This window comes from Vanellus vanellus (genome assembly GCF_965231255.1).
Source record: "Vanellus vanellus genome assembly, chromosome: 2".
NCBI classification, from domain to species: domain Eukaryota; kingdom Metazoa; phylum Chordata; class Aves; order Charadriiformes; family Charadriidae; genus Vanellus; species Vanellus vanellus.
Genome location: NC_138906.1, coordinates 150,408,772 through 150,533,700, shown reverse-complemented (window position 1 = coordinate 150,533,700; position 124,929 = coordinate 150,408,772). Strand labels below are relative to the sequence as shown.

Sequence of the window (124,929 nt, the reverse complement as noted above, 5' to 3'; positions counted from 1 at the left end):
ATTCAGAGAAAGAAAAATAATTTTCCCTCATTCTTGGGAAACTACCTCTGCCAGTTGCATGTTAAAGTCCGTACCCTTTTCAGGTTACTGGCTGGGCCCTGAAGTATGAGATTGTACGTGATTTATAAATAATGTCTTAACAGGCATGAGACTACTGGGGGCAATCTGGGCATTTGTGTCCTACCTGGGGTCAGGAGAGACTCACTGCTATGTCTACAATAGCAAGAAATGAGGCCCAGCGGGGTGCTTTTGTCGAACTGAATGACTGGTGCTGGGGACCTGGTGCCTGTGCTTTACATGTTTCAGGGTTTTGCTTTGGGCTGGCTCGAATGTGGTCCTGTGAACTGGATGCATGCTGATGGTTGAAGAAAGTTAGGTGTACACTTGGAGCATATTTTTCAGTTCAGGTCAATTTGAAGGAAATGCAGCTCCAGGGCTGCTCTGGCAGGTAGAGCAAAGCCCTCTCTGTAGGGGATGGTTTGGATTCCTGATATAAAAGCACACTGGTGATCCAAACTGTGACAGACGCTCCCAATTCATGTATTCTGAAGTGCTTGCATGGCAGCTCCAGGCTCAAGAACCAAATACTTCATCCAGAAGTGCCATGAAAACATGTAATTTCTGAATAGAGAGGTAGTCTCCCTAACAAGGGCCTCAAGCTAGTCCAAACCTCTTCCCATTCCCTTCTCTCTCTGCCTCCATCTTACCTGTAGCATGTTCCAGTTCTTAATTACATGGTGGACATGTCCTGTTTTATTTCAAGCTGAAACTTCAGTTTCCAGTCATCACCAGCAAGGTGGACCCCCTCCCTGCCTTCCCCTGGATAGTTGGTATTTACCTTTGTTCAACGGCATTTTTTGGGTTGTAAATGTTTAGTCGAGACTTGAGGTGACTCTGTACCAGTAATGATTCCTTCTGATGACTTGTTACCCCATCGACTTTTGTCATCTGGAGATTGTGCCAGCAAAGATTTCGTACATTCTTTGGAGCTTTTCTGGTGAGCATTGATTCTTTTTAATACAGTGTCCATTTAGAGATTACTCAGTGAGATGGGTTTTAAAATCAAAATGTCATGTTGTACTGAGTCAGATGACTTGAAGAAATCAAAGTATAACTCACCAACAGTTTTCTTCCATGCTCGTATAAACAATTTGTTTTGATCTAAACCCATGCTTATTCCATTTTTCTGTTGCATAGGTATATATTTAGTCTCTACTTATGAATGATGCAACACTTTCTTAAAAATACCACTTTTTTCCCCTGAAATTGATGTTAGATCTGTAGATCTCCTCAGTCTTGGTAATACAAAGTGGGATATCTGAATCCAATCTGTAGTTCTCTTCTTGGTACATAGGCTGTCCTATGAGATGTTGTGCTTTCCTCAGTCTTCAAGCATTTATTAAAAAAAAAAAATAATTATATAGAGAGGGAAATATTAAGTTAATGTGTTTAGCAATTGACTGGCAGTGATAGTTTAAATTTTTTTCTCTCTGACAAATGGTTTTGCATAGCTTCCTTTTGTATGGATGGCAAATTTTTGATTACAGCTGTGTTATCGCATTGGGTGGATACATCCTGCTTTATTCCAAACATGAGATGTAACTGTTAGGCTCTTTTGCTTTCTCTCTGTCTGTTATTTTAAGTGTTAGAACTAAGGTTTGCTATTCTGGTCTCTATTCTCTGTTGAGGTTTGGGATTTGAGGGCCTGGAGGGGTGGGGTTGGTTTTTTTGGTTGGGGTTTTTTGATCCCTGTAGGTTATTTGTCAATTATCTCAATTTTTTAACTTGCATTATTTGCTATTTATGTCATCTTTTTCCATGCTTTGAAACTGTGCTTTGATACCACTTTCACATAATTATTTAATTATTTTTTTTTTAGTCAGAATGGTCTCTTTTCCCCTACATTTTTGTTTTGGTATTTGTGATACTAGGGCTTGTTATTCATCCAGTAGAATATCCTTAAACAATTACCAGTTTTAACTCTTACCAATGTCTGATTTTTATTTCCAATCAATTATGCCAACAAGTAATTTAAGCTTGGCAAATTTGGCCCTTGCAGAGTTTCAAATAATCACATTTCTGGCTTATCCTGTGTACTGCTTGTATTGTTGAAATGTGCCAGTCCAAAACTCACAGGTACATTGTCAACTGCTAATTTTTTGATCAACAGTTACCTGGTTGTCGTCTTAAAAGTTAATCTAATTTTGAATTGCCCCATAACAAGCACACTAAGGTAGTGCTCTTTACTAATACAAAAAGACCCCACCTTATTAAAGAAACCCTAGATAAATTTCTTTAAATGCTCATAGCAGACATATCAGATTTCTCCAATGCCAATGTTTCCTGGGAATGCCATTTTTCTTTTCTGTTAGCTGATGGTTAAGGAAGAATTTATCCTGGCTTCTTGGGAGGGCTGTAGGTCCACCAGTACTAACGTTCTGGTTTTGTGAGTGAGCTTTATCATCTGTGGAGCTGCTGTACTACTGTGTGTGTGAGACACTAAAGCATAATGGTTGTCTGGTGCAGAATACTGCCCCATCACTGCTTATCAGAGTCTCACCTACTGGGACGAGGGGGTGTGGGTAGGATTTTCAGCATTTAAACGTACAGCCCTTTCTCCTCAGTCTTGGTAATACAAAGTGGGATATCTGAATCCAAATTTTCATTTTAGGAGTGCGATAATGAAACCTCTGTTCTGGTGTCAGAGTAGGGCAGGTTGGCTTGTGCTTGTGGGGAGGTCTGCTGCTTGCAGGAGGCAGGAAATTACCACCTGTCCTTCTGGAGCATCACTGCTTTTGTCAAATGAAAGATATCTAGGGCGAACTTTTGGGATTTTTCGGCCAATGGTGGATGTTGTCTTGTGCTTTTCTGAATTTCAGCTGTTTTCATCTGAGCTGTTATTGCTACCTATAGGTCTTGCCCTCTGGTGAGATTTTTTCTCTTAAGATGGCTCGCTTTGTGTGGGAAAGGGTACTTCCAGCTGTGAAGATATCATAGAATCATGGAATAGTTTGGGTTGGAAGTGACTCTTAAAGGTCATTTAGTCCAATCCCCCTGCAATGAGCAGGGACATCTTCAACCAGATCAGGTTGCTCAGAGCCCCATCCAACCTGACCTTGAACGTTTCCAGGGATGGGGCATCTACCACCTGTGCCAGTTTCACCACCCTCATTGTAAAAAATGTCTTCCTTATATCTAGTCTAAGTCTACCCTCTTTTATTTTGAAACCATTACCCCATGTCCTATTGCAACAGGCCCTGCTAAAAAGTCTGTCTTCATCTTTCCTGTAGGCCCTCTTGAAGTACTGAAAGACTGCAATAAGGTCTCCCTGGAGCCTTCTCTTCTCCAGGCTGAATAACCCCTACTCTCTCATAGGAGAGATGCTTCATCCCTCCGATCATTTTTGTGGCCCTCCTCTGGACCCTCTCCAACAGGTCCATGTCCTTCTTGTGCTGAGGACTCCAGTACTCCAGGTGGGGTGTCACCAAGAGTGGAGTAGAGGGGCAGAATCACTTCCCTTGACCTGCTGGCCACACTTCTTTAGATGCAGCCCAGGATACAGTTGGCTTTCTGGGCTGTGAGCACACATTGCTGAGTCACATCCAGCTTTCATCCACTACTACCCCCAAGTCCTTCTCGGTAGGGCTGCTCAATCCCTTCATCCCCCAGCCTGTATTGAAACCAGGGGTTAAATATCCCTTAAGCTCCCTTATTTGCAATTACAGAACATTTCCAAAAAGTTTTGTTTCCATTTCATTGGTGCTTGTTGCCTCCCTCCATGGGATCTCCTGTGAAATGGAATATACCTGGACATCCAGAAAACTTTCCATATCCCCATGTGCTTTGTTACCTGTTCCTCCTCCATCAGAAGTGTGTTACACATCATGTAGCTCAAGCTGCTTCCTTCTTCAAGGAAGAAGTAAATCTGATACTTCAGATGCAGGTCACAGGACCACAGGATGAGTCCGTCTGGAAGACACCTCCCAAGCAGGAAGTTGGACCTCCCTTACCAATCTTCTGCTCAGAGCAGGGTCATGTGTGAGGCCAGACCAGGTTAGTTGAGGCTTTATCCGGGTAGGGCTTGAAATGGTTGTGTCTTCCTTTATCTGTTCAGGAGTGCGGTGATGCTACTTGGAGTCCTGGACTTACTGAAATTGGGTAGCTATTGGAGTAATCACAGCTTCCATCTAGCTTTGAATTTCGTTCCTGGTGAGGAGAAAACGGTATCTCCTCTCTGCCTAGTGCTTCAATAGAGTGGAAATGGATTCAGCCCATGTACCCCACCTGGGACTTTGTAAGAGCTATCGGTTTTCTAGCGCAAACATCATCATTAACTACTCTGTCAGCTGCTGCAGCTGAGGAAATGCAGTGCTGTGTCTACACAGTACCCAAGTGAGTTTCTCTACAGACTTGTCATGCCTACCTGGAGACTACCAGCCTAGTCCTCTGCAAAAGCATGGGGAGCAGTTTTACTTCTGTGTGGTCCAAGCTTCATTCTCAACCTAATGCCTGACCTGCAATGCAGCTTGTCTCCATCTGGCTTGGACATCTGGCAAGTCTGCTTGTAGAGACCCCCTCTGGAGCTTTGCTCAGAACTAGCTTTTGCTCAGTGTAAGGACCTGTACAACATTTCTTCTGCAAAACTTATGACACTGTGAAGATAACCTTACATGCATTTTAAAGTTTCCTACTCAGCTCCTTATGTCTGAGGCCATCGAATCTTCCAGACTATTCCCGACTATCTAAACCTTGCATTTATTCATTCTTAGAGGGTGCCACTTTCTGTACCTTTCAGTTTAATAATATTCTTAAAAAAAAAAAAGCAAAAAGATCCATTTATATGCTGTTCAACATTTCAGAAGTTTGGTATTTATGAAACACTAACCAGTGTGTTCACTGCTTTTTAAACTGGAGAAACAAGGCAGGTTCTTCACTGTAACAGATTTACAATCACAGTCAAATATTTATTTGTTTGGCATTTCCTTTACATGCCAGTTCCTGTTGCACAATAAAATGTGATAGTAAACAATAGTTAGGCATGTAGTCATTAGTTTGGTAGTGTCTAATATAACAGTGAAAATAACTATATAGTCTTTGGCTCTGTTTATTTGTGCTGGAATTGCTGTATGTGTTATCTAGCGTTCAGATTTGATATCTATCACTTTTAAAATATGTTGAATTTAATCTTCCAGGAAGCGAAAAGAAAGACTTCAGCTCCTTCTCTAACTACTTTTTTTTTTCTGTTCCTCAGTCTTTTCTACCTTTTTAGGAATTGTTCAGTAAAAGTATGAAAAGGTAAAGTGAAATACCATGCATCATACATAAAGTCTTGTATGTCGTTGTACTTTGTGTCTTAAGCAGAGTGTTCTGGATTTTCACCTCTTTAGCTTTCGTGCTTCCAATAATGTTTTGTATTCAGCAGTTTCGGTGGATCTGGGTTTGGAAATGTGTTTTTGTTGGAACACCTCTACATTGGATCCCCACAGTTTTCAGTGCTTGGAAAAGTTATAACTTACAATAGAAGATAAAGTAAACATGCCATCAAAGGGGAAAAAATTAAATCTCTGTTTATTCACCTGCATGGTAGAGATGAATCTTATTCACAGCAGCTAGCTGAAATATTCTAGATATTAAAAGGCTTGGAAAAAAACGAATTTGTTTAAATGCCAGGGACTTTGTTCCAATAGGATTTGTGTCCCAGATGTTGATTTGCAGCAGCAATATGCTGGATGAAGTTTGCCGTTGAATGTGCCACCAGATAGTGGCACACAGGTACATGGGGAAAATGCATTTCTATGTAATTTTGTATTTTTGTAGTTAAGATGTGACAGCCTGTGCATTTCTGTGTGACTGTAGCACGGGAACTTGAAATGGAAAATCTGAGATTGGTGTCCATATCACTTTTAACCACCTAAGAGGTGGAAATACACTGCCTTGTGGACTCCACTGACCAGACCTCCCCACCAGGGTGGTGCTACGAGGAAAGTAAAGGAGGGTTTGGTTTTTATTTTTGTTTCTATTTGCAGCTTCCACATTAACAGCATATATAAAGAGTTGGTGCAAGGTGTAGTACCTCTCTGAAAGGGGCATGACTATTTCTTCTGTATTTGAAGTGGAACTACCAGACTGTTTGAGCGCCTGCTCATGTTTCCCAATTTATTTTCAATGGAAGTCAAATAAACTTCCCACTTGAAATAAGCTGGGGAACGTGGGGGTTGTCACATACTGTCTTCCCTGCTTCCCTCTTCCTACATACAGAGCCTAGAAGGAGCTCCTGAACCTCACATGTAAGTGAGATATAGGTGAAAAAGAGATCAAGCTTTAGCTGCGGATTGTGGTTTTCAAAAGCCTGTTTGGGAGGACGCAGTGACTGCTTTTGAAAATTCCTGATTCCTGCTGTAGATGGTTTAAGGTCGGCTCTGTGTGGGCGCAGAGCTCCCTGTGCTGAGCAGCTCGTGGCTCGTACTCCCACTCTTCGGTACTTCACTGTCTGCAGCAGAGCTGTGATTTGGGGAGTGACAGAGTGGTGGCCTGGCAGGAGGGAGCTGTAGATGTCCCTTCGTTGAAACCAGCCCACTGTGCCATTAAGGCGAAAGAGCCCCGCCACTGCACGAAGGGCATGCCGGAGAGAGACGGACATCGGGGTAAACTGGGCAGACTGGGGGGTCTGGCCTCTCTTCCTCCAATTGATTTATGCGGTTTTCATCGAATGTACCTAATCTATGCTGTTGCCAAAGGTAATGACTTGTGGTGCTTTCCCTCCATGTCTGAATTGCTGGGGTTTGGGGAACAACCCAGAGTCTCAGGTGTGATTATTTTCTTCCTTTTAAATGGTGGCTTTGGGGGATTTCTATGTTTTACTCTACAGACCTGTAAAAAGCTGAAAGAGTAATTACTGTAAAAACTAAATAAGAGAAATTGGAAGACAAGTTATCCTTCGAGAGTACTGCATCTTAAAAATCCTCTTGGGTTTTATGGTTGAAGTTTCTTGAGGTTACTATGTGTGAAACTACCAGCATTTAATCAAAGTATCAGGGGCTTATAAAGTATCCTAAGACATAAAACTACCCGATGGAAGTTTATTTAAAGTTTATATCATGTATATTTTTACAGAGACTGAAGATGCCTGATAAGATAAAGAATTTTGAGATTTGGAGTAGACAAAACTGTCCACAGCTGTGCAAACAGTGCACCGATGGGCATGTATTGGCCATGTTTCGGTACTGCTAGCCTACAGGGTTCCTTAAAAAGCATCATTCGAGCAACTCATAAGCAGATGCAACAGAGGTCGTCTTGGAGGGACTCTTCTCAGCGTGATAACAACTTAAGCAGCCACTTTACAAATCAGCAGTTTGAATGGATTAAAGGAAATGGCTGGTCCGTTTGTTGGTGCAATGCTGTTTCTTACCATAGCTGATACAGATTGGCCTATGAATTAAAACTCAGAGGTGGCACTGGCAACATGCACATGATCGTGTATCATGTAAGACTTTTGAATGCCAAATGTCAGTATTTGGGGGCACTCGGCTTCAAGATCAGTGACTTGTGAGTGGTATTTGTGAACCAGTTGGTTGGTAAGGCTTGGTGGTTGATTTGTTGGGTTTTTTTTCTGAACAGGCTATGTAGCTGGCCTGTATGCATCAACACAAGGGAAGAGGGCTTTTTTTAGTATATTTTATTTTACTTTTTTTTTGTCTCTGCATGCACTTTGTGGCTGTGACGCTTGGAGCTTTTACCCCCAATGTTTCAAGTGTGAGTGTTGAATTACTCTCTGTCAGTGACAGCAGGAAGACCTAGGATAAAACTGGTGAAGTTGTGGACAGCAAACAGCAATAAAAACTAATATTTCCTAGGACATTTGAGCAGGGGGTGGGACATTTTCCTCTCTGTGTCTATTTCTGTACTTGATTTTTAGGATGGCAGGTGGTGGAGTGGTGTTTGTGACCTGCAACAGATGTTCCATATTTTTTTTTTCCATACGGTAGCCAGAAAGGACTTCCTGAGTAAATTGTTGACAGCGCTGGATTTGTGAACTGGAAGGATGAGTATCGTCACTGGGGAACACTGGGGAAATGGAAGAGATCTGAGCAACCAGACTGAGGAAGCATTGCTGCTCCGTTTTCAGGGAGAGAAGAAATGTCCCCCAAAGAGCTGAATAGAGAGAAATTGTGGAGGAGGAAGAAGGAAGAAGCAGCATTCAGTAGTGTTGAAGGCAAGTGAGGACTGGTAGGCTGTGAACAGCAGACAGAAGAGGACAAAGGGATTTAAATGTTGCAAGCCGATAGCAGGTATCCAGAAAGTAAACTGTGAGAGATGCCTTTAAATGCTCCAGGTGGTTGAATGAAGAAAGATACCTCTGTGACTGGCAGTTCAGCCCAGCTGGAAAGAAAGTCAGTAATGTTCTCAAAATATCTAAGCAACCAAGGCATCCTGAAACCAACGTACATGCCATTTTATTGATCACAGAATCACGGCATCATGGAGTTTCAGAGTTGGAAGGGACCTCTAGAGATCATCTAGTCCAACTCCCCTGCTCAAGCAGGATTGCCCAGAGCACATTACTCGGGACTGCATCCAGGCGGGTCTGGAAAATCTCTAGAGAAGGGGACTCCACAACCTCCCTGGGCAGCCTGTGCCAGTGCTCGGTCACCTGAACTGTAAAGAAGTTTTTCCGTGTATTTGAACGGAACATCCTGTGTTCTAACTTGTGCCCATTGCCCCTTGTCCTGTCACTGGGAACCATTGAAAAGAGCCTGGCTCCATCCTCCTTCCACTCACCCTTTAGATACTTGTACGCCATAATGAGGTCTCCCCTCAGCCTTCTCTTCTCCAGGCTAAAGAGTCCCAGCTCTCTCAGCCTTTCCTCATAAGGGAGATGCTCCAAGCCCTTAATCATCTTAGTTGATAGAGTAGGCTTCTGAAGTTGCAATCCTGATAATGCTTATAGTCAGTGAATACTGCAAAATATCTCAACATGTAGGTGATTTCTTGAGACTTACCAGGGTCCTGCAGGAGAATATCTGACTGATCTTCACAGTGATTCTCCCTACCGTGGTGGTGGGGAAAACCGTACAGACAATTGTGAAAGTATTCAGCTGGATAGCCATGTAGCAAAAATAAAATGTTTTGATTTGGAAGTGGAGTGAAAGTCCACTGTCTTTTGAATACAGATGGAATGAAGACAAGTCTTCTGAGGTCTAGACGAGAATAATCAGAAAGACATTATATCAATAACGAGAGAATTAAATGAGCTGACCAATGAGAGTAGTTTAAGCATAAAATTATGATACTGAAAACATATTTAAGACCTCCAAAGGAAGTCAAGAAATGGTTTCATAATAAGCGGGCCAAATTGTTCACTTAGCATAAATTTGGTGAGATTTATACCAAACTCATTGAAGTGAAATGTCACCCTGCAGTTAGTCTATCTTCAGAGGAAGAGTGGGGAACATGTGGTTTTTCTGAATTGTGGACAACTTCAGAGAAAATTATCAGGAGTGGTTAAGGCCCAGCGTCCTGAGAAAGATAGCACTGGGTGATCTCCTGCGTAACGCCGAAAAATGGCTGCTTCCTACACAGAGCAGTGTAGTACTTGGGAAACAGTGTCTTTATGGTCAAAAATCTTACGTAACTCATGAATGTTTCAGGAGAGTAATATCTAGGAAAAGTAGAGAAGTTATATCACTTCTATATTTGGCACTGGCACAATTGTTTTTCCATTGCTGAGCTCTTTTTTTTTTGGTGTCCATAAGCCTTGTTGATAAAATGGTAAGGGATTGATCAAAGGACTGGATACTTTGCCTTGCGGTGAGACATTCTGGAATCTTGCTCTGTTTATCTTACCCATGAGAAGGCTAAGACTTGACCTGATCAGAGTGTCTGCATTGGGGAAAAAAACACTGAAAAACTGTTAACAATCTGGCAGGCAAAGTTATAAAAAGGTCCAGTGGTTGCTATTTGAAGTTCAAAATTCCACTGCAGATTTTCAACAGGGAGAGTGATTAGCCCCTATGATATCTTAACAAAGGTTGTGGTGGTTTCCTTACCGCTGACAATTTAAAAATCAAGATTGAATGGTTTCTTAAATGATATGTTTTAGTAAAGCACAAGTTCTGTGGCTTCTTTGTACAGGGCATTGGGCTAATTGTTCATAAAAATCCCCTTTGACCTTGAATCTCTTAATTCTCTTAAAGACAATGACTAGAGTCAAGCTGGTCAATATTTTTTCTTTTTTTTTTTTTTTTTAATTGACGTTTTCTGTCCAAAACTTACTTTTGCTTTTATACCGCTCTAATGAAATATAGGTATTTTTCTTGGCCAGCTTCTCTTCATAGCCCATCAGATAGTTTTTAACTATACTGACTTTGCAGTCTTACAGTGTTAGTACATTGGTATACTATGTATACTTGTCTCTCTCAGGTTGTATTCTTTGTTCCATTCTTTGGTACCCTGAAGACATATGCCAATGTATGAGTGTATTTTAATTGGTTTTATTGACATATGTATGGGATATCCTCATAGCATTAATTGAATTCAGGATTATGAAATCTACTCTTTCTGTAATAAGTACAGCTTGTAGTGGTCTTTTAGTTGCTTCCCTCCTCCAAGTCCTGTCCGCACACCTCATGCTTACAGTGTTCAGTGTCTTGGAGACTTTCCTGCTAGATCTGAACTAAAATCCAATTGCCAGCATTTACGTGGCTGCAATCCCAGTTAGCGCAAGAGTCCCATTAAGCTGGCCATCGTACCAGTAAGCACAGTTTCTGATTTCAGCGGGTTCAAAAGACCAAAGACTGCCAAAAAGGGACAAAATGACCAGGCAGCAAGTGATATTAGGAACATAACGAGCATGTTAGCTTGGCCCTCTAAAGAAAGGATGTTTAGGTAGTGACTTTTTGTACTGCTTGTTTCTCTGCCAGGCCCCTCTCTTTGTCCAGTTGGTTTTGGATTCATTTGCCCATTTCAGCCTGGTTTTTACAGAAGTAAAAATAACAGGTTCTTGTGGTGAGCTGAAGCACCAGGTTCAAGAGAGGTTTGTGACACCTAACAAGCGGGTATATAAGAAAGACACAAATTAGTAGCAGTTGTTGTGGTATGGGCTGCAAGACAGTAAGATCATAGGAAATCAAATGCTCTTAGTTCTCTTGCTTACAGAACAACTTGTGTTCTTGTGGGGAACAGGCTAGACTCATTTTGTACTGTTGATTCTCTTGTGATTTCAAATAGTCATAACAATTCACTTAAAACCGCTTCAGCAGTATGGCTTAAATACATTTGATCCAGACAAGAGTTAAAGTAATTAGCTGACATTTGATTTTACTTGATATGGATCCAAACCATGAAACTTTGAACACCCTTAGAGTTCAGAAATGTTTCATTCAGTGTTTGGGTACTAGTCTGTGTTCTCAAGTAACCTTTTCAAACTTGGCAAATTTAATCCCAGATTTAAAACAGAAAAGCAACATAGGGAATCAAGTCTGTAAATGCTGTTTCTTTAAATATAGAGATGCTCTGGGGTGTATTTGTCGAAACAGCAAGCAGAAGGAATAGAAAATGTGTTATCTTTATAAAGGTGTGTGTTTGTGTTTATGTGCGGTGTTCACACCCACATTCGTACTTACGTGGCTGTACAAAACATTCCTGCTGCAGGGACCTTCCAATCTTAGCAGACAGCCAGGGCAATCATGCGCTTTGAGACCCAGAGGATGGTGCTAACTTAGAGCATGTGTGCATTTTCGGTTTTATGACGTGACGACAGCAGCGCTGTGACACTGGTTAACATTTGTGGGCCTTGTGGAAGGAGCGAGTTTCCATGAGGGATTTGGCTGGAGGAAACCTGCCTGCCTGGCACACAGAGCTGAGGAGGGTGTTCCAGGCAGGGTTGAAATAGAGATGAGTAGCGTGATGTTTTACAGGGCGTATGGTGCAGCTGGTAACTTGGAATGTGACTGACCATGTTTTGTAAGCTCGTTATTTTTTTTCTTGCAGTCTAATACAGAAGGAAAAAGATGAGGTTATGAAGAAATTCCAAAGGAAGCGTATAGATGTTTCTGCTGAACAGGGAGGCGTTCACTTCCTCCTTCAAAGAACAATTATATGAAAATTAAAAAAGCTGAATGTGATAAGAATACATTGTCTTTTCTAGGTTAAGAAACCAAGATAGAAAGGGAAGACTTTGGGGCAGGGGGGATTTTGTAGGATTTAATTATAGCCTGGGTACATAGGGGCAAAGAGAGAAAGTTAAGTTGTTCTTTTCAAGATGGCATGCCTATGTGACACCAAAAACTGTGCTATGGTGTTTGATTTGTTAAAGTATACGTTCAATATCCACATAATTTAGTAGGAAAGCATGTCATGATATTCCTTGCTTTGGGACAAGTTAGACTGACAGAAAGGTCGCAGAAGTCAGTATGCTTCCAGTGAAGCTCTGAAAAGAATATAAGCAACAATAAAGTGGAATAACACTAATTCTGTTATATACAGTTCTCAATAACTTACTGTATGCAAAATACCTTGAAATTATTCAGTTTGGTGCCTAAGCAGCACAGCGGGAAGTTTTCAGATTCCTTCATAAAGTTTACTCTCTGTATTACAGCATACAAATCACGGTCTCCCCTTACCATTGTAGAATTCTTTGGTGATTTTTTTTTCTTTCTTAATGTGGTAAAGAAAGAAAAGAAAAATATCTGATGCATTTTTAGGTTTTTATTATAACGTAGTAACTAGGAGAGCAACAGGGAAAGTCATCACTATGTGACCATTAACTATGTGACCATCTTGAAGTCTGTTATCCAAATTCAATGTGCGAGTTTAATAAACATTCAATTAAGTAACAATACATGTGTGACATCTATAATACCTCATATCCGAGGATTTCAGAGCAGTTTACAAGTTTTGATGTACTGTATCTCACAGTGTTCCCGTAAGAGGAGAAAAAAATACAGGCATGGAAATTACAAATCATTTGTTAAGGCTGCTCAGGAGATAAAGGAAAGTCTAGGTGTCATGGTTTGGGGAACCTACACACAAGCTAAAATTTTGGGATAAATGTATACAATTTACAAAATTACTATATTATTGAATTCTTTTATATATCCTGTGTTGACCTTTAGCTGTGAAAGATGTGCAGTCCGTCTCCTAAACAAAGGATAGCACAGGATAATAGAGGATCATTTTATGCTGCTAGTTCCTTTTCATGTGAGAGTATGTTAGGACAGCGCTATGGCTGAAGCCCAGACGAGTCAGTATAATTAAATTTGTTTGCAGAACAAAGGGTTGTCAACAAAGTCATCTTACCAGAAGGAGAAAAAAGAGGTACTTGAGTAGACTAATGTGTGGACAGTCATAGATAAAGGAAAGTTGGACACTAGAGTCAAACTGAGACACGTTTTGTAGCCAAGAAGTCTGAATTTTAATGGGGGTCAATGAGGGAAGGTGGACGAGACCTACATGGACACTACAAATGTATCCGCTCCAGAGCCTAATCCCTGCTCCCCAGGCCACACTACTGAGAATAGCATGGCTATTCCAACAGCTATATCCACACTGTTCAGATGCTGGCCTGGCCGTAAGTCATAATCACATACGTGCTGTATATGAGATCCTGACTTCAGCTGATTCAACTCCAAAACCCACTTTGAGTAGTGAATAAATCCAGGCTTCTCGCATCTTTACTTTTTGCTTTATTCCTTTTAATTCTTCTGTTATAGTACAGGCTTCTCTGAGGAACCTTGAACAAGCTGGAGGTACAGATTTACTGAGGGTGAGATGCAAGGAGACTAACAGGGGATTCAGAAGTCTACAGGATTGCCCACCATGTGTTAAGCAACAATTGCTTTGGAGTACGTGGTCACATATTATTTGATGTGGTTACAGATAGGCAATCCCTGCCGACAGTGAGATGAGGGATGCATCCAGGCCTAGCTCATCATCTGTTTGTTTCTCGTCTTGTGTGTCTTTGAAGATGTGGATTGTGAATGAGAATAGTTGTAAGATGAACTGTAGGAAAAGTTATATCTGAGGTCTTGTGAGCAACAGGCGGTGGGAATTGGTTTAGGAGTATAAAGCAGTGGTCTGGTAGGGTGTGTCATTACAAAAGGGTTAACAGAGAGCCAAAGAATCGTATGTGTACCGTAGAGGGTAAGGATGCTATTCCCATCAAGAGGATCTCACCAGGTGAGCATGGTGCCAGAGGACTTCAGCATTCAGAAAGTGTCCCACTGGCTGAGCTGTTTCACACCGGATTGCTTGGCTTCTCCTCCCACTTGCCACCCACTAGGATTATTTTGTACAAGATCGGAGTTGAATGCTGTCGTGCTGAACTTGGTGAGGCATGTGTGGGGGACGGGAGCGGAGAGGGAGTGGGAATGTGGTGTGCAGATGTGTGAAGGTGAGAGTAAAGCTTATCAGCTACTGGTTCCAGGGGGTGGTGGGCTTTTTCTTTTTTTGTTTCCTGGCTCTGCTGGTGAAGTCATCCATTGAACAACCTCAATTATCCATCTTATCCGTTTTATCCAAGATAAAAGTACGAGGGTACTATGTTAGGGTGTGAACACTTTTAAATATTTACAAATGTAACAATTAAACATAGTCCTTGCCCTTTTGGCCTGCTGCTGTCGGGGTGGCCTCTATTAAAAAGCTCTGGAGCCCCTGAAGACACTTCCCTTCTGTTGCATAATATTTTTCTTTTGTTTCCAGTAGACCAGGTTTGAACTGGGTAATTTCTATGAAGTCCTGTAGCCAATTTAATATTTAAAACAGACCTGTTAAGTTATGCTGGTTTCAGGAATGTCTTTAGCCATCCTCCCTCTGCTAACCTGCTGTGCTGACTCAGCGCCTGAGAAGGAGTTGACAGCCCATGGGGACAGGGGAGTGTTCTGCGACTCTGCAGAAAGGCAGGATAATAAAAACTCACAAGAGCAAAGAGTGATGCAGCTAAGGTTTGTGTTGCAGTTATCAGCCAAGTAATTAAAAAAAACAAAACAACCACCCCAAAAATGAAACCAGAGAATAGAATTGAGGGGATGGCATCTGGTGACCTAAAATGGTAATCTGCACTAAATGTCCTCCTTTGGTAATGTCTGTTTGTATGGTTTTCAACACATTTTGTGTGGAAACTTGTAGAAAAAGGCTCTTAGAAGTTAAAACTGCTACTCCTTTTTTTGGAAATAGTTGTCTTGATGTTCTCATTAGAAAGACCAAGAAGATACTGCAAGAAGTCAGCTGTTCTAGGACCCTGAGAGCTATGGGACAGCACACGTTGCCAGTGCTGTACCTGTTCTGCAGAAAGTGCCCTACTCTTCATATTGCTCTCTTCACAAGTCAGAAATTGCATTAGTGAGGTTGCTGGATTTCCATGGACATATCAGATGCACATGTCAGGGTGCTGAAGTTCTTATAATTTGTTGCTGCGGTGTGATTATGTCCCCAGCTTCAAACTAGAATGCAGCACCTGGGTTTTACTTACATTATACTGGTGAACTTTCCATAGCTTGGTCTCTGCTTGCCTGCACTTTTATTTTAAATGTGTGTAAATACATTAAATTGCCTTACATACAATTAAAAATATAGAGATTGCGTTTCTTTTTCTTCATTTGCCAGTGCAGATGTATGAGAGTGAGTGCACTTTCAGAACTTTCAAAATGACTTGAAGTCATGCGGTTGATAAGTAACGCTTTAGAGGGGAGAGGACCTCCAGCCAAAATAACTTCCAAATGATCTTAAAGTGTAATTTATCTTCTTATTTTGCAGCTAGCTATGGACCAAATCCAATTTGCAAAGGCTGTTTATCTTGTTCAAAGGATAATGGGTGCATCAGATGCCAACACAAGTTATTCTTCTTCCTGCGAAGAGAAGGAATGAGACAATATGGTGAATGCTTGCATTCCTGCCCATCGGGGTACTACGGACTCCGAACGCCAGACATGAACAGATGTTCAAGTGAGTTTTTCTTTTTTTTTTTGAACTCTTACATTCACTTTTGCAGGACGGCCATAATTCACACTCAGTTTTTAAGATGATATGTTGTGGAACATGGCGATATTTTCACAGACGTCTCAAGATCATCATAAAACTTCTTTGCTAAAGAACGTCCCAGCTCATTCCAAGATATGTAACATTCAACAGATTAAACAGTTGATGCATTAACCTAGTTTTTATTGTTGTTGTTACTTCTATTGTTACTATTTTTTTTAGTTAGAAGAGAGATTTAGAAAGGAATAATGATTTAAGCAGATATTCCTAGTTTCAACAAACAAATTCCCACTATATGAAAATAAAAAGGATTAAGCATTAATTTAACAGTGCCTCGTGTAGGTACTAGTCAGTATATGCACTAATATATGGGTGGGCTGCTTGTCATGCTTTTTGTTCCCACACAAATTTCAGGTGACCAGACACCTCACGCCAGACATGCTTTAATATGTAAGTGTTGCTATTTTAATAAAACAGATGTACTATTAAAAACAAACAAACAACCTTTCACTTTTAGTACTGCATTTTATTTGGAAATTTACAACCTGCTAATGTGCAACAAGATTCCCTGTTTGCATGTTTGTGCCTAGAAGCATAACTGTTAAAATCAACAAGTGCTCTGGTATCTCTATGCATTATTTCACCGCTGTCTGGCAGTTGTGCCGATTCATATCGATTTTTCCATATGCTCATATGTGGAGTATTAGCCATATGGATTGTTAATCATTGCTATTACCTCCAATTCGTATTTATGTTTTGAGGTTTTTTTGTGAGTGTGTCATAGTCTAACCAAAATTAGGTCACCGAACCTAAGAACCTGAAAGTGAGAAACAGCTTTTCTTTGCTTTCTGGAATAATCAAGTGTCTGTTAAATGTATGGTGCTCTCCCCCTCAGTACTCTGGCCTGTCCCTGGGATGCACCATGCTGTGAGAAGGCGGGTGCTGGCTTTCACATCACACATAATCTTGAGACCCTCGTGAGGTCGCTCCGTGGCAGGTTGGGCTGGCTGAGGAGTGCCCATGGTTGTGCTTGGACCCGTCCCAGTCCATGCAATGACATCCCACCTCTTCCTCCCCATTCTGTGCACGGGCTCCGTAGATATGGTATTCCTCACGTTGTGTTCCCGACTGCTGTGTAATATTGCTGAGTGCTGCCTAATCTATACCAGGTGGCTAGGTTTTGATGAAAAATTAAATGAGACCAGTATATGGTTTACGTATCCCTTCTGTAAAGTAATTTAGGATCTTGGCTTTAGTTTTCATAGCATGTTTGTGAATTCAGCAACTCGTCCACTTTAAACCTTTCAAAACTGGGCTGTAAAAACTTGCCCATGTAAAAATGTTCTCGAATATAGTTATAGCTTTGGGAAATAGGTGAAGTTGTCTATATTAGCCTGTACTGTGCCTGTGAGATATGAGAAGTAGTCTGTGCTGGCAGTCTTCCTTTACTTTCATAAAAAGAAAAAAAAAAAGGTTATTTGTAGAAGGTGGATGGTGAATTCAATGTACCTTTTTTTCGTTTTTACCACTTACAGAAAGTGGCCTTTTTCCCTGAATTACAAGATTGGTCTTGAAAAGCATAAATGTGAGTTGTGTCCAACCCACACTGGCATGAGTGGAGCGCTGGATGTGTAACTCACCCTCATGCCTTTGACAGTCTCCCCCTGTGAGAATAATGATGCAGTTGCATTTACTGACCAGTCCTGGTTCCCCTCCAACGATTTTTGTATTGTGTATTTTTATTTTAGTGCAACTGCCAACTGGTGCATTTATAAATCACATCTTCATTCTTGTTCCTTGATTTGGTGATCCTGCATGGCACATACGTTGCGTTGTTGTGGACACACAGACTTTTTGTGGATTGGAAGTTGAGTTAAAATAAACATTCTTAAAAAATAGAATAGGTTTCTTCCTACTTGATGTTAGGTACTTTTAGGTATGCTTAGTTACAGGCTCCAATGCTCAGATAGTATTATCTCAGCTAAAAATAATAAAAATTCTGGCTATGTTAAAATCCTTCTGCGAGTTACAGGGCTTGAATTACATAAGTTGAAATTATTTCTGCCCTATTAATGTCTTTATAGGCACAAAAGCTGTTTAACATTTTATTACTGGAATACTTGCCCATTTTTGTTAGAGAAGCTATAGAACATATTTTTATGGAAAATATTGACATGATTTTAAAAGCCAAACATAGTTAGTGCCAAATGTAACACAATAAATACCACAGCCAAGTGCAGCAGCTCTAAAACGATGGAAATTTTGAATTTCAAGACTCATTTTCTTTTCTACATGTAAGCAGTGTGTGTGTGTCTTGAATTTGCAAAGTGGTTCTAGGCTGTTTTTCTAGTAACAGTGACTCATGTAATTTTGAGACTGCTTGTCACTAGAAATCAATGTAGACTTTCCTACTGGAGATGGTTTTCATCTTGAACACTGCAGTATGAGAACGCAGTACATTTGGACACGAAACTGGAAAGTGTTGAGTCTCTTCTGTAGAAGAATGCCCAAGAGAAGATCTACACTTTCTTAATTTTCCAAGAAGTTTTAATAATTTATGACTTTGAACTGAACTGCTCCAGCAAGAAATAATCTCGTGAGAGAAAAACAAAACTGAATTAAAGAGTAAGATGAAATGTGTCACCTGGGTGGTTGGTTTAACATTGGTCTGAGAAATGGATCAAGCCTATCTTGAACCTTTCAACTTAGTCTTTGTCCACAGTAACCTCTACAATTTTCGGGGGCGGAAGCACTCCAAGTTTAGAAATTACAGCTCCCTTTAGCTTTGTTTGGCTACTCCATTTGTTTAGGTTCAGCTTCTTTCTCACAGGAGACATTGCTAAAATCATAATTTTCCCTTCCATGTGCGTTCAGTAAAAACAAGATAAAGAGAAGCATTTAAATAAATTGAGCATTTATTAAACATGTAGTTAATTCACTGTATAAAGAATGGTAATGTTTTTTTTTAAAAAATTTGTTACAAAATAGCAAGACACCATTAATATATCATGGCATGACTATTTCTTATGTAGTATTGCAGAGCATATGACCTTCTGAGACTATTGTAGTCACAGAATCACGGCATCACGGATGAAGGGATTCTGGATGACTCATCCAGAATGAGTCGCTCCATTACCTTCCCAGGGACAGAGGTGAGACTAACCGGTCTGTAGTTCCCTGGGTCCTCCTTCTTGCCTTTTTTGAAGATCGGAGTGATGTCAGCCTTCCTCCAGTCCTCAGGCACCTCTCCTGTTCTCCATGACCGTTCAAAGACGATGGAGAGTGGTCTAGCAATAACATCCACCAGCTCTCTCAGCACTCGCGGATGCATGCCATCAGGGCCCATGGACTTGTGAATGTCCAGCTTGGCCAAGTGGTCTCTGACACGGTCCTCCTCAACTGAGGGAAAATCTTCCTCTCTCCAGACTTTCCCCTTTGCCTTCAGAGTATGGGATTCATGAGGGAAAAAATATCTCTTGTTCCAGTTTTTTATATCAGTAAGCTAAGTAGTTAATTTAAAGGGAATCAAAAAGTATTTAGAAAGGGGTTTTGAAAAGTAGGAAAGATTTTGCTTTCCTACTCCAGAGCTAACCATCAGATGCTGAGATCAGAAAGTTTGAAGGGTTGAAAGCTGTGGCAATCAGAAGAAACCAGTTCAGGTCATTAACTTTAAAGAATATTTCCTTGTTTTTTATTGCATTAAGGTTAAAACCATTTTTTAAAAGGCTGGTTTTCTTAATTATTGTATATCATGTCAAACAGTTCTTCCGTAGATTTCACACTAGATTATTGATTTCTTATCCACTTCGTTATTTAAATGATAGAATGCAAAAATTTTTGGAATTCTGGAATATACTTCCATTAAGACTTATCTTTAACAAAGTATACATGGATAATGATGCTGATTAACAATAAGAAATACAAAATTTAACACAGTTATATTTAGTTCCAAACCAACGTATCTTAATATTCATCATGGAGTACCAACATTCTTTAGGAGTCCCAACTAAAATGTGTATGCTTTCTTTCTCTATCCATGTTGTTATATTTAGCTGTAAAAGCAAAAGAATTTAAAGAATTTATTTTTTCTAACTTACTAACCTCCACCACAGTTAAAGTAATTTATTAATACCATTTTATTTAAAAAAAAATCCACAAAGAACATTTGCCCCAAAAGCATTTAAACAACATAATAAAATGAAGCTAGGCACCAAAAATAATAAACTCTTAAAAAATTTCTTTATTTTATAACCACTCGTATGACAATTTGTAATTGGATATAGAGTTCTAGAAAGTTAGCTTTTATAACTTTTGGAGTATTGCTCTTCTTCAGTTCTTTAGTTTAGTTTATTTAAATTTTATAAAAAAATCCCTGCAAGACTTAGACCTGCACCAGCATCCTTCATGATTTGAAAAAGAATGTATGGAGGATGTCAAAAAGGAGTAGTTGTCAATCCCAGTTGATCTTCAGCTGCAGTGTGGTCTATTACTGAGTCAAATTATCATTACGTTTAGCACCCAGTAACCCCAAACGTTGTGCTGAGTATCAATCTGATGAATTAATGTTTTAATTTCAGAGTTCTTAAAGCATTCCTAATATTCTTTCAGTATTTTCCCCTGAATTGCATCTGAGACAGATTAAATAATAGGCATTTCATATTTGGAGTGATTTATCTTCATAGGACAAAAATGAAAATCAACTGTCTTGATGGGAATATCCACCCAACCTTAACCCAGTAGCCCCTACAAATGCTTCCAAAATATAATTACCATGGCAAGGACTCTACTGTGATACAAAAGAAAACTGACATAGAAGAGAAAGCAAAAGTTATAAACAGGATGGGAATTTTGATGTATGATTAAGAAACTGGAAGAAGACCGATTCATTTAATGTTTAGATATGAGATATTCACTTATGTACGTTAAATAGCGATAGTTTTATGGAGGGTATCTCCAGCGTAAGGTGAGGCAGGCTTTTGCCTGTTAAACATGTTTATGTGATATCAAAAGGCAACTTGTACTGAAAGTTTTTCATTTAATCCCTCTTTCACCCCAAAAAGTTCAAATGGAGTAAACTTTAAACATGTTACTCCCCAAAATGTTGTGAAAACAATAGTTAAAACATTATTTCAAAAATATACTTTAATCACTTGGACGTGAGGGATGGTCACATGATGGTAATTTTTCTTCTAATGTTCTGTTCTGCACCTCATGATTGGACTAAATTATTTGGAAAAACCTTGATGACTTTTCCAACTGTCTTGTGTGGGCGGGCAAGATGCAATTTTTTTTTTTTTTGAGCATTTAAATACACTGGATGTTTGATTCAAGCATTGCAATTAATAAATACTCGCAGTAGATCTTGAGCGTCACAAACCAGATTTGCAATTAACTTTTGCAGTACATCTCCAGAGCAGTTCACCTGACTGCTTTACCTCGCAGACGCCTTAATCTGGGGAAGTGATTTTTCAGGGTCATCGTATGGGCATTGATCACCTGTTCTTTGGAGATTGGTTTAACCCTCGTGAAAAAGAAATTACCGTTCTTGGGAATTCCTTACAAATTAAACTAAGTCCAAGTTGTGCTGCTTATATGAACACAAATTCTAAAAGCCCCTTGGAGAGATGCGGGACACTGGAGTTGGCAGCGTGCAGGTTATGTGTGGTTGTGTCTAAAGAGAGCCTGCAGACCTTCCCTTTGGCAGCAACTTCCAACTGACGTTTGCGTTCCTTCTAGCCAAAGAAAGGTGTACCAGCGTTTGAAATCTTTTTTCTTTCTTTTCATGCAATCTGGCTACTTTATTGTCCAATGGCACAAGAAATCTGATCGAAAAACCCTATGTTTCCCTAATTGCTAACAAAGAATAGTTTCCCATCACCACGCAGTTTAAGTGTTATGGTATGCCCTATTTTGGCCTGCTATTCAAGATTAAATATTACAATCTGTTTTATAAAGAGTAGCTAAATTTGAAATGTTATTAGGGGTTATTTAGCAATAGCTATTTCAGAAGTCCGTATGGTTTGTGATTTTTTTCTCTAGAAAAGAATGTAGAATTAATGAATGACATAAGCAACCAAAAAGATTAATATATTGTTGCATGAAATGAATAACAAATACAGCCTGCTGTGATTTCAGATAGCTGAAGACAGGATACAGTTAATGTAGTTAATAGAAATTAAGTATGCTATCTGAAGGATTAGGTTATTTAAATTAATTTTAAAGTGTTCATTACTGTTCCAAATATAATGGCTTTTACTTTTTAATCTTTGGAACATTTTCCCTGGCATTTTTTTGTCGGCATGTATGACTGACTTTCATAAGCCTCCATGTAAGTATTTCTGCTTTTCAGGTGTCTGTGAAGATTGTTGCTATCTAGTTCATTTCCAAGTTGCCATGTTTTATTTTGGAACAGGATTTTTCTGAACGATCTGCTTCTGAATCTGTAATCTAAATTTCTCTTAAATTTTCAGACAAATCCAATATATCAAGAAGCAATAGTGGGTTTTTTTGCTATTGATTATAGCTTTATGTTTTTTAGTTGTTTCATAATGGCTATTTTTTATGGATTGACTTCGTTAATAATGGAGAGGAGTTACATCCAGAAAAATCGAGGTTTTTTGCATGGTAGCACATGCATATATGCAGATACAGGAAATCAGGCATAACACATAAGAGTATTAATTCAGCTATTTGTAGGGTCTACTCATGGAAAAAAAAAATTCTATCCTGCTTGCAGTGACAAATAATAAACTGAATAAAGTACATGTAATACATGCATACTTCCCAAAATAATCTGTCACATCTTGTTTTCCTCCAAAAAGATGTACTGAACTCAAACATCACTTAATTAGACATTTTATCTACAGTTTTGATTTAAAAAGTAGGATTAAAAGGTATGGAAGAAAATGCGGTAATTAATTACAGTTAACTGTAATTTCTCTTATAGAGCAGATAGGTTTCAGGATTACAGTATTCGTCATTATAGCGTTTTTGCGTTTGCTATTTTATTGCTTTATAAATCATCTCATTTTCAGTCTCACCCTAACTTAGCTGTCTCATTGTTCTTTATGATCCTTTTGATTCAGGATGCAGAATAGAAAACTGCGACTCCTGCTTTAGCAGAGACTTTTGTACCAAATGCAAAACTGGCTTCTACTCGCACAGAGGCCGCTGCTTCCGAGGATGTCCCCCTGGATTTGCAGCCTTGGAAGAGCTTATGGAATGTGTGGGTGAGTTTTCTAACCCGGCAGTGCCACTGAAGCAGCTCTTCTGGCAGGTGGCAAATACTTATGACACTATTTTTAAGCTGTTGCTTAGTATTTTCTATCAAGAAATGTTCACTAAAGGATTTTGTCTGGATCGCTTTAATAATAATAATAATAATAACTATTAATTATTTTATCATTTATATTATTTATATTATAATAACTTTTATATAATATTATAATATTATAATAGCATTATACTATAATATATAATATAAAATATAAAACATCTAATATATAATACATATAGTATAATATATAATGTAGTATAATATATAATATATATAACATTATAATAATATAATATATAATATTATAATATAATAATATTTATAAAATATTATAACAGTATAATAATATTTATAGAATAATATTTATTCTATTCTTAATTATTATATTATTATTATATTATATTATATTATATTATATTATATTATATTATTATATAAAATTATTATAATAATAATTGTTATTATTATTTCCAAACTTTGAAATATTGCATTATTGGGAACATCTCTCTGTTGGTCTGCATCAGAACGTTCTGTCCTCTTAACTGTAAATCGCCTTGTATGAAGATTTATAACTTGTAGGATTTGTAGAATTTCAGGAAAGCCAGATTTTGCATTAGAACTTTAAATTAATGACATACTTGTTGGATTCTCACCCTCGTAAAACTACCTGCTCATTTTGCCTTTTACCAAGACCAGAACCCAGGAACAGTGCAGATTGAATTCCTGTGACATCCGGCCTTTGAATTCACTTTTAGTTTCTCTGCAGCTCCCCGCTTTTCCATTAGCAAGTAACTACCAAATAAGTGGTTTCAGTAGAAATTTACTGTATAACTCTGAGCCAGCATTGGCAGTTCTCACAGTTTGGTGTTTTATCTTGAAGGGGAATTGCGTCAGAACAGACTCTTTCTTTCGAGAGTATTCCTTGCATTTCATGATGGAGAGGACTGGAAAAGTGAACTCTTGAGCTTTGCAAATCCAGGATTTGTTTATTAAAAAGAGAAGAATTTAAGTCAATCTCATGATTTTAGGGGGAGTTCTGAATATTTGGGACTGACATAATGTCTATACAGACAGATTGATAGTCTGATGGTTTTGTGCTCAGGTTGATGCTCAGGTTGACTCTTTCAGATTCCATAAGATACTCTAATTTTGTTTCTGCCTGTTTTTGCCTGTTGACGGTAAAGCTTTTAAGTGGTGCATTCCAATAGTACATTCTAATCGTATATAATTTAAAAAAAAAGGAAAAAATAGAAATAAATCCTAGAAAATTTGCTAACTTGTGTTTTCTTTTGCTTAATCAGAAGGCTGTGAAGTGGGTCAGTGGAGTGAGTGGGGAACTTGCAGCAGAAATAATAAAACGTGTGGATTTAAGTGGGGCCTGGAAACGAGAACAAGGCAAATTGTGAAGAAGCCAGCGAAAGACACGATACCGTGCCCAACCATCGCAGAATCCAGACGGTGTAAAATGGCCATGAGGCATTGTCCAGGAGGTAAGCGTAGTCCCTGCCACAAGAATCTTTATGAGCTTTCCTTAACTGAAATCCAATTTCTAACTTGAACAAAAGAGCTGTTTCTTCCCAGCTGAAGGGGAAATCCTGTCTCTGCCCTGCCAGCCAAGGCTGAAAGGCAGCAGTACTGCGGCAGTCCTAATTTGTGCACCAAAACTCCAGGGAAAGGCTCAGTGTGGGAGTGATCAGTCTCTCAGTAGACTGTGAAACTGTGTTTTTCCTGATGTGGTAACGGGGCTTTTTCAAAGAGGCACCTCATGGAAAAAATGTAATGTGTTGCAGTTTGAGCTTCAGCGTGAAAATGATAGCGATAGTGGAATAATTAATTGCTCTGTGTATGGCAGGAACAATCACTATTATTAACCTTTCTGTGGGCAGCATACCCAGCGCTGGTTTGATGGGTATTTAAATCAAATGAAGTTAGTTACACATGGCATTGTTAGCTGGAACTGTTAGCTTGAATGTGTTACTTGTTTTGAATATTGCAGATCAGGGCGAAAGTATGCTAGATGGGATACAAGCAGAATAGTGATGGATTATAGAATCATAGAATCATAGAATGGTTTAGGTTGGAAAGGACCTTGAAGATCATCGAGTTCCAACTCCCCTGCCATGGGAAGGGACACCTCCCACTAGACCAGGTTGCCCAAGGACACGTCCAGCCTGGCCTTGAACACCTCCAGGGATGGGGACTCAACAACCTCTCTGGGCAACCTGTTCCAGTGCCTCACCACCCTCAAAGTGAAAAACTTCTTCCTAATGTTCAATATGAACCTGCCCTCTTCCAGTTTAAAGCCATTCCCCCTTGTCCTATCGCTACATGCCCTCGTAAAAAGTCCTTCCCCAGCTCTCCTGTAGGCCCCCTTTAGGGACTGGAAGGACACAATAAGATCTCCCCGCAGCCTTCTCTTCTCCAGGCTGAACAGCCCCAACTCTTTCAGCCTCTCCTCATAGGAGAGGTGCTCCAGCCCTCAGATCATCCTCGTGGCTCTCCTCTGGACACACTCCAGCAGGTCCATGTCCTTCTTCTATTGGGGACTCCAGAGCTGTATGCAGTACTCCAGGTGGGGTCTCCCGAGAGTGGAGTAGAGGGGCAGAATCCCCTCCTTTGACCTGCTGACCACACTTCTTTTGATGCTGCCCAGGATACGGTTGGCCTTCTGGACTGCGATTGCCCATTGCTGGCTCATGTTGAGCTTCTTGTCAGTCAGCACCCCCAGGTCCTTCTCCTCAGGGCTGCTCTCCAGCCATTCCCCGCCCAGCCTGTATTTGTGCTTGGGAATGCCCCAACCCAAATGTAGAACCTTGCACTTGGCCTTGTTGAACTACATGAGGTTGGCTTGGGCCCACCTTTTCAGCCTGTCCAGGTCCCTCTGGATAGCATCCCTCCCCTCCAGTGTGTCTACTTCACCAAACAGCTTGGTATCATCGGCAAACTTGCTGAGGGTGCTCTCAACCCCACTGTCCATGTCGCCGACAAAGATGTTGAACAGTACAGGCCCCAGTACCGACCCCTGAGGAACGCCACTCGTCACTGTTCTCCACTTGGACATCGAGCTGTTGACTACAACTCTTTGAGGGCGACCGTCCAGCCAGTTCTGTATCCACCGATTGGTCCATTTGTTGAATCCATGTCTCTTCAATTTAGAGACCAGGATATCGTGTGGGACAGTGTCAAAAGCTTTGCACAAGTCCAGGTAGATGACATCAGTTGGTCTTCCCTTGTCCACTGCCGCTGTAACCCCTTCGTAGAAGGCCACCAAATTTGTCAGGCATGACTTGCCCTTGGTGAAGCCATGCTGGCTGTCACCAATCACCTCCTTGGTTTCTATGGGCCCTAGCAGAGTTTCCAGAAGGATCTGCTCCATGATCTTGCCAGGCACAGAGACTGACTGGCCCATAGTTCCCTGGGTCTTCTTTATTTCCCTGTTTTGAAAATAGGGGTTATATTTTCCCTTTTCCAGTCAGCAGGAACCTTGCCAGACTGCCATGACTTCTCGAATATGATGGCTAGTGGCTTAGTGACTTCATCTGCCAGTTCCCTGAGGACCCGCAGATGTATCTCATCAGGTCCTCTGGACTTGTGCACCTTCAGGTTCGTCAGGTGGTCTCGCACTCGATCTTCACCTACAGTGGGCGGTTCTCTATTTTCCCAATTCTCGCCTTTGCATTCTGCATCAAGCTTTTCAGCATGAGACAAGCTTATGGCAATTACTACAAGTAGATAAAAGAAATAATTAAATTCCTTTATCATGGTGTTCTAAGACTGAAGTAGTGATGCTGGAGCTTCCAGTTTGGGTTCAGTTTTGTAGATCCCAAGGGGGAGACATGTCACCAGTGGAGAGGAGTTTTTGTTGTCTTAAATTGAAACGATTAACTTTCACTTGTGCAGACCCAACATTTACAGAGTTTTCAGAGTTTGTAGGAGAGGTGGGTGATCGATCAGCAGGTGATAGAGATGCCATTCCTTTTGAAATCATAGGGTTAAAGAAAGATTCAGACTTGAAGGGACTTCAAGAGATCTCTAGTCCAGCCTCCTGCTGCAAGCTGGGTCGACCATGGGATGAGACAAATAAAAAGGAATAAAGGGTCATAGAGTCCTGAGAAAAGCCCTAACCTGATGAATAAGCTAAAAGTGAGATAATCTTAGAATAGGTACATAAACAAGTATATGCTTTGTGTTCTGGGAATGTTGAATATGTCTCGCTTGGCTTGAATTTACTGCCCACCAGTATGTGTGAAAATTATACGTAAAGTTTTAGCTTACAGATTAAATCTGTGCAAGCTTCGTTTCTGTCTCTAGGACTCTGACACAATCTGGAAGAGAAAATAAAGTTGATTCTCTGTTATCTTCCTCCCTGTGCCACTCCCTATACTCATATATGCACGCGTGCACACGTAGTGCATAGTCATAGTGGTACTGTGGTGCATTGCTATTGCAGTTAATCTGCAGCCTAAATAAACTTCTCAAAGACATTGAAAGGTGGAAGCTACAAAATGAACATCTCTAGAGGAAGGAAGAAGAAAAGGTAAAAATCAAAGCTGATTTGGGCTGCCATGGTATGTGTCTCGTGGTATCCTTGACCCCGAGTCAGCCACACCTACATCAAGGTAGCTACACTTAGTAGTGGTCGCAGCCTGTTGAGGTGGATGAGCTGTTCCAGCTACTTCTAACAAACTCTGAGGCACAGAGCAGGGTAGGGATCAGATCAACCGGGGAAATGTTTTAATGCTGAAATGGAAGGAAGAAAAACGAGCCTGTGTGAAGTTCTACAAAATCTCCAATCAATATATATATATTTTTTTTTTGTTCAGATGCATGAAGTTTCACTTGAAGGGGAGAATTTGGGAAAATTGCAGAATATTTTCAATTCAACTCCATATGGCAGAGATTTGGTCATTTATGTACCCAGCGTGTGTGGAGGGAGATATTTCATGGATGCAATATCCAGCTTTTATCTAAACTCCTGGCAAATAGAGTTTTACTGATGTGGTTTTAGCCTTGCTAGTATAGTTAGGATTCAAATTGCTGTAAATACTTCAAGAAGTGTGCTTAAGTGGACCACAATATTTAGGAATGCTGCAGCATGTTTAATGTTACTGTGGTAATCTGGAACTGTTGAACATTCATAGCTTTTTGTAGCAGATTCTCTTATGTTGTTTCAAGTTTTCTTGTCTAGCAAATTCAGATCACTGATTAAAGATTTATCGCTCAAATTTTATCTTTTCAAAGATACAATGGTGAGCTTTCTTAAGAGTTAGGAAATGTATTGCCTAATCTATATATATCAAGATCTTTGACCAGACCTCTGGATTTTTTTACTATGTATCAGGAAAGTTGTTGCTGCAAATACAAAGTCAGCGTGAAAGGCTTGTAGCTCTCATTCGTAACCATGGGCTCCAGTAAATCCTGAAGATTATAGTCCTCTCCTGTCCTCCAGTGGTGTGGAATTCCCTGCCTGTGAGATCCCTTTATCTGATCCCTTTATCAGAGATAAAAATCAATTTGTACAAAACTGCAGGTCTGAACTGTCCACACTGAATGCTGATGCTTAATACTGCTGCTGTGCAATCCTGTAAAACACCGGCCAGAATATAAACTCCTTTCCCGCTCCTAAGAAACTGCTGGGAAGGAGTGGGTTAGTGGTGTTTTAAGTGCCTGGGGTAAGTCTTCCCCAGGCCTGGTCATCTCTGCGGGTGAGGAAGACATGGAGATTGTCCTGTTTGAAACTCCTGCTGCATAGTATGTTTTAATTATGATTATATACATGGCTGGTCTGAGATCCCATTCCTTTATCATATTTAATTTAGTTAGCAGCTTGCCCCATTAGACACGTGAAGTGTTTCTTTGCTTACTTACTCCCTGTGAAGGAGCCGGAGGCAGAGATGCTGGTTACAGCGAAGCTGAAATCGAGCAGATCCTGGCTGTTAAGGAGGAGATTCTGTGTTTTCAAAAATGCAGTGTTTTCCTAATGCTGGAAACCTTGTAATTGAACTTTTAAACTGAGGAAAAGTAAGGTTAGCACTACTAGGGGACTGAAGAACCATAATCCCTATAAATGTCGGTTGAGAGGCTGTTAATAAATCCTTTCTTCCTAATGTTCTCAGTATATAAACTCACACAAATGTGTAGGATAAGGGTTGGATTATACAGTTAAGATGGTTGTAGATTGTGATGGATTAAATTGAGCACAGGAAATAAGGATATTTTTGGTAGAACAGGGTCAAATACAGTGCTTTTGACACATGCTTTCTACTTCTGTACATTCTGCAGTTACTATTTATGATCCACGTTGCAGAAAAACTTACGAAACAGATTTTTACATGTTTGCAGAAGTGGAGTTAAATTCAGTTTTCCTACTAAAAGTACTTCAGTTTCATATTTATCAAAGACTGAGATGTTACCCATCTGGCCATATGGCTGTGGTACAAATCTAGCTGATGAAGAATTTTTAATTACTTTCCCAGTGTTTGCAGAGTTGTAGAGATAGAAGCTGGAATGCAAGTGAAAGATGATTTCACTTCTTTCCTACTGAAGCCAGAAACATAAAAGGATACTCGACTTGATTTCAAATACGTTACTCAGTGGTATTTTCTTATTGTCAGTACTAATTGATTTAACTGTTATTACCAGATGGGAATGTCACATTTGTGTATCTGTTCGTGTTATGTATGTTACCCTGTGGCTTGGGTGTAACGTGACTCATACTGTGAGAGGTTAGACTTAGGAGACGATGACTTGGATTGTTTAGACCACCTCCTACCCATGCTGGTCTCTTCCTGATAAGGAGTTTTCTCCTCTTTAGCTCAAAAAGAAAACCAAGATTTTTTTTAAAAAGAGTGATTGTGTTACAAGCAATGGGGAAATTAGCAGGCAGAAATGTTCTATGGGCTGATACAGCTTGCTGTCTGGAAGTTTTCCCATATATTTATTATAAATATTCTCTTTTTTACTCATATTTTGACATATTCCCCATGTTCACCTCAGTAAATTACTCCTTTTCTGTATATAACCTGGAGGTACTTGCAGATTGCTCTTAGGTTTCTCATGAAGTATTACAGAGGCAACCAAAGAAGCTCTCCACTTCTTTTAGTCTTCCATCAGACTGCAGTTCTTCAAGTTATACATAAATATTACTCTATTGTTTCTAGTAAAAATAATTATGCCATTTCTGAATGCTTATTTTGGACATGAAGAAAGAGAGTTGAGAAAGAGAGGTGTAGATGGGATATACGTCTGCATTAATTTCCTGAGCTCGAAAGAGGGAAAGTATCAGGACAGGTCATGAGGCTACAGAGGGAGGGAGTTCTTTCTTTGACACAGACGTGTAATTGAATGGACTTCGTGCTGCTTGATTGGCATTTGGAGGCTTTTTATGCAGTAATCTTTCTTGTTTCCATTGCTGCAATAGAATTTAAGACTTCTGGAAGAGCAACAGTAAAAAGACCCAATCAGGCTTTCTGTCCTTATACTGCAGTTACATTTCATTATTAATATTCAGAAATTATGACTGAAAAGATTAAAAGAGTAAAGAAGATTTACTTAAATATAGAAAACTAATAAATACGCAAAACTGCAAAATGCATGTTAACTAAGTAGTGGGAGTTCTTTTAATCTAATAAGTGATATGGCAGACAGGGAGTTAATGATCCCAGTTTGCAAGAATATTTAAGGTAGGGTAAACAAGATTTAGAGTAAAACTGTAGATACACTTTGGTGAAGACACTAGCTATATGCTTGAAGTACAGTAAACTAGCATAATTTCTAATAGAAACCATGCTACACATATAGTTATCTCAAGCAGGTAAGTATTTTTTCCTTCTTTAAATTGGCATATTTCCTCTGAGAGGGAATGTTTCAAAATTTCTGACTTTAACTTGACAACCTTGCAGTATAAAGGGTCAAAAATGTTCTTGTGTCATCCCACACCTCCCCTTCAAAGTTCGGTGCTAACATTTGTTTTCTTTTAAAACCTGGGAAAGCAAATCGGGATTTCTCTCTTTTATTAGATTTATTTAGAGGAGGCTAACTGAAGATTTTTTTATTTGCGCAACCAACAAAGTCATAGAATTACTGGATAATACAGATTTGAAGGACCTAGGGAGGTGACACAGTCCAACCTCCTGCTCAAAGTAGGGTCAGACAAGGTGGTCCAAAGCCATGACTTTGCACGTGTCTTTGTTGAATTTCATGAGTTTCCTTTCAGCTACATTGTATCTCTTCTTCATAAGTGAGAAATAATAATAAAAAAGCCTCAAAATAAATGTAGCACCAGAACTCAGTGAGTGATCTCAGTGGTCAGGCAGATGATTATGTTCTTTTGAGGTTTGTGACTACATCTACACTGAAGTGCCCAATATGGAAACGTTTGTAAGCCAGGAGGCTTTTGAGACCTTAATTTAGACCTTACACTTGTAGTCACAAGTAGGCACAATACCTACAAACACTGTTTGCCTTTTGAGTGTCAGCGCTAGGGCTCTCTCTAGCTGGGTCTCAGTAAACATAATCACCACATTTTATGTCCCCTGTTGGTCTTGCTATGTTGCCACAAGAACAGATAGCTTAAGTGGCAAAGACTGGTCCAGAAACAGCAAGAACTGTTGCTTTCTCCGCAAGGACAGTTGAGCACTGGGCTAGATTTGTCCAGTTGCCTGTGCAGCCACTATCCTTGGAAGTTTCCAGGACCTGACTGGACAAAACCCTGAACAATCTGGTCTGAATGATCTTGATGCTGCTGAGAGCAAGAAGTTGGACTGGGGACCAACCTGGATGATTCTGCTGCTGTGAAAGGCAGAATGTGCTGTGGGTTTAGGCTGAAAGAACACCGTTCTCCCCATTCAGGCTTTGGAAAATTTCTGATGTCTTCTACTCCTAATTAGAGAGAAGCTGGAATGACTCGTCATAGGGAAAAGGAACAAGTCTTTACTGTGTTTGTTGTAGTGCTGAGATCTCTTAATTTGGCTTGGTTTATTGATGTTGAAATAATATGCAAACCATGTCTAATGTTTTGAATATAACGCTGTTGTTTCATGCATTTCTGAGTTTAGCTCAAGTCAATATGGAAGCTTAGTTGGAAGTGCTGATTTCATAATTTACTTTATTGTTGTTTGCCCTATTCACTAAACTGTCTTTGGCTGAGTGCTGCATGCTTGTAATTTCAAAATCTTGCATAGGATCTAAAAGATACGTAGCACAATGTACCTTTATTTTAGCGTAACACACTATGGCAGTCTAAGAAAACACGGAAAGACCAGCAGAGGTGCTGTAGAGATGGAGATATAGAACTGTGTTTTAGTTTTAGATTTGCTTTGACTTTTCAAATCTTAAATTCCAGTCTAATTTGTTGACATTCTTAGCAACTTAGTTATTCCATTGTTAGTTAAGTCATGACATAAATGTATGTGGCAAGTTATAGATAAAAGAAAATGATCCTACTTCGAAAAGATTGTAAGTTGAGGCATGATCTAAAGAGGGATGGTAGCAAACAGAAAGCATTGTGGTTCTGGGAAAGATGACAAGATTTACAAACATTAAGATCTTACTGCTTTGGTCAGTATTGCATGAATCTTGAAGACGTTGGAATATTATTTATCACTGTAATACTAAAAACTAGTGTTTACAAGTCTTATCGTTTTAACGGAGACTGTAGTACATAGGATTTACAATATACTGTCCCTGCCTGCTACATCTCTCTGTTAATTTTGCAGTAGCGTTGGACCAAATCTGCCCTTTTTTCCCCTCAGCAGACAAGTAGAAACTGAATTAAACGTAGCTCTGCTCAGTACTGGCTCTGCTAGAATATTGGTGTCACCAAGCAGGCTTGCCTCCTCCATGTGTTCTGTGAGCACCAATTACACTCTGACCAAGAAGGCTTGGCCTTAGCTTGCCTGAAAATATAACCCATAATTTTCAGTTACAAAGCATGACTCAAAGCTTCTGAAGGAAGAAAAGGAAAAAAAAAAAAACAAAAACATTTCAGCATCAGCAGAGAGTTTACAAGAAGTAAACTCCACTGAAGACACTTATTTGCAGGTTGGGAACCCAATAGGAATGAGCAAGTATTTTTGTGAGTGTTTTAGTTGGTGGCCGTTCCGCACATTTTGTGAAGGAGGTAGCAAGCGGGAGCAAGAAGGGACAAGATGAACATAGTTTGGAGACTTTCCAGAAAACAAGAACTGTTTTATAGTGTGGCTTAACCCTCGGAGCCTGGCATGCTTGTTAGTAAGTTTGTTCAGGAAACAAGTTTTTGTCAGCTGCAGAATCTGGTGGTCTGCATTGCCAACATCTGCTTCCTACAGAGAATGTTGTGTGGAGTGTATTAAAATGTTTTGGTTTGTTTTTTTTTTTTTTTTTTTCCTACCCTTCAGCTGATCACATTCAGAAGGGACTGCTGCAGGTGAAAACTAACAGTAAAGCAAATCCCAACCCTAAGGAAAATGAAACCCGTAATACTGGTTGTTTCAGTGAGAGTGCCTGCAACTAGACTTTAAGTATTTTAAATTAAGGCACATAGGCAAGAGGTATAGTTATGTTATCCATAGTCAATAAGTTTGTGCCAGCTTCTAAAAAAGAGCACAAAGGTTGTCATTTGTATTTGCTAATAATAATAAAGAAATCAACATTGAATTGGTAGTTCAGGTTGGAACGTACCTCAGAAGGTCATCTACTCCAGCCTCCTGCTAAATCAGATCGACTGTGAGAAAACCAGGATTAGCTATTCCTCTGACAGTCTTCAGAGATTAAATATTTTCCCTTTTTTGGTCATACCTCTGTTCCTCTTCATAGGTTTGTGAGATGCTGATGTATAAATTATAGGGAAAATTGTGTTATTTGTATTTGTTTCTAAGTGAAAAGTATAAAAATGCACAGCACATTTGAAATTACATTTTCATGATGTTTGCATTCATTTACATGTAGATGTGAGATGTTATATAATGCACATATGTATCTGTATTGGGGCACTTCTATACCTGATGCCTCTTAGATTTGGAGATAAAAATTAGGCAGTGTACCTCTGAGCGAATAGTATACTATAAAGTGACTGAACTATAGCAAGAAACTCTGTTTTTTCTTTTCTGCATTATAGTATTTTATATTATTTTTTTTCTTAAAAACAAACCCCCTATACTAATATTTCTTGTGTGTCTGCCTTCTTTTTCTACCCTGCAGCAGGGATAGGAAAATTAGGAATCTGTTGATAGAGGAGGGTTCTTCTCCATACTTCCCTGTCAAAGCAGTAAAGAAAATTAAGGTGTGTTAATGATGAAACATGAGCAGATATGTTCTTTCCTGAAGGCTGATGGACAAAAAATCTGTTAGATCCTGACAACGCAGTACGCAATGTTACTGTTTGCAGCTACAGGACAGAGATACAGAAAGATTAGTATAAATGTTATTTTTCGAACGGTGTAATTTTTGTGTTATATGGTAATATGAATGAAGAAATATGTGATTGAATGAATCCATGAAATCCTGTTCTGAAACTTCCCTTGCACACAAAATGTTTCGGCTGAATTTGTGTTACAGCATTTGTTTTAAAAAAAAAACAACCCCTCAACCCAAGCAACAAAACCCCTGAACACATACAGAAAAGAAAATGCATACACGTGTGCGAGCTAAGAGATTAAATAACTGTAATACACGTGCGGTTGATTCATATTCATTAAAATGCGTTCAGCTATAAACTTAGTGTGACTTTTTAAAAATTGCTGCTGTTTTTGTATTACATTGTTGGAAGCAATTCATTCCCTAGTTATTTTCTAAAGGGAAAATGCAATCTGATTAGAGTCATATCTGAAAAGTAGTTAGAGATAGTTTTTATAAGTCATAAACTTGAACATCAGTTTGAGTAGCAGTTATATTTAATTCTAAACCCAAGTACTCTCTGGCAAGGACCAACAACCAGGCTTCCTTTGCAGATTTTCAAGGAGTGACTCTGCTGTTATTAAATTAGATCACATCATTGATTGATCGTCTAGATGGCTCTCAGAGCTCTGTGAACTAGATACGGCTGTTGGCTAAAGGTCCTCCATTTTCTATGTGTTTGAAATAAGGTCAGTTAAATTAAGCAGCTGAGCAATTAAGTGCCCTGAAAAATATCAACACTTATTGAAAAGAACCCTTCCAAGATTTAGGTAATTAGTATGTTCTCTCTTTGCTTGTTCCCATTCAGTGTTCATAGAATTGAGTCCCCTTCTCTGGAGATTTTCCAGACCCGCCTGGATGCAGTCCTGAGCAATGTGCTCTGGGCAATCCCGCTTTAGCAGGGGAGTTGGACTAGATGATCTCTAGAGGTCCCTTCTGACTCTGAAAACTCCGTGATTCCGTGAATTTCTCCAAGTTTGAGGGTTTTTTTAACTGTGCAGTATTTGGGTTGGTATTTTCCTTGAAACTGGTATGGTGGATCTTTCATGGAAGTTGATGCAGCTTGATATTAAGTCACAGCGTGTCTCCAAACCTTTTTTGCTGTTTTAGGACAGATGAGTATTACAATGGGTTACAACTGCAATTATTAAAATTGTGGGTTTGTGTGAATACGGTGAAATAATACATTGCTTACATTGAAACCTGTAACTTAGCTTAGGTATAAGTAGCCTAAATTTCCTTGGGGTGCTGTGGTAATGATGTGTGGTTCTGATTTGTTTGCTTATTTAGCTGATAGGTCAGGTTTTGAAAGGTTTTAAGAAGCTTAGTTCTCTTTGACTTAAGCAGAATTTAAAAATTCACGATTCTTTTTAAAACTAGAAATAAAATCTGTCTGAAGTTTGACGTTTAGACGTTTTGAAATAAGCAAAAAGTTTTTGTGGAAAAGGATTGCTGTCATCTGATTTTACAAGGGCGTGTAGTGATAGGACAAGGGGCAATGGCTTTCAACTGGAAGAGGGTAGATTTAGATGAGCTATTAGGAAGAAATTTTTTAGTCTAAGGGTGGTGAGGCACTGGCACAGGTTGCTCAGAGAAGCTGTGTATGCTCCATCCCTGGAGGTGTTCAAGGCCAGGTTGGATGGGGCTTTGAGCAACCTGGTCTAGTGGGAGGTGTCCCTGCCCATGGGACAGGGGAACCTAAACCATTCTATCATTCTATGATTTGTGTTTTAGTTTTCCTTCTTTAGTACGACTGCCCAAAGCATATCTTGTAATGGGCTATATATACCTGAGTGCAAAGTTTTAGCTCTACTTACCTTATCAGGACAATTCAACCTGTGGAATTTTATGTATTATTTTGTCATATTGCAGCATGATACATTTTCAACATATTTTCAAAGAATTATCGGGGAGTTACTGGCAGTACAGAAGTGCCAACTTGAGCACATTTTTCCCTTTCTTCTGAATATAAATCACCTTTCAATCCTTCTTCGTAGTTAAAGTAAGAGGAAATATTTTCTTGGGAAGACTTTCACGTAGTTTTTCCAATCATTAAAGGGTTGTATGCACAATTTATTTGTTGCCATTGTTATATCTCAGACCAGATAAATACTTTCAACATGTGTGTTTCCTTAAGTATATTGTATTTCAGAAGTAGCCTGAATATCATGTGATGCAGTATCTCCTATGGGAGTTATTTGGTTTTAATGAATAACCGAATAAGTACCAGTGTGTAAATCCTAGTAAATGACCAGAGTGTGAGTTGTAACTGTCCCATGGCAATTATACAGTTCAGAGTTTTTAAAAATGCTGAAAGAGAGCCAGCTGCTAATCCACATGGAAATGCAAATACTGAAGAGCTGCAGCTGATCCAAGTGCACAGATTGAATTTGCCCATAAAAGGTACCTGACAAATTTTATTGTGCATGTCCTTATGAAGTAACTCCTGTTGGTTTTGTCTTTTGCTCATTCTGAAACTACAGTCCACCTGTAGGAGGAAAAGCCACATACTTACTCATTTCTGAGTCTCAGCCAGACAGCTTTTTTTATACGCTCTAGTGTCAGCCGTTTCAGTCACAGCAGAGAAACCAGCAAACACTCACCTACCTGAGATTACTTTTTCCTCCCTGAGGATCAATCAGTAAGGCACAGTTCTGTGTGTATCCTCTCCCAAACCACAGGCCTGGGAATGGGAGGTCTGGATAGCCATCTGCCTCAGGTGTGGCCTGACTAGTGAGCAATCAACCTCACTCATTTTTAAGGATTCACTAAGGCTTTCCTTGCACAGAAGTCTCCTCTTGAGTAATAAACGTATTAGGCTATACAAATATTATTTGTTTTCACAACATTGAACTCCCGGCAGAATTTTTGGTTGTTTCAGATAGTCCTCATCTTTTGCACAGTTCATCTCTCCATCAGAGCATGTACTAACAAAGACAGTGTTTGGATACTGGAAGTGTTATTCCATAAATAACAGCAACTGTGACTGAAGTAGAAAGATTTAATCGTAATATAATATTTAGAAAATATGCAGTGTTTGTATATGCAATATTTAGGTACTGCCTGCCTCATTGTCCTTAAGGACGGGATAAGAAAATACGTGTATGACTGCATGTCGGACCATGATCTGCAGGACTGACTTTGTGATCTCTAAGCAGCTGTGACAGAAATGAGATTCTTTGGATGCACATGTGATCACCAACAGTTAAATTATCAGTTTCAGTAGATCAGCAGATTTCAGCTGAGCCATAACTAACTGGGTGCATACTCCTTGCATAGTACCAAGGCAAGATAAATTATCTAAGCATACATCAGCCTCTGACTTGCAGAAGGCTATCAGCGTATGTGCAGCTAATTACAGCTGCTTTGCTGTTAAGCTAGGAACTCACTACACTGCTGTAACTTGATTGATTGCGATGGGCTGTCTGTACCCTTTAAAGTAACTTTCTTCTTCTGGAGAATCATTTTGAACGTTCTGTGCCTGCTTGCTTGATAGCTAGTAGTAACCTAGGGAGGTCCCAGTTGACTGGAGGTTAGCAAATGTGATGCCCATCTGCAAGAAGGGCCAGAAGGAGGACTCAGGACCTGTCAGTCTGACCTTGGTGCTGGGGAAGGTTAAGGAGCAGATCATCTTGAGTGCCATCACACAGCTCGTACAGGACAACCAGGTAATCAGGCCCAGTCAGCATGGGTTTATGAAAGGCAGGTCCTGCTTGACTAACCTGATCTCCTCCTATGACAAGGTGACCCACTTGTGGATGAGGGAAATGCTGTGGATGTTGTCTGTCTTGACTTTGGTAAATCCTTTGACACAGTTTCGCACAGCATTCTCCTGGAGAAACTGACTGCTCATGGCTTGGATGGCCATAGGCTTTGCTTTGTAAAAAGCTAGCTGGATGGCTGGGCCCAAAGAGTGGTAGTGAATGGAGTTAAATCCATTCGGCAGCTGCTCAGGAGTGATGTTCCCCAGGGGTCAGTATTGGGGCCAGTTCTGTTCCATATTTTTATCAACAATCTGGACAAGTGGATTGAGTGCACCCTCAGTAAGTTTGCAGACGACACCAAGTTGGGTGGGAGTGTTGATCTGCTTGAGGGTAGGAAGGCTCTACATGGGATCTGGACAGTCTGGATCGATGGGCCGAGGGCAATGGTATGAGGTTCAACAAGGCCAAGTGCCGGGTCCTGCACTTGGGTCACAACAACCCCATGCAGTTCTACAGGATTGGGGAAGAATAGCTGGAAAGCTGCCTGGCTGAAAAGGACCTGGGGGTGTTGGTGGACAGCCAGCTGAATATGAGCCAGCAGTGTGCACAGGTGGCCAAGAAGGCCAACAGCATCCTGGCTTATATCAGGAATAGAGTGGCCAGCAAGACTCAGGAAGTGATGATTCCCCTGTACTCAGCTGGTGAGGCTGCACATCGAGTACCATGTTCAGTTTTGGGCCCCTCACTACATGAAAGGCATTGAGGTGCTGGAGCGTGTCCAGAGAAGGGCAATGAAGCTGGTGAGAGGTCTGGAGAACAAGTCTTATGAGGAGTGGCTGAGGGAACTGGGGTTGTTTAGCCTGGAGAAGAAGAGGCTGAGGGGAGACCTTATTGCTCTCAACAACTACCTGAAAGAATCTGACAAATAGACAGTTATGGCTTCTTCCTATTCTTTGGCTCTTTAGACAGAAAAAAAATCTCATAGGGACATTTAGTCCTCATTAATGGTTTTGTTAGCTAAGTGCAAAAGGCAAAGCCTATCCACACATGCTGCTTCACTGCCTAGTTTCCAATGCCTTTTAAAACCTCACACCCAATGGGCACATCTACAGTGAAGTGGAGTTCAGAGGCTCCCAAGCTGGTGCTTCCTAAGGTAGCTCAAGAAATGAATACAGTTTAAAAATGTCAGTGTAATGGTGTGCAAGAGTTAATTACCTCTGCCGAGAGACAGGATTTATTAGATCTGGCACAGTGCTGTGCAGATACAATGTTTTCAGGCCATGAGGTACTGTTTGTGATAGAGAACTGTGATTTTCTGTATGAATGCATGTCTCATGAGTGCTAACTTGGGGGACTCATCTCTTGTAGGTTTTATTCCTGTCAAATAATTATCTCAGAGGTGCTCACAAAAATTCTGGAAGGACACAGTGCTCAATTCATAAATGCAGCAGCTTCCAGTACTCTGCTGTAGGACAGATTTAATTTAATTAACTTGCACCAGCTGGCTGCAGGAGTCAAGGGGGAACGCCAACAGGGAATAGGTGGAGAAGCAATTTCCCCAGCTGCTTTCACTTTATCAGGTTGCCACTAGTGGTGTAAGAACTAGTCTGGAGTCAACTGCACTGATTTTTAAGGATGTGCTATGGAAATCCTTCACAAAGAACTTCTAGATATAGCTACATCTTTATCTCTCATGAGCAGCACAAAAGGAGGGGAATGGAGGAAAAGATCTGCTGCTTTTATGTTGGTGGGGTTTTTTTTCCTTTTTTTTTTTTTAAAGCTTTCTGAAACAATTTTACTTCAGATTGGAAAGTTTGGACACCACTGATTCCCATAGTACTTTTTGCATTGTGCCTTAGAGGTGAACGAGAAGAACTTCCTCTTGAACAGTTTGAATTCCACGTTCATGCTGAAGAACTACAAACATGACTGCAGATAATGTTTGAAAAAGGTGTGGGAACACGAGTAGAGAAGAGGAGCAATAGAAAGCAAGAACTGCTCATGATGAACAGGGCTTCCCTACTTTGCATTGATTTTACATGGTATTATAGCCTCACATTAAAAATGGGTAGATTTAAATGATTTTCTGGCACAGTCTTAAGAATGAATTAGCCAAAAATGAGCAGTAACATATAAAATAGCAACTCAATACCACAGAGGTAACTCAGTACTGTACCTGTGTTGGTATAACATTCTGCACCAGATGATCAAGCATAGAAACACAATTATAATAGACACAATACTGCACCAATATGTTTGGTTCCAAAGGGGCTCCTTTATGCAATAAGTCCTCTCTCTTAAACACATTGAGCGTGTAGATGTGGCACTTGGCAGTGATAGATTTGCGGTTGGACTTGATGATCTTCAGTAAAGCCTTTGACACTGTTGGCTCCCATGGCTTGGATGGGCATATCAATGTTCAATATATTCATCAACGACTTGGATGAGGGGATAGAGTGCACCCTCAGCAAGTTTGCCGATGATACAAAGCTGGGAGGGGTGGCTGACATGCCAGAAGGCTGTGCCGCCATACAGGGAGACCTGGACAGGCTGGAGAGTTGGGTGGAGAGGAATCTTATGAAATTCAATAAGAGCAAGTGTAGGGTACTGCACCTGGGGAGGAATAACCCCATGCATCAGTACAGGTTGGGGGCTGACCCCCTGGAGAGCAGCTCTGTGGAAAGGGACCTGGGAATCCTGGTGGACAACAGGATGACCATGAGCCAGCAATGTGCCCTTGTGGCCAAGAAGGCCAATGGCATTCTGGGGTGCATCAAGAAGAGTGTGGCCAGCAGGTCGAGGGAGGTCATCCTCCCCCTCTACTCTGCCCTGGTGAGGCCACATCTAGAGTACTGTGTCGAGTTCTGGGCTCCCCAGTTCAAGAAGGACAGGGAACTGCTGGAGACTGTGCAGCATAGGGCTACCAAGATGATTAGGGGACTGGAACACCTCTCATGAAGAAAGACTGAGGGAATTGGGTCTCTTTAGTCTGGAAAAAAGACGGTTGAGGGGGGACCTGATCAATGCTTATAAATACTTAAAGGGTGGGTGCCAGGAGGATGGGGCCAGGCTCTTTTCAGTGGTGCCCAGCGACAGGACAAGAGGTAACAGGCACAAACTTGAGTATAGGAAGTTCCACCTAAACATGAGGAGGAACTTCTTTACCTTGAGGGTGGCAGAGCACTGGAACAGGCTGCCCAGGGAGGTGGTGGAGTCTCCATCTCTGGAGACATTCAAAACCCGCCTGGACGCATTCCTGTGCAACCTGCTCTAAGGTGGCCCTGCTCTGGCAGGGGGGTTGGACTAGATGATCTCCAGGCGTCCCTTCCAACCCTATGATTCTATGATTCTATGGTATGCTTTTCTGGGTAAAAACCTGGCTGGTTAGGTTAATGTTTGGACTCAATAATCTTAAAGGTCTTTTCCAACCTAAATGATTCTATGATTCCATATTTAGTTTGTCTAAACTGGCACAGTTAAGATTCTGAAGGGGACCCAAAAGTCTAATGGAAAGTGTCCTCCACTGAATTAGAATCTTACATCATCTTTGTCATTTAATGTGAGAGTTTATCACTTTATGTTTCTTTATACAGTGTGAATCAGGAAGAAGGCTATTGGAGTTCAAGTGAAGGCTGAGTTTATACAGCCTTACATATCACCTCCAAGTTTGATACTTCAATCTTATGTCGTGCACATCTATTTAATGCATATGAATATTACAGACACAGTAGCAAACTTAGCTCATCTTTTAAGACTATTCATCTGAGATATTTCTTTTTGTAGAACCTGATTAGCTTGGCTGTTCATATATTTGTCCATTTTAAGCCTTTTTACTCAAATTATAATTTATTCGTTTCCTATGAGCTTTCCGTGGGATTCTTAGCTGATCAGACACATATGTCTGATATCTTCTGGGAACCTGGTACCAAGTCAGACTGCTGGAGAGCAGAGAAGCATGCAGGTATGTAGTTGCAAAGAGAAGCAGCAGTAGGACACCAATAAGAGCAGGTGCTTTATGGCACGTGAGATCTATTAAAAACTTTGTTTAAGAAGTTCAAGCAAGGGGCATGACTTTCAAATACCTATGTTGGAGTTACACTATCATGTAGCATAAAGATCACTGGTATTTCCAATGACATTAATATCCCATGATAACACCGTGGCACACATTACAGTGAACTCCTGATGAAAATGACAGCCAGCTCTTAAATTGTTCTGCTTCTCTGTCAGATACAAATGTGAACATCTTGAGTGGGTTGCCAACTGTACTGGTACAAAGAGTTCAGCACAGTAGAAAGAGTACTATAAAAACTGTCACACTTTTTTGCTTAATTCATTGCTTTTAAAGTTGCACAATGAAACTTTAGCTGTGGACAAGATGCAAGTACCCAGAAGCTTCGATCAGATCTAGCATAGCTGTCTTGAAGCCAGACTGCATGTAGCTTTAATACTATGGTATCTTCAATACTGATAGAAGTGCTACATTTACCTGCTACTTGAAATGACAAATGCCTAAAAGAATTCTAAATCAAAGCTAGCTTAAAACTGCCACAAAGATGGTTAAATACCAGCTCTGTAATTTTGCTCTGAATTTATGGACCAGATTATTTTGTTACCCCCTGATTTACCATCTGTTTCTTATAATATCTAAAATAGAAGAAACAACTTTTTCTTGTTTCTTGTGCAAAGACGTGGATAGGGAAAATGGAGAACCACCCACTGTAGGTGAAGATCAAGTGCGAGACCACCTGAGGAACCAGAAAGTGCACGAGTCCATGGGACCTGATGAGATATATCTGCTGGTTCTGGGGGAACTGGCAGATGAAGTTGCTAAGCCACTAGCCGTCATGTGTGAGAAGTCGTGGTTCCTGGCAAGATTCCTGCTGACTGGAAAAGGGGAAATATAACCCCTATTTTCAAAAAGGGAAACAAGGAAGACCCAGGGAACTACAGGCCAGTCAGTCTCACCTCTGTGCCTGGCAAGATCATGGAGCAGATCCTTCTGGAAACTCTGCTAGGGCCCATAGAAACCAAGGAGGTGATTGGTGACAGCCAGCATGGCTTCCCCAAGGGCAAGTCATGCCTGACAAATTTGGTGGCCTTCTACGAAGGGGTTACAGCGGCAGTGGACAAGGGAAGACCAACTGATGTCATCTACCTGGACTTGTGCAAAGCTTTTGACACTGTCCCACACGATATCCTGGTCTCTAAATTGAAGAGACATGGATTTGACAAATGGACCACTTGGTGGATAAAGAACTGACTGGACGGTCGCCCTCAAAGAGTTGTAGTCAACAGCTCGATGTAGAACAGTGACGAGTGGCGTTCCTCAGGGGTCGATACTGGGGCCTGTACTGTTCAACATCTTTGTTGGCAACAGGGACAGCGGGGTCGAGTGCACCCTCAGCAAGTTTGCCGATGATACCAAGCTGTTTGGTGAGGTAGACCCGCTGGAGGGGAGGGATGCCATCCAGAGGGACCTGGACAGGCTGAAAAGGTGGGCCCAAGCCAACCTCATGCAGTTCAACAAGGCCAAGTGCAAGGTCTTAGATCTGAGTTGGGGCAATCCCAAGCACAAATACAGGCTGGGCAGGGAATGGGTGGAGAGCAGCCCTGAGGAGAAGGACCTGGTGGTGCTGATTGACAAGAAGCTCAACATGAGCCAGCAATGGGCAATAACAGCCCAGAAGGCCAACCGTATCCTGGGCTGCATCAAAAGAAGTGTGGCCAGCAGGTCAAAGGAGGGGATTCTGCCCCTCTACTCCACTCTCGGGAGACCCCACCTGGAGTACTGCATACAGCTCTGGAGTCCCCAATAGAAAAAGGACATGGACCTGCTGGAGCATGTCCAGAGGAGAGCCACGAGGATGATCCGAGGGTTGGAGCACCTCTCCTATGAGGAGAGGCTGAAAGAGTTGGGGCTGTTCAGCTGGGAGAAGAGAAGGCTCCGGGGAGATCTTATTGTGGCCTTCCAGTCCCTAAAGGGGGCCTACAGGAGAGCTGGGGAAGGACTTTTTACGAGGGCATGTAGTGATAGGATCAGGGGGAATGGCTTTAAACTGGAAGTGGGTGGGTTTAGATTGAACATTAGGAAGAAGTTTTTCACTTTGAGGGTGGTGAGGCACTGGAACAGGTTGCCTAGAGAGGTTGTTGAGGCCCCATCCCTGGAGGTGTTCAAGGCTAGTCTGGACGTGTCCTTGGGCAACCTGGTCTAGTGGGAGGTCTCTGCCTATGGCAGAGGGGTTGGAACTCGATGATCTTCAAGGTCCTTTCCAACCTAAACCATTCTATGATTCTATGAACTTTTGTGAGACCTAGCAAAGAAAATCCACTATTTGGCCAAATATAGAGAATACATTTTAAGCATTGCAAAAGAGTGTTCAGGAGAGATGCACTAAAAATCAGTTCACAACTTTGTTATATAGCACTAGGAGTGATGTATAAGTAGGACTATTTGAGCGTATTTACAACAGAAGAGATTGTATTGTATAACTGATGTCTGAGGAAAGTTCTGGGCCATAAAATCTCCACAGATAAAAAATATCAACTGAGCAAGTTGTGTGTCAAGCTTAAAATCATTGCTCTGGTTAGACAATTAGAAGAGCTGGTGAAGGTTTCTAGCTAAGTACAGTGGCAGAATACAGGGAGATAAGTCTTGAAGTAGAAGGAAGTTGGTTTCAAGATCATTACAGACTGTGTCAGTTTTATAATAGAAAAACCTGACACTGATATAATGGTCAGAATCAACTTTTCATAATCATTGAAGGTGATTAAATATATTTTGCTAGTGGTTTGTGAGTCCCAGACATATAAATGGAAAAATCCTGGGAGATAAGGTTCATTTTCTCTTGCAGTTGTGGCAAGGAGAAGGAGAAGAGGGATTTATCATTTCTGTAGAACTCAGTAATAGACATGGCCCAAAACCCAGTAAGAAGTTTTATAACATGCTGAATATTTCTTTCAGCTGGAGGTTGGGTTTTTTTATTAAATAAGTAATTGTCCTTAAAATTTCAAGCACTAAAAAAAAGTTGATTCATATGTCTTTTCCAGAATAATGTTTTTCGGGTGGAGTATGTTGTGAAAGAATAATGTATTACTTTTCTCTTAGTTTTCTTCCAACCATCTGAATTATTTTCTCAGGGAGATAAAAGAAATTCCATTTCTTTGGAGGGGAACACTCCCCCACCCCTTTTATTACAGTGTCATAGATTTATAGCATTGGAACTGTGACCCAATCTTATAAAGCGTTCATGTCCTAGTTCTTTGGGTGAGATACCTGTAATGGGTCAGTGTTGTTCTGTAGATGGATTCCTACTGATCTCTCATAGCATTGATGAGTGAGCTTCGTGATGGTTATTGCCGAAAGTCAGAAGTTCTTCAAAGCCAGCAAAGTTTCTTTGCTTGATTGGTTTAAATGAGAATCAAATCTGGTTGTTTGGTAATCATTAATTGTTCCACAGTAATGGGATTTCAGAACTTAAAAGTGAAATTAAAACAGGAGCCAGAATATAACTACAGTCCTTCTCACTTCACTGAGCAATTTTGGAACCTCTCTCTAATTCAGGGAAGGTTGTCCTAGAAGAAATGACAAAAAAAAGAAATATGAAAAAATAAGATACAACCAGTTGAGTATAGAATAAGAATTTAAATAGCATTGCTGGACTTGGAGCTATAACTGTGTGCATCATCAGCACACTGCATCAGTGTGTGCACTTCAAAGCTGGGAGGCACGTGTTGCAAAAGAACCACTTAAATTTTATTTATATATTTTTTTAGACAGTTGTCCAAGTCAGCATCTCCATATCATCTTTCAGGGCTATTAAAACAGAGTGTGGATCTGTTGATAGGGGGTGTGTTTTATTTTTTTATGTGAATGAAAATTTCATCTAATTATACAGTTAATTCTGTAAACTCTCTAAAACTGTTGAGGATGTGGTAGAGACATCATGTCAGCTCACTGGCAATTGAACTGTTTTGTCTATCTTTTATACCTCTTTTATTATTTTTTCTAATGGTGGTGTTCTAAGACAAACAAGAGAATAGGGGAAGATCCTTTTTACTGAGAACAGTGTGATGTGGAAACTTTGGGTTTCTCTCTCAATCAAAAATGACTTATTTTGGAAAGACACTTTTTCAGGAAACGAAACTCTGATACTGTAAGCATTGCAGTGCTTCAGCTGCCAAAGGGAAGTTACAAATGCCCTGAAATTTCTAAGAGTATTTGTCCCCTGTGGACGCTTGGAGAAAGCTGAGGTACTTCCTTCAGCAGAGCTCTGAACAGTGGATATTACCATGCATCACGCAGGAATTGTCATAAAAAGGCTTTGCCTTATTGTTTCCTAAGATGATTAAGTGAAGAGAATAACGTAGTAATAAGGACATTAATGGGAGTTCCCTCTATTGCTTTCTTGTGTGATTTTTGTCACCATTCTCCTGATTTCTTAAAGCTCAGCAGCTGGAACCACCTCATAATAACAGTTTTCATTTTCTAGCTATTTTTCTAGTCTTTGTAGCTGCAGGCGAATGTCTGCAAACATGGACATCCTGAATGTTTCAACACCAGAAATTAAATAAAAAACACTGGAAATTAATTATTACTTTGAAATCTAGTGGTTTTAAATTGTACTTGTGGCTTGCTCATGATTTTTGACTCAATGGGGTTGTCAAACTTGTTCCTGACATCCAACCCAAAAAGGAACATGTTTAAAGGTGCTAGTTAAGAGTTTTCAATATTTTCCAGAACACTGCATCTCATTTAGGTATTCATATGAAAACTCGAATGTATTTCTCTATGAGTACTTGGCATATAATTTGTGAAGAAGAGAATGTTGTTGCATAAGACTGTAGTTTTGGCATCTTTCCAAAGAGCTTACTTTCACGGTATTTACGTCAAACCTAGTCCGCAGCAAAAAATCAAGTGTTATTAGTGAAGGAACACTTCAATGTAATGATCTAGCATCATAATTTGAGGGGATTAGAAATTTGTATTCTAGTTTAGGCTCTGAAAATGAACTAACACAATGCATTGTGACTGAGCTAAATAATAGCTGGTAATTTACTTCCTTGGTTCCTGTCAGCAGTTTCATTTGTGTTGAGTAGGAATAATTGTGCGTCCTCAAAGAGATTGCACTAAAACCAGTTATGATATAGTCAGACTTCCCAAATTCTTTATGAAGCACAGCAATTTCCTGCTACAGATAAAAATACTTGTCTTTAGTTATATTTACATTCTGCTAGTAAAAAGTAGCTTTTTTTTTTAAAATGCATTCAAAGCTGAGTGGCGTTGATTGAAGTTATCCTATTACATTAGTGCTCATGAATATGGTGTTCAGCTGAGCCAAATTTAAAATTAAAACTGCACATTTTAAAAGGCTGTGGAACGGTAGTGATGCCACCATACTACCAAAGTATTAGATTTTGAAAGCAAGTGCTTTCTGATTGTTTAACAGACCAGAGCAGTCGCAAGGGGAAAGTGTGGGAGGTTTCAAGCCTAAGCCATTTTACAGAAAATGAAGTGATAACAGTTACTGCTGTGAGCCATATGACTCAGTAGTAAGTCGGAGAAAAATTGTTTACGCTTGGCAGAAATTAATACTAAACAAGCTCCGTAATCTCATTTTTGAGATTAAACATATTTTCCCATTAAAAAGGAGCTAAAATGTACTTATGGTGATTTTACATTTCTGATGATAACTGCAAGAGATGCTTTGTCTAGTTTGGAAGTTTCAGAGTGTTTTTCTGCCAAATTAAAAAAAAATAAATATACACATCTATATCTTCCTTGCCTGAAACTTCATGCAGTGTTTATTACTGTCTAGCTTTATTTTGATGGAAAAATAGCAAGAAGTAGAGTATTTACTTGTGTATATAATGTTAAAATTTGGAAACTTAGTGTTTGAGTTACTGTAGCTCAAGAGCCAACATATTATTCTGCTTTGATTTTTATAACTCTCAACAAATTTGGCAATGGTATGGAAACTTAGACTGTGTGTGCTTAAATTTTTTCTATATAGGTTGGACATCTCTTATGTTTTTCATTTCTACCTAAAACTTACTGTTATCCCCAAAAGCTAATGCTCCATGTTAGAGAGATTGGGACAATAGTTGTTTGTTTATATATAATACACATATTAACATGTATGTGTGTATGCCTAGAAATAAAGTGTTTCTATGGTTCCAGCCTTGCTAGTATTCCCTAAATCCAGAAGATGTTCAGGCTTTCAAAATTTTTTTTCATAACAATTTTGTTATTAGCAGGTCCTACTGAGTGCTGAGCACCTTTGAACATTTGCTACTGAAGAGTATCCTTTTAGAAGGATGTGTTTTAAGAGATTCCTCCAGCTTTTTTTCCAAATGCCTGACTGACTCCGGACTTGCTGTTTCTGAATCCCTTGGGCAGTTGTGAAAATTTCCATCTTAAACTTAGTCTTTTTGTGCCCAAAGTAATGTTATTGTAGAGCGTGCTTTGAGATTTTTGCAGTCTTCTATTTCTCCATACTAAAATTCAAGATTGTAAAATGCTAGATTACAAATAGTCCCAAATAGTTGTTTGGGTTTTTTTTGTGAAGCAGTAACATAATTTATGAAATATTTCTGACTATGTTGCAGTTACAACAAATGGGACAAAACAACCCAGTGGTCACATGTGCTACGCACTCGCCCAGGAGTCCTCCGTGACTTTGGTGTAGAAATGGGCTTTGAAAAAGCTTGGCAATAAAACTTTTTTTGCACTATTCTTGGAAATGCCTGGTATCAGTGAAAATATACTAAATGTATTTTTAAAAGTATTTAAAACCTTATTTTTACAAGAGTTAAATCAAGGAGTGGAATAATGAAAGGAAGAGTTGGGGACAGGGATTTCTTTAGTGTAGCTACCTGTGAATTACTTATTAGTTTGGAATAATGATAGCTTTGAATAGTCAGGATATTAACCCACATCCCTAGAATCCTAACCATGACCTCAAGAATATTTTGCTTTCTATATCATTGCAAAAATTCTTGACCATCATTTAAACTATCTTACCCTTAAAAAGAAGAGATCAGCATTTCATTAGGTAATAGAAACATGTCAAATCTTACCGTGAAATCATGCCATAACAACAGTCTTTCTTCCAGTTTTTTTGAGCTTCCAGTACTGGCTAAAAGTAGGAATTGCAGAAGCATATGAAAATATTCAAATTGTGGTTAACGGATTGTGTTTTGTTTTGTATGATTATATTGTTATTGTACTGTGTATAATTGTGTAACTTGATATACAGCAATTTTTCTAAATGTCAAGATGTGGCTAGTAAATAACCTTAAAATTCCATTTCATGGTTACTACAATAAATGAGTTTCAATGGAATAATGCAGTTTGGAGAGGAGACATAGCTGTTGTGCACACTGCATTTTTGTTGGGACTTTTCTACTTCTGGGTGGTTTTTTTCTTTTACTTAGTTCTCTAACATAGCCACAAAAAATTTGATTTTTTTTTTTTTAAGTCACTTGAGGGGAAAAAAAGTTCTGATAGTATTTCATAATGTTCTATTCAAATCTTATACATAATTTGTCAGATCTGTATTGAGACAAGATTTGATATTCTTGTTTGATGGAGCGACTCTGCACTCAGGATGCCCAGACAAAGACAGATCTGCTCTTGTACAGGTGCTTGCATAGTGTGTACTGAAAATCAAAACTCCAGGTATACATCAAACTGTAGGATCTTTACCAACGACTGACTTTCTGAAGTTGCTGAGCAGAGCAGGCATGCATAACACTATCAGTTTTCTGGCCTCCCATAAAATAATTACAATACTTTATTTTGAAAATAATATATTAAATCAATAATTACTTCATTTTGAGGGTGATTACAAAAAACATCACTTAATGTAAATTAACCAAAATGTCTGCAATGTCATTCCCTCTGCCTTTGGTTATGCCTGATGACTACCAGGCTCCTGGCACTTTTCAAAACTATTTCTGGACATCTCCAGTTCATCTGCGTGCTTTCTTCTTCCTTCTGTCTTTTACACAATTCTCCCTCTTTAAGTATGTTCTTCCCCGCTTCCCTGGTTTCCTTCTGCTTCCTATGCTTTGCTTGCATTTTATTTTTTTTTTTTAATAACCAGAGTTTTCAACTCTGTATGCCTCTTTTATTTACTCATTAATGCTATAATTCACTTTTTCAGTTTTGCAAGCTACCTTTCATTGTGCGGAATAAATGCATTGATGTAATTAATCTAGACTGGTAATATCCCTTTTATCCCTTTTAGCCTACCAGATAATTTTGGTGTTTGGTAATTATACTGTTTTGTATTTAATAGGTAATCTAAGTAAAAGGGATATATCTTTACAACCTTTAAATAAGAAATCTCAATATATTTATATATTTGAGCCAGCAATGTGCCGTTACAGCAGAGAGGACGAATGGTATCATGGACTGCATTAGGGGGAGTGTTGCCAGCAGGGTGAGGGAGATCCTTCCCCTCAACTCAGCACCGGGGAGGCCACATCTGGAGTCCTATGTCCACCTCTGGTCTGTTCAGTACAAGAGAGACATGGACATACTGGAGACAGTTCAATGAAGGGCCACAAAGATGATTAAGGGACTGGAGCATCTCTGCCATGAGGAAAGGCTGAGAGAGCTGAGACTGTTCTGGCTGGAGAAGAGAAGGCTCAGGGGGATCTTATTAATAAAATAAAATATCTGAAGGGAGAGTGCAAAGAGGACGGAGCCAGGCTCTTTTCAGTGTTGCGTGGTGCCAGGGCCAGAGGCAGTGGGTGCAAACTGAAGCACAGGAGGCTCCCTTGGAATATCAGGAAACACTTTTTTGACTGTGAGGGTGACTGAGCACTGGCACAGGTTGCCCAGAGAGGATGTGTAGTCTCCTGCATTGGAGATAGTCAAAAGCCACCCGGACGTAGTCATGGGCAACGGGCTCTACATGGTCCCGCTTGAGCAGGAGGGCTTAGACGAGATGACCTCCAGAGGTACCTTCTCACTTTAACCATTCTCTGATAGGCATAGTTTGATTTCAAAATACAATGTGAAGTGACGGTAAACTAACCGTAAATAGTTATACTATCTATCTTTAAAAGCAAGAATGTTGCCAGAGGTAAAAAGTTCATTTTTTTTAATTAATTATATGGTCCTCCATTAGTAAGAGAAAACCAACATGCAGCATGTGCCTTGGTGTTATGTAGTTTAGAGCACCTGATGTTTTAGTCCAGGTGTGGATACTGCCATACTGGGGAAGGGCAATTTATAGGCTAGTTGAGTGACGGGGAGCTGTGCAACTCACTGGAACACTGAGAGTGATCGCGGAGAATATTTATGAGGCCCGTGAAGCACTATGGAAAAAAAAATAATTGTGAGAACTGACCTAAGATACAGTAATGCCAGCAAAATATCTGCAGCTTCTTTGATGTATCTGAAAGTAGAATATCATTTTTTGTTACACTGTGGATACTCTTTCCGTACAACTGAGACACTAACACCATTTTGGTCTCTTTTTAACTATCCTAAAATCCTATATTTTACAGTCAATCTATCAGTCTTGGTCTCTCTGCTACAATAATAATAATAGTGATAATCAATATAATAAGTGACTGTAGAACCTAAAAAGATTCCTTCTGCCTTGAAATGTCCATATTAAAGCCTGAAATCCATTAGCAAATTGCACTTTGATTTCTGAGTCATCCTACAGCTTAATCTTCTCAAAATAACATTTGCAACTGAAAGTTGGCAATTTCGGTAGTTGGGGCAGAGGACATTGACAGGAAGGCACTGTGCTTAAAATTCTCTTTTAAAATGCTTATTGAACCCACCGTCATCTTCTGCGCGTAGTTTCTTACTTCCAAAAGCCTAGATGATGTGGCTGCATTATATTCAGCTGCACATCTGCAACAAACTGTTAGCACAATAGTTGGCTGAATAAGCTGGCCTCAACGCAGAATATTAACAGATGCCTTTCTCTTTTCTGACCCCATTTAAGCACAGGAAAAATAATTTTTTGTTTCCTTTCCCAAAGATGATAGAGCTCTTACTTCACAGTGTAGACTGATGTAGTGAGCTTATAGGAGAGGGAATCTTAACCAGTCATTTTATCAGAAAGTAGTGGCTCCACATGCTTTCCTCTTTTGTAACTAATGTCAAAACTGAGTAACTGAAAGCCATAAGCAAAAATATGCAATCATTTTAGGTCGAGGGAGGTCATTCTCCCCCTCTGCTCTGCACTGGTGAGGCCACAACTGGAATACTGTGTCCAGTTTTGGGCTCCCCAGTTCAAGAGGGACAGGGAAATGCTGGAGCGAGTCCAGCGAAGGGCAACGAAGATGGTTAAGGGCTTGGAGCATCTGCCTTATGAGGAAAGGCTGAGAGAGCTGGGACTCTTTAGCCTGGAGAAGAGAAGGCTGAGGGGAGACCTTATTATGGCGTACAAGTATCTAAAGGGTGAGTGGAAGGAGGATGGAGCCAGGCTCTTTTTTTCTCTGTTTTCAAGCCCTTCGACAGTAAGTGACTCTGTATGGCCATGTACATGCCAGGCCTCATGCGTAGCAGTGAAGTTTCTTGTGAAAGGGAACGTATATTTTTGTCCTACTCTTATACTGTTACTGACATGTTAGTTTTGGGCCACTGTTACAAGAGTGGTTTTGGTGGATCCTTGGTTGACCCAGAGCAGCCGCTTTCATGGTTTTGTATTCTGATGCTACCGCCTATCTCAGCCTGTAACGTTATGCACGCAGGCTTTTAAGGATTTGTGAAATTTGAGGGTCAGCACATTGTTGAAGACTTATGGCCAGCATGGAATGAACAAAATTCTGCTAGCGATAGTAACTTATATCCGATCTGTTGTTTGAAAGCTCAATTATGTTCCCAAGCAGTAATTCTTGCACGTAAGAAGAGAATAAATCAGTTCTTCAAAGATGACCGTATTTTCATTGCCAGAATAAATTTCAGAACAGATTTACTTATCAAAACAATATTTTTGAGAAATGATATCAGGCCAGTTAAGATCTTCATTATGTAAATTAGGGCTCAAAATCAATCCCATCTATTATAATTTAGAAAAGAAAAAAACCTCTCTTCCCACTTTGTGACATATTGTATTGTTCAGTGTTAGTTTTAGCTTCTGTTCTTGGCCTATTCATAGATCTGCAGTCCATTACAGTGGCGCCTGTTGGAGCAAATACTGTGAAAGTTTTGCCAGTTTTTCTATGATAAACCATGTTTTCCAGGAATTCATACTTAATCATAAAAAATCCCTCATAGTTGAGACTTGGCATGGGAAGTCTTGATTCACAAGGATTTTGCTTGTATATTTATCTAGATTTTCAAAAATAAATCAGTCATCTAATTTATTAAATCAGAGGTACTTCCAAATAATGTATTGTTTAAATATCATAGAATTGTATTTGTTGGAAAAAAATAATATTATGGTCACTTAATCTAAATAGACACATTTCCTGACAATGAATGATTGCTTTGTTGCTCTTACCTCACCAATCACTCTTAAATGTTTCTGTGTGTTTTGTCTATTGAGTAGCTCCATGCAGAAATTGATTAGTAGTTTAAAATGGTCAAAGTATTTTCAATATTCTAGAAATATTCAAATGCCTAAGGTGTTTTCCTTTGAAAAGCTGTGTATCAATGAAAATTTAACTGTATCAATAACTCTGGTATGATGTTGATATTGCATCCTGATGTGCATTTTACAACTGATGTTTTCTCTACGGCATGCTTATTTTATAGGTGGCAGGATTTTTCCATTTAGTTAATTACATGTACGTAACTATTAATGCACGTTATGAATGTTCATCACGGAGATATGAGAGTCAATCTGCTTTGTGACTCTTAGCTAGGATGTTTCCATAGTTCTAATAGAGACAAACTATAACACTGGCAATTTCTAACTAATAATCCATGTAATTGTGCAGATTTCAATTGTCTGCATAGACAGGCAAACCGGGGAGAAACGCTTATTCTTTATTACAAAGGTTTCTTTTTGACTGCATATTAGTATTTGATGTTTTCTATTGAAATCCGGTCTGGGGAAAGAACTGGTATCTAAAGTTTATTTACACAGACATTCACAACAACAGAAATCACATGCTTGAAGCCTGTGTGTATGGAAAGAAGTTTAAAGGAGAGTAACTGGATATCAGTAGAGAGTACAGTAGAGAGTACGTAATTCTTCAACTACACAGAAGGAAAATGAAAAATGTTAAGCATAACTGGAAAGAGAATAAATTCAAACAGGATTTGGAAAGGAATCTCCTGAAGTCAGCAAATGAGAAGAAGGAAATGTTACTTTCCAGTCTGAGCTAGAGAGAAGGAAAGTGGCTATAATAGTGGATTAATTGTCTCAGTAGAGAAAATAAACAGTGGAGTGGATACTTGTAACTAATTTGATAAGTATGTCACACCCTAAATGATCCAGTTGTCACCCACGATTAATCTTATAGGACAGTTTGAATCAACACATGGAACAGATTGTGATGAAGGCCCTGGCCAAGAAATGAGTATTTGCTAACATGATGAAATAATTAGCATTCAGTAGAGATCAACTATACTTCAATGTGAGAAGCTGCTAATCACTTAGCTGAGCTTGGTTCAAATAAGTACTTCCTTCCAGCATTCAAAACAGTATCAGCCCAACTTCAGTATGTAGCCAAAGTGACAGACTTGCACGTCTGGTTTTTAGGTCCGTGTATTCCCGTCCAGGGGCTTATCACGTAAGCATCTAAAATCAGAACTGTGAGATTTGTTCAGCTTGAAAAGCAGCTGCTAATTTGAAATTAGTCAAGTCTAAGGGGTTGGGGTAAATGTTTCTTCCATCATCTCTTGATCTTCTGCAAAGAATGTACCATTCTTGGGAGAAGTAGTAGTTGGCAGAAGTCAGAAACATGCCAGGAAACCTGCTAGTGTTTCAGGACAGCGTTCAACACTGTGCTCTGGCTCTTTCTATTTTATTCATAAGATGTTGCCCTTGCAGCTGGACACCCGTTTAGCTAGGATTGTGGTTTGTGCTACTGTACCCGCTGGACCATACTGGGGGATGGGTTCTCTATGACTGCCAGCCTCAATAGCTACCTGTGGAAATCCTTCTGGCCCACAAAGAATTATTAGCATCAGATACTTCTAAGCAAAAAAAAAAAGTAGATCTTGAACAATTTCAATTATGCAATGTCTTTAAGCTAATACGGTCGCAAAATAATGAAGCCACAATCTCATATCCATCAGAAGCTCACCCAAAGTAGCCATAAGAATGTGACGATGTGGAGCAGGAATAGCATATACATTTATATTTTTCATATGGTTAATTAAACCCATGGAATCATTCTGTACATACTAAGGTTTTATTGGTATTAGAATAAAGAATTTCTTTTTTGAAAAAAATAACTGATAATTACTTCTCTCTGTGCTTCTAATCAACAGTCTTTGATGTACATCTGGTTTTTAAGTACATCTGTAACTTCCAGTCAGGAAAAGCCTTTTATGGCAAGTAGCCTTTAAGCTACATGCTGTGTTTATTTCATATATTCTTTTCCCTCTTCTTCTTAAGAAAGCATCCACACATTTTTCTTCAACTTTATCAGCGCATATATACTTTAAACCGTTTTATGCAGGAAAAAACTTTAGTTTTCAATTTAGTTTAGACTGGCTGTTTAAACTGATGGTGGAGATTATAGTGCCGTCTTTCTTGCAGATGTATATCAGAATGAGAACCTAATTTGTCCACTCCATGTGTATTATTAGACACCACGTTACACTGCTTCTTGTATCATGTGATGCCAAGGCTGTATCCAGCTGCTGTGTGTATGAGGGGGGAAGAGAGCCTGCTGCGGTGCTGAGAGCATCTGCAGCAATAAGCTGTCGTAACAGAGACGCTGCAGACCATTCCTTCCCTGAGCAAACCCATGTCTTTTACCTCTGGGAGAGGAAAAAAGTGTTCTTGTTGTTGTTCTTCAGGTCAGTGCTGAGTGTAAAAAAACCCCATGGTTTAAAATACAATGTGATTAAAAACTGATGCACTTAAGGTTGAAATACATATTCATCATTCAGTCTTTTAAATCGTGTGAAACGACTCATGCGGATAATTTTATTGTCAAGGGCTTACTTCAGTTTAGTAAAAAAATTTCCAAATAAGCCTTTGTTCAGTCCTGCATGGTTGCTGTACACGAAACCAGTGCTGCTCTGCCGTAGGTGTTCCTGGCTACGCAGGTGTGCTGGGGGAAGGAGCACGTGCGTGATCCTCATCCAGCCCTGTGCAGAGCCCACCGGTGGCCTTCAGCACCGGGGGAGGCAGTCTGAGCCTTCCCGCAGGCACGATTTTGTCCGTCAGTGCATTAGCAGTTGTTAATGCAGCCTCTTCTGCCTGCAAAGCCGCGAGAGTGGGAACGGGCAGGTGGTGGGCACTGGGGCAAAAATGTCCTCAGCTGCTCCAGCTGGATCCAGAAAAGGGGCATTCCCCATAACCGCAGTAATACTGGTTTCGTTCTGGAAATACACTCTATTTGGGCTGCTCATGGCTTTTCCTAGACATAAGATTTTATGGTCAAGGTGAATAACAAGTCCAGGCTCTATGGCACTCCCCTGATAGATCACATTTTGTTATTTGCTTATTGCAGCTTTTGATGTAAAATTTGTTAAGAGTCATATGGTTAAGTCCAGCACAGGTTTGGGTTGTTTTGCTATTTTTTTGTTGTACCATCAGCAGATAAGTTTATCCAAAAAGAATCCCTTTCAAGATAAAATTTCTCTGTCTGAGGACTAAGCCTGTACATTCATATGTGGAAAGCTTCTGCAAAGTCAGTTGAGTTCATTTTGGATTTATGTTTGCAGCTGTGGAAATGAAGCTAACAGAAGCATCACAAATGTCATGGGCAGGACTAACGACTATACTCGAAATGAATATGCTCAAACTTGGGACTTTTATAGATCTATAAAGTTTTCTTATCTTTACCACAAAATAAAATCAAAGCATGTGCTGGCTGGATGTCTAGGAAAAAGGGGTGATAGCCTCAATACGGTCCAGTAAGCACTGTTATTTGTTTTAGTCAATTAGAAAAATAATAATTGAGAATACTAGTAAACAATACCCTACAGTAGACCTAAAGAAAAATTCAGGTTGCTTTGTAAAGTGGTCCCACAATTAATTTTCATTTAGTTAAATGTAAATTTATGCTGGAGGATCAAAGAATTATAGAACTAGGTATGCATACCTGCAGGATGAAAATGACACCTAAAAAACAGTGTTTCTCAGAAGAAATCTTAAGATGAGTTCACTACAGTGTAGAGAGGAGAATTTCAAATTGGTTGTGTAACTTTAGTAACAAGGTAAAAGCACAATAAATAATTTTATCCTGTGTATGGACATAACTGTAACTTCCAGTCTGAGACGCATATTTTATAGACGATATTGGAAAACTGAACAGAGTGCAGATAAGTGTCACAAACTTCGAGGGCTACAAAATAAGCCTTAAAGAACGGTGCACAAAGACTGCCATATGTCTAACTTCTCAGAAAGATGTTGAGCAGAGATTTATCTACAATGCATAAAGAGAAAGGTCTGATCGAGGAGAGAAAGGCCTAATGAGGAATAATTATAATTTAAGTTGGGAATTGGGTGCATATTTCTGGCGGTAGAATGATTAACTGCTGGGACAATTACCAGAGGAAGTGGTGGATCCTCCGTCTCCTCTTGTCTTCAGATCTAGACCGGATGCATTTCTCCAAGAAGTTATTAGCCTCAACAGCATATGAGAATAATGTTTGGTGGCTCATGTTTTTATGTAAGAGATCTCACTAGACATTCTCTTGACCCCAATTCTCACCTGCAATCAGTGCATCATCTTAAGTTTTAAAGAATAAAACATGTTTTCAATTATATTAATATAAAGTGTAAGCATTCTTAAAGAGACGTGCATTATCTAATTTTCTTATCTAGATATTTGTTACTGAATTTAAAGACTTGGAAAAAGTATGCAGGTTTGAGATAATCTTGATGCAGTGAACTCCAGATAAGAACTGCTTCAGCTGGCTTCAAGGCAAACAAGACACTTCAAGTTATTAAGTCTAATAATAAACTTTGAGAAATCACAGGTTGTTTGGCTTGTGGTTTGTCCTTACTATGATCCCATGTGCATCTGCAGAAAAATTTAAGATAGGGTACATTATATCTAATGCTGCTATTACCCGAGTGCTTGAATTTATTTGCAAATGTTGTAGGGCATAATTTAAAGAAAGGACAGCATAAATTGTTTGTTTCTACATGAATTTCCCTTTTAAATAACCGTAACTTTGAAACCAATTCATTTATTTCCTTCAAATGTGACTTTTTGACTGTGAAAATCTCCAAGCATATCAAAATCAAAGATTTTCTGCTTTTGGCTGTTTTAATTATATTCTGATTAACACTTAAAAAAAATGCCTATCAATAACTCAATATCTCAATACAAGAAAAGAAGATATTAAATATTTTACAACCCATTCAGTGAAACCCATTAACTATCATATTTTAAAGGCTCATGATTACCTGGAGCTATTCTTTTTTTCCAGGGAATAAGAATTTCTTGAGTAGTATACACCAGTTTTGTGCCTTAAGGGGGGAAAAGTTAGACGGTCCCCTGATCTGTTTATGCATTACTTTGGAGAAAGCCGAAGAGAAATGCTTTTAAGCTCAGTTTATCTTAGGTCCTTGATCCTGATTTACTGATATTCCCTCCTGTCCTCAGCCAGCTCATGTTCAAGCTTCAAATGCCAGTTGGTCAAAAAGGTTTAGTTAACACTTCACAGCAACACAGGGACATTTAAAGAGCTGCTTGGGGGGGTGGTGGTAGTGGTGGAGATGGGGGGGCAAAGCTTTCCCTGTGACAAGAACTATGCAGAGAGTTGAGCCAAACATTGCTCAAACACTCAGAAAAACAAATCCAGGAAGGAAGCTTAAAGAAAATTGGTATAGTAGTTTTAAATTCATGATGAATGTTGTTGCAGTTTAATGGTCCAGAGTCCGAGGTGGCCCTCCCAGACACTGCATGTGTGCCAGAAACACGGGCAGGCTGGGAGCCAGGGGGACAGCAAAGCTGTAGGCACATGGTGTGTGAAAATCATGGAATCATTATGGCTGGAAAAGACCTTTAAGGTCATCAAGTCCAACCGTTATCTCACTCTACAGGACCCACTTCTAAACCATGTCCCTGAGCACCATATCTAGACGGCTTTTAAATACATCCAAGGATGGCAATTCAACCACTTCCTGGGCAGCCTGTTCCAGTCTTTGATAACCCTTTCAGTGTAGAAGTTTTTCCTGATGTCTAACCTAAACCTCCCCTGGCACCACTTGACGCCATTTTCTCTTGTCCTATCAGTAGTAATTTGTGAGAAGAGACCAACACCCACCTTGCTACAACCTTCTTTCAAGTAGTTGTAGAAAGCAATAAGGTCTTCCCTCAGCCTTCTTTTGTCCAGACTAAATAACCCCACTTCCCTGAGCCACTCCTCATAAGACTTATTCTCAAGACCCTTCACCAGCTTTGTTGCCCTCTTCTGGACCCTCTGCAGCACCTCAATGTCCTTCTCATACTGTGGTGCCCAAAGCTGAACACAGTACTCAAGGTGGGGCCTCACCAGTGCTGAGTAGGCACTGAAAATAGGCTTAACGATACTTCTTTATGAAATACACAACAACACAAACAGCTGATGGTCATACAACTTCTCTTTCTTTCACGTTCCAGGCCAAGTCTGTCAGGCAGCGTGAAGCAGTCAGTGTCTGATATTTTCATCTGAATAAGTCTCCTTTAAAACCCAAGAAGTTACACACTGTGTATGTGCTGGTGAACGTACAGTAGTTGTGTACCTGTTTCAATACTGGTTTTGGGGTAGGGAGGGAACTATGTTTTTGCTGAAACTCACCCTTTAGTCCAGCTGTTCCTTTCCACAGCTTGCTCCATGGCATGTTTGCAGCAGAAAAAAATAGCATCAACGTCCTGGGAGAGCTGTGCTGCCCGTTCCCACGGAGGCAGTGGATGGGCTGCGGTGCAGCGTGACGGCGTTACAGAGGGACCGTCGTCCTGATGCCTTTTCGCTTCCTTACAGAGCTCCCCAGGCACTCCTTTTCCAAAGATAAAAGCACAGCTTCAAAAGCTGGCCCAGATCACAGTTGACAGAACCCAGTTGGGTGATTCTATGTTCCTAACTTCAATGGGAAAAAAAAAAACAACAACAACAACAAAAAAAAAGATTTTTGTACTGCCATGGGCCATAAAGCTGTTTCTAAAGTTGTGCCAGTGGTTTGATGATATGAGTACACAAACAAAAGCTTTAGCGAGCTAAAGTGCCATATTTGATATTTTATGTATCCATTTTTCATAAATGGCTGTGCAGTACTAGTTTTAATATCCGTGAAAAACTGGTGTGTGACAGTTGGGAAACAAGTAAGATTTAGGGTGAAAAGTGCCCTTTCTCCAGCTTCTGATAGTGAATAAACCTTCTATAGCAATACGATGTGGAATTCACTGGTTACAGCATAAATCAGCATATATAAACCTGGCATGCTTGTGAGTTCTAGGTCCTCGTAGGCAGTCTTGGGAAAGTGCTTTTCTTTAAGCCAGCAAGAAAGCTGCTGTAGTACATTTTGGGATAAAGCCACGTAACTCAGGACATCTTTTAAATCCTGACTGGCCGTGTCTCAAAGATAGTGTCTATCTCTGTAATAGTTAATGGAATGTGCTGGGGGTGTCATCTGGCACCGCATTGAGTGGCACAGGTTGGTCCACGTCTGCATTGCTCTGCCGAGAGCTCCGGAGCCAGGGAGATGCCGGCGGGAGCAGCCCTGGGCTGTGCCAGCTCCCGGGAAGGGCAGGGGCGAGCGCTGGCTCGGGTCAAAACAGGACAGATGAGTGTGGTACAGCGTTTCGGGATATTCTCTAACACAAATGTAGGTAGGCAGTATGAAGAGCTCCTGATGAGCAGACCGAGGTAATAATTTTACATCATATTATTAGATATAATACATTAATCTTCACTGATAGGTTTTCAGTTGTTATTCAGTAGGAGTCTTCATGCTGGATAGTACTTTACTCCGTTGTCGTGTGTTCAATTTAGGCTATTTTCTTACTGAACTTCAATAGGATTACCTGTGCATTACTTGAAAAGAGGCAGAAGTGATAATTAAAACTATTCTTGAGCCGTTTCAGTTTAAGAAAAAAAAAAAAAGAAAAAAAAAAGAAAAAAAGTCCTGGAACAAAATTTTTCCTCGGTTCATGACCAGAATTCCTAAAAGGAATTAAAAAAGATGAACCCTTCAAAACTAAATAGTATGTCACAGAAAAAGAAAATCTCTAAAAGAAAAAAATCATCTTTCCAGTATAATCTCTCTCTCTGTAAGAAACCCTTAATTGAACAAAATGCGATTTACAATATGAAATTAAACCTTGCAGGTGACACAAATAAATGTTGTCTCAGTAGAATTTATTTTCTATTCACTATACGATGAGATAAAGATAAAATTAATTAAATTGGCTAGTGAAAGGGGAAATGGAAGAAAATTAAAGAACACTGGACAGAGGGAGTTGTAAGTCAGACCAGAGTCGAATCAAACCTAGACGAGCTCAAAGCCACTTAGTTCTTACCCGTAATTGTTGCCTATAGAGTTAAGATATATTTACACATGCGTGCATGTTCTTGACTGTGTATAAATATTTTTTTGTTATTTTGAAATTTGCCTTATATTGCACTGTTAAAGGAAGGAAAACAAACCAACCCAAATCTTTCATTGGAAATATTTTGCTTGGCTGTGCTTGCAAAGCATGAGTCTGACATGGTGTTGACTAAGATAAGAGTAGTGAGTACTCTGTGTGCAGCTGATGTTCATATCATTTGAATTCTGAGCTAAATCTACGTTAGATAAACATTTTTGGCTGCATTGAAGACCCACCTGTTTTCACACAACTGTGGCTGAAAGGAGGATGGGACCCAACATTTAAGCGTCTATAAAATTCAGTGAAAGAGAAGTCTCCTAACAGAGTTTTCCGAGTTTCCATGTCACCTTGAGTTTGATACTTTTCCTTTTTCCCCAGTATGCTTTCTATTGCGTTCTTCTCTGAGTCTGTATGTCTGAATTCCTAATTGCAGTTTTTATATTATTTAATAAATGCTATCAGGTGGCTTATGTTCTAGGCAGAGTAAATAGGTATTTTGCAAAGGAAAATTCTTTGAAACGATTGCAGTGGAATCAAGTTTTCAGTTAATATTTCACTGCCATCTACTGTATGCGTTGGAAAACTGCACTTTGGGAAATTCATTGCATTTCAGCAATGTCAGATGACTCTTCCCAGTGAATTTGCCCTAAAATCCAGGAAAAATCCACTTAACTTTCAATACGCTGTGATATGTAAAGTCCATTCTTTGTGGAGGAATCAGTATTTCTTAAACAGATGACAATGTCTGATGATACTCAGTACGGTCCAGAAGGAAGGAACAGCAGATTTTAGGTTTGCTTGATAGTTTTTATTCAGGCCAGATAAAAAATAGATGTGTACTTTGGGAGGGAAAGAGTAGCTCACTTTGCTTATTCTTACCCTAAATAGTAAACTTTTAATTTCTTAGTGGATGTCTCAAAACAAAAAAAAAAAAAAGCCAGTGGGATTAAGATACAGAAACATGGGTTTATTTGATTTTATTTTTTTTTAGTTGAGGAATTATTCTTTGATTCTTTAAATTAGCTTTCATCTCAGTAGCTAATGTCTGGTGTTATTACACAAACACCAACTATATGCAGTGTTAAATGTTGGTTGGGTTATAATCATTTACCCAAAGTTGTGAAATTATTAAATTGAAAATAAAATAATAGGGTTCTGGCTGCCAGGAACTGAATAAAATATCCCGCAGGTTACCTCTGCACTGCCAGCGCTTTCATAATGATTTGTGTAGAAATTATAAAGTTTATTCAAGACAGAAATTTCCCTGATTTTCATCAGTAAAGCTGACCAAATAGGTAAGAATGTGTGAAAAACATCTTACTATGCATTTTACATAAGGGAACTAATTTCCTTAGTCTATTATATTGCTTTATTATAGCAATATAATTATTATTATAGCTATTGTAGCTATAGCTTTATTCATTTCAGTAGGGCAGGAACACATATAATTTATACCATTAACTATTAGTATTGCAACAAAAAGTACGAAAGAAGACCAGTAAGCTTGCAAAACTAAACACTTGGAAGCTGAAAAAATGCCTTCATTTGCTCCTTCTTTGTATCAGTTCTGATAAAGTCTGTAATTATGGCATTTTTTTTCTATTTTTATTCATTAATTGTTCTAGGGCCTAATTTGTTCAACATTTTTCAACCTTTGCAAATGAAGAAAGACTGATAAAATAATTCAAAATTTTTCTGTTTTCCATTGTTACCATATTTCAGTGCTTTGCAAAAAAAACCCCACCTTTACAAATTTTGGTATTTTGGGATTCAAAAGGGTGTTGTGGGTGGCTGATGTACTCTGTGTGATCATACCATCCTTTCTGTTGTCATCAGAGGCGGTGGAGGGTGGTGATGCCCGCGACGTGCCCCTTGCTACGTGAGTAAAGCTCTTTGCGTCCTCTTCCCGTGGGCCACTTGTCAGCGTTGGTTTGTAAATCATGCTCTAGGAAGAGGTTGACTTTGTAGCAGCGGGGGAATTTTTTCTTTCACTGAGTGTGTGTTTATATGATTCCTTAACAATTGGTGCGTTTCTCTGGCAGTTTCAGTATCCAAAATTTTTAACCCGACTGAAAGCCCCAGGAGATAAATTACCTCTGGGGAATAATTTCTGGACTGAATCCTTTGTTTGCCTGGTTTTTGCAATCGCTGTTTATGTGTAGTTTGATGTGCGCTGCAAATAAGGGAGTAAATGATGAGGCATCCGCGGGTTCGTGCAGGACAGAAGTTGTCCTGCGAGAGAGGGCTCCTCCAGAAGCTCGTATCTGCTGACTTTGATTTGATCTGACTGGTTAATTACCGAGTATCTCTGGCTAATCTTCCCACTGCTGTCGTTAGTTCCCCTGGTGCCTGCCATCCTTCAGTGGCAAAACTTGAGGGCAATAGCTTTTCTATAGCACGCAGCGGAGATGCTGCCCCACACCCGGTCTATGACAGAACTGCAGCTGTAGGAGAATGGCGTTTAGCTCCTAAAAGGACAAATGAAAGGGAAGAGAAGGTCAAAAGATGTAGTTAGCAAGGTCTGCTGCTATCCCAGGACACCATTGTGCCTTTGCTGCTGGCAGTGAAAATCCAGGGAAGGGAAACAGGCAGACGCCTTTCAGTCCCATTCTTCAGTAGTCATACATACATGAGAAAAATGTTTTAAATAAAGAAGGGAGTATTTGATATTTTGCTATCTCTAAAATAATAATTTGTATGGGAAAATGCTGAAAGTCTGTGAGGGAATTACACTCTGAAGTAAAGCTGCAGATAGTCGTTGCTTTTTTCTCTTTCATTAAATGTTTTAAATTCCGATCCTTGCTGCCCTCATGTGGATGCGTGCTGTTGTTTCTCTGTCTGCTGAAACTAGCAATGGGCAGATTTCGTTGGAAGAGCAGTACGTATAACAGTATTTGTACAGCAGGTGAAGGACAATTCAGATACCGAGCTGCTGCTGGCTGCCTGAGCCCAGGACCCCGAGCAATGTGGCTGCGAGTCCCTCTGAATACGTTTGCTGCATTTTAGTTCTGGAGCACCAGGAGTGCCCTGCGTGTTAGGAATCTGCTGCCCAAACTCTGTCTGGAGAAAGCTGCCTTTGCAGCTGACAGAAGGTGATGAAGACTCCTTCTGAACCAGGTAACGCGTATCCCAAATTGACCAGGTGGGTCCACGCAGAAAGAACACGCAGCGTTTCCAAGCACCTTGCAGCTCGGGGTGTGGGACGAACCGGAGAACTGAGCACAAATCTCTGATATATCAGCGTGCAGCAGCTGCAGGAGCAGCACTAAAAAAAATGGTACAAAACCAACAAGAAAGGAAGAGAAATAATCCAGCAAGAGCCAAGTTAAATTATTATTTTGGTAGCTGTTACTCTGTGGTGTACAGACAATTGCTGTGTATAATAGCATAAGTAATGTTTATTCAGGAATTCATGTTGGAATTGCATTATTACCTGTATGTTGTTTTATCATTACCCATATGGTATCATACCATTAGAAGTTGTGGTACACTGTTAGCTAATTATAGTGTTTCATTGCATATTGTATTAGTTGTCCATCTACTTACCAGAACCGAGTGGTGCAAACAAAAGTCGACTGAATACCAACCATTGGGATAAGTTACTTAGAAAATGGGGACTTACTCATTGGTAACTTGTAAAGCAAATAGCAAACCTGAGTTTTATAACATTGCAATAAAGGATTTGAATTAATGGCTTTACCAATCTTGTCTCTGTAAAATAACCTGTGCAGAAATATGAGATACAGAATGAGAGATAAGCTTTAAAGGCTTTTATTTGCTTGATAATTGAACATCGAATCCAGCTAAGTTTCAGATCTTTCTTAGGACCTATACATTTCAGTGTATACATGACTTTACAGACCAATTAAAAAATTCTGTAAATTATGTTCAGAGCTGACTCTGCTAATAGAAAATGAGGAGCCTTTTTTTTAGACAGTCGGAGATAAAAAATGCCTTTTTTTTTTTTTTTTTTTTTTTTCAGAAAAAGTTAGTTAGCTAGTTAGCATGCAAGGGAAAATGTAATCAAAATAAAAATAGGAATACAGTAACCTGAACAGCGCTCAGGTATCCTGCTGTGGGCATGAATTATTTGTATTTGCTGTCATTGCCGTTAACACCAAAGCCTTTAAAAAAAGAGGTTGTCTGCAGTCATAAAATAAAGATTGAGGATGAGACGTGATGTGGAGGCCCGTAGCTTGGGAAGGAGAAGCGAGGCGCGTGGCTGTCTGCCAGATGACAAGCAGGCGAGTTATCCCTGGGAAGGATGTAATGTCACTTAAAGAGTGGCGCTGGACAATTTGCTCGCTTGGGTGCTGTTTCTGATCAGGAGGGGTTTATAGGTTAGGTGGGTCATGCTTAACATCTCAGATATTGTCGGTTTCTGTCCTGTGAGGTAATACTATAACCTGTTACTGATGGCAGTAAAACCCCTCTAGAGAGACAGAGTCCTTTTGCTCTCCTTTGTCCTTTGCTTCAGCCGGGAATTGCCTTCTGTGTGCAACAGCAAGTTCTGGGCTATCATACACTGCTGCTGAAAACCCACTCCTTTTTGACTGCCCCAGCAAAGCCAAGCGCAGCAGAGCCCTGCTGCTTCCCACGGAGAGAGGGGCTCGGGGTCAGGGCTCTGGCTCTCAGGAGCGGCGAGCGTGGCGAGGTGTGAGGGGGGCCACGCGAGGCTCCCTGCGGACCAGGTTCTCCACAGCCGACCCCTGGCACAGAGCGGAGGGAGCCGCCGCCATCCCGGCCCCTGGGGGGGAGCACCTCCTCCATCCGCTGTCCTTGCCCCACTGCCCTCCAGTTGGGGAACTGGGAGAGTTTGGCTCCCGGATCCTCTTTGAGGACCTACTTTCCGTATCGCAAACGTCATGTTCTTCGAAAGACGTCTGTAGCGAGGTATTCAGAAGTTACTTCTGTTCGCTGTGTTGCTGCTGGCAAAATAAGCACTGTAATTGAAATCTGAATTTAATAAAAGTTCTCATGCGTGGGGGCTTCAGCAGCATACTTTGTTTGAACTCTCTAGTCTTTGTAGTCACTTTTTTCTTGCTAATCTCTAATCTCTGTTCTAGTAGCAATATGGGAACCGGTGGTTAGCCAAGAAATACCTTTTATATTCAGTTTTCTGTTTAAAATGACAGTTGGAATTTGGGACCCTGTTAGCCTCACCAGCCATCTGGATTTTCTCTGCGGGGTTTAATATTGCCCTGAAAATAATGAAACTTATTCTGTGCAACAGGGCGCTTGGAAATACAGTGAGCAGCCACAGAGCTCACAAACAGGAGAACGAATTGTCAGGTATCAGCAGTGCAGCGGTACTGCCTCCGCGCAGGTTGTTACCCCACGGCACAAGTGGAAGAAGGTCATTTGCCTTGGGTGTGCCGTGGGGCGAAAGCAGGTATGGGGACGATCGCTGCAGAGCAGCAGAAGCATGGCAGTGTGGTTTTTGCACAGTGACATGCCAAATCACCGAAATCCAGTCCAGTTCATTTCCGTTTTAAGGATATTGTATGGGGAGGGTGCTGGCAATTTGATTTGATGCTGGCGTTACAGCCTTAGTTTGTGAGGCTTAGACAAATAGATACCAAGTGGATTTGTGTTGTTTTATCTGTGCTTTTCAGGGGAAAAAAAGAATAGCATCTTCCTTAAACTTACAGTAAGCATTTACCTTAGCTCTCTGGAGGAGATCATAGAAGGACCTACATGTGAAACTGACTGGAGTTTATACTTCTTTTACTAATTGGTCTGTACAGTGAAAAACCGCAGAAAGTAAGATCGCTGGGCAAACAGGGTAGCAAAACTCCACTAACGCTCTAATTGATTCTGCTGCTCTTGTGATGAGCGGCGTTGTCACCCGTTTCAAATTGTTTCCCCTCATCTGCTTCCTCCTTAATAAATATTTCAAACACTCAGGTGAAAAGAATCTGAATTTTTAAAGTGCAAGATAGAATGCAGTGTTCGACTATACTTTCATCCCAGTTCTGTTAACTTACAATATACCGACTAGTAGAATTGCATAACAGAATTTTGATATGGAAATTTCTGTAATTGAAACCATCTTCTTGTAATGCCACTTTGTGTCAAGTGTTCCTTCCCTCTGACCTCATTAGGTGTGCCTAGTCATTAGGTACAGTGTTACTAAAGAGTTTTAACTTAAGAAGCTGCTTTGATTAATGATTGGTTGGACTGAGCTTTTACTGCGTAGGATTAACTAGATGTAAAAATGGCAAAATGCCATAGTAGCATTAATGCCAGACATTAATGAGAAGCAGAAGTAAACTCCAAGGACCTTTATGATTTTAATATGGACTGAACTTATGTGCTCATTACCTTAATGTCCTGTCCTATTTATATACAAGTATTCCAATAATTTCTAGAGAACAGTGGCCTAGACAGCATATTACAAATGTGTAATCTCAAGTATATAACCCTCTATTTTTGATGAATCATAAATTTTGATAATTTTAGAATCAGGTTTATTCAGTGTTATTATCACATAGAGAAAAATGCTTCATACTGCTTTGGGCCTTTTTAGTTGAGAAACAATATGGCAGTAAGACAAAGCCTGTCTAGCAAACATTTCCCCCGATTAATAACGTACTGACATTGTAGATGAAAAATGCATTTTCACATTTTTGTGTCATCTGCTATTTGAATTTCCTTTTACTGTCTTCTTAAGTTAATGTAGTTCTGAAAGTTTACAAAGTTGGCACCTGCAGAGATTAATAACCTTGTTTTTTTACCATTGATCACATATTTCAGTATACGATACTGCCAAGAAAACCCAGACTGTTCTCACTCCAAACAGAATTCAGTTGTCTCCTTAAATCCTGCTAGAGTTGATAGGATTTAAGCATATACTTAAAAGGTAATGCATTGCTGAATGTGGGCCTTTCTATCTAGCATTTTTCAGTCCTTGGCATCTTTGCTGAGAGAATTAAAGGGCACCGATTTATTATTAGAGCTGAACAGGAAAAAACTTTCCCTTCCCAGGAGTCTGAGATTTATTTTTTTTTCTGCATTGATCCTGATTTCCTGATTTTGGTTCTTCTCCAGTGATCCTCCAATAACAAAAAATGTGTAGTGAAATTTTTGTTTCTACACAGTAATATGCCGCGAGCATTAGGCACAGTGTACTAATAAGCAATAATAGCAGTTCTTCACAGGATCGGCACTGCTTCTGCCAAAGCATGTAGGATGACATCCAACCGAATGCTTGGGCTGTAATGCCTAATTTCTCATCGCAATCACGGATGTATTGGCCTTGACTTAAATAGGATTACTCACTCAAGCAAGTTTACGCAAGGCTCTAAGGCACGTATCCAGCTTTCAGTGAGTTAGGAGTCTACGTACTCGTTTGGCCCTGAGCCCCAGGCACTTGCATAACATGGCTTGCGTGAGTTCCCCTGCCGAAAGCGAGACCTACATCGACATGGTTACTCATACCGGCAAAACTGTGCCTGTGGACAAGGGATGACAGCTGGGGATCCTGCGTCCTCTTGCACCGCATTGAAAACTTGTGTTTTCACTGGTGATCAAAGCTCGTTAGCCAGCATTACCTTTGCAGTCCCCATCGATAATTTCTGTGCCACTGAGCTTTTCGGCTACAGTCTAATAGCACTTCTGTATTCTGTACTTAATTGACTCTGATATTGTTTTTCCTTTTTTTTTAGGAAGAAGGCCAACAAAAACAAAGGACAAGAAAAAGAAGAAAAAGAATTTGATGGAAAGGGCTCAGAAGCAGCACAGCATCTTTTTAGCGACAGATAAAACAAGCCAGTAAAGACTTGATTTTCTTTAATATATTTTTTTTGCAAAGTGCACAAAAGCTGCTATATGCTCCTGCCCATGGATGCACTACGATTCAGCTGCTTTGACAGTATTGGTGGTAAATAACTTGTGAAAAAAAAAAAAAAAAAAGCCCACAAGCTTGTTTGTTTTATTTATATATTTTTTATTTTATATTTTTCTTCTCATTTTTGGCCTGAAGACTTCAAGGTCAGGAGAGCACTGAGTTGAATCAGTGGAAGTGGTGCTGGAGTGCATCAGAGATTTTGTTCCGAGTGCGCGATCAATGTGTTGACACGGAAGGGAAGCAGGAAAGGAACCTACGTATCACCATTAAGCGGACTTGTGCATATTTAAATAAAAAAAAAATAAAATAAATGAAGTCTTGGAGGTGTAGGTACTGTTGCATTTATGGCCTTTGTTTCCTATATTTGTACATTTCAAGAGTAAATGGATATGACTTACCTACTTAGCGTTAATCTACGTTGTTCTCAGCACCTGCTACATTGGAACAGTTGTATAATAAAACTGCTTTAAGACCATATACCACAGGAATTACTGCTTAGACTTACAGAAGCACAACAGGCTCTATGTGTACATATTACTCTGTCTACATATAAATGAACATATTTACTGTACATCTATGCATTTCTATGTATAATACTTTATACATTGTTTAAAGTTATGTCCTGTTGGTTCTAGTAATATACTTTAAAATAATCCAGTAAATGTTTACTTTTTACTATGTTTTAAGTATCTTCTCATATTTCTCAATAGTTACAAACTGGATTTTTTATCTCATTTGTAAAGCACATTCAGATGGCTAAACTACCTTGTACTGACCCTCGCAATGGAGTGTCAGCTCTGAAGTAGACTTGCCAGACTAGTAAACTGCGAGTCTTTTCTGCTCTTCTGTACTCCTATCTCAGTGTATTTTTGTCTCAGAAAAAGAAGTGTAACTTTTTTAAGACGAGGCACGATGATGACAGATGTTCTGAGTGTCAGGAGAGAAATTATATGGAAAGTTCTTGGTATCTAAGATTGTATGTGTAGTTTTTTCAAATATAATGCACAATGTTTTATTTCTGTTAGTCCTGATCCAGTCAGTCAGACACAGCAAACAAATACCTGAATAGGGGAGAAACAAAAGAAAAAGCTGTGTAAGTTCAGTCATTCAAAAGTATAGCAAAGCCCAGTCGATGTCCCAGTATTGCCAGTTATTTGTAGAAGTTTAGCAAATTTAATCTGCATCTGTTGTTTGTTTTGAGTTTTTTTGGGGGGGAGGGGTGGACAGAATTTTCTGTGTAGGAAGTTGAAATGGCTCAGGATGTGTAATTTGATAATTAGCATTATTGGGCTTGCATTCAAGGAGATTTTTTAATATCTGCTGGGAAAAGCCCACAATAAAATGGCTGTCATTTATGCTGTCACTTAGAGAAGTTATTCCAGTTCTAGGACTATAACTTCACCTACACAAAGCAAGGAAAAGGTAAAACAGACCCCAGACCCCTACAAAACTCTTTTTGACATGTACTTTAGAAAAATCCCACAAATCTCAGTTTTAGTTTTATGGGTTATATGCTTTACAAATAAACTAGGGAAATAAAGCATCTATAAGCACAAATATATCCATATTTAGCTAGGGCAAGTGTTGCTACAGAAATGTGCAGTAGTTAGGCACATATGAATGTTCCATGAAACTGTGGACTTCCACAAACCGTGAGGTTTTCACCATCTTTCACTTAAAATATATCTGTATTTACCTAGGACATAATAATGTTAAGGGCAGTAAGATTGTTCCGATCCTGGGTTGCTCTTTTGGATGTTAAATGCTTACTTCAAAAAAAAAAAAAAAAAAAAAGAAAAAGGACAGCAAGAACTGTAGCTGCCTGTTTGCTTACTGGTTATCGAATTTGGCTGTAAGTGCAGTGAATGCCCTCATACAATCCTTTTAGTAGTGGTTACAAATATTGTATTAGGCATGTCATGGAAAGAATGCTACAAAATACAATAAAATGATGTCACAAGATTCTGAGTAAAATATTTTTGGTCATTTTTAATTCAAAGAGTGTATTCCTTTGGAATAGCATACACACAGAAGAATTGGAGGTGTGTGGGTGCAGATTTTCTCCCACTGGAGTGGAAAATTTGGGTATTTTTCCAAACATTCGAATACGTGTCTGAAAACACACTGTACATTAGATATATATTGATTTCTCTTATCCCAGTCCCAAAATCTTCATGTTTAGAGTTTCCTTGAGAGCATAGACACAAAAAACCCATCCCTAAGTAGCAAGTGCTGCTTCTGCTCCCCAAAGGTTCTTCTTTGTCCTAGACATCTGGTTTTATCCTGCCTTTGCATGGTGTATCCCATCATATTCATAGCGCTGCCGTTTTCGTAAGATGACACTTCTGAGGTTGGGAAGGACATGAGAGATCATCTAGTCCCTGTCCCTGCTTGAAACAAGGCTAACCTCAAAGGTAAATCGGATCAGCCTGAGGTGGAAGATTTCACAGCCTCTCTAGTTTGTGTTTCAGTGTTTGACCACCTTCACAGGGAATTTTGTTTTCCTTTCATCCAGTCACAATTTTACTATGGCAGTTTGTGTCCGTTGCCCCTTCTCCTTTTGCTGTGCACTTCTCAGAAGAGTTGGTGTCAGTCTTCCCTACAAGCCCCGTTCAGGTAGCTGGAGGCTGCCACTAGATTTCCCTTTAGCCTCCTCTTCTCCCGGCAAAATACCCACAGTGTCTTTGGCCTCTCCCCAGATGTTGTGCTCCAGCCCCATAACTGTTCTAGTGACCTGCCACTCGACGTACTTCATTCGTCCCTCACACCGAGTAGCCAAACATGGGCACGGTACCCCAGTGGTGGTCTCCTGAGTGCTGAGCAGAGGACATTTAAACTCTCCTGGACTACTTCTCCCTTTTGGGATTCCAGAGATGATCCTTACAGTGGTGGCTTTCATCCTTCTGCTGGGATGCTTGGAGAACTAGGGACAGCGCTGGGAGAGGACTGATTTATGCTACTGCTTCAGGTTCTACAAATACTATTGCTTGGTAAAGTGAGGAAAAGCAGGTTTTTAAAGCTGGATGTCCCAAAAACAGCCTGTGCCTCTCTGCCTCCCTTAAATCTCATCAGAAGCGGGCTTGTAAAGCTCTGTCTTCTTTTCTGGTGGGCCCCTGACCAGGCGCAGAGGCCACCCTTTTGCCCTTTCAGAGCTGGCATTACCTTTTGAATCAAACTGTTTCTCTCAAACAGTGGAAGGATTCAGAGCAGTAGATCTTCTGTCTTCACAATGTTTTTATGCCTCTAGTTTAACCATTAGCTATTGGAAATTTGTTTCAAACTAGAAAAGATTCAAGATAGTAGGATGAAGAACTTTCCACGCTGTAATCATTGGTTAAAAAAGATGTTACGCTGCATTGATGTGCAAGAAGTTATTTTTTTGAAAGCATGCATTCTTTTATATCTTATTCGCCTAGCCCAGAAGAGACAGTTGCGTAGCCCCACTCTGCATTTAGGATCTCTCTATCCTCAGTATGCCTTACCTTACCCTGACCTCCTAGCATCTGCCTCTCTAAATCAAAGAAATCCACACACACCCCCCAAAAAGCGGGTGCAACTTTAAAGCAATTATTTTGTGGCTGACTGGTCTTTAGTGCATCTCAGCTGTTCTTGCTAGTGAGAAATAACGGTTACATGTCTCTTTTCTTATTCCGAGGTGTGTGGGGGGGGCATTCCACATTATGACATTACGGCAATTAAGACCTTCCATATTACAAATGTCAGTATTAGGAAATTGTTCTCCTCTTACACCTACATGCTTAACATAAAGATGTTAGTGAATACTTGTAGAACTTATATGATGTGTCTCCCTTTATCAGTGTGAGTTCATATTGCAGAAAACTGCAGAGCAGAAAAGAATATGAAGTACATTTTCATTTGAGTTAGCTAAAAATAAAGTAAAAATCAATTAAATGCCATGTTAAATTTATTTATTCTTTTTTTTAATTAAAATAAAAAATATTTATAAAATTTTGATTGAAAGCTTATAAATTGAGAAGACTTTTCCAAACAGGTTAAGGTCGAAGTTAGTGCTTCAACTTTGTTATGCTGATGAAATAGAGTATAGAATAAAAATAACTGGATACTACCGGCACAAGTGCCATGCTTTTTTAAGTGGGCACTGGAGACTGATGCTACCACTTACCATAGGGTATGAGAGATCTTTGAATTGACACTGCACATCTCTTTGCCTTCACCAACAAAATGTACTTGACACTAGGTCACTTTCTCTTCTGATGGTGTAAGCCAGCATAAATTCCAGTAAACTTTCCACTGTTGTTATTTTGGACTGACACCAACAAGAACAAAACGTACCCTTCTGAAAGTTGTAACCCACAAACCACTGTCAGCTTTTTGTTTAGTTCTTTACCGAAAGCCCTGTGCTGAACCTGCCATCGTTTCTTTCATGAGAAGCCTCTGTCCAGGTGGGAGGAAAGGACATTAACTTCAGGAAGTATTACGGCAGCCTGTCCTACAGGACACCTGAGAGAAGAGCAGGCCAATGCTTGAAGTGCAGTTCCTCTCCAAAGTGAAAAATGCTACAAGAAAAGTATGACTAGAAAAGAGCATCCTAAGTGGGACCAGCCTTTAGCCCATTGTCTAAGTCTTCTAGACTTCAACTGATTTTTTTTTTTTTAATGCAAACTATCTCTGTTTATGTCTAGTGTATATACCCAGTGAAGTTGGATCCTTACTTAAACTGGCCAGCAGTGAAAGAGCTGCCCAGTCTCCTTGTTTTCAAATTGTGTCTTCAGTGACACTCATGTAATCTTGTTGATTTTTATTGGGCAATACCACTGAAACTAATAGTACATAGACCACAAATGAATAAACACGGAAAGTGAGGCTGTTTTGGTTTTCTTCAGTCGCTTCTCAAAATAGAAAATCAGCTCAAGAGAGCAAATAGCAGCAGTTGGAGAATACGTCTTGGCTTGCAACTGCATCTTAGCTTCCCTGTCAGACTTTAAGGGGGCTTTATGGGACAGATAAGTGTTGTGTTTGATTTTTTTTCCCCTGAAGTCCTTTTTTTATCAGAAGCTTTGGCGAGAGGTTATGTTAGCTTTCACTTTCTGAGTGGTCTTGGAGGTATTGGTTGCAATCTACAGAAACTAAAGCACTCAGCTGCAGGAGGGCTCCTGATCTTTGCTCCAGAATTGCTTCAGTCTTTTATCTAGTTGCTGCCTAGTGATATATACACAAAAAAGTCTCAGGGACACAGAGTGCAGCCACAAGATTGCTCTGTCACAGTTTGGTACTCTCCTTTTGGCCTTGTGTTCCGTGTTATGCTGTGGCCTGGCTTCAGCGGGAGCAACGAACAGCCCTTCTACCACAAATGTCTTCTGGTCTGATTATTCTCTCAACTAGGGCATGCGGATTCAAATGCTGAGGCTGATCCTAACAATTTATTGCCCAGAGAGGTTGTTGAGGCCCCATCCCTGGAGGTGTTCAAGGCCAGGCTGGACGTGGTCTTGGGCAACCTGGTCTAGTGGGAGTTATCCTTGTCTATGGCAGGGGGGTTGGAACTCGATGATCTTCAAGGTCCCTTCCAACCTAAACCGTTCTATGATTCTATGATTTTGTGATCAGATATTTTCCCTCTATACAGTTAAAGAAAAATTCATGGACTAAAGGTCAGAAGATGAGAGGAATAGGCAAGTATGTATCCTCTCACATCCATAATCTAAAACAGGAATAGGTAAGTATATAAGCAAGTGTAATGAACATTCCTGATCCAAAGATTGCAGATGCTGAGGAAGTACAATATGAATGGACTGCAGATAATAGCTCATGTGCTCACCTTACGTAGTATTGCTCATTGCCACTCTCAGAGGCAGGCTATTGAACTATTAGTTTGATCCGTTAGAGCCTCTTTTTAGATTTTTATATAAAAATATAGTGTTTGGTGCTCTACTAAGACAGTTTAGATAACAGTTTTTCTGCTTTTTTCTTCCTTCATCATACATTCATCATGAATTTGTATATTCAAATTGGTTCAATCCCAGTTCAATGGGATTGTTCAAAATCACAGTCTTTGATCCGTTCTGTTGAGACAGTTGATAAAGACAAGCAGTGACTTTTGCAGTGAAGGTACAAGGGTTCTTGTCACCTAAAGTTATATTTGACTTTGAACTAAAACCATGGAGAATTTTCCAGTTTATGACAAGGTGATAGTTCCTAGAAGACTGGCAACAGTAAGAATGAATGTGGAAGAAACATTTTCAGTCTGAATTTTTTATGCTAATAATGCACAAATGCTGAATTGATAGCATTTTAAAAGTCTTTACTGAGATGATCAAAATTGTATTTCCTCTGATTATAAATGAGCTGCAGCTCTACAATGCTGATTAGTTGAATGAGGCAATCATTCTTCATTCTTACTCTCATTTTGTTACTATTTTTCCTTCATGCAAACAGTGCAGCTCAAGGACTTTGGGGTTTTGCCTACTCTTTCTTCCCCTTCCCTCCCGCTCCCTGGTGCTCCCTATACCATAATTCAAGGAATTCCCACGAGCTCTAAGCTGCAGATGCTTTGCAATATGTATCTGACTTGCAGATGTTTTGGCATGTATTTCCAAGTTACACAGACTTCAGCCACTCTGAAGAAAATCCAGATGCTATCCAGAGAGAGAAAGTAGGTAGCACCTACATTCTGGAGAGATACATTAATTCTTATGATTTCTCTGGTCAGCTTCATTTTTTGAGGTGTGATGTAAAAAGAAAGGGCAGATGTATTATCTGGGAAGCCTCCAAATCCACTTCTTGGAAAAGTAAGATCTTTGGCCATACTGGCACCGAAGAATATTGGTGTGTTCTTAAGCAGAATGCTGGCATTACTGTGCTGAATACACAGAGAAGATGGAGAACTCAGCTGTATGGCAGAACTTCCTACCACAAATAATCTTATCATAAGCCCAAGTTACCTTTTCCTTATTAAAATGGCTAATTAACAGCTAAAAATATAGATGAAGGCTTCTTGAGCAAATATAGGTCATTTAAGGCTGATGGACCCTTTACTAACAATGAAGATGTGGTGTGCATTTCAGCCTGGACTATTGTATCACCAAGGCATTATTCAATACCAGTCTTGAAAACCAGCATATTTCTTAAGATCTGGAGTAGGACTTGAAACCTACCACAGGACAATTTTGATTCCTAAGCAGAATTTCTTCTGTGGAATATAGCAGGTTATGCAACATAAATCTTGAAATGTGTGTTTTCCTCCCTCTGAGTTAGTCTTAAAAAGAGCAAGCCATTCATTCTCTCCATATCAAACTTATGATGGAAGTGCCTTCCTTCAACCTGCTTTCACCTGCCTAATTATTCCAGCAGCAAAATTGTCCACCAGCTGTAGGCCATTCAGAACGCTACCATTGCAAAGCAGAAGTCACTTTAGTTTGCTGTAGAAAATTTTATGCCACCCCTGTCCTCTATAAATAATTTAAAGGTTTTGAGAGTAGATCATGGTCTGGAGTGCAGCAGTGCTGAGGCTGATCGATAGCAACAAGGTCTTTTGTGTACACAGTGGCGTGTACTTTCTGCCTTCTTGGGAACTCGGCAAGGGTGGGTTGATTAGGCAGATTGAAATGTCTGGAGAAACCTGGAGTGAGATTCTAAATTTGACTCTGGTGGTGTTATTTTCAATGAATTTCTTTCTAACTTATAAGTTATGTTCAATGCTGAGCACATGTATCCTCTGCTGTGCTGGTTATGTGCTATTCTAGTTCTCTTCTGTCACACTAATATGAAACTCCTCTTATGCTGCTTTTTGCTATCTGTTGTTTGCAAAAATGCTTCTGCTAAGCACTCACTGAAGAAAATACTTGCATTGAAAGTTTTGTTGATGAAAGATTTCACACAGGACCAAACAGTTTTAAACATGACACCCACATCTGCTATGCAAGGTGCACCTGGATCAGCGAATCATAGTTTAAAGCTCTCAAAATTATACAGCTGCTTCTGTATGAAATGAAGAATACATGTCCAAATGAGACTTAATAGAAAATCCCCTTCAGCAGATACCCAATCATGACTTGTTAGAGCTTTGCTTAGCCTGGCCTAGCCTATTATCAACACTTTTGATGTCCGTTGGACATAAAAACCCAACTAAGTGTAAGCTAAGCCATTTGTAAGGGAGCACAGCTATATGAAAGGAATACGTGATGGCTCTGCATGTATTTATTGTTCTGAGGGTCTGGATGTGCATATGGCCAGAGAGAAAGGCAATGCACAGGCAGTAACTGATTTGTAATTCCTGTATAAATGTGTCTGTACAGTTGAGGTGGTAATGCTGAGGACCAACCCACAAGCCATCTTTAACTTAACTGGGGCAACCAGGCACCTTGGAGTTCCCACCCGTCTTCTCCACGGACTGCCAGGGGGTCATCATCACCAGCTTTCTCTTCAGCCTGTTGAGAGCCATGCACATTCATCTCAATTAAAATAGATAGAAATGCATCTGTGTTTAGGAGTTTATAAACTACAGCAGCCCAGAAGCATTCTACCATGTAACATACTGCTATGTTGCATTAATCTTCAGAGTGGAGCTGAGACAACCATCTAGGTGTAGGAGCTTCATTAGATCTTGCAGCTGAATCTTTAGATCTTGCTGAGGTGAAGCTATCAGACACCACTGTGTTCATTTTGTTTGTGAGCTCCCAGAAGGCTCATAGAGACTTCAGTGAATCACCGTGAGTTTGAGCAGGCACAAATGTGTAAAAATGCAGACTTGGCTGGTGTCTAAAATGTCATTCCTTTTTTTTGAGAACATTCATATTGGCATTCAGTCAGATGCAGATAAAGACAAAAACAAACACATTCCAAAAATTTTCTGCCCAAGCAGAAAAACAGTATAATCTTAAGCTAGCAAGAATCCTACCCTTAAACTTTTTGGAAGTTAACTTCAGATGTAATCAGGAGCACAGGCTCACAAATGCTATTTGTCAGTGAAGTCTCTCCATGGGCAGATACTATTCAGCTTCAGACCTTCAAAGCAAAGTACATCTAAAATATGCGTATTGACATCTTTAATAACTGTTTAACAATAGCAGTAATAGAAAAGACATAATATTGTGTATATATTGAACTAAAAAATGGCAATTGCACAGGACACTGAGATTATAAGAGGAACGGTGGCCATCTCACAGGCTATGCCCGGCTGTATCTGTAGACTTGTTCAAAACTACGTGCCATACAGGGTAGCATATGACACATTTAGATAAGTAGTTGAAGAGCTGATACAGGGATGAATCTGGGCAGAGTTTTCTTTGTAAACAAGAACACAAAATTACTATTTAGTTTTTAAAAGCTGGCCTTGTAGATGAGATTTTCTTTACCTCTTCCCATTCAGTCTGTGCAGGTAAACATGTTGCCTTCTGGGAAATGAATCCTTTTTCTGTTCTTCATGAAAAAGTATAATTGCAAAAGTAATTTTTCATTGGTGGAGGACAGCAACAACTGAAAAACTAGTATAAACTTAATAAACCCTCAAAATTCTGAAAATGCCCTCATTTCTTCTAAGAGTATTATTTTAACTAATCCTGGTATCTCTGGAGCATGGGAGAGATAGAAAGCATGTGTGTAAATACGAACTTCCCAACAGCGTGGGAAGCCCTTGGCTTTGACCCAATGTCTTGCATATTCAATGCCAGTTCAACGCCAGTTATGCAAATTGTTATTTAGAAGACTGTGAGCTTCATAACTGTTACTTAGCTTTTTAGAGAAAGTGTGAGGCTTTTAATTTTTGCTCTTTTGTTTGAAAAAAAAATTATGTCTTCCATGCATTGTTTATTTCAGTAAATGATTCAAAGGGAGTTGATTACAAGTTGCTAACCAGAATTGGGGTACGATTGGCATCTGTCAATTATCAAAACAGAATCATAGAATCACAGAATCACAGAATGGTCAGGGTTGGAAGGGACATCTGGAGATCATCTAGTCCAACCCCTCTGCCAGAGCAGGGTCACCTACAGCAAGTGGCACAGGACAGCATCCAGGCGGGCTTTGAATGTTTTCAAAGTGGGAGACTCCACAGCCTCTCTGGGCAGCCTGTGCCAGTGCTCTGCCACCCTCAAAGTAAAGAAGTTCCTCCTGATGTTAAGATGGAACTTCCTGTGTTCAAGTTTGTACCCATTACCTCTTGTCCTATTACTGGGCACCACTGAAAAAAGACTGTTCCCATCCCCCTGGCACCCTCCCTTTAAGTATTTATAAGCATTAATAAGATCCCCCCATCAGTCGTCTTTTCTCTAGACGAAAAAGACCCAAGTCCCTCAGCTTTTCCTCATAAAAGAGATGTTCCAGTCCCCTAATTATCTTTGTAGCCCTTTGCTGGACCCTCTCCAGCAGTTCCCTGTCCTTCTTGAACTGGGGAGCCCAGAACTCAACACAGTACTCCAGATGTGGCCTCACCAGGGCAGAGTAGAGGGGGAGGATAATCTCCCTTGACCTGCTGGCCACAGTCTTCTTGATGCACCTCAGGATGCCATTGGCCTTCTTGGCCACAAGGGCACATTGCTGGCTCATGGTCATCCTGTTGTCCACCAGGACTCCCAGGTCCCTTTCCACAGAGCTGCTCTCCAGGAGGTCAGCCCCCAACCTGTACTGATGCATGGGGTTATTCCTCCCCAGGTGCAGTACCCTACACTTTCCCTTATTGAATTTCAGAAGATTCCTCTCCACCCAACTCTCCAGCCTGTCCAGGTCTCTCTGTATGGTGGCACAGCCTTCTGGCGTGTCAGCCACTCCTCCTAGTTTTGTGTCATCAGCAACCTTGCTGATTTTTTCTGTATTTATATTTGGCATATAGGTATAAGGATGCATACTCTACAGGTTTTAAGTCTCACAGGGAGGCAGTGGCAACCAGTGTGGAGAGGCCATGAACTATCCTATGATGGTCACAGTTGCTTCCAGCTGGCTCTGAAACAAGCATTGTCAACAGCGGGAAACCCTGTCCCTGCTCAAAACTTTAGCTGAGCCCAGAAGCCCCCAGTGCTGCCACTCAAAAATATTTTAGAAGGACAATGGCAACTGCTGGGTTCTGGAGATGCACTTTTGGACCAGGAGACTCTTCGTGTTGAAGGGGTTATGGACACCCTGATGGGCATGTGAGTGACCCACGCCAGTGCAGGTACACCCCTGGGGGAATATGGCTTCCCATCTCACCAGATGGGTTTTGAGGGACTTAGTGCAATCCACAGCAGAAAGAAGGAAAATAGAGACTGAGGACGGAGGAGGATAGGGGTTTATGTAAAGGGCTTTTTTGTGTGTGCGTGTTCTTTTTCTCAATACCAACCTTGGTAAGATGAGCTTTGTGTTTGTTGACACTCCAGCAAAATTCCCTGAATCTAGACTGCTTTGCTCACAATACTGCAGGTTGAAGGAGTCTGGTAGTGCTGATAGTGCTGAGGTCCCAATTTCATATGCAAAATGTGTGCGTTTGTTTTGCAATACTCCTGAAAACTACTTTACAAATTTGTTGAGTCCTTATGGAAAATGATGAAGGCAGTTTATTTATAAAAATACGTGCCCATCTGTTTAAAAGTGATTCATGAACCTCTGGCTTATGGTGTTGTGCCAATTTGGAAAAGCTCTCAGGATTGGTCCTGCCATGCATGGTCTCTCGCTTGGGACAAAAGAGACAGGAATATATGTCAAAAAGACAGTGACAGGAGAAAAAGGCAGGTTGAGCTAATACTGTGATGCTATAGAGGGAATCATGGCAGAATGTTTTAATCAGTCATATTTCAAATGAATGGAGCACAACTCCAGTTTTAATTTAAAAAGTCTCCATACCCTGAAATATTTGGTATGAGAAATAGTGCCAAGATGAGGGAACTGCTAACAACATTCAGGTTAGAGAAGTAATAAAAAGGTCCTGTACAGATTAGAACATCAGACAGGATAACATTTTTTTTTTAATCTGAAAAAAAAACAAACCATAAAGCTACCTTTATAAGGAGGCGGTAAAGGAAATGAACTGTGTTGGGTTTGTTGGCAGCTTAACATTTATTTTGGTTCTTTGCTTCCTTGAAATTGTATTAGACGTTGTGTGAAAATATTTCCAGGTAATTTACTGTCTAAAATGATGCATTTGGCAAGAGCATTGCAGAAAAAAATGAGTTTCAATCTCTGATTGGAAATGTAACAGCAGTACTTAAAAAAAAAAAAAAGAGAATTAAAGTGCTTTTAACAAGGAACTCATTTATTAGTTCCACTTCGTTGTCTCTTACTTTGTGTCAAGTGGTAGCTAGTAATATTTTTTGCAGACAGTAATGGAGACCTAGAATAGAAACAGATGCTTCACTTCACAAAAACTGATGTTCTCAGATGCCCCTGTGTTACAGGATCTCTGATGTTACCCTTCTGTCTCTTAGGTAAGAGTCAATTCAAATCCATTTAACCTATAAGCCTGGGTTTTTAAGGAGGCCTTGGCCGAACACACTGTACTTGAGGCATAGGCAACAGCAGAGCCAGTCCAAATCAGTGCTTGAGCAGTCACTTGAACAGATGAGCTGATACTGCAGGTTTTGCTGGCTCAACAAGTAGGAATTACTGTAACTTTTCACAGCTGTGGGGTATTGCAGTGTTAATCCCCTTCCCGAGAAAAAGTCACTCGAGTGAGCAATAAGGCCACAGCGTTCTACAAGGAAACCCGTTTGCACAGAGCTGGCTTTTTATTTACCAGTATACATTAGAAAGCGGTTGGAGAGAGGTGTGTCATTAGAGGGAAACATATGAGGGAAAATATTTTTCCCATCATGAAGATTTTCATGACTGGCTTTCTTCCTCAGATCTGTGGGTGAGATTTTGAAAAAAAACAAACCCTGGGGCCTAAAGATTCCTGTGACTGTCTCCCAAGCATTGTTCTCTAGCACTCTTCCAATTGCTCCCTTGACCTCTGCGCATGGATCACTGGCGAGATGTCATCATTCTGACTAAAAACTAGTGAAAAGACAGGAGTTTCTCTTTTTGATGTTAAGAAAAGGTAACATCGCAGCTCTAGTAGTGTAGTCATTCTCTTGTCTTCCGCTACTTCTGTTGGGAGTCCTTCAGAGATCCTGAGCCTGGTGCTTTCAATGGAGAGACACACTGAAAGTTGCTAACCAGAATTAGGGTACGATTGGTGTCTGTCAGGGAATTCCCATGTCATTTACTGTCAGGGAATGCCCATATCTACACGACACTTTCTTGTCATGCACTTACAAAGAGAAAGGGCAGAGACAAAACTGTGCCCAATGCTAAAATAAATGAAAGGACTACTGGCAGAAATACCTTCAGGAGAAAAAGCCAAAGCGAGGCCTCATGGCGTGCCACTGTCTGGCCACATGATGATGAACTGGAGAACATCCTTGGATGCCTGTGAAGAGGAAGTGGGTGGTCATGAAAATGTCCCAGACGGTACTTCTCATAACTGAATCTCCACCTCCCTCCTCCAGTCTGGAGATCTGGACAGGATGAGACTTACCAAAGCAACCAGGTATGTTTGAGCAGGCTGCCACTCAGGCACTGGTGCTGTGCACCCTGTAAAGGAAGAGTTCAGCCACTCCGGAAATGCTGCAAAGGAAGTCCTCTGTTCTGCTCACTCCTGTACGGGAGACACAAAAAATTACCCTCTTCTGGCTATCAGCTGCCTGCTACAATACCTAGTAAAGCTGGGATCCTTCCTTAGGATTAATACCACATATTCAAGCAGCTGCCAAGTCGGAAGAATTTAAAATTTTCAAAATCCTCAATCACGGCTCATGTTTGTCGCCTTCACACATTTTCCCTGTCTTGCTGTTTGCTCATAAAATCCTTCTACCCCATGCTGTCCTTTAATTCAAACTCTCTGCACAAAACAAGTGGAAATAGTCAGGCATTGCACAACAAAAATGTTTATAATAGTGGAAGATACCAAGAATGTAACTAAAACAATAGCAAAGATGTATTAGCTCAAAGATTCATTCATAAATTCACTGTAAAGTAAAGCTGAACCTTCAAGAGGTAAATATTTAAATCACACCATAGAGGTGGCTCAAATTGTATAAAGCTTTGAGGAAGTATGGAGTGTTTTGTTGAACACAATTCTGCAATGCGAATGCTAAAATTTGCATTAAACTTCATGCAGATTTATGTGTATCATAAAACTGAATAGAAGCCAAAGAGGATGTTTTGCTTTGCTGTGTAAATTGGAAGCCAAAGCAGCACTCAGAGGGCCCGACTGACTGTTGTTTGCCCTCCATGCCTATAATAAATGTTGTCAATGAATAGCAGCACTTCATTTCTTTCTAGTTTGTCCAGGCCTTTCTGGATAAGACCCTTGAAAAGAAAGCTACCCCAGAGGAGAAGGAAGGCAATAGCATTCCAAAACTCTCAGCAGAACTCTTTTCATCCTTGTTTGCATGAAAACTAAGAGCAGCCCAAAGCGTTCTTGGGCTTTTTATCATTTCCCTTAGCAACTGCAGAACTACAGCCCATATGAAGGAGGGAACTGTCACCCAGAGAGAGACTGACAAGTCTTCAAAGAAAACTGAAAAGGGAACAGAGGCTTCTGCTCCATCCCTGTGGAAGGTCACAGACTGTCCAGGGACTTTGGTGGAGCATGTGATGGAAGAGGGGTGTGATACAGATGGCGCAGCAGCAAAGAGCTGTGCTGGAGCCCCTTCTGTTACAAATGTCAAATATTGCCTCCAAGAAATGTGGAAAAAGATTCATTTTTAACAACAGCCCTTGCCACAACATTCTCCTCTATTGCTTGCAGAGAGATGGAGAAAGGGGCTGTTTTGAGCACATCCCCTCCCAGGACTTTATGTCCCCACCCCTTCATCTGACTCAGTTCCTCTGATCTGAATTTTTACCATAACTTTGTTTAATTATCAGTCTTGTATTTCAAGAGTAATATGTTGCCTGCTGGTTTTGTATTAATGCAATAGCAGTCTGTTGCAATAAAAGAGTTGTTTTATCCATGGGGATAAATCAGTACTATCAGCACTGTGGAGGAAGGCTGCTACCAGTCTTTCAGGCTCAGTCAAGAGGAGTCAATTACTTTATCATCTTCATCCCATCTGTAATGTCTACACAGTTGGTCACTGTTTAGCAGGGTATAACAGAACACTATTATCTAACAACTATTATGTTCATGTATGACTTCTCGCTAACAGCTTAACAGTTTTGTATCAGAAGAAGATTAACAGATTAGATTTCCCAAAGAACCCACATCACACAAATCTTCAAAAGATCTTCTCAAAGGAACAAGAACCAAAATAAACAGTCCTTGAAAATAAGGCAGTTGATCAAAATTGGCCACTGCTTCCTTTGAAAGTAATCAAATGAAGATTTGTGGGTAAAAGGCATCCTCTGGAGGCAGCGAGATTGTTTGATTTTGTTTAAATGAAAATCTATCTATTAATAAAGAATTTAAAGTCCTCCATTCTGCTTAAATTCAGATCAGAAAAGGCCCTTCAAGTATCTTTGCAAGTAATAATGAGTACTGAACACTTTTTTCCTCATTCTTCATATTATAAAAGATACTGTTAAAGACAGAAGCTCCATATGCCAAAAGTGCTTTAGACTTTATATTTTTTGCTAATTCAGATTCAGTTTATGCACAAAACAATGGACAGTTTCTACTTCCCTCATATTAAACATTACCTGGTTATTCAGGTACTATTTGATTGAAGAAAAATGGTGTGCATCTTGAATAGAAATGAGATTTTACTGTCAAAGCTTTTAGTAACAAAATAGTATCTAATTTCCAAAACCTCTCTGATGCAGAACTACAAAGGAAATGTCAGAGCCACTAAACCTAGAAAAGTTCTCAAAGAAATCCTAACAGATTTTAGTTTATTGACTGAATAGCATTTTTATTTAAAAAAAAAAAGACAAAAATTATCCAAGAAACCTTGTCTAAGGAACTTTATCCAAGAAACTGTCCAAGAAACCAACATGCACGTTCATGTGTTATACATATTTTTCTGTGGATCAGAGTAAGAGCATTTTTAATAAAAAGGAGCCTGACCCTTCAGGTTTATCTCGGAACAAAATCATTACAATAATGTGTGTGTGTGTGTGTTTATTTTAATATTCTCATGCAGAATTAGAAATGCTGAGTTACTATGGGAAGCCGTTCTCTTGGCACTTCGGTCTTGGCCAGAACCAAGTATAAGAGTTATTGCATAGATACGGCACAGCTTTTTTGTTTGCTTTCAGTTTTCTAGGGATAATTCTAAAAACCACCCAGATTTAAAAGCAGGAGTAGTTTCTGATGGGAAATGGCCCTGCGGGGTAGGAATAAACGAACTGCAAATCTCGGCAGCGCTCTCCTTCCCCACCGCTCCCTGGCGGCGGAGCGCCAGTGCCGCCCCGAGGCCGCCTCCTGATCCTGCTGCTCCTCCTGCTCCTGCTGGTGCTGGTCCTGCTCCTGCTGGTCCTGCTGCTGGTCCTGCTGGTAGTGATGCTCTGCCGCGGGAGCCTGGCCGCGGTACGCCGGGCTGTACCGCTGTCCGCGGCTCCCGAGGGTATCCCGGATTTATGGAGGCCTTTTCCTCCCTAATGTCCCCGTGTTTGTCTTATACGGGTGAGGCGGAAAGGTCATGGCTCTTAAACTTTTCACATATCTCCATCTTATCACGCAATGGAAGAAAAGAGTGCTGCAATTCATACAGCAGCATTTCTGCAGGGTGGGGAGAAGGACCTTTACAGCAACTTAAGGCAACGTATGAAGCTAAGCTACATCATTCTTTATGAAATATATGAAACACTTCACATCAGAAGGAGAAAAAAAAGTCTTTCATAAACTGTGGCTTCCTGACTTCTAAACAGTTGATTTCTAAACTTAGCATCACAGCAGAAACATCAAACTAACAAACAACATATCCACTGCAGGTTCCTCACAATCCACATTTACAAGTATATCTTTGCACTTCAACTAAATTAACGAAGACTTAATATGTTAGCTGTTAAGCCTTGTTTCTAAATGGTATTTCCTTTCTTAACTGAACAATGTAAAAATGCGTGTACAAAAACTTCTACAGAACAATTATGACAAATAACTTACAATACACATCTATAAGAAAACATAAATCATAGATTCATAGAATCATTTAGGTTGAAAAAGACCTTTATGATCATCGAGCCCAACTGTAAATTGCCACAACCACCACTAAACCATGTCCCTAAGCACCACATCTACACATGGTGCTTTCTAAAGAAAGAATACAATCCTGAAAGGAGGAGATATTTCACGAGGATATTTTTCAATTTTCTGTATGATTTATTGTTTTAGAGCCCTACAGAAAACACTAGGAAATTTTCATTGGAAAATATTGCACAGTTGAAATATGTTTTAATTCCTCCTTTGGATTGGGGCATATATCCTCCTCTGGATTGGAGTTGGGTTTTTTCCTATATATCCTACGCTGCTAATACCTGTTTCATGGAGACTGTGACACGAATTTTTCTCTGATGTGTATTCTTTTAATTGAAAAAATGATCACAAGAGTACATAGATTTCATTATGCTTCAAAAACATAGGCAGTTAGACTAGATGATTGTTGTAGGTCCCTTCCAACTGAAATTATTCTATTCTATTCTATTCTATTCTATTCTATTCTAAAAGGAGAAAGGAAACCTGTTTGAAAGGCTAAACTGAGCTGAATGTTGTTTGGAATATAAGCTGTTTTACTGCTAAGGAATACAATGTTTAATATGGTATTTTTTAATCTCAGTTCAGATTAGATTCAAGGAGGAGATCCATTCTCAGTTCTAACTTTGACTTTTCTTCCACTTAATATCATAGCCAAACAAGAGCTGGTGTGATAAGATTCATCTTATATAGTACGCTCACATCCTCTCTGGATGTACTGACATAGCTTTGTCCTATACACTCAAAGCTTAAAAAAAAAAAAAAAGATCATTTTTTGCCATCCTGATGTTGCCTGTGGTCTCTATATGCACAGATATTGTGGTTGTGATAATTGAAAGAAATGAGTATTGAGATTTGGAAGGGAAAATAACCTTTTTGTGACCAAATTAGTCTAACAAAAAACATGAACCTTTTCTCCAAATCTTGTCCATCATTTAATCCATAATTACATGTAGGCCCATGACGTGACATTTCATTATCAAAAGACAAAGGGAAAATTTTTGTCATGCCTCGAAGTACTGCAGTTAATTTTTTTGCCTGCTTTACATTGTGGAAAAAAAAAACACTACAGCTAAAACCATCACATTTGCAAAAATCAAATATAAACTAAGTATAGCATAGCTTCCTTCCTTTAACTGCTTTCAGTTCAGCTATGTGGCTTTAACACAAGTTACCACCACACGTTCCTGAAGAAATATTGCTTATACTGCTTCCAGGACTTGGCATTTTCAAGATATGTATGTTTTATTTTAAAAAGAGAAAAGAAATATCCCAATTAGAAGTGCTGGCAAGAGCATTTACTTTGTAGTTGTACCTTGTTTCTCACTTGTTACTCCCAGTTGGCCATACATTTTTTGGTATTATGTGAGTATTAGAAATCTTTCAAATTTCCAGTGAATTCCTGAGGTGAAAAAGGACTGAAAGATTTAAGCTTTTCATTTGCAGAAGAAGGGAGGTATATTTGGAACCAGAATCACAAAACCATGGAATAGTTGAGGTTGGAAGTGATCTCTGGAGATACTCTGGTACAACCACCTGCTCAAAGCAGGGTCAGCTAGAGCAGAGTGCTCAGGGCTGTGTCCAGCCAGGTTTTTAATATCTCCAAGTGTCAAGAATCCACAGCCTCTCTGGTGGAACAGGTTGTTCAAAGCATTCAATCACCTTTACAGTAAAGAAACTTTTTCTAAGTTTAAATGGAATTTCCTTTATTTCAGTTTGTTCCCATTGACTCTACTCCTTTCACTGTACACGACTCAAAGAGTCTGGTTCTGTCATCTTTATTCCCTCTCATCAGGTACTTTTTAATTTATAAGATCCTCCTGAGCCTTCTCTTCTCCAGGCTAAACAGCCCAAGGTCTCAGCCTCTCCTTGTACGACCCGTGTTCTAGTCCGTTAGTCATATTCATGGTCTTTCACTGGACTCAAACCAGTATGTTCATTTGTTCCATTGCTGGGAAGACCAGAGCTCTGGATGAGTCTCACGAGTGCTACGTAGAGGGGGAGGATCACCTCCTTCAACCTGCTGATGATTCTTTTCCTGAGGTAGATCCAGAAGCTGTTGGCCTCCTTTGCTGCAAAGGTGCATTACTGGCTCAAGTTCCACAAGTCGGCCAGCCTTACTAAAGTCAAGAGCCACTCTTCTCCCCTTATTCATAGAACCACTCATTGTTGAAAGCTATCAGGTTGATTAAACATAATTTCCACTTCATAAATCCATGTTGGCTTTTCCCTATTGTCTTTATGTCCTTAATATGTTTGGTAACACTTTTCAGGATTATTTGATCTACCACCTTCTCAGTAATTGAGGTGAGGCTGAACAGCCTGTAATTCCCCAGATACTCTTTCTTGCTGTTCTTAAAGATAGGAGTGACATTTACTTTCTTCCAGGAGTGATGTAATTTTGTCCAGTCCTCAGGAACCTCCCCTAGTTTCATCCATTGGTGCATCCCGTTGGATCCCATGGACTTGCATACGCCCCATTTGTTTAAATGTTGCCTAACCTAATCCTCCTCCATAAGTAAGCCTTCTTTGCTCCAGACTTTCCCACAGGCCTCAGGAGCCTGGCGTTCCTGAAGGCTTGGCTTACCAGTGAAGACCAAGGCAAAGAAGGCATTGAGCACTTTGACCTTCCTTTGTCACGAGGACCCCTATTCTATTCAGAAGTGGGCCTATATTCCTCCTAGTCATATCTTCATTTTGCTACTGATAAATCTGTAAAAGCTTTTCATGTTGCTTTTCATATACCTTAGCAGATTTAACTCCAGATGGATTTGTCTTTCTCATTGCTGCATTCTAAGACTGTTTTTATATTCCTCCTGGGTCACGTGTTCTTGCTTCCACCTCCTGTATGATTTCCTTTTATGTTTGAATTTTATCAAGATCTTGTTCGTCCATGCAGGACTCCTCCAAACTGCTTTTGCTTGATTTTCTGCACATGAGGATGATCCATTTTTGAGCTTGGCAGAGGCGATCCTTGAAAATCAACCAGGTCTCCTGGACTGCTCTTCTCTTTGGAAAATTATCACACAAGAGTTCTCCAAGCAGATGTCTGAAGAGGCCAAAGCCTGCTCTCCTGAAGTCCAGGGTTTTGATCCTCCTGTATTACATTGTGTGAACCTGCTTTGCACTTTGATCTCTCCTCTAAGGAAAGAAAACAAATTTGGAACAGAGGGTAGGTGGATCGATGCTGGTTACTGAATAAGTATATGGTACCAAACCAGTATTTTCTTTTTTTTTTGGTCAGATCTGCCTATCTTAAGATCTTTGATTCATCTCATCACTTGACGAGACGAACAGCTCCGGTGCTGGCACATCCGCAGCAGAGCTGGCCGATCTCAGCAAAAAAGGGTTTTTTTTCTGAGCTTTTTTGAGCCAGGGAAGCACCAGGGCGGCACAGGGACCCGCAGGGCACCAGCAGCCAGAGCGAGAGCAGCCGACGTGAAGGGGCGGGACCAACAGCAATGGCGGCTCCCCCACTCCCATAAGAGGCAGCCCAAGAGAGCGCTGCAAACAGAGCGGGCAAACAAGGTGTGACGTTGGCAGTTTGCGTGGCAGTTCGCACGGAGGGGCACACAGGAAGGGTGCTGAGGGTGCTGCCAGTTCCAGAGGTGGGTTCACCTGGTAAGAAAAGCTCAGGCATGGTCTCTACCCACCGGAAAGCCATGTCCTCAGCACTTGCCAGAGTAGACGCAGCAACACAGACAGTGGTCCCTCGGAAACACACAGGCACCCAGGCCTCAGGCTGCAGGGAGTGCCGCAGCCTTGCACAGAGAGCAAGTGGTAGTGGTAATAACAGCTGTGTGAGGTGTGAGCAAGTGGATGATCTGCTGTGCCTGGTGGCAGAGCTCAGGGACGAAATTGAGCAACTAAGGAGTATCAGGGAGAGTGAGAAAGAAACAGACTGGTAGACCCAGGCCTTGAGCTCCTTGAAAGAGTCTCCGGGCCAGACATTGGAAATAAAAAAAGATCACAGGGATATCATCTCCTTGCCCTGTAGGGCTGAAGGGACAGTAGGCAGTTGCCTACCGTACAATGGTGAATGGAGGCAAGTCTGTTGTAGGGGCAGCAAGCGAGCCCCCTCCTTGCCCGCCTCCCCTCCCCTTGTACCACTGTACAACAGGTATGAGGCCTTGGGCATGGTAGAACAGCCAAAGGACAATGAGGCTGACAATCCTAATACATCACAAGAGCCGCCAGGACCAGAAAGGCCTAGTCACCACATTAAGACCACCGCTACAAGGAAGAAAAGGAGGGCCATAGCCATAGGTGACTCAGCTCTGAGGGGGACAGAGGGCCCGATATGTAGGGCAGACCCCACTCTCAAGGAAGTCTGCTGCCTCCCTGGGGCACGGGTTAGGGAGGTCACAAAGAGACTCCCTAGCCTGGTTCAGCCCTTGGACTACTGCCCACTGCTCCTGTTCCATGTGGGGGGCGCCGAATGTGCAGATCAGAGTGCGAGGATGATTAAAAGAGATATCAGGGCCTTGGGGCAGTCTCTAAGGGTATCTGGAGCACAGGTCATTTTTTCATGCCTACCTCCCGTTGTGGGCAATGACATTGAAAGGAACAGACGAGCTCAGTCTGTTAATACGTGGCTCCGTCGCTGGTGTCACCGCCACAATTTTGGGTTTTTCAACAATGGAATGGCCTATGCAGCACCAGGCCTGCGGGCAGCAGACAGGGGTTGGCTCACTCAAAGGGGGAGAAAGGGTTTTGCCCCAAAATTAGCAGGGCTCATTAACAGGACTTTAAACTAGATTCGACAGGGGAAGGGGGTATTGCCGGGTTTGCCTATGACCAACCAAGGGATGTTGTACCAAGGAAAGAGGAACAGGGTGTTGGTGAGGGCCTGCAGCCATTTGCTCCAAAATGTGCTGGCTACGCTGCAGCATGCTCAAAGTCTTACGTAGACAAGCTAGGAGCTCCTGGACCAACAGGAGCCAAAGGGGAGGCACCATTAATACACAGCAAAGGAGTTCCGCCTGGAGAGCAGTACAAAGTAATTACTGCTGTTCCAGCCAAGTCAGCCTCGACAAAGACAAGGGTGAAGTGCCTCTATGCAAATGCACGGAGCACAGGGGTCGTGGTTTGGCCTCAGCCAGCAAGAAAGAACCACGCAACCGCTTACTCGACTCCCACAGCCGTGGGAAAAATTGGGAGAAAAAGGCAAAACTCATGGGTTGAAATAGTGTAATTTAATAGAACAGCTAAAGGGAAGAAGAAAAAAACCATAACACCGATAAGGAGTATAAGGACGCGATTACAGTACCGCTGCCCAGCACACCGACCGGACCTGCACTGTCACAGCCCACCCCCGAGTGGAGACTGCCCCCGCCCCCCCTCCCCCACCCCACCCCCCCCAGCTAGCTCCTCTTATAGCCCGGTCATGGAATACCTGCCTCCCTTACCGGCTCCTTGGGGAAATTAACCCCATCCTTGCTGGAACCAGGACATTATCCACCCCTTATTCCATACCATCTATGTCATGCCCAGATCTTACAGTTCCCATAGTCTATGGGCCATCCCTCAAAAATGTCCATTGAGCTCAATTAGTCCATGATGGTAGGCTTCATCGGTGAGAACAGTGTCTCAGGGCACATAAGATGGTGTGTGGTGCTGAACTAGTGTGTGCTGTATTTGAAGCTCGTGACTGGTGTACCCGATGCAGTCCATGCCCATGGTCCACAGGTTGAAGATGTCAATCTCAAGGAAGTTGCTGGGCGCCAGCTGCGAGGCTGGTGTACCCGATGCAGTCCATGCCCACAGTCTGCAGATTGAAGATGTCAATCTCATGGAAATTGCTGGGCGCCAGCTGCTGAGATCAGTTCTTATTACATCATCACTGCACTTTACTCAGTCTCATCAAAGTCCATCTGTCATTGATTTGTGTGATTCTTCTGTAGTACCATTGATAGCAATAATAATGATAACATACATCAGCAAGGTTATTTAACATTTAACATCATAAAATTTATTCATTGGCTATTCTCACCCAAAATCAAATCCCCATGAGGTACGCATCGGACCTCCCCTTCCTCTTACATCACCCACCAAGTGCACCCGGGTCCTTGTGCAAAAGCAATCCCACGGATGGGCTTCCCTTTGCCTGAGGCAGGGCTAACCCAGACTGTCTTCCCTAACATATTCTTCATATGCACTACAGGGACTTTATCCCCTTCTACTGTACATGGAAGTTTTGATTGGGCAGGGCCAGCTCGATTGGCAGATCCCCAGGTGGCTTTTGCTAAATGGGCCTCCCAATGTTTGAAGGTCCCACCCCCCCATGGCTCTCAGTGTAGTCTTTAGCAGTCCATTGTATCATTCTATCTTACCCAAGGCTGGTGTGTGATAAGGAATGTGATATACCCACTCAATGCCATGCTCTTTGGCCCAGGTGTCTATGAGGCTGTTTCGGAAGTGAGTACCGTTGTCTGACTCAATTCTTTCTGGGGTGCCATGTTGCCATAAGACTTGCTTTTCAAGGCCCAGGATAGTGTTACGGGCGGTGGCATGGGGCACAGGGTATGTTTCCAGCCACCCAGTGATTGCTTCCACCATTGTGAGCACGTGGCATTTGCCTTGGCGGGTTTGTGGGAGTGTGATATAATCAATCTGCCAGGCCTCCCCATATTTATATTTTAGCCATCGTCCTCCATACCAAAGAGGCTTTAACTCCTTGGCTTGCTTAATTGCAGCACGTTTCACATTTGTGGATAACCTGTGCAATAGTGTCCATGGTCAAGTCCACCCCTCGGTCATGAGCCCATCTATATGTCGCATCTCGTCCTTGATGACCTGAGGCATCGTGGGCCCACCGAGCTATGAACAGTTCACCCTTACGTTGCCAGTCCAGATCCACCTCAGCCACCTCAGTTTTAGCAGCCTGATCTACCTGCTGGTTGTTTTGATGTTCCTCAGTGGCCCGATTCTTGGGGATGTGGGCATCTACATGACGTACTTTCACAACCAGATTCTCTATCCGGGCAGCAATATCTTGCCACAGTTCAGCAGCCCAGATGGGCTTACCTCTGCGCTGCCAGTTGCTCTGCTTCCATTGCTGTAACCACCCCCACAGACCATTTGCCACCATCCATGAATCAGTATAGAGGTAAAATACCAGCCATTTCTCTCGCTCAGCAATGTCCAAAGCCAGCTGGATGGCTTTTACCTCTGCAAACTGGCTCAACTCACCTTGTCCTTCAGTGGCTTCTGCAACTCGTTGTGTAGGACTCCACACAGCAGCCTTCCACTTTCGATGCTTTCCCACAATACGGCAGGACCCGTCAGTGAACAGGGCATGTTTCTTCTCATTTTCTGGCAGTTTATTATACGGTGGGGCCTCTTCCGCACGTGTCACCTCTTCCTCTAGTGATATTCCGAAATCTTTGCCTTCTGGCCAATCCATGATCACTTCCAGTGTTCCCGGACGACTGGGGTTTCCCATTCGAGTTCGCTATGTGATCAGTGCAATCCACTTACTCCACATAACATCAGTTGCATGATGTGTGGCAGGGACCCTTTCTTTGAACATCCAGCCCAGCACTGGCAGTCGAGGTGCTAAGAGGAGCTGTGCTTCAGTGCCAACCACCTCCGAAGCGGCTCGAACCCCAATGCTGCCAATATCTCCTTTTCCATTGAGATATAGTGGGCTTCATATCCTCCGTATCCCTGACTCCAGAACCCCAGGGGTTGACCTTGAGTCTCTCCTGGTGCTTTTTGCCAGAGGCTCCAGGTAGGGCCATTCTCCCCGGCTGCAGTGTAGAGCACATTTTTAACGTCTTGTCCTGCCCGGACTGGCCCCAGGGCTACTGCATGAACTATTTCCTGCTTTATTTGTTCGAAAGCTTTTCGTTGCTCAGGATCCCACTTAAAATCATTCTTTTTCCACGTCACTTGATATAGCGGGCTCACAATCAAACTGTAATTTGGAATATGCATCCTCCAAAACCCCACAACACCTAAGAAAGTCTGTGTTTCCTTTTTACTAGTTGGTGGGGACATAGCTGCTATTTTGTTGAGCACATCCATTGGGATCTGACGGCGTCCATCTTGCCATTTTATTCCTAAAAATTGGATTTCCTGTGCAGGTCCTTTGACCTTACTTCGTTTTATGGCAAAGCCAGCTTTCAGAAGGATTTGAACTATTTTATTCCCTTTCTCAAAAACTTCTGCTGTGTCACCTCATACAATGGTGTCATCAATGTACTGCAGATGTTCCGGAGCTTCACCTTGTTCCAGTGTGGTCTGGATCAGTCCATGACAAATGGTGGGGCTGTGTTTCCACCCCTGGTGCAGTCGATTCCAGGTGTACTAGATGCCCTTCCAAGTGAAAGCAAACTGTGGCCTGCAGTCTGCCGCCAGAGGGATTGAGAAGAATGCATTGGCGATATCGTTCGTTGCATACCACTTGCCTGCCTTTGACTCCAGTTCGTATTGAAGCTCTAGCATGTCTGGCACAGCAGCGCTCAGCGGTGGTGTGACTTCATTCAGGCCACGATAATCCACTATTAGCCTACACTCTCCGTTAGATTTTCACACTGGCCATATGGGACTATTAAAGGGTGAGCGAGTCTTGCTAATCACTCCTTGAGTCTCTAGTTGATGAATCAACTTATGGATGGGAATCACAGAGTCTCGGTTAGTGCGATATTGCTGCCGATGCACCGTTGTGGTAGCAATTGGCACCTGTTGTTCTTTGACCCTCAACAACCCTACCACAGAGGGGTCCTCTGAGAGACCAGGCAAGGTGGATAACTGTTCATTTTCTTCCATCTCCAAGGCAGCTATGCCAAAAGCCCACCGGTATCCTTTTGGGTCCTTGAAGTATCCTCTCCTGAGATAGTCTATGCCAAGGATGCATGGAGCCTCTGGGCCAGTCACAATGGGATGCTTTTGCCACTCATTTCCAGTTAGGCTTACTTCAGCTTCCAGTACAGTCTACTCTTGGGATCCCCCTGTCACTCCAGAAATACAAATGGGTTCTGCCCCTCTGTAATTTGATGGTATTAAGGTGCATTGCGCACCAATGTCCACTAGACCCTTATACTTTTGTGGCTCAGATGTGCCAGGCTATCAAATCCACACATTCCAATAAACCCAGTTGTCCCTTTCCCCCACCTGGCTGGGAGCAGGGCTCCTCTAATCCTGTTCATAGTATACGTTACTCACTTGTTGCAGAAATGACTTGGAATTCCCTTCAAGAGGATTGGAGGTGAGATCAGGCCTTCCACTCTGGGGAGCTCTCTTCTGGAAACAGGAGCAGCACTTTTCCTGGAGGGATCCCCTTTTGTGTTTGTTCTTCCTTGCAGCACGTGTACCTGTGCCTGTAGGGTCGAGGTAGGTTGTCCATCCCACCTCCTCATGTCCTCTCCGTGGTCACGCAAGTAAAACCACAGGGTGCCTTGTGGTGTGTACCCCCTATACTTTCCCTCTTGAGTAGGGAAATGCCTGCTCCTAATAGCTGAGATGCTGGCCTGTACAGGTGGGGAGTAGGACATACTCTCTTCAAGTTGCTGGACCTTCTGGGACAGTTTCTCCACAGCTGAAACAAGGGGGAAGATAGGCTTTCTTCATATTGATGGAGTCATCCAGCCACCTCATCCACCACTGGTCCCTCTTCACCTCTCCATTCCATCACTGCCAAGGAGTTGGCATATGATGATGGTGCGCTCTGTACAAACTTCCGCCATATGGGCCTTGTGCACTGGACTTCAGCAGGATCTGTGGGTAACTGCGCAGTATCTGGGTCAAAGTAAATCATCTCCCGTACAGCTAATTCCCTCAGGTACTGGATACCTTTTTCCATGGTGGTCCACTTGCTTGGATGACATACAACATCTTCACTGAAAGAATAACTTTCCCTCATACCTGCCAGGAGTTGCCTCCAGAGGCTGAGGGCTTGTGTCTTTTTCCCAATCACCTTGTCAATGCCCTCTTCCCTAGACAGGGATCCCAGCTGCTTAGCTTCCCCGCCCTCTAATTCCAAGCTACTGGCCCCATTACCTCAGCATTGGAGCAGCCAGGTGACAATGTGCTCGCCGGGAAGTTGACTGAAATCTTTTCGCATATCTCGCAGCTCACTCAGGAAAAGGGATCGGGTAATTATCTCTGGTTCTGTCTCTTCTTCCTGTTCCTTTGATGGCCCTGGTTCGTTATCATCCCTTATTATGCAAACTGATTTCTTGGTGTATTTCTTCTTCCGTATAGGAGCAACTGATACTGGCACGGGTTGGTTGTCCGGTTCAGCTTTTAAAAATAATTAACGTTAATTTTTAAAAATAATTAACGTTAATAGCACTAAAGAACCAATATTGATTCTGATACCAATACAGAACAGGCAAAGATTATACTGAGCCAGTTCTATCAGTAGGAATCTGTGCACTCCAGCAGTGGACAGCAAATGTCGGACACTGCGAGCGCTATGGCTTTGGGAGGAAGGGAAGACCTCAGGAGTCTGGCACCAGGGGCAAGAAGTTCTCAGGATAGCAGCCATTGAGAGAGAGGGTGAACTTCACAGCAAACTTCCTAATTTATAGTGAAAGTGACGTTCATGGTGTGAAATAATCCTGTTGGCCAGCTTGGGTCAAGTGCCTAGCTCTTGCTCCTCCTCGTTCCTGCATCTGGTAAGCTCGAAAACACTGAGACCTTGAAACCCACACACCATAGCTGGCTATAAAGTAAGTATTTTCACAAATTCAGACACTGGAGTCTTCTAAAAGTGCCGTTTTCCCAAATATTAGAAGAGAAATTAGTCCTGTGTCACAAAAAGCAGGACAGACAGGCATGTAAAAATGTACTTAAAATAGAAAAGACCCAGAGGAAAGTTAAAAAATCCCTTTCTTCTCTCTTTTTCAATGTCAAGGACATAAGAAAGTCAACAGGGGAAAAAAAAGTCTGGCTTCAGAAAATGAAAAACCTTTGTTTAAGAATGCTTCTTTCATATTTTCCCTTTCAAAATCTTATATAAAGCTGCGAAGAGAATGTCATTCCTCCCATCCCATGCCAGAGACAGAAATAATCAAAAGCCAGAACCCAGGGAGATCAGGAGTCTCAGAGCAGCTGGCCAAGGAGATTGTTAACAAAGTCATAGAAAAACAAGAGGTTTTCCAGAGCTATGGAAATTTGCTGCAGTGGTGCAGAAGAGCCAAAGAGATGGGGAGCAGGAGGCCAGTAGCTATGAGAGAAGAGGCAGACAACCTGGTTCTAAACAAGCAAGAGGCCCTGGCAACCATCAAAAGAAGGAGGGCACACTTAATATCCAGGATCAAAATCAGGTTTTCTTAGAGGTCAGGATAAAACAGATGTTCCAAATACACCATCTACTTCAGAGACAAGCTTAGATGTAACCTGGGTTATTGATCAAATTTGAAAATCCTTACAGCCATACAGTTCGTGGGATGTGATGTTTCCAGACAGAAACAATTGGCTGATGAATAGCACTGAGATGTAAAATCAAAGAACATTGCTAATCCCTCTTTTCAGCACAGGAGGAAAGATGGAAGGTGTATTTCCTGCACATTTTGTTCCATGTCTCACACCAAGCAAATAGACATTTGTAGATATACTGGCTAGCTTCATCATCTCAAGGAATTGGACAAAGTCACAACACAGCCCTTAACCCATCTCCCCATTAGAAAGTACAGCCATGACCATTCATTCCCCCTTTTTATTATTATACTCTATTATATATTCTTTTTATTATTATACTCTATTATATACTCTGCTCTGGTGAGACTCCACCTGGAGTACTGTGTCCAGCTCTGGAGCCCCCAACATAGGAAAGACATGGACCTGTTGGAGAGAGTCCTGAGGAGGGCCATGAAGATGATCAGAGGGCTGGAACACCTTTCCTATTAGGACAGGCTGAGAGAGCTGGGGTTGTTCAGCTTGGAAAAGAGAAGACTCTGGGGAGAGCTTATTGCAGCCTTCCAGTAGCTAAAGGGGTCCCAAAGGAGGGCTGGGGAAGGACTTTTTACAGAGGCATGTAGTGATAGGACAAGGGGGAATGGCTTCAAACTGGAAGGTAGATATAGATTAGATATTAGGAAGAAATTTTTCACTTTGAAGGTGGTAAGGCACTGGCACAGGTTGCCCAGAGAGACTGTAGATGCCCCATCCCTGGAATTGTTCAAGGCCAGGTTGGATGGGGCTTTGAGCAACCTGGTCTAGTGGGATGTGTCCCTGCCCATGGCAGGAGGGTTGGAACTAGATGGTCTTCAAAGGCCCCTTCCAACCTAAACCATTCTATGATCTATGATCTCTATATATACTCTGGTTTCTCTTCAGATTGTGTTATTATAGATTGACAAGGGAAATGCTTCCTAGCTCTGCTGGAAGTGTGGCTGGGACAAACGAGAGACAGGTCAGACTCTGAAGTAATATCTTTCCATTAGTTACCGGCAGGTGAGAGTCTCAGAGCACTGAACCTGCAGGAAGACATTCATTAGAAGAGTCAGACAGGGTCTTGTACCTATGATGCTGTCGGGAATACAGGGGACAAACTTCACAGGATAGCAACGTGAAATGCAACCTGAGTCTGTAACTGGAGAAGACAAAGTAGGAGAGGAGGCAGGTGTCCTTCAGACTTTTTGTACTAAAGGCTAAAAGCTTGTTCTAGGTCATCAGAGAAAGGAAACAAAGATCCCCAGCTCCTGATACTCACCAGAATTATAGCATGCTCCTACAGTCTGGAAAGTGAGCTGACTCTCTCCTGCAAACTGGCCATAAAATCATTGAGAGGTTTGTAGACCATTGAGTATTGTTCTTTTTTCATCTCTCTTGCGCAGGCAGTTGTCTGAAACATCTCAGAAACCCCAAAGAGAGCACCCCCAGGGAGCAGTGCAGACCAGTGGCTCAGGAGCAGCCCACTGGATACCCCTAAGTCAGCAGCGGGGAGTCAGGTACTGGAGTTCTTTTCCTGCAGCAGGCAGTGGCCCCACTGCCTTACTTCTCCAGAGCTCTTCTACGGCACCTGTGTGCCATCATACTGCTGCTTAGAGAAACAGTCATACCTGCTAAGTACAAAATAATGCACTTCTGGAAGTTACCAGGAGAAAGACAAGTTGTCTGGTGAGAGTAGGACTATTTGCAGTCATTGCTGTAGGTACGTGTGAAAGCTCTTGAGCTCAGCTGGCTGGAGAGCCTTTACAAAGCCAAATAAGAAAGACGCTGCTGCAGGCACGGCCTTGTTGACAGCTTGATGATAAGTGTTTTGAAAAGATTACCTCATTGCTAGTATGCAGCTAGTATTGGTGCGTACTCCACTATTATTACCATATTTTACTTGCAAATATTATCTCGATGATGTAGCTACATGCAGACGAGGCAGCATCCTAGCCAAAGGCAACCAAAACGAACTGCATTTGTTTTGTCTAATTTGTTTTCATTGACTTCAATGAGCTTTGGGTTCTACTGTGTTTTCCTTTTAAAAGTGCATCTGGTGTCACAAAACATTACTAAGCGGGGCTTTTCTTGAGGGAAAAATCAAGAGAAGCAAGAAAACCTCATAATAATTAGTAAGAATAGTAGAATTATATTTTAAACAGGAGATGAAGAAAAATGTATAATTCCTAATAATAAAGAAGTATACTTAAATTGTTTTAGATTGTGTTATATTACTGGATTTTACATCAACTTCAGAGACAAGCCATAATTAAATACATGTGCTAGTTTGGGGTGGGATAATTAGTATCTGCCAGAATTAGCTGTATGAAAAATAAAACAATATATATACTGCATCATAGCTGTGGTTGCATTCAATGATTTTAGTTTGTGCATTTGCAATAAATCTTCTACAGAGTCTTCAAGGCATCACTTGCTGCTTCTTTCTTTCTTTAAATAGTAATCTGGTTTCAATTGTAACATTAAAGTGATTTTCATCCTTTTAATTTCAACTAAACTGACAGCTGACTCCAATTTTTTTGTTTATAGGAGTAAATGAAAAGAACACAAAATGTGCTCTTCAACAGCCCTTCATTGTATAAAGTGCTACTCTACTTAAAGTGGAATATTTGTTAGAAAAACTAATTCTTACATAAACTATATTGTACATATAATATAATGGGGGCATCAGTGGTGTTAGAGCGGAGACCAAATCAACAGCGGAATAAAGTGACATTTCTGATGCTCCAGCCCCAGTACACATTCTGTTGCTTTAATATGCCTCTCGCACAAGTGATGTAAGACCCTTTTCCAACGGTGTGCTCTGGCTCCTCTGCATGCGGGTTTTTGTGAATCCTTGTTGACATGTTGACTTTCAGAGCTCAAACCTCTTGTTGGTCTGCTGGGGTCTGGCTCTTCCAGCTTGGGATTGTGTTCAGCTCTGTTAATTTGCTTATTCTTTTTTCTTTCTTTCTTTTTTTTTTTTTCTCAATTATAAAAGTCAGCAGAACTTCTCAAGGACATCTCACTTTAATGAGATGTTACTCATAGGAAATCTTTTTTTCTTAGGTAATTTGTTTAACAGTGGAAAAAGTTGGAAATGTCACATGCTAAATGAAAAGCATTTGACATTTTTGCACAGTGGTTAAAAGAACAGTTATGCAATTTTTCCTCTTATTTCTTCTTGTTAGTTTTAGGAGAAAATATAAAAATAGGCAATTATTTCGCTACAAGGGGTTTCTTTCCTGAGTTCTGTGAATGACTTAATACCTGAATGGGAAAAGTCTGATTTTTCAGGTTCTCTTTTCAGACTTTGCAAACACTGGCAGATATTACATTCAAAACACAAATCTGATGTAAAACATGCAATGGTCTTTCCCATTACATGGGTAATTTTTTTTATTTTTATTTTTTAAGCAAAACCATTGTTCTTCTGGAGCATTATACGGGACACTTGAGAATATATTTTTCCAAAACTTGTTATCCTACAATTCAAACTCATTGTCAGAATTTCAGATCAGACAGCAGAGTAAGTTAAATCAAGCTGCTGTCACTTCTCATTTTGGCTTACCATGGAGTTAGAGCTTAGCTATCTTTTTAATATTTATAGTACGGATTTCTGTTCCACTCATCCACCCATCCATCCCAGGATGAAGTCTAACGATTTGGAGGAGGAGACCTGTTGATGAAGGCTGGCTGATATTTCTGTCGTTTCCCCTTTGTCCTCAAACTGATATTGTGAGAAAACATACTCGAGTCTGTTATGCCCTAATCTCTCCTTCACATGCACGTCCCTCCATCTTCCCTTTTCCCATTGGGTCTTTGGAAATAGACTGGTACTGTATGATGCTGATGTTTAGGGGTAAGAAATAGCAAAAATTCATCCCATCCAAACCATATTTCGAAGCAACAGTTGTTTGAGGGTTGTTTGGGCAGTTTCCTTGCTCCCTATGCACCAGCTAATACTTGGACAAATTGTTCCAGGCTCAGATTTACTATTAAAGTGAATGGAAACTTTTAATGAGGAAATGAAACTCTCTCTTCTTTTCTTAGATTACCTCCGTAGGGAAAATATGAAGACAAACTGTTATGCAAATGAAGAATTAAAGGGATTAGAAAATCCAACACATTTTAAAACTGCTTTAATCGTAGATTGTTGATTACCAGCTGCATGTCTTACATAATTCTATAAGCAGTATTAATATTACAAAAAGTACAAAGAGTTGGGAGACAACAGGGAATATAACACTTACATGCAACACTGACAGCCGTGAATAGCAAGAATTGTTAAACCTCAAGTTAACTCCAACATCCCTAGACTCTTTTTATTCCCTTCATGAAGCAAACATATGCATTCTTTTTAATGCAAAATTGTATGAACAAGGCTATCATTTCTCCACATGATCTAATAAGAAAATGACTGATTAAAGAGATCCCAGATGTACAGATCTAACTGGAACATGCAAATATACTTGACTCATTTAAAACACATAATTGTTAGAAAAGTGCATTTTAGAGGTTAACTAACCCCCAAAAGGGAAAGAATACAATTTAGAATACATTTTAGATTGTCACAGAGGAAGATCTCTTAGTGATGCATTCCATCCATGTATATTCTTTAAATATCTGTGAAAAAAAGTAGAATTAAAGAAGTAAAACATAATGACAGTTTTACGACGACTCATAAAATCACCAACAAAAAGTCAGCATTTCAGTTTCCAGGGTTAAGGCTTTCAGCAGTTGGCTTGGGATCCCTCAGTGTACAGTTTTGTCCAATGTACTTTATAGGTCTTGAAAGAGTTAAGTCAACTCTTCTTAAATCTGCATTGGTGCACCCTTAAAACTTACACTAGATGCTGAACAATATAGCATCTAAGCATGTTCTGGTCTCGTATTCTTCCATAATGTTGATGAACTTTCACAGAGAGACAGACCCACGTGAATGTAGCTAGCCATTTGGGTTTCTAGACATTTTTTCCAGATTAGTATACTCTGAATTCAGAACAATTGCATGAGCGCAATATGCACTTAGAGACTTTTTCCTCTCACAACCTCCCAACTTTTCAACAATGAGCTAGTTTTGTAGGTGCCTGCCTAAATAAGAGTAGATTTGTACAGCTATGTGAACCTTTCTCCAAATATAGATCTCCAGGCTTTTCTCTATTCCTATTAATTTAACGAGCTACTGATAAGTATTAATATTATGACCTCAACTGACTTACCAGTAAGTCGTTAAACGTTTTGTGTTCTTTCTTGGGTTTAAAGAGCAGCAGACCAAGGTTTTGATTTCTCATTGCTTTTCAGGCCCCAGGACTTCTGCTTGATAAAAAGAATGCAAATGCAAAATACTCTGGTAATTTTGCAGTGCAAATTGCTGCTCCACACTTCCAGGAGCAATACAGGGACCCACTCAATACAAGAAACAATATGATCTTTAGACATTTTAGGAAAAATATTGTAAAGAGTGCCCACGAAAAGGTTAAGAAAACACCCAAGTAATTCTTTAAAGATATGACTAAGCTGTTTTATGTTACTGATGAAAAAAAAAAATTTTGCTCAGTCTTCTGTATCTTGTTCTTTTACAAATTAAGGGAACTGGCGATGGAAAAGTCATTAGATTTATCACAGTTTTTACTAATTCTAGTAAATGGTATATTTATTATATAAATCACTGCATCTGTTCAACTCAGACCTTGTTAACTAGAGCTCTGTGAATAAATGTCACGTTTGGGGGCAAAATATGACCATTTTGAGAAACAATAAGTGCAACCCTAAGTTGTCATAGATGTTTAATTCAATTAATGAATTGGTCAGCATTTTTAAAAAAAAAAATCTTGGGCACTTTCAAGAGTTAAAGCCATTTTTGAATTGAAAAAAAAAATCAAAGCATGTGTTTAAAAAATTAAGAATAGATGACCTTTTTGAAGCACTTTTCCTTTATTTCCTTTATTAGGCAAATTATTTTTCTTGTTGGCATCAGGAACTCTATGCTACTAAAAACTCATCTAGTTCTAGTGTCAACTGCTATTGCATATTAGGGTTCACCAACAGGGGAAATGATCAAGAATGAGTTCTTCTCAGGCCTTATAACCACGTCCAGAGTAGATGGTGCAGCATGTTACAGAGATGCCTGTGTTCATTTCAGAAAACTTCTCCTACTGCTTCTGGACTCACAAATGTCAGGAGGACTGGCTTCCCAAACTTACTAAACCACTGAAAATTTCAGTTAATCATCCAGGAAACACCCCTGGCCAACGCAGGACGGGCTGATGACTTCTAGGACAATTCTTTGTGTAAGGTAGTTGTATACACTAAGTTAGAGATATGTAGTGTAACTGCATTGCGTTGTTTAGTGTAAGTTTAGCGTAAAGTAGGTGTAAAAGCCTTACTTCCAATGAAGTTATAAAATTCCAGTCACCAGGCTTTACAACAGAAAACAAGTGTCAAATTGCCTAAATTTTTTTTTCTGATGTGCATCATACCAATGTACACTCTGTGAATTACAAGTCCTAAGGGAGTTTTCCTTGTTTATGGATTTTTTTCAGTTTGTTCTGACATGAGAGGAGTTAAGCTGTCACATTACAAGAGCAGAAAAAACCCCCACATGATTTACAAAAAAATCCAAATAAAACAGTATGCCTATAAATCACAGCTTTTAGAAAATGTTATTCTGTACTTCAAAGACTGTTGAAACACCAAAGAAACTTTATAAAATAATTTAAGTTTTTGGTTTTTTTTGAGGGAAATTGTTGGGGGACATCTGTTGTAACATCTTCTAATAATAAAACTTTTTATGTCTCCAGTAGTTCCTCCGAATATTTAAACATGTTTTACAAATAGCTTCTTAAGAAGTTAATCCAGTGAGTGACCAGTGTATATTGCTGGTGTTTCTATCACTGCACCAAAGTTATTATTTTCCTATCTAGACACAACATTTTTAAGGGTGAGGTGTGTATGGCTCCAGAATTGGAACATAGGAAATAATTCAATTAAAGAAGCACAAAGTGTAAAAAAAATTCTGAATTATACTTTACTGGCTATCACTGTAATACCTGAGGATCACCTTCTGAATAAATTCAGCATTAGCTTTCTTTCTTTTTTTTGATGGTTTCACACTCTAGATTTTTTCTTTTTTTTTTTTTTTTTTAATCACTGATACAGAAGTGCGAAAGAGGACATGAATTATTCTATGATTATGGATAAGTTGAAATTAAAAAATGATCAGTGAATTTAGCAGCACTCCCGGAAGCAATTTGCTTATCAGTTGCATATTTTTCTCTGGGAGAATTTTTCACAGTTTTACTTGATTCTTCAAAAGATTCTTTGTCCTGCTATTATGGATTCCTGCTTTGCTTTGCTCCAAGGAATATGGGAATAAAATAGTTTGAGGAGAGATAGTCCATCCAATATCTAGCACGAACTTCAAAAGTATGAAAGCACACCCTTTCACAAGGTGGGGAACAGAGTTGGGCACTGAATTTTGCTATCAGTACTTGACATTTGCTTCTGGTTTCATTTCACATAAGCAAATAATTATAGGAAAACCGGTTGCAAAGCATAATAGTGAAATTTCACAGTAAGTAAATCCATGTATTCTTCCAAACTGTCTCATTCCACTAAGTGTTTGCTCTTGCAATATATAAAAATAAAAGCATTAATGTTGTATTTTATTGGTGTATTCCTGAGTAAGTGTAAATAATGCATGCCTGTGTCTCCTATGTTTTCGTTAAATGCCTGGATTTTGTTTCTCTCCCTGTAATTTTTCAAAAACTCCATGATTTTTAAAAAATATTCAGCTTCCCTTTGCAAAACAAGAGAGGTTGGGGTTTTTTTTAATTTTCTAGGTAGTAGACTACATAAGATTTAAGATTACAACTTTTACTAATTTCATAATTGTTTGTATTTTTTGTTTTGTGGTTTTTGTTTTGTTTTTTGGCTTTTTTTTTTTTTTTTTTGGTAGCCCAGTATTCATATATGCCAAAAGAAAGCTAGTGGTTGAATATCCCTGCTTATGTTTAGATTGCCTTTTTAACCTGGATATCTGTAAACATACATAGTGAAAGTTTTAATATAAAAAATCTTTAGTGAATGTCTGTAAATGGACAACACTGGGAGAGAAAGAGTTGAGTGGAAATGGTAGGAGAAGTCATGCTCTGTGGAAGTTCTGCATAATAAAACCATAGCAAACTGGAAGATGCATAAGAAGATTTTTGGGTTTTTTTTTTTTTGTACATTTGGAGATTTCTTAGAGTTTGTAGCACCAAAGCCTGCCTCCATGAGAAATCACTTTAATTTAGGTTTAAGAGTGATCTGAACCTAAAGCAAAATAAACCATTCTTAAAACAAAAATGGTAGTGCCAAACTTTCCTTTTAAGATCTCATTTCATTAAACCAGTGTAACTCGCCTGTAAAAACTAAGTCTTCATTAAGTCATTTTACTCCCTGGAATTTTTGGTTTACAGAGTTCTTTAATAATTATAATTCTTTATAGCTACTTAGGTACGTTTAAATCTTAAGAACATTTCCAGATATAGCTACATTTTTAACCGCAAAATAAAAGCCAAGGGTCTTGTTGACAAGTAGAACTCTTTCCTATTCCCTCCATAACATTAATTTTTCATGTCTTTGTGTCCAAATGTCCCCTAGTAGGCCCTGGTTTGGAGGGCCAGATGGAATGCTGAGGCCATCCAGCAGTTTATACATGGACATTTAGTGCATAATAGTGCCTGCTTTTATCTTGAATTTGTGGAATTTCCTATGCTTCCAATTGGAAACACTTCAGTCCCCTAGAGAGCTTAACTGATACAGTTTGTAACTACAGAACGATGATCATCATCTATAAACAGTGAGGGAGATGTTGCTGAGTGTTAAGTCATGTTGAAAATAAACCTGTACAAGGGGATCTTCTTGTATCTATCTTCCCCTCTTTCACAGTGAAGGAACTGATAAAGTACATAGCAATACTGTGCTTGGGGACTCTCAGCTGTTTCTTGATATAAACAATTTTATTATCAGCTCTGAAACAGAAAAAGACTTTAAGTATCCCCCTGAAAGAAACAGCTTTTTTATGTCTCTGACCTGTTGTACATCATTTTATTACAGCATTGTTCTGTATGTAATAACTTTCTGCTCTGTATGATTCTATCCTCCTGTAAGAAGAGTATCTGCACTCCTCAGATGAAGTGCATAGCCTGTGTCAATTCATCTCTCAGCACTCATCCTATTTTTGTGTAGATGCCTTGAACTTGTCATCATTAGTGAAATAAATCCACATTCTTTGGCTCTCAACTAAAGTTTTGTTGAGGAATTTCTACTCCTGTGCATTTGACAAGCTTCCGAGCTAGCTGCATGCTTCTAGTATTATCACTGTTTTCTTTATTCCTGAATTATTTCTTGAATTCCGTGTATATATTTAGTTAGTTTGTGTCTTCTCTCATTTTTTTTTAACTTAATCCAGTGTCAGCAGGAGTCTTTCTGTTGTCTGTAGTGGGTGTTGCACTGGGACCTTTCCAATATTTGTATGGTACAACTCGTCTGCCATGGCATTTTGTGTTGGCGTAGTATTCTCAGGGAGTTTGACTAGTTCACTCTAAGTCCTGCTTTCCAGATTAAAAGAGAGGGATGGATAAACCTGTAGGTAGAGTTCAAAAGGTATTCAACCATGTCTTACTCTTTCATATGGGTAAGTAATGGGACGACTACAAGCTATATCCAGGAAGGGAGCTAAAAGCCTGAGGCTTAGAATCCTTGCTTGCATCTGTGCGTGTAATTAAAACGGGCCGTTAGGGAATGTGTCATGGCACAATTTACATTCATACAGCTAAATATTCTTTCTCCTATACCCTATGCTATCCCCAAACTGTTCTCAGATGTTCTGAGAGTGCTCTTTGGCATGAAAAAAGAAACGTGCCAGGAGGCTTGCTAGTTTAAACAACATGAATGGTTGTGTGTTGTGTCCATAATACCAGCTCTTAGACAAAGAAGGCAAATTGCAGTAAATGAAATCCAGAACCCACACGCATCCTCATGTGAGGCACTGGACAGTTTAGAACTTCTAAAGGATGGTCAAGAAGTCTTGAGTTCTAAGGAACCATTGATTTGTAGAATTGGCATAGACTTTTATAAAGGCTATGGAAGGGTATTTCTGTCAGTTTAGGAGCCAGAATGTAAATTTCTCTCATAAGATTATATATCTGTTCTTTGGCAGAACAGAGTAGTGCTTAATTTATTGTAGAACAGACAGTAGAGATTGTTTTTCCTGACTTCTATGCAATACTAAAGCAGTTAGAGCTCTTGACAGAAAGTGGGAATCTTACAATCAATATACTTTTCCAGTATGGATTCAAATCCACGGGAATATGCCCATGTTCTCAGACAATGGCAATGTGAATGAGTGAATAACATCACCCACTGAATCACAGAATCATACAACAATTTATGTTGAAAGGGACCTCCAGAGGTCATCCAGTCTGACCCCTTGCTCAAAGCAGGTCTACTTAGACCTGGTTGCTCAGCATTGTATCTTGAACATCTCCAAGGATGAAGATTCTACAACTTCTCTGAGCAACCTGTTCCAATGTTTAATGGAAAAGCAAGTTTTCCAATATCTGATCAGAATTTTCTGTGTTCCTAACTTGTGTCTTTATTGTATCTATTCTTTAATTAGGTAATTGTAGACAAGACAAAGGTCTTCCCTTAATCTTCTCTTCTTAAGGATGAACAGGCTCAGTTTTCTCAGCCTCTCCTCACACGTCATGTTCTCTAGCCTATTGGCTATCTTCATGGTTCTGCTCCAGTGTGTCAGTATCCTTCTTTTACTGAGGAGCCCCAAACCAAACACAATACTCCAGATGTGGTCTCACAACTGTTGGGTGGATGATAAAGACATGTACTTTAGTCCATGTTTAGGTAAGTAAGTCCCATTTCAGAAGTCCCAATATTTGGAAAGTTCACATATCAGTGGGATTTGGTCTCCTATGAAGCTTGAACTTCCACAAACTTCTCTTTGAGAATTGCCATTGCCATGATGTTTGGTTTATTTCCTAAGAATCAGAAGGGTAACACAGTTAGATGGCTATAATCTGTTTTTTAGTGTCTCTGAGGCACATTAAGAAGCTAGTTTCCTCTGTCCTCATCTTGGAAGATGGAGAAGTGCCTGTCTTCCTTGTAAAATGATTGAAAATACAAAGCATGAGTTGGAATAATGACCATATCATTTCAAGGATTCTGATGTGGCAGAAATAGATCCACTTTTAAATATTCATTGAATAGCCTCTGAACTGCCTTACACCATAAAAGATATGACCACATCTGCTTCGAACGGTTACAAAGAAGAACATAGAGTGGTTGTGAAGGGTCAGGCCCTGCATCATACCTTAGTCTTGCTACTGATTTCTACCCTGTCTGTTTTAGGGAAATTGTTTAAATTCATTGTTTTCTTACCTACTTTATAGACTTAAAGAATATTTACCATGTTGTTTGAGAGGTCTGAATCAGTCAGTCTATGAATAATGCTAAAGAAGCCACTTATTTACACCTTTTCCTTCAGATTTTCCAGTGATCTGAATAAAAATTGGAGATGCTGTTACTTCTAATGAAGAATTTCTCTGTATTCCAAGGTCTATCTGTATTTCATCTTTTTGTAAGTGACAGGGGATACTTTCATAGAATCGTACAATCATAGAATGGTTTAGGTTGGTAAGGTCCTTGAAGATCATCGAGTTCCAACCCCCCTGCCGTAGGCAGGGACACCTCTCACTAGGCCAGGTTGCCCAAGGCCACGTCCAGCCTGGCCTTGAACACCTCCAGGGATGGGGCCTCAACAACCTCTCTGGGCAACCTGTGCCAGTGCCTTACGACCCTCAAAGTGAAAAACTTCTTCCTAATGTTCAATCTGAACCTGCCCTCTTCCAGTTTAAAGCCATTCCCCCTCATCCTATTGCTACCTGCCTTAGTAAAAAGTCCTTCCCCAGCTCTCCTGTTGGCCCCCTTTAAGTACTGGAAGGCCGCAATAAGATTTCCCGGGAGCCTTCTCTTCTCCAGGCTGAACAGCCCCAACTCTTTCAGCCTCTCCTCATAGGAGAGGTGCTCCAGCCCTCGGATCACTTTGGACAGTGTTTAACTATGTTGGAATTTTACTGTGTTAGACTAGTATGTAAATGGAAAAAACATCCACTTTTGCACTGTGACTTTTTAAATAATTATTGTGTGTGGCTGTAGCTATTTACTCCTCTGAGTTTGCCATGATACAGAACTGAGCTGTGTGTTGAGGAGCCCTGGATCCCGGTGTCACATATGTCAGACCTTATACATTTGCTTTTTAAATAAATCAAACAATAAAATAAAAAGAGCTTCCACGTGCCCTTCCTGTTCAGTCTTTCAGCAAATAATGAAGGGTGAACTTTTCTTTTCAAAAAGGCAGCCCTTTGAAGATGTTTGGAAAAGAAATGGGGAGGCTAAGATCAAAGAACCCCCAAACCTGTTCTGTGTAGTCAGTGAGTATTGTTCTTGCACATCTGGGTCAGTTCAGAGTGTTTTTTTTAGAGGCAGAAGATCTTCTCCCTAAAGGCAGAAAATCTTCTCCCTCTCTGTGCACTACATTCTCTTGAATTTATTAGGTGAATTCAATGTTATATTGAAGCTAATTGGTAGTGACCCTAAATATACACAATCCTAGACAAAAACTATGCTAAACTCAAGTTAAGGTCACAAGATGTAGCTATAATTTGGAGTAATAAAGATAGCCAAAGGGCACGCAGAACAAATAAGAAACATAGAGCTGTGTAAGAAACCTAAATGAGTCTGATGAAGAAAATGCACAAGAGAGACATTCAAGCCTCCTCCCTTCCCCCCGCCATACTCCATAGTGATGCCATGTGGCAATAATTCAATTTTTTCATAGCAGCCCAAATATGATTAAACTCTTTTAAAGAAACATATTTCCTTTAGTGGTTCCATCCAGCAGATCTGAAACACCCAGAATCACCCAAAGGTTTTTTCTCCTTTGCCAATGAACACTAGACCCCCTCTTGTTACCTTCTCTCTAAAAAAAAAAACCAAAAAACTTTGACAGTTTTGTATTTTCATGAAGGAAAGAAACAAACAATGTAATCATCAAGTCTGCATGTCCACATAAAGCACTCAAACAGCACTGCATTTTCCCGTGATCATTACTGAACAAGAAACCTCTTTTATTTGGGACCTTCTTCACCTGCCCAGAAGGAATACACTATAGCACGTTCTGAAGGTCCACAGTCCCTACGCTGGGCCAACAACTGGGCCTATCCCATGTCTGACAGCCACTGCCAACCAATGAACCTACCTACCCTTCTGCTCCAGTTAAATCGAGCACATCCAACCTCTCCCCTTCATTCCGACCCAAATAAATTTCATTTGCCCTTGTTTTCAATGTTAGAGGTCAGTTGACTGATCAGGCAAGTAGAAAATCTCTGTGAAGCTCTTTGGGGCTGCCACCACCCACCTGCTTTCTCAAAGTCATACTGGAGTCTGGGTATTTACTGTAATGCTACAACTGGCTTTTGTACCCAATGTTTTGAGAGATGCTAGTGAAGAAAACCCCATAAAAGGGATAAATATGATCATTTTGATAGGAAAGAGACGATTTTATTTGTCTAGGATTTTAGGCCTCTTCCCAGTGCAGTAAATCTTTCCCTTGATTTCTGGAAATGCTTGTCATTCCAGGGCCACCCTTCAAAAGCTTTAACACTGAACTTTGCTGAGGCTCGAGAAGCACCTGGATTCAGTTTAGTTCAATTACTTGGGTAGCACAGGCCCTGGATTTTCCAGATTGGTATATATGATACCAAATAATAGTACATCTATAAAATAGATGTAAAAGAAGAGAAGTCAGTGTTTCTTGCCACATTCCCAGGTCAAATTCTCCAAATCCAAGAATTTCAGCTGACTGTTCAAACTTCTAAGAATTAGATTTGTGGGATTGACTTCAATGGAAAATTGTGTTACAGCTGCAGGTTTTGTTCCTATCGCTGGTGGTTATCCAGAAAAAGTAAGAGTTTTGCAATCTCATAGAAATCAAGTTACATTTCTGAACTTTCTGCATTTTCTCCTTCGTGAACTCCTCTTCAGAGAGTTTCTACTTCTCTGATGTTACCTTTTAAAATGAATGGATTTTTTTTACAAATATACAAATCCTCTGTGCAAGCCTTTATTTTCCTATTTTACTCCCAGAACTAACTCCCTCCCCAAAACTCTGCCTTTTACAGCCCTGTAAAATATGCCTTGTCTTTCTAACCTCAAACAGTAGAGGGCAACCTGAGAATGACTATCCTAACTGTTCCTGCAGCTTTAGATGCTGTAAATCTGGTGGTTATTAACCATTATTGGTACGTTAAATGATTTCAGTATTCAGTGTTGATTGTGGTTGTGCTATACGTGTTATATTTTTTGTTGTGAACTGAACTTTTCATTCTAGGTCAATTGACTGTGAGATGTCAGCAAAAAAGTCACACCATGCTCAGCGTTCCCATACTTAGAATAATTTTGCAATATCCTAATTTTGAAATATCCTAGAATTAAACAAGGGTAAAACTAGTATAATTTATAGAACTGATATAGATTTTTATAGACATTTCTTGACTGTGGCTTATATTTCTGTGTTTAACTGTACAGACCTGAGTACAAATTGTGTATTACTTTCTATTTTGTAAAGTTCTTGAAACAACATACTCGATTTAAGGGAGTTGTACAGTCCTTGCCTAAACTTAGTTGAAAGTCCTATATGCTATATTAATATCCTATATTGAATTTAGGTGAAGAAGTAAGAATATACTTAAGAGACAGTGAGACACCAGAAGATACAAAATGAGACCCCAAGAGAAAAGAACCTGTATAATATTAAATAACATGATTGCTTGGCAGCAGTGATTGCTTTGTTACTCATAGCCCGATCCAAACACTGCAGCAAATTTATTTGTTAAGAGCCACCCTTTAGATCTTGGAAATCATCTTCCTGTCACTATATAATAGAGTTTATTTATATTCAGCTCTGTTTCACTGTATTCCTTTAAACAAAAGTTTGCATTTTCAAACACAAGTTACAACGATATGTGCAAAGAACATTTGCTGCTACTGTTTCCCTGGGGAGCCTGCATGCCTTCCTCCCAAGTTTCTCTGAGGTTCCACAGGACTCATCCCTTAATTCAACTTTTATTTTCCCCTCCAGTGGATCTTCTTCAAACACAAATCCAGCTATCATCTGTATGCCAATGACTCACTGATTTAGTCCTCCATTCCAAGTTAAATTCAAATTCTTTTCCAGTTTTCTCAGTGCTACTCAATAACAGGGCAAGCTCGAATGCCTGAAACACAATTCTTAATCATCCCCCTTCTGTCTTCTTTATTATCTTTGCATAGCATCATCGTTGTCCTTCCTGGGCCTGATGCATGTAAGATGGGGATTGTGTTAACCTCAACCTTCTTTCCAGAGCTTCAGGTCTCATCTCTGAGAAAAATCTTTCCTTTTCATCCATGTGGAAACAAAACTTAAGTTTTAACTCTCACGTCTTTGAACATACAATTTACATCCATCTAAGGTGGTGCTGTTATACAGAACTTGGTCCCTAATACATTTTACACCTTCATATTGCATAGCTTCCCCTTTTCCTGGGAACAAAACACAAACTGCCTGTCTTCTATTTGCAGGGCGTTTTCTTGCGTCTCTTACTATCTCTTCAGTGATTCTGAGCCTGTAAACACACATCTTTTCTGCCAATGTCTCCCCTCATCAACTCATTCTTACATTTTTTTCAGCCAAGTATTTTTATGTCATTTTTTATAAATATTAGAAGTAACCTACCCATTTAGAATCATTTGCTGTGCTTAATGTAATGAAAATCTGCGAGGAAGTATTAAGCCTCAAACTTCAGATTTTAATTCTGTCTTTTCCCAGGTTTTTCAAAGCATGAACAATATGACAAAATTAATTTTGATCAGAGTTGGCTTCTCCATAAAAATCAAGGCATTATACCCAGGTAATGTGTTCTGAGTGAGAGGTTGGTAGAACATAAGCAAGAGTTGGATGAAGCCCTTCCATTCCTCTGCATTGCATCAGAGGCTGAGCCTTTAGGATTTCAAGGGATCTGTATCTCTCAAGCATTGCCGTTCAGCCTGGCTTACAGCCCAAGTCCCATTTTTTTCCATGGAGAAATCAAAATCTGGGATTCACTCTGCATCAGAATTACTTCACATTCTGGTTCTTTGCTGACTTGCATTGCCTCTCTCTGCATATTTCTGAGGACATTATAACAGTTTATGTGTAACTGTTTCTCTGGAAAAGCAGTTAAGAACATACTAACTTTCATCTGGTTCTAGATCAGTACACAGTTATGCAGCCTATGAGATGGTAAAGGGAAAGAAAAAAGGCAATGAACTCCCTAAATGTGTTTACTGACCTGGCTAGTCTCCTGACCTCAGTATCATCACCCATTTTTTTTCTTCCTTTACTTCTCCTTTTCTGTATGTTCATGGGTCTTTCTTGTCTTGTAAACTGTTACGGCTTCATGATAAGGACAGTGTGAGATTATGTGAGTGTGTTTGGGTAACAGAAAGCAAATAATGATAATATATATCCATTATTTCACAGGACAAAGAGTGAGTCTCTTTGTCATATGAAATATGAATGTATTCCAGAGGTCTAGCTCCTAGTTTGTTTTCTTTTTTATCCCATGGTATGAGATACTGGACAGGCATCACTTTTCATAAAAGTCTACTAAATGTTTGCATTTCTTAGATGTCCTTCTTAATATAATATTGGCAAAACCTATCAACATTCTGTGAAAATATTGGCAAGACTTCCATTGGCACAAGTGTTAAAACAATATTACTTAGACAGAAAGCAAAGCTGAGTGAGGGATTAACATGATTAACATTAAAACAACTTTTTGCTTTCATTTGTTGAAGGTGCAGTCATTATGACCACCAAGAATTTTTCCACCCACCTTAAAATTCTGTTAAAAATCAGCTATTCCAGGGCTTTTTGGCATAAAGCTACAAAGCATCATGGATTTTGAGCTGCTGTAAACCAGCAAATTTGGTCTGACCAAAGGTAATCTGTTGTTGTGCCACTGTGTTTATTCCAGCTGAAGTTCTGGCACTCTTGTCTATACTGTGTACTACCGTCACCAAACAATTTTCTGATGGGAAATTACTAGCTGGTACATCCACCTGACTTTGGTACAATTTACCTAGCTTCATTCTGCCTTACCTGCTGTCAGCTGCAGATACAAGACTTGGTTTTACACATGTAAACCTTTCTGTGCTCTAATTCTGAGCCCTATGTCTTGGTGGTGACTGCCTTGAACTGCCTTCCACTGCAGTGGCAAGAAGCACCATGCTATGTAATAACTGTTTGCAAAATCAGTTTCTGCTTGTTACCACTACCCCAAAAATAGTGTCAACAGGAATCTGACAGGCTGCCCCTTTCCCCAGAAAACACAGTCGCTCTCTCTTGCCATGACTGGTGGCTACACTAGCTGTAGTCTGTGACTGCTGGTGGCAGTGCCCACCTACTCTGTGGTCCAACCTGGAGCCTAGGGCTGCTCAAACTGCACAGCTCTGCTCACACTGAAGTTACGCCTTTACCTTCTAAAACTCATGTCTACAGGCTTAATATTTGTAACCCCACAGTTATTAAACAGCTATTTTGGAATTAAGTCTCATTATTCTTTAAGACGTGTTTTGGAAGAAACAGCCAAAGTATTTTCAGTACATGCTTTTAGTTTTACAGACATTTAAGAGTGGAAATTTTCAAAAAGCAATGAATGTAGCCTTATCTCAGTGAGACAAAGGGTATTGTTAAAAAGTGACTTGGATGGATGATGAATTGTACTCTTATTCAGAATGACCATGTTTTGGCCAGTTGAAGAAAAGGTTATTTATTTTTACAGGACAGGAAAACCATGAGGTTTTTTAATGAAATTCTGTGTGGAGTCTTAATTCACTGGCACCTTCTTATAAATATTTAGTTTTATAGGAATATTACAATGTAAAAATTTAATAAAATACATTAATAGAAACAGGCTAATGCCAAAACTGAGGTTGAATAATTTCTTTCTGAAATTCTAGTAGTTTAGAATAAATTAAAGATACTATTTCCTTCTATATTTATACATTCATATAGTAAAATGCTCAAATCTTTTTTTCCTAATATATAAATATGTTCGGGGGCCAGATACAATGTGGGTGGGAATAATGTGATCACTGACTTATTGCTTACTAGTTGCAAATGTGCCTCACTCACAGCTTGGGAGGCTACATTCCTATGGGCTCGAAGGGAAACTTGTGTTTTATCCTTATTTAGTCCTATGGCTTTTATTAGTTACAACCGTTTATCACAGTGTACTGTGCATCCCCTTGTTCAATAGAAGCGGCGCTACCAGCATTGATGTATGGCCTTGATTCAAACCTGGCAGCAGAGACAGGGGTGAGTGGTCAGTGTAGGGCAATCAATACCAACCAGCCAGTTGAACGCAAGGCAACAAGAGTGGAAGTGAACCATAAAGTAGCCCCTTGTACAATCAGCTTACAATGTCAGAAAAGAAGGTGGCATCTTGAAGTGCAGATTTATGGTGATCAAAATAGTGTAAATGTATTTGTTTGTCCTTACCATGTATTGTGTTTTGTAGCTTTTCTGGAATTAAAGATTTCAGTTTGTGTATGGGTTCTGGACTACAGGTTACTAAAGTGTAACATGTACTTTGGAATGAAATGAAACGGAATGAAATGCAATAGAATAGAATAGAATAGAATAGAATAGAATAGAATAGAATAGATCAGATCAATTGGAAGATCACCTAGTCCAACTGCCTGACCAATTCTGCATTGTTCAAAAGTTAAAACATGTTATTAAGGGCATTGTCCAAATGTGTCTTAAACACCGACAGGTTTGAGACATTGACCACCTCTCTAGGAAGCCTGTTCCAGGGTTTGCCCACCCTCTTGGTAAAGAACTGCTTCCTAATGTCAAATCTGGACCTCCCCTGATACAGCTTTCAACCATTCCAACTTGTCCTATTACTGGATCTCAGGGTGAAGAGATCAGCACCTCCCTCTCCAGTGCCCCTCCTCAGGAAGCTGTAGAGAGCAATGAGGTCACCTCTCAGTCTTCTTTTCTCCCAGCTAGACAAGCTCAAAGTCCTTAGCCACTCCTCACAGGATGTTCCTTCCAGCCCTTTCACCATGTTTTTTGCCACACTCTGAATGTGTTCAAGGACCTTCACATTCTTCTTAAATTGTGAGGCCCAGAAGTGCACACAGTTCTCAAGGTGAGGCTGCACCAATGCTGAATACAGTGAGAGAATCACCTCTTTTGACTGGCTGGCTATGCTGTGTTTGATGAACCCCAGGATAGGGTTTTCCCTCTTGGCTGTCAGGGCACACTGCTCTCTCCCACTGAGCCTGCTGTCACCCAGCACCCCCAGATCCCTTTCTGCAGGGCTGCTCTCCAGTCACTCCTCTCCCAATTCATACTTGTGTCCAGCATTACTCCGTCCTAGGTGCAGAATCCAGCATTTAGACTTGTTAGATTTCATCCCATTAATCACTGTCTAATGCTCCAACCTACCTAGATCCTTCTGCAAGGCCTCTTGTCCCTCAAGAGAGTCAACAGCACCTCCCAGTTTGGATCATCAGCAAACTTGCTAATAGTGCATTCAACTTCTGCATCCAGATTGTTGATAAATATATTGAACAGAACTGGACCAGGAATCGAGCCCTGATGAACAACCACCGCTAGTGACCAGCTGCCAGCCTCATTCACTACAACTCTTTGAGCCCTGCCCTTCAGCCAGTTCTTCACCCAGAGCACCTTGAACCCACTCATCCCAGAGCTGGACAACTTTTCCAGAGGGGTGCTGTGAGGTACGGTATCAAAAGTCTTATTAAAATCCAGAAAAACTACATCCACTGCCTTTCCTTCATCCACTAGGTGGGTGACCCTATCATAGAAGGATGTTAAATTAGTTAAACAGGACTTTGCCTTCATGAACTTGTGCTGACTGTGCCTGGCGATTGCATTATTCTTTAAATGCCTTTCAGTACTACACAGTATAATCCCCTCCCTAATTTTTCCAGGAACTGAGGTTAAATTAAACCTGGGTACTTTTGCCTGGTATTTTACAAACATTTTTTGTACAGTTAACAAGGGAAAAGCCCTTGCAGATGGGAGAGACAATCATATACCACCAGACCAAAGTCTCATGCTCTTGGAGCACTTGCACACACCACATTCTTGTTGGACCCAGTTGCATGTGCTGTACGCCTTGTCTACCTCATACACCCTTGTTTCCACACCAGGAAGCTTAGGTTGTTCATTGAAAAGAAGATGCAATTTGCTCTGACCAGGTCCTTGATATGAATGTTTAAGGGTCCACTACTCTTCTGTGCTTGCCACCTAGTCTAGGCATATCTGTCATAACTTTAACTAGTCACAGTCTATGTGTAGGTAACAGCATACCTCTTTGCTCCCTATTGGAGGATCAGTGGTGAGGTGGGCTGTGGTATTCACAAAAAAATTCAGACAGTCCTTCACCAAGAACTCGTATTCATGGTACAGCAGTATGTCAACAGAAAATAGTCTAACGTGACAAATCTATTCTGCATGCATGAATGACTATTTATGATATCCACTATCCATTCCTAGGATCTGCCACATAGCAGAGTGGCATCAACACTTTGCTGTTTATTGTCAAAATCGTGTACAAAGTTGGGCAGGTGCCTGATTTGTGTATGTGCATCATCTGCTTCTGTGTATGTTATTGCCACTCCTTCAACTGAAGAAACCAGTTGTTTAAATAATCTTTTTTCTGTTTCTCTACCGGAAAATAAAACATTGCAGATCTAACACTCACCTCCTTGGTGGCACTAGTGAGGTCTTCACACTGATTTTGTATCAGTGTACCTGTTTGCAAGAAAATGGGAAAGCTGAACAAGAACTAACCTTAGCCACACCGATGGCACCATCTTCTGCTTTCCCACTAGCCTAAAGCAGTGGGTGGCCTTTCTGATGATTTCAAAGGCTATGAAAACAGAACTGCAGGGGGTTATAATCTTGTTTAGTAAGATAGGTTTAACTAGAAATAAGCTCTGAGGTCTCTATATATGAAACTCAGTAAAGCCACAAGAAGCTTAAGTCAGTTAGAGTGTCATCAAATTCTATTAGAAAGAAAATTATACTGATTTCATTGTCTGTGGGTAAAGTCTTTCTCCTCAATCATTTTCACAGTCTACTTAACAGGAACTCTTGGCATAATAGAAACAACTCTTTTAATTAGCAGTGTTCTTACTGATCAAGTCCAGATGATGATGACGATGATGATGATGGAGACTACTACTATTATTATTGTTTACATTGATTTGATATTTTTAGTTACCTGAATTTCTTGCATTCCATTTTGAGATAAAAGCTGTAAACTTCCCACTGTACATAATACGGACATAATTTCAGGTCAAAGTGGCACAGTGGGCTTCTGCGCTGGTCTTTGATGTCTGGAGAGTTGAACTCACACTCTGGCTTTGATCTCAAGTGAAAATAAGTTTGGTGGGTCTTGTTTGAGCCTCTGTTCTCCACAGTTTAAGTGCTCCCACAGTTCGGTACAATTGGCATTCTCTATGTAAGAGAGGCCCTGGGCGTGGGGTGTTGTGGGGTCAGTGCTGACATTTGCTGGCAAAGCTGAATGGGAATGCTTGCATAACAGCTTGTGTAATGCCTGGTTTATATTTAGCGCTGCAGTACAAAGTACACTTACATTATTAATACAAAACAATATAGTTCCAAATCAGGCAACAGATAGACATGTCTTGGTTCATCCATATAAAATATTTTATTATATTACCTAAGTTTAAAGACCTTTTCCTCTTCACTTGACATACAGGTTTTAAATGCACATTTGAAAACTCTCCATCATATGCTCCATCTAACAGTAACCCTCTGGTAAACCCATCAAAGCCTGCCAAGACCACACACACTGCACAGTTCTACCTAAAGACAAATGCAGTGAATCATGATTGATTCTGAATGTTCAGTCATTTTTCAGCTTTGCATTTACCTCATTCTTTTCAACCAATTCTTCACAAGTCCTGCTCTGTCATAGACCAGTTTCTGAAACTAGTTATTCTTCAGTTGATCACTGAAGATGTGGTATATGGCCAAACATCAACTTCAGAGGTTTAGGAGCGGCAGTGCTATTGTGCATCTGTATAACAGCACCTAGTATAATTTGACCCTCTTGTCAGGTGCTATTGCAGTACATAATATAAAAAAAATATTGATGAACAAAATATATAAGTGCAATACACTACAGTTAAAAACTAGAGATACCTTGAAACTGTCATTGTAGAGTTTGTTCAGCAATACAGAGACTTAAATACAGGGAGGAGTTTTGTGTGTGCGTATTTCACAGTTCATTTTGATATTTGCTATGATTCAAAGGAATTTAACAAAATGAAAGCAAAGAAGCAATAATGAAGACCTCATCTCCTTATTTATTGTTTAGTAGACTAAAATTGATCTTGACTTCAAACTGTGGTTGATCTTTATCACTTCCCTCTCATAAAAGAAAGCCTGCATGTTACTGTTGCCTTTGTAATCATTTTTATTACTCAAAAAATGTAGAATACTTCATCATGTGGTATGAAATTAATTTAAGGCATTAACTCCAACTCCAAACTGCACCTCTTCCAATGTACTGCAGAGTTTCTTGTGATTCTTGTGATGCCATTTCCTTTTTTTTTTTTTTTAAACTGAGTAAGTTGGTAAAACTGAAGAACTTCCAGAATAAATCTGAAGTCCACCTTCCCCAGTTTCCTATTTTTAATACTTAGCTGGTAGTGGGTGTTTAGAAAGGAAAAGAAATAGAGGGTAAGATATAGGGTGAATATATACCCTATATAGGGTGATATGAGTTCAGGCAATCAACAGCTGGAGCCTTCTTGAGTTAGATGTTGCATAGGAATGGTCATGTTAACAGCTACTTAAAGACTTAAGTTCTGCCTGAACCTCATGCCCTGCATCATCGTGCTGTTGACTGAGCAACTTTGGAGGAGAAAATACTGGCAACTTTCTGGAACTTTGATGACATTGTTTCTGTTATGGACACAGCAGGATTCCAAGAACAGGGAGTAAGTGTTTTGCTAACCTCACAAGGTCAGGAAGCAGCTCAAAGCTAGCTTTTCTCAGGACCATGATACCGGTACATTGGTGACTGATACCTTATTCTCCTACCCTCACAGGAGACTTCTTGCCTTACTTTTGTAGATGCATAAATCTTCACAAAAGAACATCCAATGATGTACAAACATCCAAACTCACCCACCCCTTATGTTACTTGTGACTTGTGCCATGAGCTTTTTTTTCTGGTGGGGCGTCACCCATTTTCAGCTCTCTACTTCCCAGTGGTACCAGAGCTGCTTCTCCCACGGACAGATGAAATGCAAATGCAAATCAGTGATTTTATTTATTTATTTATTGTGAACAGCCTATTTGCCACTTGTGGTTAAAAAATTATTTGCTTGCATGTAGTAAAGCAGCGAACAGTCAGAGAGCAGGAAAATGAACAGCCATGGCTCAGCCTTTCATCTTTAACACACAAGCAGCAGGTTAAACAAAGATAGAAATCTGAGGGATTAACTCTGTCAGTAATAGTTTCTGCAAAATTCTTGCCAAGCAGGAACTTTTCCATTCATTGTAAACATCTGCTAAGGACACCGCGCTCATTTCCTAAGGAATAAGATGTGCAAGCATTCACCTTCTATACTTACTAATGAATACATAGCTTTCAACCAAAAGGCTATTTATATTCATAAAAGTTTATTTTAAATTAATCATAAAACCAGGTATAATGCTTGTTTCCTAATACTTGATTAGAACAATGTAAATGTTTAAGTAGTTTAATTAAATCCATTAAACTTTTTCAAATCATGTAGCTACCTATTAGCAGTTAATTATAAAACACTGTGTGCTTTTATAATGTCATTAAACTAATTTCAAAGAGTTATTCCTGTAGAACAGGGAAAGCACCAATCCAGATTTAAAGGGTAATCATCTCTTTGGCATATTTTGTGACTGAATGGATAATTCTTTTAGAAAACCAGGAATTGTCTTTCTCTGAATATCTGGGGTCAGGAAATGTATCAACAAACAGTCACTAAACCAACACTTGGACTCCAAATAACTTCTTACACTTCAAAACGTTTTGAGTTCAAACATTTCTCACCTTTGCTGTGTAGACATGCCTGTACAGGTTATTGTTGACACAGAGTCCCTGCATCTTGGTATTTATTTCTGAGCAACTAAATCTTCACTTGGCCACATAGAGGAGTGAGAGACAGTTTGATAGATTCTTTGTCTCTCTCACAGACTTCACGAACCCCAGTGTGAGCAGCAGGAAGCATGGCTGAGCCTTCTCTGCCCCTCAGTGTTTGGCAAGTCCAACAGGTCTGTCAGACCTGAACCCTCCATTCCCTGCAGTTCTGCAGGGCACCAGCTGGTTGGACTGGCACAAAGCAGGGACCAGCCCATGGAAGGGTGTTTACTGGTGCGTGTGTGTAAATGCAGGAAAGTATTACCCACATGTCAAGTCAGAAACAAGACAGCAGTTTCAGGAGGCATGTAGCTGTGCTAGCATCACACCACATTTTGGAGCTAACAAGCTCCAATTAGAAGATGGACATACTTGTTTGTCGCAGTATCACAAATATTCAGCTTCTAGACCAGAGCTGTCTCATCTGGTGGACCATTTATATCAATCTTGGAACACGGAGAGAGCTGAGGGCTACAGTATGAGTTAGTCCTCAATTTCCTCCTCTTTCCTCAGAGCAGACAACAGGCTAACATGATAGAGCATGAGGTTTGGGAATGGTCAGGTCATTTATCAGCTACATCTCTTTTCAAACTGAATGAGCTATTTCTTTTTTTAAAATTTGTGAGTTTGTCCCACTTCGAAATTTACCCGAATGCCTCCTGTCTCAGGGTTTTTAGCTGCGGAGTTGACATCCTATCTTGCTGATGAATGTTGATACTTCTAGAGTATCTGAATTCAGCAAGGAGGGTTAAGGTGCCAGGCAAGAAAATACTAGAAAACAAAAGAGAACCTGTCAGCCTACTGGAAGGAGGATCTGCTAATCTACTTTGGGCCTATCTATATTGTTTTTCAAATAACTTATTGGCTGTAAGAGTGATTTTGTTAAGGATAATATATAAGGCAATTTCTCATAAGCAGTGAGGCCAGTGAGACATGAAAACATAGGAACTAACCAAATAAACATTAAGGAAGGAGCACCAGCTAGACAAAGTTGAGAGATAACGTAGATGACAGATGACCTGGTAGCTTTATTGTTGGTCTAAACTTGCAAAAGTCATGTCGCTTTCTTGCTCTGCCAAAAATTTCCCATGTGACCACATGCAAACTGCTGAAGCCAGGTATTACAAAGCGATTATGGTTTACAGCTTAACCTTAGGCAAACACAATCTGTCTCTGAATTTCGGAAGAAATTAGGTACCTAATTAGGAGCAGTTGTCTAAATACCTTTGTGAACATTGCCTCCAGCATCTTTGTGCCCTACTGCTGAATGCACTTCTATACGTCTCAGAGGTATTGTAGGAATGAAGACCTTAAGCAGTAGGCTGATGGGGAAACATGTTTTAGGCCCACACCTATCTCAAGATGAAATGATGTGCTAGAAGTGCTTATTTTTCTCCATGGACTACAACAGGAGACTGTAGATGTCACATTTCGATATCTATAATACACATGCCCAAGTTAGGGCACATAAATCCTGCTTTATGTAGTAAACTTCCTAGAAGTTAGTATGAAGTCTCCATGACAGTACGGTCAGGAAATGAGTAGTGAATAAAACCTAGTGATATATACCCACTGAAATGATCTCTGTGGAGTCCGTGGACATAGCTTACAGAATTCACACAGAAGCCTGTGGGACATCCATATTTTAATAGGATTTCATCCCCCTTTTTTGTTGCTTGAGCTTTAACACCGAGCAAATGGAATTGTTTGAGCAGAATCCTAGGTGGCTTTTTCTGTCATAACTTGGACCCTTTTTATTGCCTGTGCTTGCAAGCAGTGGGTGGAGATATGTGCGGGCTGCAGTCTCAATCCAAGTGAGGATGTGACTGAGCTGTTGCTTTACCACATTCTTTTGTTAGCTTCTCAAGTGGAATTGGTCTTGCTTTCTATATGCTATACACTGAATTAAAACAAAATGCACACAGTTCACTTCATGATGAGCCTGACAAGTTAAATTAAGATGGAATGCATGGCTCTGCCAAGGCTGTTATTAGAACACTTGTGTTGCCATAGTATAATCTTGTTCAAATTTAATACCCAGAAGACTTATCTCTGACAGACCCAACTTTACTAGTGTTTTAGGTTGGTTTGTACAGTTGTCCTCATCATCAGACCCGGTCATAGTTCATTGAGACAAATGTACACAAAGATTTTAGGAAAAAGTCGCTCGTTATCTGAAGGGGATGTGAAGAGCCAGAACAATGGAACAAACGTTATTTTAAATACAATAATATTTCAGAATA

At 40.3% G+C, this 124,929-nt stretch overlaps 1 protein-coding gene across 1 annotated transcript; it reads left to right on the top strand.

The window, feature by feature from the left end:
* Positions 1-14,181: 14,181 nt before the first annotated feature.
* RSPO2 (R-spondin 2) lies at positions 14,182-69,894 on the top strand (the record flags this gene model as incomplete). Its single annotated transcript, XM_082499250.1, has 5 exons — positions 14,182-14,389; positions 15,751-15,939; positions 23,058-23,201; positions 24,550-24,738; positions 69,672-69,894. The coding sequence occupies 5 exons, from the start codon at positions 14,182-14,184 to the stop codon at positions 69,779-69,781; spliced, it is 840 nt and encodes a 279-aa protein (XP_082355376.1). The 3' UTR covers positions 69,782-69,894.
* Positions 69,895-124,929: the final 55,035 nt, after the last annotated feature.